Consider the following 121,896-nt stretch of genomic DNA (forward strand, 5'->3'; position numbering starts at 1 on the left):
AAGCAAGTGTATATTATGGCAAAAATAAATCCAAAAAGGTCCACATCATTTGCAAAAGAGGTCATATGACCTCTGTGTACATTGTAGAATATTGTAAAACAGCCAGTTGAATGTGCAATATTGAGAATATGTTTCTGTACTAAGTTGTTTGTGTGAGCGCTGGCACATCACACATCTTATAAATCCATCCATTTTTCAGTTATTTAGGTTTCATACTTTCTTTTTCTTCAACTTAAGATGTCCCTTTCTTCAAGTAAAAATATAAAACATGGCTGAGGAAAGAGGAGTTTTATTATTATTATTATTATTATTATTATTATTATTATTATTATTATTAATATTATTATTGTTGTTGTTGTTGCTGCTGTTGTTGTTGTTATTATACTTATTTATTTTCTAATGAAATTGATTTACGCTTAGGGAACTTGGGTTGTTTTTCTGTCGATTGCACTGCAGAAGTTCTTTAAAGACTAGAATAGAATCCTAATCATCTCTATTATTGGCATTGGAAACCAGAAGTTCGCAGCTATGCTTGTTGCCATGCAGGCTCCCACATGATGATGGCTGTAACAGGTGCACAATCTGAAGGCTGCCTCGCTGTACTTTGTAGCAACAGCAGGACCTCCCCGCCTCAGGCTACACTCGCCATCTGTGTGAAGAAGGTGACAAGACCAGCTCCTGGAATTCACATCAAACCTCTCCCTCCACTCTCCTCTTCGCACGTCGTCCTGTTGTTCATCAGGGTAGTAAGCTGGTTAGACAGCAAGTTTGGCTTTTAACTAGTTCTGTATAATTAAAAAGGTAGACATAACCGCTTGGTTTCTTATTACCGGAAATGAAAAATACAGACCTCACACATCCAGTGAAATTATGAAGGTGTGGGTGCTGCTGGGGGGTGGGCTATGACTTCCATTTGACTCCATTAAATATCAGTGAGACTAGCCTGGCGAAATAAAATGTAAATAAAATAAGAACCTCACAGGGAAAATTACAACAAAAGACAAAACATATGGTCTGGCTAATTAATCACTTAAGACCGGTATCAGAGCCATTCAAAAGTAAAAGCCTGCTTTCAGCTTGAGTAGGCTCACACAAAGCAAAAATATGTCTACTTTCTTACATCTTTTGTTTGGTATGTTGGAGACAATATGCTATGAAACCAGGAATGGCGTGTTTCACAAAATCCATCTTCATTTGAGAGAAATCACCGCCCTCAATAACCTGTAAACTTCAGCAGAGACCTCTGAGGGGTACATGGCAGTACAGAATCCCTTACATGGCCATGCCCACGCTGAGGTGTCATACAGGGCAGGCTGTGTCCAGCTCAGTCTGAGCGTTTATCTGTGGAGGGGCGCCATCTAGTGTTCAAACTGTAATATGGCAACTCTGCTGTACGGTCCCTATTATATAAAGTGAGCTCAAGAATTATTGTTAAATATGCAAAATTAAAATGCTGTAAACAAGCATAAGTTTCCAACATGTGTATTGATGACTCAATGGAATCTTTCAGTCTTTCAATGGACATACAAGTCTTACATCTTTCAAATAAAAAAATGATTTCCCCAAAACACAGGTTCCATAATTATTGGCGCCCCTGGCTTAATACTTTGTGAAACTACCCCTGGCAAAGATGACAGCCATGAGTCTTGTCCTTTAATTTGTGATAATGTTAGAGAACACATTTGGATGGAATTTTGACCATTCGTCCATGCAGAACTTTTCAGAATCATTGATATCCTTAGGATACCCGCCTCTTCAGTTCAGACCACAGGCTTTTCATGGGATTTAAGTCTGGAGCCTGAGATGGCTATTGCCAAACATGATTGTTTTTACTTAACAATTTCTTTGTTCATTTCAAAGTATGTTTGGACTCATTGTTCTGCTGGACAATCTACCAATGACCAAGTCTCAGTTTCCTGGCAGAGACAAGCAGATTTTATGCTTAAGATTTAGACAAGGCTAATAGTATAATTATTCTCGGGTAAAAAAAACTCTCAGGTGTTATGTTATAGCTCTTGCTGAATATACCAATTTAACACTTGAATTGAAATGTTTTGCATCAAAATAGACAAATAAACTGAGGATTGTGCACAGCAATATGTTTCTGAATGTACTTCTCTAGAATCACGTATTTGGCTCAAACCCCTGCAGCTGAAGTTCATGTCCTTAAAGGCATTACGGCTTCTTAATTGCATCCCATGGTCATAACATTAATCACTGTGCTTAATAGGTTGAGTGATACCCTGTAGACATGTGTAAACAGCGCACCTCCAAATTGATCATCCTCCTGATCCATTACTCCCACTCCTTATTCATGGCCTTGATTCATAATGAAGCAAGAAAGCAAAGAAGCAAGCACATCGTTTTTTTTTCTTATGTTTTTTTTAATGATACACTCTATTTTGGACCATAGCTGAAAACTAAATATAAGGTTCTTTTTAAAAAACATAGGGTTTAAAAAAAAAAAAAATCAACCAATTACTTATATTTCCCTTTCAGAGAAATTGCTTCCTAACACAGTTCTTACTCGCTTACTGCCTTAAAGCAAGTGCTTGTATAGGCCATGGCCTTAAATATGTTCTATCCATATATGGGGAAATCTTCAGTGTCCTCAATTCATGTTGACTCATTGGCAGGAAAGAGTCTCCTTCCAGTCTGTCAGACCCAATAATCATCAGCCAAATGCTTCTCAACTTCAGCGCAGGCCCTGGCGTAGTCCGTCAATGGGCTCTCTCTGTCAAACACCCACTTCATAAACATTAGGTAGTTTCCATGAGGGTGAGTCCAAGGGCAAAGGAAACGCAGCGCGCAGAGGAAAACAGAAAGAAACCTTTCAAACTCCACTGAACTCATTTTGAACCGCGATGTCTTCTCCCACTCATTCGCAAAAGAGGCACTCACCCAGTTATGAATACATTTAAAGAGTGCCTTTCTCTTTTTATAGTTCAGTGACATACCATTAAGCTAAGGGTTCTTTTAATTTAAAAAATCTCAAATAGCTGAAAAATCACATTTCCCCTAGAATGAGGCAAGTAGCAATTGAGTGGTCAGAAGTCTCTTCCAGCCTGGCAGTCCCTGTAACTTCAAAGCAGTCTGCTGTAGCATAGCGCAGCCATTTTCATTTAAAAAACAAGGCATTTCAGTCTCCATTCCTAACATTTGATCAAGTCCCCTGATTGAGTTCAGGCCCTGAAGACTCCCCTCTGGGATGTGCTGGGGATCTGACGCCTTGCCTGGAGAAGTCGCATTACAGACTCCAGATCAAACCTCACACTGCTGAACATTAACAGCCTTGTTATACAGCGTTATAAAACGTCAAATGAAATACGAAACCACTGCAGGACAAAACACAGGTCTGTGAGCATTAACCTTTTGATATAGTGATGTATAACTTCCTCTAATTCGCTCTTTAGATGCTCTTTTTATAAAAAATAATTTAAAAAAGCTACTATTTCAAAAGCGTCTGGTTACTGTGTGTGAATGTGATTTGGCAAAAACTCTAAATATGTGCATATTCCCCATAGTATATACTGTAGATAAGCATGGATATCAAAGCTAATAAATTAATACTATTTTCATGTCAATATACAAAAGAGGCCTATCAGGATAACCTTTGGCTCTGTTGTCATGAATTTGGGCAATAATGTATGGCCTAAGTCTGACTCAACTACAGGCAAGATCGCAACTAAAAAGTTGTATGCCATACATTACCTTTAGTGGGAAAGTTTGTTATAATAGATGAAAATTGAAAATAAAATGCAATTTTTTTTATTACCAATATTTTACCGGCATGTTTTCCCAGAAAGCACATTTCACATTTATATTACTAGGCCCTGAGGACAGAAACCCTGAGATATTCTGTGGGGAATTGGAAAGATACATTGGTCAGAAATATTTGAAGATAAGGAAAGAAACACCAACAAGAGAAAAAAGACAAGAAGAAGAAAACATAAAATGGAAAAACGATCTACAATTTCAGCCTCTACGTATTCAGATGCAGCTGCACTCAGATGTGCGGAGAAAGAGAGGGAGTGTGGAAGGGTATCAGGCAGGAAACAGAAACAGAGGTGACAGAGGCAGTGTCAGGGCCTGGCCTGTCCCCCGTGACTCATGGTTCTGCCATTTAAGCAGATAACACTGTCATTTATTCATCAATCTATATGGTGGGGTTTTGCAGATATTTTACCAAGTACACAATTACACAAATTCACCAATAACATGCAGCTTGCCTGGCCAAAAACACTGGTCTGCCCATTTGTATTTTGGAAGTAATGTATTTTGCAATACTATAAATAAGGGTTTATACATTTTTCAGTATGGAAGATGACTTTTAAAATAAGCATGGCTGCGCAGGTCAGCAGACCATACAGTGGCACTGCAAGCTTAGAGAAAATTGTAAGATTATTGTAATATATATGTAAGATTAGACTTTTCTTCTATTATCACCTTCCTGTATAATAAGAGAGTTTCACAGTCTCTGGACATGGTATCATTTGGCTGACGATGTGCCCAAAGGACTGTGACTTCTGAAGGCTACTTCTGGTGCAGATGATGCAGAGATTTAAACCCGTACTGCCGCAGTCTTAAAATGACTGACTCTGTGTGTCTGCATGAAAGTAAAACCAATAAAAACAACAATGAAAAAAATAGGGGAGCAAACGTTCAAATCAAGGCAAATTAAGAGTCATTTACATGGTCTCTGAGGCATCGCAGAATAAGTCTGAAATATCCACTCTATCAATTTGAAATGTTTGTTTCAAAAGGGAAAATGGCTGCCCTGAAATGCACAGAAGCATTCCACCAGCTCTGCTTTAAACAGAACAATAGGTGCCATGGGTGTAGGGTAGGCATTGAAATCTCATAGGAACACAAGCATGTCTGAGAATATGGACATGCGTATGCAAAGTATTTAAAGTGGTAATAATTTTTGATATGGTCAAGCAGGCTATTACCAGTGCAGCAAAGAAATAAATGGTTTTGCCTGTGTGCATCCAGAAGAGCAAAGTGATATTTTGCATTACTGACAGAAAAATGGCAAAGGATGTTTTCAAATAAAAGACAAAAAGACAAAAAGTCGCCTTCCCTGCACAGTGTTCAGTTCCTGAAAATCAACCAATTGATCTACCACTGGCTAAATAACTTGCTTTCCACTGTTTAAAATAACCCCTCCAAAACTACACTCAGTGAGCACTTTATTAGGTATTTATTAGACTTATTGGTCTTCTGCCACTTTAGCCTATAGACTTAGAGGTTTGACGTGTTGTATGTTCAGAGATGCTCTTCTGCATACCATTGTTGTAATGTGTGGTTTTTTGCGTTACTGTCACCTTCCTGTCAGCTTTGACCTGAAAATCCCAGGAGATCAGTTTTTGAGATACTCTGGCACCAACAATCATTCCATGGTCAAAGTCACTAAGATCACATTTCTACATCCATTCTGACATTTGATCTGAAAAACAACTGAATTTCTTGACCACGTCTTCATGCTTTTATGCATTTAATTGCTGCCACGTGATTGGCTGATTAAATATTTGCATTAACAAGCTGGTGTACAGGTCTACCTAATAAAGTGCTCAGTGAGTGTATATACAGTACAGATATGATTCAAAGCTTGATAAAAGGAGCATCCAGGCACCAAAATCACTAAATCCACAGATCCTATGGGAGTTCTCACAAAATACAGGACATACATATAATAGCATCTCTGAACATACAATGCACCAAGCCTCTAAGTGGATAGTCTGTACAGCAGCAGAAGACTTAAAAAATAAGTTGAATAAATAAATAGTGAATGGTCAGGATTTATATAGTGCCTTTAACCAAGCTGTACACATACTCACTCACACACCAACAACGATAGGCTGGTCTCACCTCCAGAGCCAATGTCACCTTTAAATCTTTTGGCAGCCCATTCTCTTGGCAGCTGTGTAAAGAAAGGTATCCTTCCCCACTGTGCTTGTCTTTTTTCCCAGCCATAGTCCACCTCCAGAAGCTAATTGTATCAAGGGTGATAACCTCTGGAACTCTACAAACCATAAATTCTTTATTTACACATTCTCACTTTTTGGATAAGCCTGTATTTCAGTCAAAAAGTTTTCAGTCATGTATAAAACCAATTAGTTAATCTAATATGGGGAGAGTCAGGGAAGAATGAAAATTGAATGGAATGGAAATTGAAATGACACGGAAAGCATGTATTTGAGCCAGTGGTCTTTACTTCTAGTCATGGAGAGCCACAGGGTCTGCTGGCTTTCGTTGTTACTCAGAATTTGAGCAGTACAGCAATTGATCAGTTAAAGCAATTGATTTAACAGTAACCTTAGGTCACCTGGTTTCTTATGTCTAAATTGGTCATCGCTGGAGAAAACAAAAACCAGCAGACAATGTGGCTCTCCAGGACCAGAAATGAGTATCTCTGCAGTAAAAAAGAATGCATCCATATAAAGCTGGGGTTCCCAATGCTTCAGATCAAAGGCTGCAGATCTTCAGTCTGCTTTTTGAATTGGCCTTGGGAAACCCTGATGGTTCACTATGGATTCACCAAACCCTGGGATTCATTCATCATGTTTTCAACACTACACCAAACTCTAACCAGGTTGTCCTGTTTTTGCAGCTAAACAGTGGTTTGCATCTTGCAGTGTAGCTGCATTCCTAAAGTCTTCTGAATACAGTAGTCTGAAGACATCCATGCCTGACTCCTGAGGAGTGTTTCTGATCTGTCAAACTGGCGTTTGGGGGGGGTTTCTTCATAATGGTGAGGATGCTTGGCCCTCCAGTTCAGCTTCTGAACCGGACACGCAAATCAGACTAGACGGCTGTGATGGAGGTACTTACCACTGCAAGAGCTTCATGCCTCTCCTCTGTCCTGATCCTCATAGATGTGACTGCAGGATTTCACAAGGTTAGCCACCAACTTCTGATCTCCACACTGAGATGGCCACTGTTAGGACTACCCTCTCTCGGTTTGCTTCCTCACTAGCCAACAGGTCCTACCATGTTACCATGTTTGCCTTATCACTGCTATGCTGGTGATGCATAACTCTTATCTGGTTAATGAGAGAATATCTGTCTACATGGGTGACATCTCAATGTGGATGGTTACACCTGAAGCTCAACCTTGGCCAGATGGAGATGCTCTTCGTCCCTCTCAGGGCCACTTACTATGAGAGCTTAACATCACTGTTGATGGTGGCTACTTCTCGCTTTGCAAAGAAGACTGAGGGTGGCCCTCGACCGCCAGCTGGACATCAAGGAGCATGTCGCAGCAATGTCACAGTCCTGCAGATTCCTCCTGTACAGAACCATACCTTACCACATACTCCACGTAGCTGCTGCTCCAGGCCTCCTGTCTAGATTCCTGCAACTTCTCTCTTACACGCCTGTCAGCCTGTGCCATACAGCCACTTCCACTCATTCTGAATGCCGCTGCCCAAGTTCTTGCATGTCACTCCACTGGCTACCATTTGCTGCCAGGGTCAGATTCAAAGTCTTGACTCTGGTCTACACTACAGCCAACAACACAGTCCCTTCCTACCTACAGGACAAGTCAACCCTACACGCCAGCTCAACCACTCCATTTTGCTGCAGCCGGGCGATTTCCTGCCACCCGCGTGAATGGTCCTTGCTTGTCCCAACCACAAAACATCTGCACCCTAGCCCGCCAGTGGAGGAACAACCTCCCCATTCCTGTACAGACTGCTCAGTCACTGCTCATTTTGCACCATGGTCTGAAGACACATCTCTTCAGACTGCACCTCAACTAGCGCTAATACTACTCCTCTGCAGGGTTGCTCCAGATCTAGTATCATTCTCACGTGTCACTTGTGTCTTGCACTTCAAGCCTCTTCATGTTGTAATTGTAGTTTTGTGGACAGATCTTGGTCTCATCTAACCACAAGATGTTTTCTCAGAACTGTGCAGGCTCTTATAGGTACTTTCTGGCAAGCAGAAATCTGCCCACCCTGTTTTGACAGCTAATTAGTGGTTAGCATGTTGCAGTGTAGCCTCTGTATTTCTATTTGTGATGTCTTCTGCAGACAGTTGTCACTGACACATCCACGCCTGCTAGCTGAGTGTTTCTGTTCTGTCAGACAGGAGTTTGGAAGCTTTTCTTCATTATGATGAGAATACTGTAATTGTAAACTGTAGAGGTCTTCCTTAGCCTACCAAGCACTTTGTGATTACTAAGCTCACCAGCGCTCTTAATGATGTTCCAATCTGTTGATTTTGGTAAGTCTAAGGTTTTGCCTATATATCTCACAGTTTGTTCTTGTTTTTCAGCCTGGCTACCTTTACTTTCATTGTTACAACTCTGGTCTTCATATTAGCAAATGCCATAACAGATTGCAAAGGCAACTAAAGCCTATAATTAAGACTAGATACTGATATCTCATTTATACCTGCACCAAGGAAGCAATTGAATCCTGTATTGGTAAATAGTCTGCATTTATACTGCACCCTTATCCAAAGCACTGTACAATTGATGCTTCTCATTCACCCACACTCACACTGCCATGCAAGGCACCAGCCAGCTTGTAAGGAGCAATTAGGTTTATCAGGGACACTTCAACACACCCAGGACCGAACCAAGAACTCTCTGACCGCCAGACGACTGCTCCTACCTCTTAAGCCAATGTCACCACCCTGCTGCAGCAAAGTAATGGTTTAGTAATTTGTCCCAAACATTATGGTGACGTATATTTATAATGTGTAATGTATAATAATAATTATTATTATTATTATTATTATTATTAATAATAATAATAATAATAATAATAATAATAACAATAATAATAACAATAATAATAATAATAATAATAATAATAATAAAAAAATTATTAGATCATTTATAATAATTGTCCCCTGCAATAGACAATGTATGAAAAGGGGACGACATCCAGCTTTCAAACTGCTCTCCTGTTTGTGATGGAGGAACCTCAACCCTCTCCAAATGTTGAGTACAGAGCCAAATCAAGAAAAAATATGTCTTTCTCCCCAACATTATGGAGCATGTATATGAATCAATGCTTTGTGGAACCTCATATAGATGTGTACTTTTCTACATGCTTTCCGAATCAAGACCTGCTGTTGACTTTGCCCACGAAAGCAGCAGTTGTCATTTCAAAACTTGACACAAGATAGCGCTGTTGCCAAGCAAAAAAGACCATGAGCAACCGATAATAATTATTCCTTTTTAATTAAAACATTAATATTTCGCCGTCTATAGGTTTATTTTATATATAAATTATAGTAACAGTAAATGCCAAATATTAAATCAAAATTAAGTTCTGACGTTGTGTGTTCTGATATAAAAATACCGATCAGAAATGCATTATATGAAATATGTTTAATCATATAAAAATTGCAAATTTCATTAATAGGCTAGGCCTACTTAAAATATAGCCTCCTAGATATAAGTACCATTACTGAATATAAGTAAGCATACTGTATATACACGAGTAGGAGCTCATTTGAGAAAATATTTTGCGATTTAATTATGTTACGCATTGCACCTTCTGACACATGGTGGCGCATTTAATATATGCGCAGAAGTATAGGAAAGTCATTTTCCGAAGTGTTGTCTACTAAACCTAGCTCTTCACGGAAAACACGTTTAAGATAGGGAGTAAAATTAGGATATTAACAGCCTTAAATTAAGGTATGTAGGCTAAACAAACAGTTGCACAAGCTGGTAGTATGGAATAGCACGTTTTTTATGTAGGCCTATAGCCTACTTTAGCTGTATATCCATGACCTGTACGTCCAAAAAAAGTGAAATATGTTTTTATATGACGCTACAATTAATTCTGAACTGCTGCGAAATTTGAACTTGTATTGAGAATTTCATTATTCGTTGCTCAAAATAATCATTCCATAATAGGCAAAATATGAGTTGGGAACATTAACAACGCCAATGTCTATGCGAATTCAAACGTAGTTGCAAGTTCAATTTGAGAAAACGAAAATGGATTTAAAAGGACATTAATAAAGTGTGGGCATACAATCTGATTTCATTCCAACTATAGACCTAATATCTTTTCATTTTACCGACATCCTGAGAGCTAGAGTGTCTTTTCTAAAAAAGTATTAAAAAGTCTGCTATGACGCACACACAAAACAATTTCAACGAACTAGAAACACATTTTGATTTCTATGGGAAAAATGCAATGTCTCACGTTGTAAAACTCCATCTTGTTTAAATCTCCCTTCAACTATGTATATGTTCAGCAGTAATACTTTTCCTTTATCATAATGGGCAGTAACATACACGAGTCGCCTAATGGTAAGTGCCACTTATACGTATGATTTGTCATTACATTGCCAACAAAGTGAAGGCGACTGGTTGCATTAGCTATGTAGCCTACCTAACATAAAGTGGGCTATAACAAGAACAGCCTGAAGCGAAACTGTTTTAAACGACGACATTCATTTTTCGTCTTAGAATAAATAGCTCGATCAGCCTAAAAAAATACAGAATAAGCCTACTCAGTTTTCTTAATACTTTGGCAGCTCCTGTTGTCTGTTGGAAAGCCCATCAGTCAATGCGTCATGACTGAAAAGTAAACTGTTCGTTATCAGGAGACAAGCGCATGGGGCGCGCTTTTAACGACGAACGCCTTGGCAATGACTGACGAAGTTTTGAACGTAACTTTATACAATCTCATCGTCCCCTGAGCAACTGTAATACAATTAATGCATTTACATTCAGGCATGATTGCAAGTCCAGGTTGTATGCGCTTTTCGAATTTGGATGGGGGTTGACATTGTATTTTTCACCTTAAACTCTCAGAATGGAATGTAACATTAGGTTATGCTTGTCCGCCCACAGTACAAAAAATGTTTTGTTCCCCTCTTTCGACTCACCAAGACTTAAACCTTTATTCATTATATCCATCTGTTACTATGTTTTGTGAACAAGTCATTATTATGTTTTATGACAACTTTTGGCTCATAATAACATAGTTTTTGTTTTTAATTAAACTGGGATTAGCGAGACCAATCAAATGATCTCACTACGAAAGCCCCCTTTTATTAAATTGTACGGCAGATAGATTAAGTTTCACTGACACTGGTCCCGAGAAAAGCAAAATGATGCAAAGATATATAGACTATTGTTGGCCTGTGCGATTGACTAGGTCTCCTGACTCATCGATATTCACACTTGGGGGATAGATAGACTTATTAAAACATGGAGATGATTATTAGAAAATTCGAAAAGCTATTTCACATCATTATAACACACATGACTATACTTTACTACACGTTACTTTAAGGGCCAAGACGGGAGTTCGGAATCCTTTTTTCAGTTTTCTATTAAATGAACAGTGCCTACTGCATACTGTCAACCCTCCACTTGTGTTTACACTGTTATATTTGGTGGAAGAAAGTAAACACTTTAACTCTGCCAAGCAAAGAGGTAGACGGATTATGTTTCCATGGCATCAAATTTCAGGAGCCCTGCAATCTTAATTTGAAAATACAGTGAACTTGCTCATTGTCGTTTTTCAGTGCCCTGGAGTTGCGTCATCGTGCACATTTGCAAAGACTAGTGTTTGTTAATGCATTTCTTTTATATAGCTATATACTTGAACAAATACCCGGGGAAATGGCAAAGATGTAGTGGTGGCATTGTGATTTCTGTTCTAATGTGTTGTGGTTAGTTCATGTTGGTTGGTAATGGTTTTAAATAAGCAGGTACACAGTGTTTAGGGAAAAAGGTTTCTGTCACAATGCAATTGTATTGACCGTGAAAATTAAAAAGCAAGAAAATGAAAGTCAATGCTAGGCTGTAATCTTTTTTTGGTGTCGTTACTGTCCCCTGTAAGGACAGGGAGCCAGCTTTAAATAACAAGAAGTAAGGTCGGAAGTGAAAAAGGTAGGCTATGTTGATTAAGTCGTTTTTGCACAAATTAAATCAAACGAAATTACGGTTGTATCAGCGAAAATTGCCTGGCACCTCTTATGTATTAGAGGTTGATGAGGCCTAAAGCCATATCTTTCTAATAACTGCGTTATTTCTTCATTGTGTTGTTAGCTCCTGAATAGAGAAAATATTGATAAAAAAAGAAAAAAACGTTCTTAAAATAATTTGTTGTCCAATTGCATAGGCTAGCCACAAAGAAAACAAAAGTTCATGGCACTAGCAGTGAAAAAAATGGAATAGTCGCTTGTATAGGTATTTCTATTTATTGATAAAACAATGCCGATTTAATATTTAGTTCATTTTATGTAAATAGTAGCACTTATACATGTGTTCAGCTATTTACGATGAATTCAAGATAAATATTGTTGTAATCAAGATGTACATAACCGATAGCCCGCTATTGTATAAACTACAGCGACAGCGTATGTTAGTACCCTACCGACAAAGCGAAAAAAGATAAAAGAAGAACACATACCTTGTTTAATTACATTTCTCAAAATGTTAGGGGCGCACAAACTACTATGTGAATAACTTCAGGCGAACCTTAAACAATTGACATATATTTCAAATGTGTTATGTTAAATATTTTTGTTCTCCCAAAGTGAAAATAGAAGAACAAGGACCGCGAGAGGCGTGAAAGCTGGAGAGTATTTTTAAGTTTTCATTATTGTTTTTCCATGGATTGGTTTTATAGTAGATATTGATTTAATCGTATATGCGGATTTTTGAAGTGGAATGCCAAAAAAAGCCAAAGCAGACAGTGTAGTTATATAAAAATGTAATTATGCTATAGACGTTATTATTATTATTATTATTATTATTATTATTATTATTATTGCTGCTACTACAACTATTTCCACCAGAATAGCTACATATTCCCGACTCACTTATTGGCCTTTCAGAAATGGTAAAAACAGAAAAACAAACAAACAAACAAACTAACACAAAAACAGAACAAAGCTGGTTTAGAGCTCAAAAGTGTGTGAGTGCGTGTAGCGTGAAAGAAACTCGGGACAGTAACATGGAATGGGCCCTCTTGCTTTTGTAGAAAATAACATTTATTTCTAGCAAATGCCACACATAATGTGACTGTACAGCTGAAAACATTAGGAAAGCAAAACGTAGTTCAGCACAGACAATAATGCAGTTGCACCAAATAGAACTATATTGTCGCTGATTATGTTTGGTACATTTACAAATATAATATAATTATCTAGAAATGCAATATACAATATATTGTTGAGAGAGACAAGAAGACACGAAAACAAGAAATGCCTAAACTTCATTAGTTAAATTTGAAATGTCAGGCTTTCGGCTATAAGATTGAACACAAAAAGAAATTCAGCTACACATTAGAGAAATAACTTAGAAATACTTTAATTTGTTTAAAATGGGGTCACACTTAAGACTGATACTGAATTAAGCCCCATAATGATGACATTAGTAACTAGAGATTCAATAACTTCAAAATAGATTGAACATTAAAATAACAGTTAAAAGATATTACAAAATTGCACCGTGGAACTCTAGACTTCAGTGGATGGCCATCCGGTGACCGTCCGCTTCTAAAGTTATCTTAAAGAATTGGATCAAATATAAAATCAAACTGTAATCCCACAATTTACAAGACTGATACTGAGAGCGTGTTTCTTTTCTTTTTTCTTTTTGTATATTTATTGTGCTCCATTGGTTACCGGGCATCAGGACTGGTCACTTGTAATCAAATTAATTTTGATTCCGTCTATCACAATACCAAAAATGATTAAGAGCCACAATCATGTATTAAATAAAAACCGTTTTGCTACCCGCTAATCTCAAATAACCCCTTAAAACATTGCGTGTCAAGTATTTACTGACGTTGCTCAAAAAAGCTAGTTAAGGCGGCGTTGATCTTATACGTTGTGATTAGCGGGCGCATATTGACCGTGATACAATTCCAGCTACTTAAGCTATTGCTGATATTGTATTTCATGTCGGTTTTGGGCAAACCTCAGAAATGATTTCTTTACAGATATTTCAGACAGGCAAAGTCTGTACACAGCAGGATGCATTATAAGCCATTAAGAAACGTTTGGCTACAAATACATGTCATATCAATTTGCATGCCTTAGTAAACCACCATTATGATAAACCTGTATAGGAACTTAAGACAGAATAGGTTTACTGTTGTACCTCACTGCTTATCGGGGGTATTGTTCACCAAAGGTCCATACAATCCGCTGGTGTACCCCGAGTCCTTGTGCAAAATTGTTCTGTCCCTTATGAGGTCACTGAACGCATAGTCCATAGGTGGCCTGAAGCCCAGAGTTGGCATCAGACCAGCTGTAGAGTATGGAGTCATGAAGGCCAACCCTCTGCTATGGGCAGAGTAAGCAAGTCGCAGGGGGTTCAGACCCAGATGGGTGCTCAGGGGGTATGTGGTGGGGTCTGCCCCAAAGTGTGGGGCATTGGGCTGCAGTGGAGAGAACGCTGACCTGTTGCTCAGTGTCATGGCTCCTGGCAGCATGGGCCTTGGGGCCGAGGCAGACGGCGGCTGCACGTTCTGGAGCATCCGCTCCGCCGTCCAGGCCTCTTCGGGGGCCTTGGGCTGTCCGCTGTTGTTGAGGATCTGCTCGATAGCCTGCACCACGTCCTTCCCACAGCCCTGCAGAACCAGCTCCAGGACGCTCCGCTTGTGGCTGGGGAACACTCTGGTCAGGATGTCGATGGCGTTCATTTGCTTAGAGGCGGTGGAGGAGGGCGACGGCTCCTGCTCGTCCTTGTCCGTTTCAGAACCCGAGTCGGAGCCCAGGGGACTGATTGAGCCCGGGGTCTCTTCTCCGTCTTTCGGAGTTTTGGAGACGGGAGAACTGACAAATGACGATTCTCCATCGCCGTTCTCAGAGCCGGAGCCGTGACGCACCTCTGGAGATGAAATCCCAGGCATCGATTCTGTGTCAGTGGACATGGACTTTCCCAGAGCTTGCTGCGGGGTCACTGACCTCTGTAGTTGGGCTTTCGGAAACAAGTCAAACTTCTGAATATTGCCATCTGCAAAATAAAGACACATACAGAGACGATGAATCACATCCACTCAGTCTAAAGTTCTTGGTAAAGAAATTAGTTTCACTTTGACTCAAGGTGTAGATTACAGACCCATCTAGTTTGTGAGTTACACTGGCGATATATACGCAACAGGTGACAGGTAAACAGGTAAATCAGATCATGCAAAAATAAATGTAAGTGGTGAAGTACAAGTACGTTCTGTAGCATGTGGTTCTTGATATAGGCTGTTTCTTTCAGATAAGTCATTGGTAGGCCAACGCATAACAATTGCAGACGAAATTACTTAAAAGTAAAGGTTGCCGATTATTACAGGAAGTTTTGTTCTACAAAATATGATTACGTAATAGACAAATGATACACTATAAATATTGTACAGATTTGCTTACCAGAGTTAGAGTCGTTCACAGATCCAAAGACCTCATAGTTCTGACGAGGCGGAATAATACCATTAGCCGCCGCCAGTGCTAGACCCTCCGCTGTGCCGTACAGGAGCTGCAGCTCTCGCGCTTCGTTCTCCTCCTGAGCCTGTTGCCTGCGGAGGGCCACTTGTGCGGCCATAACGCGCTGTCTTTCGGCGATCAGTGTGCACTTGGCACACATGCAGTCCTTCCAGCGACAGTAACGCTTGTGCCCCTTCAGCGCCGACACTACACCGTGGTTCCTGCACCGAGCGCACTTGGGAGTGCGGGGATATTTCTCCGTGGCGCGCAGGAGCAACGGGGGACCCCGGAGAAGGCTGCTGGCCATGGAAACTGGGATGGCAGTAGCTCCAGGGTGGACCTGGGATCCTGATGGGGCTGTCGAGATGTCTGACCTCATATCCATGTCCTCTTTAATATTTGTATATATTTCTAACAGGCTAGCTACAACTTCCTTCCCCTTAGTCTCAGCTTCGTACGTTCAAGTATTAGATTCAGAAGAAATGCTTAACGCATTTGTTTCTTGAGGCCAGGTTCACGTAAAACTAAATATATCATCAAGAGACCCTTTTTGACGCTACAGTACGTTAAAATACAGTTAAAATAGAAGGCAATTACCGGAGTTTGTAGAAGAGGAACATCTGGTTCCTGTGGCGCGTAATGGCTTATCTAAGCTGAAACTTTTCGAGTGAGATCGTGGATATAATTTATTGTACACCTACAAAATCAAGGATTCCTCTCCATACTGTTTGCTATAGAATCTTCACACGTCTGTATTTTGTCCATCGAATTCTCCTTTGGTAATATACTTTATCCTTTAAATTTCTGTAACGGTTCAGCAAGACAAATGGTCCGAAATATGAGAAACAAGAGGGGAAAAACGATCTAAAACAGAGAAGAATTAAATTGAAAAGTTCAGATAGTCTTGGAATGTCACTCTATAAAAATCAAAATCCAAGGACTGTCGCCTCTCGCAATGAGAAAAGACCCGTTTAACTTAATTTCACCAAAAAGAGTTGAAGTTGTTACTGGCACCAGCGTGAGACACTAACTAACTCGAATGATTGCCACTAGATACAGATCTCTCTCCCTCTCTATTGTTGCTCCTACGTTTTCATTAGACAAATTTGACAACAATGTGGCGCCTGTCATTGGCCAAAAGAGGAAGGTGCAATCTGATTGGCTTGTCCCTTTTTTCAACTGTGTCCACCTGAGTTCTTTCTCAAACAACAAGTGTTTAAAATCTGAAGGAGATCCTGCAGAGCAAAAAAGATATTACTTATAATAGCGAACTTAAATTTATACGGTGATAATAATTTTGCAAATAAATGAACAATATATTATCTGGAAAAGTAATAATGTCCCCTGTATTTTTAATGATCTAATTGACAAAACCTATATAGGCTAGCTGTAAATACTGTAGGCTAAACAGGGTTAATAATTTATTTAATAGGCTAAGCTGTGTCTGTTTTATTTTTTGCAGTATTCATGTTGCATATCCATGCAATATGTCCACGTATATATTGATATGTGAAAAGTCAATTTTGGAATGTAAAATGTCATTTTTTATTATACAAATTTCACCTGAACTTAGTTATGAGGGATGCGATTAAAGGTCTTGATGACGTCATCATCGGCCAAGAAGTCTGTGAAATGAAAAGGTAAGTTACTCTCACAAATACATTACATCTCAATTTAATTTTTATAAATCATTTTTCTGATTAGTCATAAGAACCAATTACATTTACAAATTACGTAGATTACTAAGGTTTTCCTGTATTCTGTAGAACAAATACAATGATAAGATAATTTATTTCGATCCAGTCAAGTGTGAGAAAGTGAAACTCTTGCCGGTATGACTAAAGCGGTCATATTATGCATTTCTGATTCATCGCGGACCTTTGCATTTGAATCATTTGCGCAGTTTCTCTAGGCTTTGTGCTTGTTTATTTCCAGAAAGCAATCGTACATTATTTATTTGATAAGGACCGCATCCTTTCTGCTTAAAATATATTTCTCTGAGTAATACAGTTGTGAAACGCGATATTATAAGGCTAAAATTGTTTATATTATTCTGCAATTACACAAGTCAATTGTTAATTTATATCATGACTTGTACGATGCTAAATTCTTACATTCCTTTTAAGTATAGGCCTACATTGATACATATTTGCACATTATATAGCCTACTAGTTTGTCAACATAGAGGTTAGGAAAGTTATGAGTGAAACTTGCTTTAAAAACAAAACTGTCAATAGTTTGCATTGCGATTAGATATTTTCATCTGCCATTGTATGTCGAAATGATCCTATAAAAACATATTCCCTCGCAAAATCCGTGTCTGCAAGTTCTGTTTTTAAAGTCTGTTATCTTTAGCGATCGCCGTATAATAACTGCAGCTTTGCTGCACACAGTGTGATTTATCTGATAACCAACATCATGCAGGCATATGTCACAAACACCCTAGGAAATTTCATATATATATATTTTAAGGACATTCTGGTTAACTAGCATACGCAATGCTATTTTCACAGGCTTTTCAAATAAATATGAATTAAATCAATTTTATCCTCAAGGTCTGGGTTTTGTTTGTTGGTGTGTGTGTGTGTGTGTGTGTGTGTGTGTGTGTGTGTGTGATTCTTAAATATTCATTTTGCTAAATGAACTTGCTCGACTTCAGGATATGGGTAATTTAGTAACCATTGTGCTTATGAGTATATTTTTTAGAATAATACAATTTAATAATCATTCAGATATTACACCTGCAATATTACGAGAATATAGTATTTGAACAAAGTGTGTTAAGGGAATCAGAAATAACAGAAATATATAAACAGAGCAGAAGCAAAGAAAATGTAATTGTAATGAAATAAGAGGATAATTTAGTAAAATAATAAGTACTAAAGGTGTAATAAAATAGTAAATTTCCATATAATTGACTGTGTCCAAATCACTTCCATCGGTCCAAATTCAAACTGACAAAAATTAAATTCACTTCTCCGAGCAGCGATTAATTTTTGGCATGAAAGGTCCGGCCAGAAGCAATATTTATTTTTTGAGTCACGTGAGATCACTAAAATGGTTCAATTTGTGTGGATTCATACATTAGAATACACACACGCAATACAAATTGCTTTATTACAACATCAGTGTATGTCCATGTTGCTTTAATGGGTTTCTCATATTTGTTCCATATTTGTGTTTTGAGATGACAGCCAAACTTTGCCTCCGGCCAGAACTACTACAGAGTTAAAGATGCCTTTAAAGACTGATATCTCAGACTGTTGTACACCGATATGCGCTGATCTTATATTTGTGCCTGCGCGACAAGACTTAAACAAAGCCTGTTGCCACGTATTTATAAACTTGCAGAATGGACAGGTGTGAAATAATATACATGTATTTATAAGCATTTTTGTTCTGGCTAATTCCTGAAACACTTAGAGCGTGGTCACGGTTTCATGTAGCCTATTGTAATGCATTTTGCGCTGTGATAGGCAGAAATAAGCTCTAAGATTCTGCAGGCCAGGTCTTAGTATTTCTGCCAGGCGAAGGTGTCCTAGTAGGAACATCAAGGAGCCAACTGAATTCCGAACAGCCCATTATAGCTAACACGTCTTATCTGTTGTGAGATCGATCTCTAACATCCATCTATCCATTCGTCTGTCTGTCTATCTGTCTATCGATCCATCCATCTCTGTGCAGATATACCCTGCGTGCTATTTTATAGCCTACAATCTGGTGTTTTCAGCTGGAAATTGTGGATGGATTGCGTACGTAGTCACAGTACCAATAAAAGCGTTCACCTGGTAATTGTTTATTTTACGGAAAGCAGCAGGGCGTGTGCCGATCACTGTTAAGTCTCACCCACGTCACCCAAAACAAATACATCAACAGGAAAAATGTAGCAATTTTGAAACGGGAAAATATTTGGGCAAGCCTTTCACCTACTAATAAGTAAAGGATTCCTTCGCTCAGTCTCATTTATACAAAATACTTAATTGATAGGGCGGGGCTGTTTTAAAATGTATTTCACAACAGTCATTCCACCTTCCATTCCCGATCGACTGACCTTGAGCACCTCCTCACATTTAGCTGACTTGTCGACTACCCTTTACTTCTGATGTGCACGCTTCTTTCTGCTCCCCGTTTTCCTGCGTTTCCAAGCGGTCTTGCAGCTGACTTTCAATTGTTTACATACTGAATCACAGTAAGCAAATGCCATCTGTTTCCCCCGCTGCTTTCATCTGCACCTTTAATTACCTAACCAACAGACTAATAGAGATGATATTAAACTAAATCTTTTTGACATTCAAAGTAATTATCTCGGCAGCGATCTCATACGAATGAAAATGTTCATTATGAACCCACACGCAGGCATAGTACACAAAGTTGTGCCTTGACCAGTATTCTTGATACAACGCCTGTAACAGGCACATATCGATTGTAGCCGGTCATTTTTTTATTTTTCGTCCCTATTCAACGCATTGCTAATAAGGAAGCTGATTTTAACGTTTGAAAGATAATTGTATTTTATTTGATGATATTTTTTAAATTTCATAGCCTACACATCAAGTAAAGTTATAACTATATGACATGTTTAAAGGGTTAGGTTCTAGAAATAATTTCGGTTAATTTGTAAATCCTGAGCAAGTAGCCTAGCCCGTTTTGCCTAAACCATTCCATATGTAGCCTACTCCACAACACCTCGGCCCAATTGCAGGGGAAAACAAATATTAGTTATAAAAAGTTTATTTCGCTATGTGTTTTTTTTTTTTTTACACATAAATTCAGTTAACCATTTGATTACTGCACAAAATATTAAATCTCTAAACTAACAACTAGTTGTATTAATGCATTTCTCTCCCCATTCAGTCCCAAATAATTAGCCACTTTTAATTAGGTCCTCTGTAATTTCCAATTAAATGCCGATGAACAATTAAAAGTGACTAAGGGCACTTTTGAAATTCGACATTCTTTTAACAGTTCATTAGACCTATGCAGCAAAAAAAAAAAACCCATGCAATGCTTTCACTTCTTTAAAAATGCGACAGATGACTGAGTTTTTACACCTTTTTAGATCTTCACAAAAGGGACGCTTGACCCAACATATGTAGCAGCATGTTTCTGCTCCTTCAGCACCCTGGTGAGGTATTCTTGCGACCTTTCTGGCTGCTGTTGCCCCGCCTGAACACGGCTGGACCCGATTGCCTCCCGGGGGCTCCCGCTGAAATCGCCGAGTCTATTAAGCGCTACAGAGGTTAGAGTAGCAGATACAAGGGTACCCAAGCAGCGCATGATTTGGGAAAACCAGTGCCTCTTTACACGCTTCATCTCTTCACCAAGTGCTCATTAGGTTGTTAACCTCTAGTTCACATGAAAAGCTTCTGTGATGGAGAACTCTTTAGCGAATGGAAGCATCCCCCTGAAGGCAGAGAACAAAGCCTTAAAATAACTGCTCAAAATAAGCTTTTATTTGTTACTCCAAAGTTGCTTTTGTTCATAACACTTGCGCGCATACACACACACACACACACAGACACAGACACAGACACAGACACAGAGACACAGACACAGACACAGACACACAGACACACAGACACACAGACACACTGTACGATTTAAAAAATATATTTTCATTTGATCGGAAGGATACCTGTTGCTTCTTTAAAGAACCGAATTAAACAAGAACGGGACGAAACGGCACCCAAGGAAATAGAATGGTCTGCATCAGATATTAAAATAAAGGTGTGTACCAAAACCGAACGAATACCGGTTATATTTGGGAATGACACTACTTAATTACCCGAACTGTAGCCATTTCTGTTTCCATGTACACAGTTATGCCAGAAGAGGCAGGAATATAGCAGATACATTTAAAGTCGTGGTTTTTGTTTCCCCATTACATTTTTCAAAGACATTTTCGAAGAATGATCTCTTTAATATAATTTATTTTCGTTATTTAAAAATGCATACAACAAACGGAGTTTGAAAAGGCAGTGAAACGACCCTTTAATAGTAAAACATATAAAAGGATTTCTGACTTAAATGGAAGGTGGACAGAATCGTATTTACAGCAGAATTTAAAGAAAAATGGCTTTGAATTGCAGTGAATTTCTTTAAATTAATCAAGTGTTCAAAAGAGGACGAGCGGAGAGGCGGTGTTTGCAGATCAACAACCACTTCAACCTGAGAGTCCTTCATCTGCAGCGGCCATATAATGATGCTCTCATTTCTACTTGGGATATTACCAAGGACGGACAAGAAACAAACAGCTTTGCTCTCCTAATTCCCACAGCTATTGTATGGATGTTTCTGTGCTTTAAATGTCCATCTTTATTTAGCCCAGTTCGTTTCTGCAGCCCCTGAGGCGTGGATTAGGCTAGCTGGCAGTGTTGATCACCTCATTGAAGGTTAAATGGCCTGCGAATAGAACGAGGGAAAGTTTATGATGAACAAGAAGGGTCCTAATTTAAGGTTTTCCTCGCAATTTAGTAAGAAATAATTCAAAGTTGCAATGATAATTTATTAGAATTAGGCCTACTAAAAATAAGGGGAATAATAATACCAATAACAATGGTAATAATCATCATAGAGGAACCTATTGGTATTCCGTATTATTATTTTGTTACTGTTATTATTATTATTATTATTATTATTATTATTAATCATTTAATAATAATAACAATAATAATAATAATATCGACATTGTTAATAAATTGTAGCCTATTATTATAGGTTACATATCGGTCTAAAGTATGACTAATATAAGGAAAATGAGGCGTAAGAGAAAATTATATGCTAACAGTTTCCATGTTCTTTACATTTTTTATTCTTCCAGAACGGAGTTCATAAAAAACTGATGCATTGGATTTCGTGCGTGCGCTCGTGCGCCCGCGCGGGCGCGCGAGCGCCTTCAGGTATACACCGGGCAATTAAAATGCAGGCTCCATCCCCCTACATCTGCCTCCTTTACCAAAGAATCGCACAGAAAAGAAAGTGGCTTAAGAAAGAGCCTGCATTGAGATCACAGATGGAGTATAGGTTTTTGCAAGAAATTTGAGAAACACCATTGTCCCAAATCAAAACTCAATGTGTTGCTCTACAATGGGCCCTGCTTTGAGCTCCTCCGCTTCAATCGGCCTTGTTTTTTAAACTTGAAGTGTTCAGCACAAAGACTGGCCTCCTAAATGTCACAACCGCTTCGATTCCAAGTGTGGCTCTCCTGCTAGATGGTGTTAAAAAAAGAAAAAGAACACAATTATGAAGCAATAATTACTCTACTTCAGTTCGCACGCCACTGCTCCTATTGAAACTCCCTTAGCCCCATTTAATGCTTTATTCCAGCGCATGATAATCCGAATACCATAGCTTTACTTATTTTTTTCCTTCAGCAGTTTATAAAAGATAGGTAGCCTATTGAAGGGAGGGGTCACGGTAAATACATGAATATTCAATGCTATAACAATCGCATAATTTATTGCACATATTTACCATTTCCGTTCATACTGCACCATATTCACTCACACATCCAGACGATGGTTCATTCATATATTAAATGACAATACTATTATATTATTATTATTATTATTATTATTATTATCATTGTTCTTGTCATTATTATTATTATTATTATTATTATTATTATTATTATTATCATCATCATTGTTCTTGTCATTATTATTATATCATCACAAGTTTATTCGGTAGGCCTACTTCGTTGCATTACATAGGCTATTTGGCTTGAGAGCTGGTCAACTTGGGAGAAAAGGACGAGCAAAGTCACACGCGTTCCCAACTCTTCAAGGGCAGTCGGCTAATAAAATAATTGATTTAAAAAAAGACAAAAAAAAAGACAAAAATAATAATCGTTATTTATCAGAAATATTCTGTAAAACAGTCCCATGTTAGCGCATATTATAGAAGGAAATATACAATACAATACTATTACAATGAACTTAACAAGAATAATATTATATCTCAGCTAGGCTGCAAGTTGCAAGACCTAGCTACTCTTTTTAAACCAAAAATGTATCTGGGTACGAAACATTCTTCTTACAGACTTCTTAATGTACTGAAACGTCCCACAATCATTCCTGCCTCTCAAGACTTTACGGCGGTTATCCAAACCTGCTTTACCGATGGTTGAAGCACCTGCAATTGTAAAGTCTGGGGTATTTTAATCCAAGTTACAATGATTTGAAATGTGCTTGAATAGGCCTATTGGGAAATAATGCCTGACACTTCAGCAACACGTGCGCTAGGAATTGCTAATAATAAATTTAGGCTACCCCAGTTTACTGTCCGTGATCTTCCACAGGGGATTACATTATTGCTGTCCAAATGTTTTCGGGTCGTAATATTTCACATCATAACGAGCATTTAAATGTTTAATTCCTAAAAAGGTAGCCTCGGTCAACTGAATCACAGATTACAAATAGTGAATTACAGAATGATTTAATTCATTTCAGAACAGAACGTTAGGGAAAGTGAACTTCCATGAATATTGTTAATGTAGGGTTACTCTCCCTCTATATAGGCCAATATAGATATCGACTAAATATCTACGAATATTTGAAAAATACTTAACCGTTTAACATTGCACTCCATCTTTCTGCACATATAATCGAAGTGGTTTCTTTTGTTTACGTTAGTGGCCTCGGGTATGAACGGTTTTTGGATTCATGATTAGGCCTAGGCATAGGCATAAGCCTACTTCTATCCAAAGCTACAACGTATGTATATGCCAACCTTTCGGTTAGGCTACATAGTATGCAGACCTGTAGACTTATTTTTAATGGTTAGATCATATTTTGTCATTAGCATGTTGTTATATGCAATATTAGGTTATTTTATCTTATTATTATTATTAATAATAATAATAATAATAATAATAATAATAATAATAATAATAATAATAATAATAATAATAATAATAATAATAATAATAATAATAATAATAGTTGTTGTTGTAGTAGTAGTAGTAGTAGTAGTAGTAGTAGTAGTAGTAGTAATATATTTAGCATGAAAAGTTCTATTACGTGATATGTTATAATTAACACTGACATGAAATAGCCTATACACGCCCTTTTCAGTAAACAAAACACGAAAGGAATAATACACACAATATTTCAAAATGTGTTCCTCTGTTGGATACTCAGGTGTTTTTTGGGCAACAAGACATGACATTACATTAACGGCAAGACCACTGAAACATAGCGTTAGCTAAACTAAATGATGTCAAAGTGAAATAGGCTTACTCGCTGCTACAGAACCAAAACTAGTTCATTCAAAACCTCAATAACTTATATTAGTGTTTTATTAAACGGGGGAAACGTATGCAAAATTGTATAATTAAAAGTGTTTGTGCTGGAAGTCTATAGAGGCGTGCCGTGTGTCATATGTTATATACAAAGACATACTGAGTGCGGAATAGGCTACCAATTGAAAATGATGACATTTCTAAGAAAAAAAATTAATGGCATATTTCCACGACCTTTATTTTAGTTTTATTCGTTCTATATGAATGTATGTGCATTCCACGTCCATAATAACATACATGTAGATTGAGAATTACGAAATTGGAATATCTATATATTCCGTAGCCACTCCATTTGTATGGTAGCCTGCACTATAATACATTATTGGGTTAAATTGACAACATAGCCTAAATGGCAATTGCAGGCTGTTTGTGAGAAAGTATTGTAAGTGGGGAAAGGATTGTGTAGGCCTAGCGCTAAAAGACAGGTCGTCGGTAGGCAAAATTAACCCCAAATTTTGATTGCGGGTGTTTGTGCACATTCGACATTAATACACTGCACCTGACGTAGAAGAGATTTCGCAAGTTAGCTTATTAAGCATAAATCCGCGAATTTGAGTAGCGACCATTAACAATGAGTCCAATGTACGCAATGATACGTATAATAGTTTTAAGAGTAGCCTACGGTAGTACAAGACAAGTCAGAAATGTGGCCCTCCAGCAGCACGCCCCTTGGACTGGACAGATGAGTTCCATCCAAATACAGGAAGCCTATCGACCGATTACATATGCAGTTGGACACTACTGCATCTGAATAGATCATTTTACAGGAAAAGGTTTTTACCGTTTCAGGTTTTGTAGTGAGATGGCAATTAATCGTTGTATAAAAATGAAAGATGAGATTCTAATTAAATCATTGGTTCGATTAAAGGGGCAAATATACCTACTATACTCCTTATTGAACAAATGTCAAAAACGGATTGTGTTTTGTAACCCAAATGCATTCAAGCCCCACGCAAGGTCATGAAAATGATTTAGTCATTTAAAAACACATTTATGGAGCTTATTCATGCATTAGAAAACTGTGTAAAATATGACAAAATTACTGCCTTAATTATTCTGAATTAAAAACCATGAAAATCTCTGTATGCTCTCACTTGACGTTTCCCCGTTAGTGCTCTTTATGGTCACCCTTACACAAACGAACTAAACGGCTTCACAGGAGGGGGGCACATGCACATGCACATGAAGCACACGCATGGAAATGAATCATCGTAATTTTGCACACAGCTGACACCAGGGGCAATAAGAAAAAGAGTTAGGTTAATCGTACAGCAGTGAAACATGACATTGAAACCCGCGCAGACCTTTTTACAAATTCGAGGGCTTCCCCTAAGAGTACCCTGTCCCAGTTAGAACTAAAGAGCCTTTGACGAATTTTAAGAAAGTTATGTTGAAATAAGTTTTTCATGACCATCAAACCCCCTTCTCCCTTCCCCCTATTTTCAATGAGAAAACCCACTGAGAGAAATGAGCCCCCTTTTGTGCCCAACTGTTTAAGCTGCATAGATTCTGTTTCTTTGGCGGTGTCTTTCTGTGCCAGCGTCTCTGAGAAAGTAAACTTTGAGTGACCTTCCAGGTTAGTTTAGTCTGAGATTCTACCAGCGCTGGGTGAGTGGATTTAAAAAGCTGGATTGGGGGGGATCTGAACCCCCTTCAAAGGACAGATCACTTGCGTCAGGAATTCTGTTCACTCACCAGGGGCCAACATTCTTGACCCCGAGAGGACTGGTTAAACATTATTGAACGCTTCCCCTTTGTTATTAAGGAATCAAGTCACCACCTGATGTTGCCAGTGCTGAATCTGTGTCAGAATAACCCCATTGTCAGACAGCCCAACACTCAAAATGTGGGATTTAACAACACTTGGTTGGGCCTGTGAAGAGGGGAGTCCTGAGTGACAGCTACCATAGATAAAAGGCACTGATTGAGATGTCCAAAGTTTGATGGGAAGGCGCAGGGCAACTGGATGACCTTGTAAATTACGAAGAGAAAAAGAAATAACATAATATTGTTTCAGTGATTGTGCATTGTGTGCACTCGCTTGCTAGTGACTCAAGAAATGATGGAGTTCTCTGTCACCTGATCTTTGTATAAGCAACCATAGGGAAACTACTGGACAGACTGATTTGCAGCTGTAGTATCAGAACATACATTTTAAACAGCCTCATGATGCCCCGAGAAAATTTTCAGTAAAAGGACTGCTTTTGCTTGACCTGTCAATCAACAGCCTCTGTTATAACAGAATAGAATATTTTTTCGTTTCCATTTACATTTAAGTTCGAAATTAGAAGAACGTTTGTGTCAGGACTTCTGCTAGCCTGTATAGTCTTCAATGAAAGTGATATTGATCATTTCTCCATCTTTCTGTCAGCTCCTCAGCATACTTTGACCACTGAAATTACAGCTTTTGCAAACCCAGCACAAACCACAGAAGCCCCTGCAGATATGAACATGTTTTAACCCATTCACAATGCATTCAAATGGACCCATATGCAACAAAGCATAGAAATAAAATAAAACACTTCGGTAATAAAAAAAAAAAAAACAGCTAACTGATCCCAGTTTTGGAAATATGCAGAAAAATGTATACAATAATGATACTACCACTGCCGGTCTCAGCTCCATCACACTTGCCTACAGGGTAATAAAAGTGAGCATCAACAAACTTTGGAAGACTTTTACAGCACAATACATTCCGATTTGTGACAACTGATGAATCATTTCATTTGTCGTCAACATTATGGATGCACCCTAGATAATGTACATACCTCAGTATAAAACTTCCATGCTGATTTACAGTTCATGTTTGTTTTAATAAAATAAAAAAACTCACCCAAAAGAGAAAACAGAAATGCACCCATGTAATGTATGTCCTCCAGATTATTAAGATTGCATTTTCATTGCCAATGCTGAGCTAAAGATTTTTCCTAATCCCTGAAAAGTACATCAATTTCTAAATCCAATGGGACTGTGTCAAATTGAGTACAGTACATAGATTCAATTTAAGAATTTATTTTTAACTTACCTTATGCAACTCATGCCTGCAGGTCTCATAGGCTAAGTGACAAGTTGGATCAGGCGAGGAGAAATTATGATTAACCTGCCGTTTCCGACCAACTCCTCATCAGAAGTTGCCTCTGAACAAAAGAGGTGCCTCAGCATGTTAGTGAATGGCAGAGTGATTGAACCGGTAGTGTGGCCCAGTGCAGGAGACGCACATCCACCGTACCTCCCCAAGGGACAACCTCCAGGGACAGGCCACCTTTCACCAAAGGCCCTGCAACAGCTTCACTCTTCTGTGACCTCGCAGAGAGACTGGAACTGAGACAACATCGTGCCGTTACCCATTACAGACTTTGTGGTAGCTGAAACGGTAGCCTTTTACAATTCTCCAGTTTATAGACTCCAGAAATACATTTTTGGGAAACCGATATCTCACGGACTGTAATTAATTACGATGGCCATTGACTGATACCCTTCCTGAAACCTGAAATCTTTGATCTGCTGCTACCTCGTGTGTGCCAGTGCATTGGGTTTGTTACATTTGTCATTTAAAGATGGGAGAAATGCACAAAGATTCTGCTACGATTCCAACTTACAAATATAAACACATAAATGGTCTTATTGCCCAGACAACAAGTCTTTTAGTGACTAGCATAATTTCAGACCTAGTAATTTGTAAACCTAGCAAATTGACACCATACTGAAAACAAACAGCTCAACTACTGTGACAACTCTAGCTACAAGCAGAAGGCTGCAAAATCATGACCTTTGTATAGCTGGGCGAGTCTTATGCTGCTAGGCGTGTCAGGAAGATGTCGGGAGGGACTTGGAGACGCATGGTTACACAGGGCACAGCGTCTCATCTGGAACTCAGACCGACTGAACACGTTACACATTCAAATCCTTTGCGTGAGAAACAGGTGAGGGACTGTGTGTTAATGTTGCAGAAGAGTGAATTTACCCTGGGGATGGGCAGAGTGTTTCCATCAAGAAGGAGGTCAGATGTGCACACTGACAGGAAGATTAGGAGTTTCTCCTTCACATTCCAGCCCTGTTTAGTGATGATCCATTTGGCTAAAGCAGGGCCTTCATGTATGAACTTGGGTGCATGTGAAAACCATTCTTTCTCCAGGTTTACACCTCTCCCCCACTCAACCAACCAAACCATATTAAAAGTACAGTTATCTGGGTTTATGTATCTGATGAACTTTTCATTTCATACCTCCTCCACAATTCATCCCCAAACATCTGTTGGAAACAAAACAGAAGAGGCAGTTGAGTTTTAATATGGGTTACTAAGTCCTTTGTGAAAATGTAAGCACATCTTTCAGCCTACTGTGCCTTGAAGAGCCTTGTGTCTTTCTTTTAAAGGAAGCTGAATGCAGATGGAGCGATAAGCTTCTAAAGCCCATCACGGAAGTGGGAAAATTAGCCTTTGTTGCAGATAATGCCAAAAGATGCCTGGAAAACACTGCAGCAAAGCAAGACGATGAAGCAGGTTTCCACACAAACACGTTTCCCCGCTGATGATGCCAGCCTCTGATACAGTGGGGTATACCATTTTAGACCAGCATTTACACTGCCTACATCTCAACAGGGCAAGGGGAACCGTGGGACACGCAAGACCACAAGGGAACCACCGAGAACAGCTCGCAAACGCAGCGCCCTCGCAACACGTCACACGTCTTCTCCGCCAATAGGGTGGATGAATTGGCTGCGGTTGCATCACATTATTGGCATCCGACCGCATCCCATGTGTAGCTACATCCAATAGACACTCAGCCAGGCTTCTGTAGCCTATTCCCTGCCACAGTTCACAAATGAATAACAGATCCACAGAGCAAAGCTCTGACACCAGTCTTGTTGGTATTGCTTTGTGTTTTACAATCCTTCGTAAAACCCAAATCTGACGGCCACAGATGGATACCTCATAATTGCGCTGAGACGACCAACATAAGAATTGCAGAAGACGATCGAGAAATAAAATAGGCTCAGTTAATGAGAAAATAATTTGAATATGGTCGAGTAATAGATGCATGCTACAGGTGATGATCAGTAGGACTGCTTTTGACCGGTACGTTTTCAGTCAATATCTCTCAAGGTGATTATAGTTGGCCAGTATCATACATTAATTGGACACTGGCAGTAGAAACAGCAGAAGTAAAGAAGTGAGCAGATTACACCAGTGATGATAATTATTTTGTGCCGGCAGGAAAGACCTCTGTAATAAACCCTTAGACCAAAAGTATAAAGGTACTTTTGATTTGAGAAAATTTCCATGAGATTAAGAACACATTCTTCCTCAAGATCAGTCTCGATATCCAAATGAATTTCATCATAGCCCTCAGCCAACACAAGGTACAATATTTACCTTCGCCCAATGTACTGCCTTCGAATCCAGACCTTCTCCACAGTGACTGAAGAGATTCTTGATGTCCATAAGGCCACCCAAACAACAATTACTAATCCTACCCTTAAGTATCACCAATTACATTCCCCAATGCGACAGAGGACTACCAGTGTTTAGAGTCTAACAAGAAAAGTGGCAATAAAACGTGCTCGAGTTGAAATACACAAAGAGCTAATTCATCAACTTCAGAGAGAAATCCTGAAATCTTGATGAAGTATCCCACAGGCCAACGGAAGAATCCTGAGCAGTTTAATGTTTGCACTCGGAGAGTCTGCAATATCTCACTCCAGGTAATCGATTAAATAAACAATCACAGCATTGGTGAAAGAAAATTATAAATAAAAATAGCTAATGCACACATCATAAAAGGGATTTTTTTTTTTCCCTTTAAATTATGAGAATTAGTATACCCATTTTTCAGGGGGCAAAGGGGGCAGGAAGATTCAAAAATAAATATTCAATAACAAAGGTCACTCTATTCTGTGAAAAATATGAACATAATCTGAAAGGCAGAAATAAATCCTCTGGTTTGAATACGGAACCCAGCTCTACCACAAAAAAAAAAAAAAAAACAGAATTCCTCAGGGTAGAACTCAGACAGTTCTGTCGAGTCTCTATTGACACATAAATTAGAAAAACTGTTCATGATGTTAAAAAGCTTAAAACAAGTAACCTGTTTGCATGCATGTGTGTTTGAAGAGAGTTCTGGCTCAGGCAAATACATTTTATATATATTTTATATACTGTATATCAAACTAAAACTAATACAGCATTAACTCAAAAAGGATCAAGAAAAAAATAAACCGAGGGTATGGGTGGTGGTGGAGGGGTGAAAATTAAAACCAGAATAATCAGTTTTGGATGTTTTTTTTTTTTTTTGGAGGGGGGAGGGTGTGGGGCCGTAATGGCCCGGTGTGATGGAGGTGTTCCGTCACATGATGGGTGTTGGGGAGAGGGGCGGGGGATCGGGTTCAGAATCGAGGGTGAACGGAGAGAGTCCAGCGTTCTCCAGGAAAAGTCTTTTTCCTCATCTTTACACACAAAACATGTCTAAAATGAAGCTTTTGTCAAAAGTCCTTATTCATGACGGTGTTCTACTTCTCTGCTTTTTTTAAATTTTATTTATTTACTTTTTCTTTTTTCCTTTTTTTAGCTTGTGGACAGAGAAGATCGTGACACTGCGATTATGTGAGGCGAGTGTTTCTGACCGAGTACACGTGAGAGACTGTGTGCATGCATGTAGGCATATGTGATGTTCTGTATGGAGCACAGGTGAGCTGTGCATGGCGCGTGGATGTGTGTGTGTGTGTGTGTGTGTCTGTGTGTGTGCGCGTGTGTGTGTGTGTGTGTGTGTCTCTGGGCAGACAGGGCTGATGCTGCAGCTCTCCAGTGCTCCTTCAGCCTGTCCATCGGCGGCTCCTCAGTCCTACTCCTTGGCCTCCAGGAAGAGGGTCTCCTGAGGAAACAGCTTGGCCTCCAGTAAAGTCCACGCCGGGTCCATCTGGGTGATCTGAGGGGAGAGGGGGAACTGATGTCACCGTGATGTCATAAACGCCCGACTCCTGTAGTTTTTACATGCCCACAGGAAGTGCACGTCTTCTGGTGAGACTGTGCCGGTTGCAGGGTGGACAGGGTAAGGGGACCGCACTAATGAACAAGGGTGCTGCGCTCTGTGACTGAAAAAAAGTTCTCACACGGCCTACGCTCCCCAGTGCCAAACATTTATTAACACCGAACAAATGTTTGGAGCCTAGTGGCTCTCTGTTCTGTAACTGCAACATTGTGTAACTGTGGGTGATACCGTCCAGCTAGGAGACTGTTAAGGCCAGTTAGTTCATAGTCCAGCCTCAGAACTGTCATTCAACTAAGCTGGCCTTTACCATTAGCCCTCCTGGCTTAAACCGCCCGGCTAAACCCATTAGCAAACTGACCTCAGACATAATTAAAACAACAATATCAGTACTGTCGGGGAAAAAATGACATTTTGACAGCGGAGATCAGATCAGATTTTTTAAATGACTTTTGGGGGGGCATGTACTCATGTAAAAGTATATTTTTCTTACATCCACATGGAAAAGCAGGGGTTGTAAGCCACTAATCTGACAAAATCACATCGAGATAACAGGGGCCAGAATCCCCGAGAGATTGATCAGATCCGCTTTTGTTAGGCCCTGATCCAACCAAAGCAGCCCTGACCGAGAGGACCCACCACAGAGGAAGAGCAACAGAGCACAGTGAAGCTGGCCTCCACACACACCACACACTCCTGCCAATGTTCAAACACACCTACACATCCCACAGTACACACACCACATACTCCTGCCAATGTTCATACACACCTACACATCCCACAGGACACACACCGCACACTCCTGCCAATGTTCATACACACCTACACATCCCACAGGACACACACCGCACACTCCTGCCAGTGTTCATACACACCTACACATCCCACAGGACACACACCGCACACTCCTGCCTGTGTTCATACACACCTACACATCCCAGAGTACACACACCACACACTCCTGCCAATGTTCATACACACCTACACATCCCACAGTACACACACTTACACATCCCACAGTACACACACCACACACTCCTGCCTGTGTTCATACACACTGCACATTCATGCCTGTGTTCATACACACCACAGCACACACATTGCACACCGTCACAGAAGTGCTCCAGCATGTCTGATTACTGGTCTGAACTGCTGGAAAAACCACGTATCATGACACTACACGAAGATTACACTGAGGTATTTAGCAGATGTTCTAATCCAACTAATCTTAAGACCTAAAGGCCTTTAGCTAAGCTTCACTGCAGCCATCAGTGCAAGAATGATGCATATCATTTTCTTTTTGCTAATTGCACTCACACCGGTACCAATAACATAAGGATCATAGTTGTGCTACCTTTACCACCAAACCTTGCGCTTAATTTGCTCAATGCTAGAAGCCTGGCTGGCGGCTAAAGTCTGATAATCACCGGGGTGTCACTTTACATAGGCTGCAGCCCAGCACCTGTGTCCTCCGGGCTGCCCTGCGATGGGGAGCCCAGCGGAGGCTTATCAGCTAGCTGTGGGTGACAGGCAGCGATTAGTCCTCCTATTATGATTACTAGCACTGTAATTAACGAGCAGGACCGCGGCGGTCACTGTCACGTTTACATTGAAAACAGTACAGAAAATGAGCTCGGGAGATGGATCAATTGGTGTCAAACCCCCCCGCCCCCGCCCCCTCCCTCCCCCCCAGACCGAAAAGCAAAACGGAACGACTGAACGAGGTTAAAGGGTGGTGATGCAAATAAAAAGAAAAAAAAAAAAACATTGAGTTGAGTTTAACAACATTTAACAGCAATTTAATCACCGCTGCCCAGCCTGGTCACTTATCCAATCATCCGACCCCCCCCTCTTTCTACCTGCCCGTGTGTCACCAACAGGGCTAATTCCATTTTCACTTCAGTGAATTCGCAAAATGAAGTTCAATTTTACAAATGAGTAAGCCAAATGAGTAAGCCACACAATATTCTGGTTATTGCCATTATTCTGAATAAGACAATATTCAGAATAAGCCATTTACATGGCGACTGAGAAATTAATGTTTTGTCTTATACGGCTGTTTGCATGCAGCTGTGTAATAATAATATCAGCATATACCATGCCTTCGGAATATGCCATATTCTGAATAAGGCCTTATTTGGGGTATTAAATCAGAATATGCTGTTTCCATGACCCATATCTAATTTTATATTGTCTTATTGGGAATAATATCAGAATATGAGTGTGCAGAAATGAAGCCATTGAATTTCATAGGCATGAATTTAATATAAATTAATTTTGTTAATTGACTGATTTGAAGAAGTAATGGACTAGAACGGGCTGTATTCCTACAGACAGAATTCCTCTTTAAGGTCTCAGTTTGGGGTGAGAGTCTGGGTGCCTCTCTGACTCACCCGGTCTGAGCTACATCCAGCCAGTGCCATACCATATCAGGCATGTCTAGGAACAGGAGTGGTTTGTTTGAATATCAGATGTTTGGTTACTTCTAAAAATAAGGATTATAGGGGTAGCTTCACCAGTATATTCAGCATCATCAGTTCTGCGGATGGTGGATTCACAGGTCACAAAACCTATCAAGATAAACCTACCTACAGGACAGCCAGCTCAGTGGAATAGCCAGTTCATCATACACTTCCAACCTCCCTTTTATAATCTTCAGAATTTTTTTTCTTTCTTTTTTTTCTTTTTTAAATCAAAGTTAATTTAGCTACTTCAACAGGGACCAAAGCCAAACAATGTAAAATATTTGAATCGCATGAAATCTCTTCAAATAATCAAATACAACTGCAGCAAGTGCCAAGAAGCACAAGAGGGGAGTGTGTGCAGCACTGCTTCCACCACAGACAAATAATCACAACACTTAAACTGCAAATGTCAAAGCCGGGAGAGATAATATCACAACAGACATTAGGAGGTGGAAACATGATAAAAATAGTGGAGCGCTGAACACAATGGCAGTAAATGTGCTCCAGCGGAGAGAGCCGTGCTGTGGGACGTCGAGGCCCCCGTCTGTCCCCGGAGAGAGGCGGGGGGAGGAACGTGGCACACCTAAGAAAGCAGGTCTGTTCCTCTGCAGCAGAAGTGATTTACATGCAATTAGGGCGGCTCGTCTTCGCGGCGCGACCCTCGGGCGGGGGACCTCGTGGGGAGAGCGGGGCCGCGGGGCCGCGCGCGGAGCAGCTGACGGCAGGGCGGAGTGCTAACAAATGACATCACAATGTTGTGCAAACAAGACGCGGGTGCGTGGCTTCTCGCCACCCGCGCTTTAGCGGCTTGGCAGCCGCCGGCGATGCTAATGAGCCTGGCGGGGCTGGCGTGACCCACCGGCAGGTACAGCCGCACGGAGGGGGCAAAGCCTGGAGCGCGAGGGCGGAGTGTGAGCGCGTGTGTGAGAGTGTGTGTGTGACGGGGGCGTGTGTGTGTGTGTGTGTGTGTGTGTGAGAGTGTGTGTGTGAGGGGGCGTGTGTGAGTGAGCGTGAGTGTGTGTGTGTGTGTGTGTGTGTGTGTGTGTGTGTGTGTGTGTGAGTGAGCGTGTGTGTGTGTGTGTGTGTGTGTGTGTGTGTGTGTGAGAGAGTGTGTGTGTGTGAGGGGGCGTGTGTGAGTGAGTGTGAGTGTGTGTGTGAGCGTGTGTGTGAGTGTGTGTGAGAGTATGTGTGAGAGTCTATGTGTGTGTGTGTGTGTGTCTATGTATGTGTGAGCAAGTGTGAGCAGGCGTGTGAGTGCGTGCGAGCACATGTGTGTGTGTGCGCGTTTGTGAGCGTGTGTGTGACCATGTGTGTGTGAGTGTGTGTGCATGTGTGTGCACGTGCGCATGTGTGTGTTTGTGCGAGTGTGTGTGTCAGCGTGTGTGTGTGTCAGCGTGTGTGTGTTAGCAGCGAGGGGGGCTGCACATCGCCCTTCTCCCTAAAAAGACAGAAACAAGGTGTCACACTGACACAGGAGACAAGAACCATCGGTGGTTGTTTACACTGTTATCCAATTAACAAACTGTAAGCACAGAAGCATCTGTCAACAAACAAAGCTGTTGTTTTCCTCCACACTCTCCCTCCCTATCACTTCCCATTCTTTGCCCTCTGGTCACACCTAACCTTCAGAATACTTCCCCAGGATGCCAGGGAATGAACACGGATGAGTGCACCACCCAGGAATACGGGGACTATACAGGTGAGGTTAGAGAAGACCGAGTCTTATGCCATATCCGGGGCCATGTGTGATGAAATACAAATAAAAAACTCATCAGCTAAAATCTAAAATTTAATTTCCACAGTTCATTCTGCTCCGACAGATGACATATCACTGTTCTGGTGCAAAAACAATGAACAGAACCTTCATTTATAACTATCTGAAAAAATCCATCTCTTCCCATTTCCATACGAGACCCAAAGCTTCTTAAGCACATACTAACCTTTATATCTTTATTGAAATGTTGAGTGATCTGCAGTCCCCAAAGTACCATAAAACTGGGTAAGATTCACAATACCAACAGAAGAATATGAAGCAATCCTGCCGTCTCCAGGATAACACTATGAACCACAGTGAATTCATGTACTTTTGAGAAGCTTAGAAAGGGTTGGAGCCAATTTAAATCCAAACGCACAGAGTTCTGCATCTACAATCTGGCCGTTTTGTTCAATAGGCACCATACTTGATCTAATTTTCGGACTCATTTGGAAACCACGGGTTTTATTAACAGTATTAAAATACGCACACCTCTAGAGTAACAACTACTCTACATATTCACCGTAAATAAAACAGCGGGAGGTGACCGTGACCATATAACGAATAACCTGCATAGAGTATCTCCTCATTGTGTTCGGAGTGGGAGAAGAGAGACTTATCCAGCTAAAGCACTGCATCTCCATGGAGAGACAGGGCCCACAGAACAGAACCCTGACAGTGACTGGGAGTCAGTCCCCTGGGAGGAAGAATAACTGCCACTGGTCTCTATGTCACTCAGGGAGGGAGGGTTTCAATCAACGGGCTATTCCCCAAACAGCAACAACTCCTCTTGACAATCAGGCACCTGCAGTGTGCCTCACAGCAACACAAGAAGAGCATTACTCCAGCACGTTGGCCACACTGAACTACACATTTAAAATAAACGCTACCTGGCTGCGTGTAGTACAAACGTTCAGACAAGTGTCCCTGTCTCCAAACGATATGACAACATTCAATATAGAGCAATTAGTGCTTCAAACATAAAACACATTTAAAGCCAGCCATTTTGAACAAGGTGAAAATAAAACGTATGAATAATATGAAAAGGTAATACACCGAAAATATAAAAGGTGTAACTCCAAACATTGGCCGAACGTGGAGCCGAAATAACATTTTTAATGAAGCCATTTAGTTTCCATGTTAATTAAAAGCAAATGGCTTGTCTGATTTAAAGTTATGTTGTCAAGTGTTTATTTGGCCAATTACTAAAGCAGTGGGAGATCATTATCTGCCTGCAGAAACGATGACAGCACTCCGAGCAGGGGCGTGAACAGACCACTTCAAAGCACACTGCCGGGGAGGGAGAGAGGGAGGGAGGGAGGAAGGGAGGGAGGGAGGGTGGGTGGCTGGGTGAATAGGGCCCTGGTCCCAGGGGAACCAGAACCAGGTTTGAGCTTCCCCTGAGCAGAAAGGCAATCAGGCCAATCAGGTCACACAAGTGCTCTATACGCAGCACAAAACAGCGCCAACACAAACAGAGTGTGCAGCAGCACTGGGGCACTGGGTGACAGCGCCGGGGCTGAGCAGAGGGCCGCGCGGCTCCATAAACTGCGCAAGGTGGTTATTAGTGCTGCTTTTCATCCGGGGGAGATATCGCCGCATTTGTTCTCCGCCGTTAATTCCACGATGATTACGGAAAACGTGATTTCTTAATTAAAAGGCTGCTTTGAAATGAAAGCTTGCCTTCCGAAACTTGTTTTGCGATGGCTGTTATGAAGCAGGCCTTTTTTTAATCACATAATGTAACACCGTCATTGCGCTTTAAAAAAAAGTTACTTCATGAATCAGCCGACTGGGTATTCATTTTGAAAATAAATAATAAAGAAATTAATTAATTAATTAAAATTGTAATTACGTGGCATTATTTTTATTTAGCGACGTACAATAAGTGCATAGCAAAGGTCATTGGAAGAATGACAGAACATTTATTTTGTTAGAATCTAACAATATTTGTTATAATCTACCCCTGATGAAGGCAGTGTGCCAAAACATTGGCAAATATTTAGTAAGCAAATTAAATTTTGGAGCAAAAAGAGTGTGCAGCTTTCTTTATATACATTTTTAAATCAATCAAAAATTTTATCGTTTTTAAATATACAATAAAACTTTTAAAAAATATCAAACGTTGGTAAAGTGCTTAATAGATCAGCAACTGTGAATATGACCAGTTGACTTTATAAAAATACTAAGGCAGTAAAAGATGTTTGTGTTGCTTTTATTTTCCATGTTTAGCCCAATAGCCAGAATGAAAAGAAATCTCCGGCATCCCTAATTCTCCAGTGGCACAATGCGGTTATATTTAGATAATGAACTAAGAGAACAACTGGGACAATGAATTATTAAACAACGCAGGGATAAAATGCACTATTAGCTGCTACTAATAAACTCTTTAAAAACCTGCAGGGTACAATATTCACACAGGCACACAGCGTTGTGCCTGGCTGCATAGTATAACATATCAAGAACATAAATGCGCCAATATAGTGAACATAAAGCCTCGCAGCAAAGTAAACCATCCACGCTGTTTATAGGGGCTTATTATATTGGGGTTTATTATAGGTTATTTTATAGTGTATCAGTTTTCCCTGTGGCCAGGAGTTCTCAGGAGGCTTGGTACATAATGGTTTGTGTGTCCTTTGCGGTCACTGGTTTGCTTGCAATAATTCGTAGCCTTTCAATCGCTGACCACAGATCAAAAAAAGGACGCGCGCCGTAGACGGGCACCCCGGAACATGAGTACGCCAGATAAAACAGGAGCGCCATAATGGGAGAGCACATCTGTCCGGAGAGAAGGGCGACAGAGTAAAACGGCAATGCGGAGAAATGTCAACCCGGGAAAGAGAGCAACTCAACATCTCCCCCCCCGCTCCCCGGCTGCCACGGAAACAAAAGTATTCTTTTCCCTCTCCCGTCTGTTTTAATTATTTCCTTACTGCAGATCTCTGGCAATTATCTTCACTTTTAATGCAGGAGAGGAAAGATTTGGCTTAAACATTTGCGGAGAATTACAAATGCAATAGTGCTATATCCGCTAATCCCTCCACAGAAACACTGGGAGCCTCTGGATGTGATGGAACAGTGCTGCTGCGTTTTGGGTTTAATTAGATGTGAGTGCGAGAGGATTAGACCGGGCACAAACACCGGCTGCCATTAAACTCCCGCCTCTAGAGTTTCACTTGGAACCAAGATGCAAGGCGAGTGGCAATCAAAGGCAAAAAACTGCTCCTCCACAGAGCCAAACTGCTTTCCCTGGCAGAGCCACTTTTTGATCTTGGCTTCAATAGGAAGCATCTTGCTCATTATGACAACCTTGCATATTCAATTGTTTATATAACATGGAAGAATGAAACATTGGCTATGCTAGTATGTTAGCCACTAGACTATATGCTAGCCACACACAATCGGTTGGTCGTTGGCTGAGCTTATGTTGATTCTTGAGGTACAAAACTAGAAGAACTACGAGATCCACAAGATGGACGCCCACGATAGACAACAGTCTATCAGAGGAAAGTTATCCTTCTTTATATTCTCAATTCTGAATGCCAAGCAGAGGTGAATCTTTGCTGGGAGGGCTCTAAACTGTCTGGAGGGACACCAAAAGGCCAGTGACCTGGTTGAAGCACTATGCGTGGTGTGTGCGCGCTTGCGTGTGTGGTGTGTGTGTGTGTGTGTGTGTGTATGTGAGCAGGCCACGGTCATGCGTGCGTGTGCCCACTCCCCATAGACCACAGTGGTGGGCTGTCTGGGCAGGCCTGCACACTCGTCCTGATTAATAGAAATCCCATATTTGTTTCCACAAGTCTAATTAACCAGGTAGTTAAAATGAAGCTCATTAGCTACCTGCCACAGAGCTTACCAACCCTGTCTCTAATTACTGTGATAACTCCAGTGTTGCCAAGGCGCAGTGGAGCCAAGCAGAACACTGCTGACAGTATCTTAAGTAACCAGTGCTCTTTTGTGCATACAGGGATCCTAATTACTATTCACCAAATTATAAATGCACTTGTGGATAGAATATAAAAAAAAAACATGCACACACAGTAGAAAAAGGTTCTCATTAGCCTGCCATGGCTTTTAATTAAACTGCAAGCCTCAGACTATCCCTACAGTCACACTACCCAGACACAGGGGACGGCGAGGAGCAACAAACTCTAGCCGCTCACTCAGTGGGATTAACAACCCAATTATTACTAGGTATATTTTCCAGCAGAGATACATTGAGAGATCACAGCACAGACTGTTCCGCAAATTGCCGGGGATTGTTTTGAAACAGAATGATTGACTTTGAGGGACTTAGTGACCACTGTTCACAAAACACACAAAGACGCGGGCACCGACTGGCTTGCGTCTTTGTGTGTTAATATAAATGCAGAAAAAGGACTGCTGGTTCTGGGGAATACATCTCATTTTCTTAATCACTGATTAGCAGGAGTAATTATATCTCCAAAAGGTTTCGTGTGGTATGGTGGATGAAACCGATTCTCATTACAGACCAGCGAAAGTGCATTGTGGATGTGTGGTACTCACAGCCACAACATTACGAGCCAGTTTCACAGACACAGATTAAGCCTGGCCCTGGACTGAACTCAATTTTCAATGGAGATTCTGCATAAAAAACACTATTTAGTCCAGGACTAAGCTTAATCTTTGTCTGTGAACCAGTTCTGTAACTGGAGTAACTGAATTAGTAACTGAAGAATGACCTGAGGAGCAGGGAACATCCCTCTGACATACAATCACATTGTTACAGTGGGTAGTGATGTGGCTCTAGTCCCCTTGGCCAATCCCTCTGTCGTGTTGCTACCAGGTTCCCTGATAACTGAACTACAGAGACGAGGGTGTGGGAGAGGGTGTGCACTCACATTTCTGCGGGGGAAGGTGGTGAGCAGCTTAAACTCGTCCCACGGGTAGCCTTTGGAGGCCACGAAGTCGAAGAGGACCTGCAGCTTGCAGGTTCCCAGGAAGCGCCTCTCCAAGAACTCCCCGCTGGGCGTCCGGATCCTCAGCTTACTGACCGCCTCGGCGCCCTCCTCCTCCGGCTCCGGGGGCAAGGCCTGCTCCAGGGAGAGACGGATGGCCTGGACACAGAGAGAGAGAGAGAGAGAGAGAGACAGAGAGAGAGAGAGAGAGAGAGAGAGAGAGAGAGAGAGAGAGAGAGAGAGAGAGAGAGAGAGAGAGAGAGAGAGAGAGAGAGAGAGAGACAGAGAGAGAGAGAGAGAGCGAGAGAGAGAGAGAGAGAGAGAGAGAGAGAGAGAGAGAGAGAGACGGACGCAGACACGTTAAGAAAGATAACTCTTCTCTGGATCTGCATAACACATGCGCTAACACAGGGCTCCATACTAACATTTCTTCTAAGGAGCATGTGTGCCCAACTTGAAAAACCTATGTGTACAATAATGCATCCAAACTAGTACATGTGTGTTGACATTATTTTTCCAGTTAGCATACATGAATTTTCTGAAATAAAAGTATCACCATAAAATATCTGCAATATCAACCCTGGAAGATACATAGCAAATTTGACATGTAGCGTAAGAAACAACGTGCCAACGATCAATTGAAAAACAATATAAAGGAACAATAAACAGCCTGTTATATTACGGTAAACATGACAGCGGCTTCGATCAATAGGGCGGTAACATTGTCAATCTGAAGTGACTTTTCTACTGGCCAAAAAGAACAAAAAAAAACCTACCCTCGTAAAGGCGTGCCCTTTATATGCCATTCATATATATCCTATATGCTGTGTGCTCTTTATTCACACTTATAAAGCATCAAACAGGCGCAGACAAAGGTCCCTTTTCCGCTCGTAAATACGCGGCTTATTCACAATAACAGCAAAAAAAGGGCATCATGGATCCTCCACTGCAGGGGAATTAATCAAATCTCCGATGTCACGGTGCAGAACCAACTGGCCCTGTGTGGTTTTCACCTAAAGCTTGTTGTTCCTGTTTTGACAGTCGGTAGCATATGCTGTGACAACACATGGCAGCTTTATTTACCAACCATAATGCAATTATATTTCATAAAAGTGTACAACAGTAGCTCATTAGCAGCTCCTGTCTTTGTGTGCCTGTGCCTGGAGCCTCCCCCCCTGCTCTCCAGCCCCCCGGAGTCTGCTCCCCCGGGTAGGCCTGCATAAAGGGTCCCGCGGGAGCCCCGCCCCAGCACACGGTGCGCACGGGTCCCGGTCCTCATAAAGAGCGCTGGTGAGCACCTTTTCACCGCAGGAAAACACACACACACACACACACACACACACACACACACACACACACACACACACACACACACACACACACACACACACACTCTCTCTCTTTCTCTTACACTCTCTCTCACACACACACACACACACACACACACACACACACTCATACACACACATATACACACATATACACACACACACTCTCTCTCTCTTACACACTCTCTCTTGCTCTCACACTCTCTCTCTCACACACACACACACACTCTCTCTTGCTCTCACACTCTCTCTCACACACACACACACACACACAAACACTCTCTTGCTCTCACACTCTCTCTCACACACACACACACACACACACACACACACACACACACACTGTCTCTCACTCGCGTGCGCACACACACACTCTTTCTCTCTCTCACGCTCACACTCACACACACACACACACAGGCGTGTGCACCTGACAGAGCCGGCTGGCTCGGTTACTCCCCCCCGCCCGACCACCTCTCTCCCCTCGCCCGCGAAAACTCCCAAGGCCTGGCCTCCCTTTCATCCCCCGCCTCGCACAAAGACACCAAATCACGGACTGCATTTCCTCTCTTTTTATTTTGTATTATTGTACAGTTCTGTGCCGGGAGCTTTGTTGCCGACGGCATTGTCGCGATAAAGGAACAGGGCCGAGTGAGCAGGCTGGTGGCTGTTGGCCGGGGTCCAGGTGTGGGACATCATGTTGCCTTGTTTACTCACACACAATGTGGGAGAAATGAGCCATTCTTCTGCCAGGCAGGGAGACGCTGCGCTCAATGACTGTAACAGCTGTCCCTCCGCACACGCCATGCAGCCCCACACAATGTCTCCCGCCCGCACACCAGCCCCAGGGCCGCACCGACAACATCACTAAAGCCCAGCACATTCTCCTCTCTCAGCTCCTGCGTCAATAGGCCGTGCCAAATAGGCACATTGTGCCGTTCGCGTCTCGCAAAAGATGGTCAAATAAAGCCGTGAATGTCATTTGTGCGGATTCACTTACAGTACCTAGGAGAGCCATTAAACAGGTGCATTATTTCCACATGTCCAATGGCCGTACCTGGCCAGGACAAAAAGCGGTTACCTGTCCACACAATGCAAAAGGTTTAATCTATTTACCATGAACAAAACCGTATACATATATATAGAACTTTCAAATACAGTAGAAGATCCGATACACAAACACTTCAGGAATGGGTGTTGGTCCTGAACTCAAATATTTGAAAGGGAGGTCAAAATACAGCCATTTAAATTTGAATTGCTTCTTGGAATGGTTACTAATATGCTTCATTTGTTTAAAAGGTTATCATTTATCCAGCAATAAATTGTTTCACGAGCTAAAACCTTATACAGGTAGTGAGGATCTCTTCAGAACATTAACTTCTGTCTTATGCAGACTTTCCAGAAGATGAGAAGTTATAATAAGCAGCAAATAACTGATCTAACAAGCAGACGGCTAAAAAGCTACCTGCTTTAAAGTTATTGTGAAAACAAATATATTCTGTGTACATCAATTACTGGGAAAGAAAAACAATGTAGGGTTAAGCTAGAAATGGTTCTTCCTGCATCACAAGATGGCAGAAGGAGCACAGAATGGGAGCAGCAGACTGCCAACATGTAGCCTTGCTACTCCATAAATAAAATGGTAAATATGAAAGAAGCATATTTAAAGGGTTTAGTCTACAGCACAGGAGAAGTTAGGTCACAGTTGTTTGTGTTACATTATTCCTTGGAAACGAGTTCCCAACTTGCGGATTTTAGACGGACCCAACATGCAGCTATAGACAGACAAGGTGTATTTGCACTATTTATTTATTTAATGAATGGAAAGTGTGATTCGCACTGCTTAATGCTCATTTCTTCTGCCTCGGTGGCAATAACAAAGAGAACCTGCCTTATGTATCCTGTAATGAGGTGCTTGAGAAGGTGTAATTGTTTGTGCTACTTCCAGGTACATATCCTGTTTGACTGACCGGTCAGTCCGTAACACGGAGGTTCAATCCTCTGACCCTCTACACTATAATTTGTGTTAAAATGAACCTGTATAAAATTACACTAATGTTTTGCATTGTCAGTGCGGTGTTGCAGTCAGCTCGGTACGCTCCGGGTTGTTTTTCACGCCCCGCCTCATGTGAGCGCGGAGGCCCCTGACTCCCCAAGGGTTCATTACCAACACCGGGAGCGCAGCTCTCCTCCGTCAAGCCGAAGCTCACCGGGCGGCGCATCATTAAAACAAAAACAAACAAACAGAAGAAAAACGCAAACGCAACCGTCGAGCCGTTTCTACGACCGGCTTCACGCGTGACCGACTCCTCGCGCACAACAACCGGCGCCCAAGCGCTCAGGCCTGCGACCCGACCCTGCCACCTGACAAAAACAGGCCTTGTAACCAATTATCCCACCCTCCCCCCCCTCTCAAATTTGTGTTTGCTTTCCTGACCCCCCGTAGCTGAACCGAGCAGCGCATTGTGAGGTAAGCCCACGTGAGGTCAGAGACATAAATTGTGCGTTCGGATGAGAATGGGGGCATTGTGGGGTATTGTATTTCCGAATATCTACACTGTTGCGCACCGGCAGGGCCTTTGTTGGCAAATAAGAAGCCATGGCAATGAGAACTAGAGCACTATAGCGATATAATTAAAAGCAGCCAGGGCTTTTGTTGAGGGCTGTTTAACTAATGTGACAAATCATTTGAGACTGCAGCTTCACCTGAGCCAGTCGCTATGGAGTGCGCCACCGAGCAAATACCCAATAATCAGAAGAAAAGGAGATATAATTGCAGAGTGAATAACGACATTCCGGTTTGAATAATTGTTTTTCTTTGTGCGCCGGAGTACATGTGCTTTTGTTGCCGTCCCATTGTTTATTCGGTTTGAGAACGAGCCTGAAGAGGGATAATAGCCGCTATGACGCTGCCGCAGAGAGCGGAACAGGCCTCGCCGTTCAGTCCTGAGATTAGCGTGCGTTCTCTGCGCTCTGCTCCTGCTGCTGCGTCGTGTTTCTCCTGTTTCTGCAGAAGGAGGGATCCTGCACAGCCCCACGGGCCTGCCAACGGGACACTCCCACTCCACGTTCGTTCCGCTCGTGAAACAGGTCCGTTCGTATTAATACGACAGCTTCCGAATGCAAACATTTGGACATGGCTCAGGCGGTAAGAGCAGTCGTATGGCGGTCGGAGGGTTGCCGGTTCGATCCCCCGCCCGGGCTGTGTCGAAGTGTCCCTGAGCAAGACACCTAACCCCTAAATGCTCCTGACGAGCTGGTCCGTGCCTTGCATGGCAGCCAATCGCCATCGGTGTGTGAGTGTGTGTATGAATGGGTGAATGAGAAGCATCAATTGTACAGCGCTTTGGATAAAGGCGCTACATAAATGCCAACCATTTACCATTTACCAAACCAAATAAATGCACATTGAAAGTGTGTATTTAAGGAAAAAAAAAAACTAAAATTCCGAAAGTTTCCCTCCTCACCTCCCGCTCCTCCTCCTGCTCCTTCCGGATCTGCTCCAGACGAACCTGCTCGGCCTCCTCTCTCTCCTGCACTTCTCTCTGCAAGCCACAACACGACACCGTCATCATTATCCCCTCAACCCGCCCCAGCAATACAAGCAAAAACCTGCAGGGAAGGGCTAGTCAGGCCAGGTAACAGGCAAACTGGGAACTTTAACACTTGATCTCATCGAATGTCTGCGGTATTGATTGTGTGGCCTTGTGGAAGGTGTACAGGATCATGGCTGTGTTTACAGGCCCCAGCTCCTGTGGGTAGAGCTGGCGGGAAGGGCTGAGGTCACAGGGAGCACCTCAGTAGCCTGTTTCCTCACAACATGAGGGGGAAAATGGTGTTTGAGAAATCCGGTGAAATGAACCTTTTTGCGGTCGGCTTCTAAAGACAAGCGGTAGGCCTCGTCTTGCTCCCTCTTCACCATTTCTCTGGCTTCACGTTCGTCCTGAGAGACATGAGAGAAGGGAGAATGAGCAGCCATGCTGAGGAGAGATAGAAATATTACCAGACAAAAAAAACAATGAACCTCAACTGGTCAAGAATTTATCAAGCCAGAAAGTCACCAAGCATTGGGCACAACATTTGAAAGATCATAATGAGGAAATATGATGCTTCTGTGAGTGCAAACCCCTTCAAGACTGTAACGCCTTTTTATTCCTGTCTAAGGGCCTGCCAGACCACAGACGGTGTACTACTCCTGCACCAGAAATGGGTGAAAGGGTTTCTACAGAAGTGAAAAAGGACAGTTTGTATTGTGCAGTCAGGTACTGGTATTTGTCTTCATGCTTGGTGGACTGAATCAGTCTCATCAATAAATTCTTGCACTGACGTGGCTAAAACAATGGTATGTGCAATGGTATGTAAAATACTTATTAGTATAAGAAGTATTACAATTATTACAAGTATTACAAGTTCCAGGGTGTGTTTGAATATTATGTCAAGAAGTCTTTGTTACGTGACAGTGACAATCTGTCAACTGTGAGAAATGAGACTGTTTAGCAGCTTGTGCTCAAATTCAATAGTCAGTCACAAAGCATTAGAAATATGCATGGAGAATGTTTCTTCACAGACCAGATCTGAAGCACACTTCCTTCCAACAATGTACTAAAACTCAGCATGCACAGTGGGGAAGGCCAGTTCCCACCCTCGCCCTCTTTCTATTCAATTTTCAGACTCATCTTTTTTTAATTATAGCACAGCAATTAAAAAAGTCTTCATGTTCATTAGATTGTGTTCCCCATGGCTAGGGACTCGACTAGCACTTTCATAAAACAAATTAAAATGTCTGAAAACTGCACTTAAGTACATGATGATGAACAGTCCATTTTAAACCCCCCCAAAAAATAGCGTGAACACATTCCCGTTACGAAAAAAAAAAAAAAAAAAAAAAAACCTCATGTGACCCAAAATACTTCAGCGGACTAAGACGGGCATCGGCGAAGCGATCAAATCTGTTCAAATCAGGTGTGAAAAGTAACTATTCCTCTGGAATAACTCCCCCCCCCGCCTCGCAGGCGTGTCAGAGGCTGAGGAATGCGATGGCGGCGGCCGTGTTGTGTCTAGGTCTGTCCTCTGAGAGCGCGGTGTGAGAGTCACAGGCGGCGTGAGAGTGAGGTCACGCCGGTCAGGGCTGATGCAGACGGGGTCGGGTCCGGGGAGAGGGACAGAGAGACGAGTCTGAATCACCGCGTCGCGACCGCCGTGCAGACGCCCGTGTCCACCGCGGTCTCCGCACATCCAACACGCCCGCATTCCTGACCTCTGAAGCGCATCGCGTTGGGAAGACAAACACTACCGATGCCGAGCTCCGGAAAGTTCTAGACCCTCTGTAACGAGAGCCAAGCCTCTCAGCTACACTTAATGTAACACCCTTCTCTGAGTGAGATTAGAATGGGAAAGAGCAAATTAAAACCCTTCAGGCATAAAAAGTCAGTTTTGTTCAATTAACACCTGAGACAGGATACAATCTGACATTTATGGGACGTGGCCTTGAATTCCTGTGGTTCACATTCAAGTGCATCAGTACGTTACTAGTCATTGCAATTTGTTCCTTTAAATGTATTTGTGCCTTTGTCACATCACATTTGTTTCATTTCCACTGTTATTATATGAATTGGCAACCATTAAAAACCTGGACTTGTGGAACCTGCTCGGTTTGGTTATTGAAGAGCAAAAGTACAGGCTGTTCGTGACACATGAGAAGTGCCCAGCATACCAGCTCACACACTATTGGGTCCAAAATGTCTAAAAGCAACTGTAATAATCACAAGTAATAAAACATATCACTCAAATTCCCTATAGACACTGCTTTTCCTCTAAAACACAACAGCAGTGGATCAGTAACTCAAATAAGACCCAAGGCAAGACTTGAGTATGGTACACTCCCCTCTGGCCTGACGTGAAATGACAATGATTGTCATTGTACAAATTCTTCTTGTTACCTTTCACTGTTAATGGTTTTTGTTATTTTCTGGAAGACTAGGCATCTGACCGCAGCCACTGATGCTGGAGAAAAATCCATACCAGAATGAGTCAAATGTCATCTTGCATCCAATCACTAAAACCTGCCTCCAAGGCTCCGAGCAATCTACGCTCCTTTCTGAAAAGTTCTCACGGGTGAATGTTGAAACATACTGACGGTCTTGGGATAACTGTACCATAAAGAAACTTGTCTTACAGTACAGATGACTGAACTCCTGATGATCTGTCATCGTAAGTGACATGAGTAATGAACCTGATCAAGCAGAAGGAGCCAGGGCATGGCACCACACAAATGGCAAAAAATATCCTATGAAGATCCTATGAAAACACGCTTATTCGCATGCTGAACTATCCGTAATGGATGATGATACCTCTGGATATTAAAAATGGGAAAACGGCTGATTGCTTACATATTAAAAAAAGGTGTGCCTTCACTACTGTCACATGAGCTCACAGATGAAATTTGAAAGCCTTAATAAATATATCAATGAAATACCACTGTATCCTAACAATTGTTCCTTTAATAGCCTTTCTGCGTGGACTAAAACTGAAAGAGTTCATTGGAAATGTTCAGAATAGTCTCCTTTTGATGTGGTGTATTTCCTCACAAGAACCGCACCCTATTCTCTTCCCTAAGCTTTGGGATTCCCGTATTTACACGAAAGATATACTGTCTCCATTTTATCTGGCTGCTCTCATAAATAGAGCAGAGGCTACGGGATTGTTCTGTGCTCACAGTTTCTGTTGGCTTAAAGCGGCTCGAGAGAAAGAGAGGAGTAGAAAGAACCGGAATCTGTATCCTGCTTGCTTTGTGGAGACCTTTGAGAGGGAGAGCGAGAGAGCAAAAAAAAGAAATGGGAACACGGTTGTCCTTTTCTCCCACCTCCACAGACAAAGCAACTCTTTCCATTTAACTCACAATGCCCTTTTTCACAATGTATTCTTTTTTCTATCCATCCAGTTTAGTAGTGGCAGCCACAGAGCTCTGGCTCTCGACATGGGGCCGTTTGTCCTCTGGACTACTGTAGCAAAACTGTGGATTACCAGTCATTCAGCCACACAACAGCAAGGTGCAGGGCATCCAAACTTCAAAACATTCGACACAAACGGCTATAAAATAATGGGAAATGTGTATGCTAAGTGGGTTTTCCATGAACGCCCTTTCAGGATTGGGGTCACACCCAGTTTTGGGGACTCGATGCACAATATTCTCCCACCTCAGCTGCTGTAGGGAAAATTCACAGAGCAGGAGACCCCCCCCCCAAAAAAAGTACAAATCAAAATGAGACTCTGCCCTAATGAACAAGCTGGTTCCTCCAACGCTTTCGAAAATGTAGGCTAAGAGTGTATCAATATATATGTATACACAACATATAATTCATATATCATATGTATGCTGTTTTTATTAAATTGAATGAACCTAGAACCTGTTTATAACCAAGCTTATGAAAACGCAAGAAACCACGATAGGAGAGCAAAGACTGCAAGATTAAAGAATTATGTTTAGTCACTTAGAATAAAGTAGTGAGTAGATGTGTAATATATATTCCATAATTTCTTTGATGATTAAGGTATATCTTCTATGATGTCACTGCTGTTCAGTTTACCTATACTTTCTATGACTTACTTTTATTTTCATTTGATGTCTATCATATAATTTCTATGATTTTGATTTGACTGATGCTCAGTACATCTGTGTACTCCTTTATGACTTTTTACTGATGAATATTGTTATTAGAAATGCATAGGTGGCCCACATGTAATAATCCAAAGCTAAGTGAAATGATGAATATGAGGTGGAAATCACCAAAACTGATCTATAGGTCGTAGAAAGTTCTGGAAAACACTATACTGCCCTGGCATTCCCCACGGCTCCCCCCTCTGCCCTCACCTCATCCTTGATGTCTTCTTGCTGCTGGGCTGTGAATATCTCCATTGCACCCATAAGCCTCATCATCAGCTCATCCACTGTCGTGTTTCCTTAAGACAGACACACACAACACACACTATCATGATAAGAAAGAACAAAAGAAAGAGAGAAAGAAAGAAAGTCCAACACCAGTTTTAACAGCCCTGCCCTGGAGAACAGAATGGGCGACGCTTGGGTACATTTCCATCATCAAGATGAACCAAGGCCATCAGCAAGCCCTTCCTTACCTTGGATGACATTTAAAACTTCGTTGGACGCCCTCTTGCCCATGACGATGAGGAGGAGGGGGAACTGATCGGTCTTGTACGTCCGGATGGTCTGCGCCACCACGCTGCCAAAATGCCTTGTGCACATGGTGAGTAATCTACGGAGACACAGGAAAGAGGGGGGGGGGGGGGTATTCAGGTAGCCATCGCTGCCCAAAAAACTGCCCCGTTCACCGCATGCAGGACTTTAAATCCAATCCTGCGCCTCATTCCTGCCCATGTCCTTCTAAATAAGGGCAGGAACAGAATTAGTATTCTTCACCAGACATGATGAATTGATAGGGCAGAGAGGATTTCTTATTCCATTACAAAGACAGAACTTTAAATTAACATTTCACTGAAGGAAAAGGGTAGCAGGCAGACCCTCAGAGCTCACTGTAAATGTCATAATATTAATGAATTGCCATAGACTGAATGCAAATATAGATTAGTTTCTCATTTTAATAAGATCTGTTTTAATAACTGGCTGATAAAAAAAAAATAAAAAAAAGTAGTGATGGAATGGGTCGAGTATTACGGGTCAGAGAAGAAAGCAGTCTTGAGATGGGATGTGGGCACGGCAGAGTGGGGTTACTCATTAGTAATGAATTGGGAGGTAAAGTCAGTTTATGCGTATCCCCCTGCAGTACAATGGGCAGACACCGGCCGCATGCCACCGCACCGCACCAATCTGCAAATGCTTGTCCTTTCCACGCAGTCTGGTCACCGAAATGCATTATTAAACCGCCCAGTCGCGTCGGCGACGCTGGAACCCAACCGCACAGCGCTTTCCCTGCGGAAAGCCTGCCGTTAAACCAAAAGGTGGCCCGTGATTGAGCGAAGACCACGTTTATGCACCTCAATCAGCCAGGTAAACGGATGGGATTTTTAACGGTGGTCGTTTGTTTTTCCCCCGCAGTTTTTGGATGGCCCAAAAGCCACCTCTGAAACGAACGATGTTAGCCAGCCCGCCTTTGTCCACTACGCAGCAGTCAATGTGAGGGTAACACTTCATGTGCAGCCAGTCAACCGGTGTGACCGACGTAACACAATGACAGCGAGAGCCCTGCTAAATCAAACCCTCCATACCTGGCCATTGGTACAATTAGTTCACCATTCACACCGCAAACCAGGTACAGTCAGCTCTTTATACAAGGTGAATGACTAAAAATAAATGTGCATCAGACTCTGGAGGCAACCCAAGTGTAAGCAGAGGATAAAGACAGGGTGTCCAATTAAGCACCTGAGATTTGAGCCCGCGCCTCGGGAGGACAGTGGAGCCCTGTTCTAATCCCGGCCCTTGTTGCAGAGGGTTGAAACAGGCCTGTCCAGGGCTGGCTGTAAACAATAACGCAGGGAGCTAATTCTACCCATTCACACAGGACATGAGAACAATCGGCAAGGGCTGCAGTGTAACCCAACCCTATTCTATAAGGCCAGCCTCTTCTCAACACCCTCTTCTCAGGGAAAAACCAGAGCTGTGGCCACATGGTGCCCGGTTTCTAGCCGTCCAAATCTGAGGTGAAATATAAACAAAATTGCAACTGCCGTCTTCATCAGAAGCGCAGTTTGTGTTAAGCCGGTTATCTACAACAGATAATTTATTGCGTACACGAGCCTTATTAGCATTTATGTATACATCGAAATATGCATTTAATTTTGTCTGAAAAGCACAGCAACCCATCACCCTGATTCACTCTCCAGTAGGCTGGCAGGCTCTGTGGGCACTTACGATCTCTATCAGATCATAAGTCACCAACAGGAGATGATTATATGGTCAATGAAAATCTTAACACGCACTACAACCTTCAATTTCAAATCAGCAGCTGCTTACTTCTAAGCCATTAAGTTTCACCGCAAAGGAAAGGACAGTCTAAGTAAGTTGATGCTCAGCCATCATAGCCCTAATTTTAATTATCCCCTGGCAAAAAAACATTCTCGCAAACCCAGAACCGAAGCTTACATTTATGGTCATAAACCACATTCCCACCGGGAACCACTGGCTTGGATTCCACAGGAGTTCATTCCGTTACAACTTAAAAGTTGCAACAGTTAAACTGAGTTTAGGTTCAGGAAGGTTCCTCACAAACAGTGTGTGCACTAGTGGCTCTGTAATGAGAGCAGAGCAACCAGATTCAGCCGACGGTCATTCTCCTGTGCTTAAATGTTCATGTTTTCCAAGATGGTGGCAGAGATCGGGATGGTCTAAATAGACTGCTTCGGCACTACGCCAACCTCACTTCCAGTCATCCGATACACATTACTCACCATGCGGGGAAGTGCCTCCACGCAATGTCAAAAAGATTATACTTTTCCACAAATATTGTGCACTGAATCTCTGTGCAGACATGTTGTGGATCAAATAAAGGCCTCCGGCATTTAATAAAAAGGTTACTAATGACTGCTGTAAATGTACCAGTAATAAAAATGCAACTCCCTCTAGCATGAATATTTCACTGTACAGGGTGGTGCCGCACTTTACTCTGTGCATTCAGTTAGAAAGTTCCCAATTCCTTTCCACCAGAACAATATAATCACAAGTAAATACAGTATACACGGTGAGCAAAATTCTTGTGAAAGGCATAAAATGTGCAGTATTAACAATTTAAATGGGTAATACTGATTTATCTGCAACCCTAAAATGAAACTAATTTCAGATTATATGCATTAGATAAGATTTTCTAATTATTTCCGTGCTTCCCACGGATAGTGTTCCGTGTCTGTGACATGTTCAGAAAATGTGAGTGACAATCACAGTTGAAATGTGCACACACTATTTCAGATGCGGTATAAAGTGTAATCAGCCAAGCCATTTAAAACACTGCGCGCCCAACAATGCAGTCCAGCAGATTCCTAGAAGAAAAGCCTGAGGAGCCAGGACACTGCACAACCACTGTGACTAATACCAATCACCAGTCAGTCAGTCTCAACCTAAGAGCGTGAGAATGTGACAGCGTGTGTGCGTGTGTGTGTGCGTGTGTGTGTGTGTGTGTGTGTGTGTGTGTGTGTGTGTGTGTGTGTGTGCGTGTGGTGTGTGTGTGTGCGCGCGCACGCATGTGTGTGTAGCGGCGAAAACTCTGAAAAGCTCCAGATGTTGGCCGCCTTTAATCTGCAATAAAATGGCTCAGCTGGGGCAAAAAGCAAAAAGCAAAAGGGAGAAAGGGAGAGGAATGAGGGAGAGAATATCCTAAAAGGAAATAAAAAAAGGAGCGGGGTCAGTGTCTGAAACTCTCCCCCCGTCCTTCTTAAACGCCTCCTTCCAGGGGGTGGGCTTAGTGGTGTAGCGTAGTGGAAGGAAAGGCTTTAGCCTGCCCTGGAGCCAGGTCTGCTGCTGGGCCCAATCAAACCTCCATCTGGCTACCGGCCGGGCCCTCTCTGCTCCGCGGGAGGAGGCCTCTGTCTGCCCCACAGCGCCGCACTCACACCTGGGCCAGGCTCCATTATGACCCTGCCGCAGAGTGGGGGGGGGGGGGGGGGGCTGCAAACTACTTTGGGGTCAAGAGTTGAAGGCTTGTGAGGGTAGTTAGGCACTGCCAGGTCAGGGAGAATACCTGCCAGGAAACTGGGACACAGAGAGGAATCTGGAGGGCAGGGGGGGTAGGCTCTGATCAATTAGCATCTTCCCACCAGTTCTCCCCAAATCCCCACAATCTCCCAGGCTCTGAATGCACCCCCCTTCCACTTTCCCCACCCCACAAAAAACCTACTGCTTTTGACTTCTGGGAAGAGCAAACGCACAGAAACCAGGACCTGCTGTTGGAGGTGTGCAACTGCAACGGGTGACATATGGACAGCTACAAAGTCAGAGTCACGCTTGGGCCCAAATAAAATAAAGATATTCTCCAAGGCAAACTCCACTTGGGGGCTTCATATATAATTGGCCTTCTATTCACGCAGATTAGAAAGGATTGTTCAATAGGGGCCTCATTCCGCAAACACAACTGCTTTTGTCATGGGGATGTGTTCACCCCCCCGATGTGGCCAGAGATGCTCGGGTTAGAGAGACTGGGGGTGACCGGGTGCTGAAATTTCCTCTATTAAGATATCATCTACTCTCAGTTGACAACCCTGATCTTCTTGCATGGTTCTATAGCTTTCAGAATTGGGAAAAACAGAAATTTAATCAGACCTGGAGGTTTTTCAGAGTACAAAGCACGAGGAAGTTTTTCAGCTCGGCAAAAAGAAAAGTTTCCACAAAATAGTGATGCACTTTATCTTTACTACTTCTGTAGTTCTGCTGAATATCTAATAGAAGAGACACAGGAAAGGGAATGCAAACTGCATTCCAATACTGAAAATAAGTTGATTGAAAAAGCAGTGATATAACAGGTCTGTTCAATTACTAGCATTTTTACCACCAATACATTTTTACACCAATACATTTTTTGAGCTTTCAGACTGAGGGAACATTCACTCAACTTGAATCCGAAATTCAAACAAAAGCAACTGACACATATTTTCTCCTAGCACAAAATGTAAAAATTGTTCGCATTTTACAGCCAATAAAGTATCTTTGTTTATAGCCGATTAACCGGTTTCACAGTAAAGCAGTCTAGTTGGTGACTTATTCAATTTCTACGACAAAATAGAGATAGAGTCCATTAAAAGGAGCAATAAACAACTACCTCAAGGACTATTTAAAGCAACCTAATACAAGCCACCTTATTGTGTTACGTTCGAGACACCTGAATTATAAGAGGTACTGTAAGCAGCTTACTAAGCAGGTATCCATTTTTAAGAACATATCATTTTTCAGATTTTGTTCTGTGCACAATCTTGGGCTGAGACAGTCCTACAGGGTAATTTTTGGACTGTGCTAAATTGGGGCTTGATGGAGAGGGGACATGTGGTGAGAGCTGGCTCTCTCCTGGATCACAGCCAATCTCAAATATAGTTACTGCTCAATTATTATGCTCCGTCTTAGGCCAGGATGCTTTGCATATTTTATTCTGAGTCAATTTAAACTCAAGTGAGTGAATGAAAGTATAGACCGAATAGCCTGTTTAAATGGAAAATAGCTCTTCGTACTAACTACTGATCCAGCAAAATGGCTATGCTTCTCAAGAATACATGCCAAATATTCATCTAAAGTTTACATGACATTTACACAACCCAACACATGATCTTACTAACACACATAAGGTACTACAAATTGAACTTCAGCACAGCTAACCATTCTTTCTGCAAAAGTCATACTATGTGAGAGATGGGCAGACTCATAGTGCTGGAAACATGCTGGGCAGGCATACCTGGCTTTGTTAGCTTCTTTAGAGACGTCCCAGGCCCAAGTGATGAAGTTCTGGCTGAGATAGGAAACTATGGATTCTGCGCACATCATTTGGGAACAGAAGACGTTGGTGAGCACGCTCTCGTCATTGTGGAGGTAGATGGCCAGCAGCTTTCTCTGTGGATTCAAAGACATCAAAACATAACTCAACAGGGGGGATGGCATGGAGAGGAAGGAGGGATGAGAGAAGATGCCAAACTTGAGGGCTGGACTCACCCTGATGCCACAGCTAAGATTTAGGGAGGGTAGACTGCCGTTTATTTTACATCTATGGGCAGAAAGCAGCCTTTGCCGTTAGCGCTCGGTTAGCTAATCAATAAAGGGAGAGGCTTGGAGGGCTGTTGTGCCTGCTTTCTGACAACGGCTGAGCATCTGCCGACGCGGTCACCCTCACAAGGCCAGCCCGGCAGAAAGCAAACAACGCGCGCAATAAATGAACAGGGAGCAAATAAAACTTTCTTTGAGGCTGCCAATGAAAAAACAAAAGGAACAATTCAGTTTATTTATTTTGCATCAAATGCCAATGCCCCTCTGCCTGCTCAGGTTAGCAGCAGGGGCTGACAATATTGACGGAGCTCTAAATCTGGGGATATTTGCGCCGTCGTATGAGCCAGAGATTCTCAAGACTGACAACTAATTAAAAAACAAACACGCACGTAGAAAAGGTTATTTGGATGATGTCGTAAATAAAACCCAGTAAATTACAGAGCGGTCTCTTCACCCCGCGCTCACCCGCTCCTGCCTTTAATAATGTGAGGAGGGGGTACGCGGCGGCTTCTCGGCAGTTTAAGACTGAAAACAAAAAACAAAGTACGGAGAAAAGTAAGTGAAAGTGAAAAAAAAGTTGTGCTATATTGTGGCCTGTGCAGAAAAGGAGTGGGAGAGCACTGCTGTGTTTGCTCAGCGATTAGAGATTTAGAATAAGCTCCACGGCTCCTAGCAGGAGAGAGCTTGGGGCTCATTCAGTGGCCCAATTGAACACCCTGAAAAGATTAAACACTCATGCTGAGAAGACAAGCAAATGCAGCTTGGAGAGGGGAGAACTTTTCTTTACCAAGGGGAAAAAAATCTCACACACACACACACACACACACACACACACACACACAATTCTTCAGTGGTAAAGTGAGATTAGTCTACATGACGAGGCCACTCTTACTCTAGGCTCTTGAAAATGTGGAGTTCTGCTGAGCAGACCCCAAAAGGCACAAACAGCCTTCTTTCCACCGCCATAGTCACGAAAGTATCAAAATATCACAAGGGTGTTCCTTCGATCCTTTCCCAAAGTTTCCACAGTGGTGAAAGTTGAAAGACAAGGGGCATGGAATCCAAAAGATACCAGGTCTATCCTGAATTAGAAACCAGCCAGTGACCTCCGTTAAAGGTGAGGACATTGCATCAACATGAAGGTAAGTGGGAATGTTGCAAGACTGCACGAGCAAGTACCCAAAATTCCTACATGACCGTCACACCAACAGCATATTTTAGCTGTGTTTATGACTGAGTAAATACAGGCACATTCCTTAGAGGCAATGCAGTCTTCTGCAGCATGCAGGCCCCCCTATGACCAACTGTGCTGTCACTTAGTGATTTTGCCATATCAGGACCAAAATCCTTTCAGAAGCCTTGCAGATTGCATTCAAATTTTGGGTGAAGAGTGCAAATTTGGTGTGGCAGCTAAACGCTACAATCATAAATATATTTTGTTGATTTGAAGAACGTGCCAGCCGGCTATGCTCACTTGGCCCTGTTGCCCTCTCTCCACCTTGTGAACCAGAAACAGTGTTCTGGGAACAGAGGAAAAGGAAAGAAGAAATAAGAGAAAGAAAACTAAACAAAGGAGAAAAAAAGCAAAAAAAACTTTCACCAACATCCGGCCGGTTTTGTGTCACGGGCCGAGAACGTGTGATTATGTGCAACATGAGCACCGGCTAAAGCCCACAGGTGTTCAACTCGCAGCTGAATAGAAATAAACCTTCAGCATCGGACCGACAAATCCAAACACATCAGGTTAAAACACAGAGGTGTTTTAATCTCCCCTCTCCCCTCGTTATCCCTCTCACTCGGGTCTGTATTTACGCTACGCTCAGCCCCAGACAGCCCGCTCTGCAATGCGAGTGCGATCCACCAGCAGAATGAAAATACACCTGCTAGACAATAAAGAGCTACGATAAACACATTTCCATACCTCACCTCTGACAGGCGCACGTTTTAATTAGAGGAACACAAGGTTTATGTATTTGTGTTGTTGGAGGACCTTTTTAATTATGGAGCGCGTTTAGGGAACAGAGGGACCCTGTGAATGGGATCGCCCCAAGCAGCCTCTACAAAAGCAAACAGTTTAAAATGAAGAGCTCAGATTACTGCCACCCCGGAGTCCAGTCACTGAGAATACCAATTCCCAGCAATGGTGTTAAAATACATAAGACTCTACGTTCCGCATCCGACTCCTGTCATTTTGCTTGTGCGGGAAAACTCCTGACATGAGTTCCGCACAGGGAGAAAGAGCCAACAAAAGTTGGGCCACATCAGATGAATTAAAAAGGCAATTTTGACAAAATGCAGATTACCAAGAAAATGTACACATTCTTGAAATGGTAGATGGAGTATGAGGAGCGACTAACTCAATATTTAATTTGCTGATGCAAAACGGAGAACTTGTTTCAATTTTCTATTCAAATACATGAGTATTTTAGTATGCACCCCTGCAATGTTACCGCATCAAACAAGGAGAGACGTGTCGTGAATTCTATAGGGCGCCCAACTCGATCCGTGCATGATTCCATCCAAGTGGGTGTGCTCTGATTTTTTCTCCCACTCCCCCCCTCCCTAAATATATATATAGAATTTTTTATTTCACTTTTATTTATCTCTTCTATAAGAGAACTGGAAATAGAAGAACAAAGAGAAAACAAATGAAAGGAGGGCAGAATCAACCACACTTCAACACAAAACTATAGGAAGGTAAGTTCTTATGTAAAGGACACCTCAACCATCACCACAGCATTATGCTTTGAGCAGCAAAATTGTTAAGTGTTAAATGTTACTTAACGAGCTCACGGCATGGCAAGTCATAATCTCGCTCTTGCAGGAAGAAACAAAAGGAAACATAAGGAAGAAAAGTAATTTAGAGGAACGATAGGCCGGATTCTCATCAGCCCCTCTCCCAAATGAACACGATAACCGGAGAAGGAGCTGGAGAACAAATTATACACACATCAAGAATGAATGACAGCAATGCCTCAGCTGACTGCATATCATCATTCCTACTGCAAATAACGCTGCAACTTGCTTTCCTTTTCCTACAAAATTCATTCAAATTGCATTCAAAAGCATTAAAAAAATATAGTAACAGCACTGTGTGTACTAGAAATAAATAATTATGCTTTTATTACATTTTAATTATTTCAGGTACAGGTTTATCAGGAGTGTGGTCTTGTGTTTATGCGTCCAAACAAATGCAGAATGCAACCAATTGTCAGGATAAGAAAAATAATATGGCATCAACATACGTATCTTTCACCTGTGACCCTGGGATTGCTGTGCAAGCTTCATCAGTACATGTGTGAATCTGCAGGGCCCTGTGGAGATCTCCTTCGACAGCTACACTGGACTAGTTCACTTTGGTGTCTTTTCATTGCACTTTAACTACCAGCTCTAACTGCGATGAGGTCAGTGTCAATGAAAACTGCCCTCGTCACATGTTTTAAAACACATATACGTTTTTCAGACAATTCATATTTAAAAGAAATGTCACATACTGAAACTATATAACATAACCATTGACTCATTCCGAACTTGTCACATGCTAGGGCTTCTTTTAAGTAGCAGTTGGCCAGCAGCCCAGGTCTATCAACACAACAACTATAGTTTCAGATTCACCCTCAGCTGTGGTCTTGAATGATTTCGCAATTTCAGCTTTGGTTTTTCCCCATAAAAACCAGCAGGTTAATATTTTTCACAGAAACTTCCTGAGCCTTGGAGCTGGCACCTACACCACAGTAGGCAAGAAGATGGATGTTCCCAGTCATCTTGTAGACCATACTCAGACGGTTCTTGGGGAACATACTTAAGACGGTTCTTGGAGAACATACTTAAGACGGTTCTTGGGGAACATACTTAGACGGTTCTTGGGGAACATACTCAGACGGTTCTTGGGGAACATACTCAAGATGGGTCTTGTGGAACATACTCAAGATGATTAGATCATGGTTATATTTTCATGCTGAATGGTGTTAAAAAAGCAATGAGAGTATTGGCAGAAGCATACAGTAGCCTACGCTACTCCTCTCACACAATTGAGTTCTAACGTGTACAAGACCAATACTGTATTAAGCCAGGGTCTGCATTCCCGGAGCCACAGGGTTGCATGTGAGCATTGCACGAGCCTTATTGTGTGCTTCCATCCTCAACATGAATAGCCACAACACAGCACATTAACAACGCACTCCCGGCCATTCTTTTGATGAAACTGAAGATCAATGAAAAGGCCAGCTAGTATTATAATATGGGGTTAATCATAAGCCAAGGACCAATTGGCATCAGAGAATAATTTTGAATTGCAAATGTATGCAAATAGTAGATGTACAGGCAGAATTTATAGATGCAAATTCAAAAATATCTATCCCATTTGATTCATTTTGGCCAAAGCTATGGATGGCTGGTCAGAATATGGTCTGACACAATGAGGTCTGTACAAAGGCTTTGTGAAAAATGTCCTTGTTTTGTAAAACTTCAAACCATGGTAAAAACAAAATATCATACCTTTATTTAAAGTCCTCCATTATCAAATAAAAAGAAAATCAAGGGGGAGGGGATTTTAAGAGCTACCATTTTAATGGAATGCGTCATTTTGAATGACACGTTTACTCCGCAAATGTCAAATGAGACGCGGAAACCAAACTGTGGCAGTTCGACTGAATTCATATGTCAACTGCCACACACATTCAGCTGTCAACACACAGAGCCAAAGAGTTAGAGACATTAGCAAAAGATTAAGCGCTTCAGAGAGAGGGATGAAGGACCGAGAGTTCTCTCTCCACCTGAAGTATCGATTTCTCTTCAGCCGCCATCAATCGCCTCTTAGCTCTATAGGGGGCCTGAGCGTACACACCGAACGCGGAGAGGAGGGGGGGAAAAAAAGCCTCCCCCAGCGGAGCTATGAATTTTGATGTGTCCCCTTGTGGGAGCGAGAGTGCGGGGTTACTCCGATTAACCGGCACGTTAGGGGGATTGAGAGGGCACTGGCAGGGATGGGTGGCCAGCACGGAGGGCTTTACCACTGATCCCTCCGAGGGGCTCAAAGACCCCCAGCGTTTTCATTAAGGGCGGATTGAGTGCATCTCCGCCTCCAGAAACACTTCATCAAATGTAGTGTTTTACTTAGTGATTAGCCCCGGAGCCTCTGAGAGCAGGGGAAGAGCCCTCCACCAAATCCCCCCCGTAAACCCGCGCCACTTCCAATAACCACTTAATGAGCAGCCGCTCCACTCAACAAGAGCGGGAGACTCACACCACTTTCTTCAAGAGGGCCTGGAGACGGCGGCCATTTAACGTCGCTCAACCGCCGCTCGAGGTGGGAACGGAGGATTCCAGGCTCTTCCCCGGTCTCATCTCGTCACAAAAAGGCAGGGGAGGGAAGGGGGGTCCGGGGGGCTCCTCAGCTGCCTATCCCTCCATATTGTTTTATTTTCATTGAAGGTTTCAATCTACAGTGGTAGAGCACGACGAGAGCAGGCATCCAGGGGGAGGGAGGCCATATTGAGCTGGCTTAGGGGAGGAGATATCAGCTGGGAGACAGGCAAGGGGCCAGCGGAGTCTTTGCCTCGCAGTCTAAACCCTCCAAACATCTTGCCGCATCTTCCCATTCTAATAAGACCGTAATCCACACAAGCTGTCAGTTGATACAAGCTTCCATATAAGGACAAAGAGGGAGACAATAATGAAAACAAGCTAAAAATAAGGCATCAGATGTTGCGAGGGGGATATTGAAATGCGCTTGGGCTTCTGTGACAACACAGGAGCAACTGCAATGGTAATTTCAACTCATGAGCTGAATAAGAATATACACACACAAGCTCAAACACACATGTGTACGCATTTGTTTAGAATGACATCTACCACGCATTTGCATAGTAGATGTGCATTATCAAACTATATGTATATGCAAATATTTGCAATGACATCAATATGCATTTATTCTATACGTTACAGCACGGTAATTCATTAGGCAGAATTTCCTCTGAAATAATGGTGGCATCTTGAAATGGTCTGGAAAGAAACATCGAAGGCTTGTGCACATAAATACATGATTTATAAACACAACCAGCATGAAAGGCAGAAATATGCGGAGGATGAGAGGAATTACAATGGTTATGTCAGGAATTGAGTGTTTGGAGCTGTCTGTGCGGTGATGTAAATCAGAACACCAACACTGGCAGGGATATCGGAGGAGGTCTGCCAGGAATTATAGCTCCCTTACAGGACTGGGCCTGAGCGCGCGCGCACACACACAAACACACACAAAAACACACACATACACAAACACACACAAACACACACAAACACATATACACACACACAAACACACAGACGTGCAGTGCATAAACATGGCATATGTGGTGCATGTGCGCACACACACACAAACACACATGTAGTGCATAAGAACGTACAGATGGACACATACACACACACACGTGTGTACAAGCTAATGTGGACACCTGCACCTATGCATCACCGCACATAAATTCTTCTCAGGGCTCTTCTCATGCGAACCAGGCATGGAAAGTCTAGGGGTCAGAAAGTAAACATCCTAACTCGTGTTTCTTCCACACACCAACTCCCAGCTGATTTCATCAATTAGTTCCACATCCGGGCTGAAAAAATGCAAATCCAGTTGATTGGAACAAAATACTGGGGAGGACTTTTAACTTCTGAACCAGGATTTCCCCATCTCTGCCACTATAACTCATAAGGCTGGGTGAACGTGCAGCGCAGGGTCACGCCCTCTGGGTTCAACAGCAGCCCCTCTCCACTGGGAGCCGGGGATCTGCTGTGCCAGCTGCACTGGCCTCCCAGTCCTCACAGGCGGTAAGCACGTCTAAGCTGGCAGAGAGAGGAGTGAAGAGAGGTGCAGACAAGCCAGCGTGCGTCATCCTGAACAATGCTGGACGCAACGGTACCGGGATCATTTTCATAGGGGCATTCAGAAATTAGGAATAGAAGTAAGCAATGCTCATTAAGTATGCACAGCACATTCACACACACTGTAAAAGTGTACTTACATCTCTGGCTTTGCCGAAGAAGGCCTCTTGAGATGCCGCCTCCAGAGAGCCGATGAAGAAGACCGGATGGCAGTCTCCATATCTTCCACACGAACACACGAGGGGCAGAAAGAGAGACCGGTAAGCGCTCAGCAGGAAATTATTTATCAAACAGAATCACAAGGGGTCGGGTTTCAGATGAGAACTCACCTTGTTGAAAATTCAGCAGTAAAGTGCAGTAAGGCATCTCCTTCGTTCTCTGTGTTTTCAGGCACTGAGGGCAGACAAAGTTATTTGTAAAAAGTACATTATTTATTTAAGGCCAAATTAAAATCAGGAACCGTACCAAAGGTAAAGGGAGTCATCTCAAAGACTTACTCATGGGAGACTTTCGACACCCCGATGTCCCCATGCCATACATTTCCGCCTCGTCCACCCCAAATTCTGAAGCATCTTCAAAATCGTCCCCCTCACTGTCGCTTACCATGTGAACATCTGTGCACTGCAGACACACACACAACACAACACACAACACTTACACTTTCTCCATGAGACATCTTTGGTGCTTAGCAGCAGCAGCAACAACAACAACAACAACAAAGTGGCTTACGGTGTGCATTTAAAATATTTCTGTAACATTACACGTGGATCCACCGGTTAGAAAACCAATGAATAGCAGGGTCACTACCCCAAGCCATTTATTATTTATTTACCATTTATAACTGTCAATCAACGAGGGTACACCAAGCTACAGAACTGGTTATTACTTAAGTGTTCTTTAATGGAATTTTCATCAGCAGCCCAATTATAAATGACACAAACATGACAGTGTTTCAGAAATGTGTCGGAATAAAGTGCCGTAGGGAAGGATCAAAGAATCTGCCACCTCTCTGGCAAGTCAGAGGCTTCTGAAAATAAAGAATTAAATTACAGTTGGGTCCATGGTGATGACACCCCAAGCATACCTGCCGATGCAGATACTTGAGACAGGCTCAGTGTTCAGTGAGGTGGCAGAAACGGGAGAATGTGAATCATTCACCGCATTGAGAACTGTGACCTGATTTCATACTGACAGCGGTTTGGCAGTTTTCTTGCTCAGTTTGTAGGGTCTTTTACCTCCTGCAGTCCAGGAACGGGACTCGTCTGCCTTCACTTGCATCATTTCAACCAGGCAGGGCGGTTGCCGACAGTTTTTCTACAGTCTCACCACATTCTGAATTCTATCCTGATCTGATCTAATGGATCCATGGAAGCACCTGTCTGATGGAAGCTCTTGCATTCCAGCATCATCTGTAAATTGATACTTAAGACAGGGGTTCCTCCACCACACACACTCCCTCAGCCATGCATACTGTTTTTAGAGCGTTATTTCACTTTGGAACACTAGCATGGGTGCCCTCTGAAACATGCACAGCCCACAGCCCATTCCATTCACCTCTCAGTCCACCAGCTGAGATCTACAGGTTGAACCAGAGGATTAGACCATTTATGAAGCTTCAGGCCCCAAAATAAAAAAGATAACATCTCCACTGCACACAGTTTTTAAGAATATTCCATCAAATGATGACTGTGTCACAGTCAGCACTGGTATGAGACTATGGTCTATGCACACTTTCCATGACTATCAACAGCAATTCAGAATACCGCACAACAAGAAAGATATATACAACATAAAGATAAACTCAATACACTACAGCTCTGAAAAAAGTACATAGAAGGGCAAATCAATTGGTTCCTAGTAGGAAATGTAAGTTACAAGACTTCAAAGCTTAGCATCAGGCAATAAAGGGGAGTTTGGACTGAAGTTTTGAAATGCATAAAGGGGATTAACAGGGTGATGAAGAATAGATTTGTGTCACTCGATGGGGGGTGTGGGAGAATCAGCGCGCACTCTACCTCCTCAAACTGCTCCCGGGTGTTGGCTGGGGAGAACCTCCGGCACACACTGAGGTGATGGCAGGGGTAGCTGATCCCTGAAGCAGCCAGTGTGACCTGGGGGAAAACAAACACGTCAGTTACAAGATTTCCCAGAAGGCAGACAGTTATACTGTCAGTGTGAGCTGCATCCTGCACACTGCGCAGTGACCTTGATCTGACATTACTGACATCATCACTGCCGTGTGCAAACTATTCCCAAGAGTGATGATTTACCTTGGCAACTATTAGAAAAACTTTGAAAAACAGGTGAAACCATCAAAAAACGTAGACTTTACCGTTAACCTAACCAACTTACTTGTTAGGCTCATAACCTTTCATTCTCATGAGCTTGACCATGTTCACACTCACAAGAGAATTCCACCAAACTCAAGGACAAAATTCTAGATCTTATCAATCTGGTGTAGGTGGAACAGCAACTGGAGCCACTGATTAAAGCCAACTCAATTACTGACCTACAGTGTAACACAGGCTACAACCAATCAGGTTACAGGAAAGCCATGCCAAACTGAAACTTCCAGATGCTCTACACATAGGCTTACATGATCTGTGGCAGATAGCATTGTAATGCAAGAATTGCAAAAGTAGAGAGGTTCTCTTTGAAATTTACACAGCCCTGACATTGATCATCAAAAAGAAGCCCTTCTGACAGAACTGAGAGAACTTTCCCACCTTGCTCAGGGACTCTCTGGAGTGACACACCTGCATGGTTTGTGTTCAGCGAGCTAATTAACTCAAACAGGACCTGGAAATGTCACCCTGCATGAGTACTGGAGGGACTCATTAAAACGGTCTGTCCCTGTTTCAGTCCCTTGAGCCAGTGGCTGCAGCTCAGGGCACTGTTCTATCGGCTCCTGCCCCTGTCACCCCGTCTCCCTCCCCAACCGTGCGCCAGGGGCCCCGCCTGGCACAGCAGCAAGGCTCCATAAATACCCAGGGTTCCTGATCACGAGGGCTCTCGCTCCCGGTTGCTTTTCTGCAACAGTTCCATTGGCACGGCAGCGTTGTTGCCTGCCCCCAGGTGCCAGCCTCAGGCGAGCCTCAGTCATAACCCCAGTGCTGAGAGCCCTGGAGCTAGGATGCCCAAAGCACAACGCCAGGATTCTGCCTGCTTCGGTCTATGGCAATCGCCATCACTTAATGACATCCAAATACATTTCCTCAAAATGTTAAAATGGGAACGTGACCATTTTGACCGGGGTAAAACATTTTTTGCCGAACATCTGCTACTGTGGCATTCAGGAACGGTATCAAACAACCGCCGGCGTGATTGACGCGGACGCAGATAAAGGAAAAGTCCCTGACAGCCATCAGCATGGGGTTGTAATCTTTGCCATTGTGCGGTACCAGAGCCAACAAAGACCGTTTGGTAATTGTTGAATGAGAGGCCGCTTACATGAAACGCCAATTGAGTTTCAAAGGCAGGCTGACTGCAGGAGTTCTCTGCTCCTTGAAGCCCGCTGCCCGTCTATAGTGTAAATACCAGTCCATTAAAAGCCACCGCATTCCCACCATTTACCATACACAAACAAACGGCACAGCTGTAGGAGTAGCATGCAGTGCAGGTATTTCTTCATCGTTAAAAAGATTCTCCAAGATAACAAGACCCAAACCCTTTCATCGTCTACCATCAGCATCAAAACAACTGCAGCCGCGTCTGGCAGCTGCATTTCAGGTTAAAGACGACAAGCTACATCTGAAGTGGGGTTTCACCCCAACCGTTTATATGCAAATTATGAATTTGTGCGTAAGTAAATGTGAGTGGAAACTGTTTTTACGCTTGGCTGAGGAGGAAAGGTTGATGAAATAAAGGGTGAAGGAAACAGATTTTTCAAATAATGATGCAACAGGGACCCAAGTCATACGCCTCCACTCCAGAAAGCCCAAAAAAGGGTAGTTGTCACTCTTTTGATTACGTAATCTTTATGCGTCCTCTTCAGAATAACAGTAGTTGATGGAAATGCACAGCGATTCGCATTTTCCTCTGCCAACTTTGCGGCTCAACGTTTGCGTAACACTTAACGTGAGTCACAATATTTATTGGACAAGGTTAGAAAAGGGCCCACCAGTCATATTTTATATTGCAGAAAGAGTCAGACCACAAGAAGAAACAAGCCCTGGCATTACATCCCCATGGAGTGTACAGGAGTATATTGCTTCTCTCTCTCTGTAAGGCGCACACAGATAGACCCACCTCTCACGCAGTATGAACAAGAGGGAAATAAAGACAGTAAATTCATCCTGCAAACCTCAACACAGCGATGGCATTCTGGGACCAAACAGTGAGCTATACCACATGGTGCCTCCACCCCGCCACATATTGAGATGAGTGTTTCTTGCCTCTCACATCTAATTAAAAGTGACTTTGCAGCAAACGAATGATCAGGTAGTGCCTGATGTCTAGGACAGCTGAAGTGTACTAGATCACCTAGGGAGAACACTTAGCAGAATTGCTTTGCATTGTTCCAGCTCCTCAATTCTGTCCAGACTTTATAATGTGGTGAGAAAGGTATCCACGCATAATCTGAGCATGTTTCACATTACACAATGGCAGACGGACCCGAAAAATCCGCAGCTGAATAACACAATATCTGACTGTGCTTTCAGAGTCAGGGTGCTGCAGTTTTCAGGCTCAATTTAAAATGTAACTGACAATATAGCTAAGGCAAAATGGCTGCCTAACACCTGCACGTGTGAATTACTGCCAAGAGCAGTGTTAGCACTATTGAATACAGAGATCAAAATCTAGCCACAACAGCAGGCATTGGTCAGTTATTGTTGTGATTTAATCAGTACCATAGTGCATCAATTATCAGTCACGCCTCGCTCATGCTTGACAATATGATATAATCTTGAACAAGGTTTAGACTTGCAAAGGAGAAGTGCGTTTATACACCCGACAAGGAATTGACTGCAGTACTTGTGAAGTGAAGGCATAACGGGTCATTAACAATGAACCCAACAGCCGCCATGTATGAACTCCACAGTTAAGAACAGGACCCAAGTTGTAGCCCATGCCAATAATCCCTGAACTGTCTGTCTCCTGACAATCAAATCCACAGCAAAGAGCCACTGGCAAGAGCATGATACCCAGAGAGAAGAACAATTCAAAAGAACACAAAAAGAGAAGTACCTACTACAAGTAAATGTAAAATGTAGAAAATAAGTGGGGGGGGGTAAATCTTTTTTTTTTTAAACTGTTGTAGGACAAGCGAGAGTGGGTTTGAGTTGCGTCCAAGGCAATAATGTGTCAGAAGTGTTTGCTGCGGGATAAGAGGTGCCCTCTGAGATGTGAGGGAATGCCCTGCTCTTTTCACTCCCCTCTCTCCAATCCCGCAGCAATCAAACTCAACGCAGACACCGGGACCCCTGGACAATACCAGGCTTTCCCTCAGGGCCCTAATAAGTGTATAAATAAAGTTTATCACTTCCCCTGTCAATGAGGGGGACAGGGAGAGGGGTGCTATTAGGATGCATGAGGAGAATGAAATATAAAGTTCAGCGCACATCCAAGCTTTGACCTTCCCCTTCTCCCGACGTTCCAAGGGGAGCGCGGCTTCCCGGCTGTCCGCCGGCACGCCGCGGGGGGGACGGGGGACGGGGGTCAACCCCCCCGGCGACCCTCTCCTCCGCCGCTCCACAAAGACAGGGCTCCTCTTTTTTGGATTCTTTTAATTAACACTTGCATTGAGGCGCGGGCGATGGCGGCCGTGCAGAAAGGGCTTTCTCTCCGGCTCCCGCTCATTCTCCGGCGGGGTCAGTGTTTGGATTAGGTCCCTGGCTGCGGGTGTGAGATAATTACCACTGACAGCTGCACTGACGGCACCCAGAGCCCCAACACCACCTTGTTCCACAACTCTTTGATGGAGGGGGGACAACAGAGCCTGAGAAACAGAAAATAAAGGAGCAGGGGGAAGAAAGGAAGAAAGAAGCCCCACCCTAAACACCTGTTGGTCCCTTTCAGGTTGGTCCTTGCCTGCCGCAGACATGTCATTCCTGATTAGGATCAGGGGTCCTGCACAGTGCCTCTATGGGCCTGCACGCAGGAGCAGACGGGCCCTCTCACACACACACACCAGCTCCAGCCTCCATTTTACTCAGCCGAGACGCAGCCAAGGAAACATGCGACCGACGCTGCGAGGAGCCGAGACGATTGTACCAAATTCCAAACAAGTAACCGGTGAACATGAGAGAGAAGGGAACAGCAGTCTAAACTGAAGGCGGAACAGAGGCAGATACAGCAGCTCCTACCTACACCAATGTATCAGAAGTCTTTTTTTAAGTGAAGGGGAAGGTGGCAGAGCTAAAAGCAGCCTCCGCGTGTGCGAGAGAAGAGGACACCTCTCACTCAAGACTCCCCGCTGAATGTCACCTGAAGAGAGCAATCACACAGGGGGCTCTGTCGAGGCTTATCTCTGAGCCCTGTCGCTACGGCAACCAGCAGGCCCAATAAGCCCGCGCCGGCCCGCTAACTTGAGAATCCATAAAAGCCGGAGGCCGAGGAGCCGTCGGCGGCCCCCGCAGAGACCGGCTGCATTAATACATTAGCAAACACCCTGAAACACTGGATAAATGTCAGCAATTATGGGGAAAGAGTCTAATAAGGATGTTCCAGAGTCTGTCAATCACTCCCACGGGGACCAAAGTCCCCGTCAATCAGAGCGCAGGACGGGGGCTTCCTCCTTCGCCGACGCCGCTCACAGATTCACCGCGAAAGACGCGCAGGTAATAACGCCGATCAATCAAGTCCACACCCGCTCCCGGCAGGAGACTTTGGGAGGAAACAGTTTCATCGCTCAAGTTTTTGATTACAGAACGGTTTTAGCCAACTCTAGGCTACAACGTTTTTGACGAGCGGAAAAAATACAAGCATGTCAACTGTCAAATGAGTGTGAACTTTCTCGGTTTCCGCTGCAATTACAGGCTTGTTTGCAAGTAATCCCTTATTTATATTCATGGCAATCCTTTTGACATGTCTTACAATCAGGCCGCTTAAGAGCATGTAGCGGAGCAGCTTGCGTTTGGCGTTTGCCAACGAACCATTGTTCCAGCACGACTGACAAAGAGCGAAACCCAACGCAGGCGATCGTACGAAGGTTTCTCGCCCCAACACCCAAAGCTTATTTTGAGGCTGGGTTAGCCCCTGTGCGTTGCGGAGAGGCTTAACGCAGGCAGGCTGAACGCAGGCAGGCAGAAGGCAGGCAGGCAGAAGGCAGGCAGGCAGAAGGCAGGCAGGCTGAACGCAGGCAGGCTGAGCAGGCAGGCTGAATGCAGGCAGGCAGAATGCAGGCAGGCAGAATGCAGGCAGGCTGAACGCAGGCAGGCAGAATGCAGGCAGGCTGAACGCAGGCAGGCTAAACACAGGCAGGCAGAACGCCGGCTGAGCAGGCAGGCTGAGTAGGCAGTCTGAGCAGGCAGGCTGAACGCAGGCAGGCTGAGCGCAGGCAGGCAGAACGCAGGCAGGCAGAACGCAGGCAGGCTGAATGCAGGCAGGCAGAATGCAGGCAGGCTGAACGCAGGCAGGCTGAACACAGGCAGGCTGAGCAGGCAGGCTGAATGCAGGCAGGCAGAATGCAGGCAGGCTGAACACAGGCAGGCTGAGCAGGCAGGCTGAATGCAGGCAGGCAGAATGCAGGCAGGCTGAACGCAGGCAGGCTGAACACAGGCAGGCTGAGTAGGCAGTCTGAGCAGGCAGGCTGAACACAGGCAGGCTGAGCAGGCAGGCAGAACGCAGGCAGGCTGAGCAGGCAGGCTGAACGCAGGCAGGCTGAGCAGGCAGGCTGAAAGCAGGCAGGCTGAACGCAGGCAGGCAGAACACAGGCAGGCAGGGCTGGTAATTGGGGGATGAAGGGCAGTCACAGCGGCGCCCCAGCTGGGCCCGCTCCCGGTGCTAGCTCTCCCGCTAGCCGCTCTGTCGCAGCCCGGGCGCCATGGCTCCAGCTCCCGTTGGCCTGCAGCCCCCTCTCCACATGCTGCAGCCCAGAAATAAACCACCGCAAAAAAACACCCGCCGGGGGAGTGCTAATTTCCTGTGGTTACATCGCCACCAAATAAAATGTTAAATACTTCCCCGGAACTCAAAGTTTAGCGCAGACTGCGCTAATTGAACCGAAAGCCTGCAATAACAAAGGTTTTTGGTGCAAGAGAGTGAGTGTGTCGCCGTACTTCATAAATGTTTTAAACAAACTGCCAAAACAGAGCCGTTTCTACTTGTCAATCGACATTCCTGCACTCTTGAACTCACATTCCGGTCTAATTCCCAATCCGAGCCGTGGTTTTCCCAAAATGCCCTTTATGAAATATAGTCACCGGAAATGTGGGAACACCAGAGGAGCAGAGTCCTATCAATCAGACTGGCTGCCTGCCACTCTTTGTATATTCTGCGTGACCCTCAATCTAGCCAGAGACTGAGACCCTCTTTTGCCTATTAATATTAACAATTATGTTTCTCAAACAACGGCATTTTCCAGCAAGGCGGATTCTGCCATTGGTCTTGGAGAATTTAATCATTATCAATATTTTCTTTTATTATTAAATGACCTGACCGGCAATAAACCCCACTTGCTTTATTTGAAATTGATCTCTGCATTGTATAAATGTATGGTCATTAAAATGTAAGAAGTGCGGCTTGGGAGATTTGATTTTCCCCCCACATATTAAGTGGAATGGAAAGTGCACCGAACGAGCCGGGCGAGAATAATGACGCCGGGGCAGGGCAGTCATCCATTTTGACTCGGAGAAAATGTCATTTTAAGCCCGGCCTTCAATGTTTATTGGTACAAATCCCAGGAGATGAGGCAAGGTTAATGAGATATGCACTGAAACAGCTTGGCTGGCATGCAAGGCTGTCTGTACAATGCTGGGAGAGATATTTCAATAAAAGGCATGGCCCAAGCAGGCCTTTATTGTGAAGAGCCGCTGCGTTTAATATTTTCTTCGGCGAAGCCTGGATGTGTTGCACCCCGGGAGCAGAATGCAGCCGGGGACATGCGTGCAAGATCTGATAGGTGATCGCTAGACTCCAGGGTTTGCTGCTGATGCTTTGGGTGACCACAGCTTGTGGATTAACCGACTTTGACAGTCTACAGTGTAACAATACCCAGTCAAAAAAAATTGTTATTATATACACATACAATGACATTTCGTTAACTCATGTGACAAAAATATTAATATCCAAGTAAATGTTTGTTAGAACTATAATCAATCTATAGTACATGAAATGGCTTGATAGCTATTGAGTCTTTGAGTTACCCAAACATAATAAACCCAGTTTACAAATAAAAACTTTACTTAACTGCTTTATGTAATTCCTTTACTTAACCAATGGGAAAATGCAGGGTGCTATAATATTCAGTTTAACCCTAAGTAAGTGCACAGAAAACAAAAAGCCCATCAATTCATCAAATCTAGAATGACGTCCCTTTGCCCGTTTCTAGCATGGTATAATGACCCATCCAATGACCAAAACCACAGACATGACTCTCTACAGAGCTGAATCTAAGGAGTTCCTCAGGGCTCACAGTGGGGACCAGAGAAAATCACAATGACAGGGTTTAGCGGATTCACAGAGCACACCAAACATCCAAATGACCAAAATGTGGTGAAGGGGGCAGCTTCAATTCATTTAAAAACCAGATGTCAGGATGGGGAAGACAAGTGATTCTAAGTGACTTTGGCCATGGAATGATTGTTGGTGCCAGACAGGGTGGTTTGAATATATCAGAAACAGCTGATCTCCAGGGATTTTCACACACAACTGTCTCTAGAGTTTGCAGAGAATGGTGCGAAAAACTAAACATCCAGTGAGCAGCAGTGGATAGGCTACAGCAACAGAAAAGCAATAAGACTAAAAATAAGTCTAATAAATGAAGTGTATTTATTATCTGTATCTAATGTATCTAACCCAATGAAGTGCTCACTGAGTATATATGTTCATGACAGAATTTTTCTTTTTAATTGTGTTTTATTTTTATTTTTTTACTGTCATATATACAAATGAGAGCTTGCTGTTCTATTAACAGGTTTTCTGTGTGATAATAAAGAACACTGCCAGATGTTCTCCACTAATAGTTTGGCAGCAGTTTGGCAGCAGTTTGGCAGCAGTTTGGCAGGGTCGAAGGAGTTGCAGCTAATGTGTTATTTTGTGGCTTATAACAGGTTACCACCTGGGTGGAATGCAAATGGCATCATGAACTTTCCGGAAAGACGCTCTAATCATCTTCCACTGCTGAATATTGCTTATAATAAAGAGGCTAAGTGATGGTTTCATATTGTTTGTGCAGATCATGTCTGTCATGTCAGGTCTGCAGGGAAACTGGGAACAAGAAGGGATTTCATTTCCAACATCAATTTGCAATTTAGCATCTTGGAGCATACCATACTGTAGCATAGAGCAGCGAATGCCCCTCATCTTTGTACAGCACCTCTGAATTCTCCATCAATGCAACTGGGATTTCTGTGCACAGTCCAAAGCGTAGATCGTTTCACCACACAAGGGTGTTTCAGTGCCAAAAAGATAATATATAATACAAAGAATAACAATTACAAGATGCTCCATCTGACAAGAGAAACTCATTCTTTTTTTTAACCATCTGTGTCGTGACCTTCCTTCGTATAAAATCCGCAGAAAGGTTTTCGGTTCTGTGATTTGCAGTCTAAATAAACACGTTCTCCTCGGAGTAAGGCTGAACAGACTGTTTTCATTAGTATCGTGTCTGTACAGCTGCGTGCGCACAGCTCTCAGAAAAGAGGAGAAATTAAAAATAGCATTCCGGTCCATTAGCCTACAGGGAGCGAAGCATTTCCAAAACCTGGCACTCGAAACGCTTTGACACTGAAACAGGATAAAACCGAACCATTCAAAACTATATCAAGTTATGTAGGCTGAATTAGAAACATTACCATCGAGGTAGGCATTGTTTGCAGAGGCGGAGGTCAGCCCTGTTAATGTGAACATGTGATTTGGCTAACAGATAAAGCTCAGCGGAGAGCTCCCTGGTAAAGTGATTTGTTTGCCGTGCTTTATGTCATTGTCCCTCACCGAATCGTCGCTGGCAGAAGCAGGCCAGCCCTCCCACTGCTGGTGCCGCACGGGAATATTTGTCAGGTCCGATATGTTCCGTTTCACCTGGGGAGACAGGAAAATGAAAACGCTTCAGTGTGAGGTATATAACACGACAGAATAACAATTTATTTTTTCATCACAGCCTGTCAACAAGAGGATTGCAGCTGAGCACCAAAAGATTTATATTTGTTTCCATCTAAAAAAAAAAAAAAAAAAGTCTCTTCAGTAAAAAAATAAATGGCCAAACAAAACCAAATAACAAACAGCAGACAGTCACAACAGTAGCTTTCAGACACAATAAAGATGGATCCTAGCCTGAGTGACCTCTACACTTCAGCGGTTCGGTACAAAAATAAAAATGTTAAAAAAATAAAAATCAGAAGCTGCACCAGGGTGCGGAGACAATTAGGAGTTCTCTAGCAGGCAGCCAATAAGAGCAGAGTGGTAGAGGGCACGGGGGGGGGGGGGGGGGGGGAGAGAGGGGTAGAAAAGGAGCCCTGTGTTATTTGCATTCCACGGATGCCACACTTAATGCCCAGAAACAACAGCCCCACGCTCTGAAATGAACAGTATTTCTCTTCTCCCATTCAGGCGCCGTGTATCTGCACTTAATAACACAGCGTGCTTTTAAAGCGTCCGCCCAGCCTCCAGCCCCGCGGCCCTGGGCCTCGCCCTGTTGGTTTAAAACACAACGCCAGGCTGATGTGCGCAGGGCCGGGGTGATCAAAGCCAGCGTGGCCCGGGCCCGCCACCGCTCCGGTTCTAGCGCATTACCCCCGCAGAATGCGCTACCCCGCGGGGGGGGGGGGGGATACTGACGCAGAGCAAACGGGCCATTGTGCCCCAAATCTCCCTCAACACACTGGCAAATCCCCCCTCCGACACGCCGAGGGGAGAACATGGGCCCTGGGCCTCCGCCGAGGAACCATGACCACGAACGGTAGGAACTTAAGAGAAAGATACAAAAACAGAGACAAGCGGGGAGAGCTGGACCTGACTCCCCCGTGCAGCTGAAAGACATGCGTAGAGCGACTCGTGGTAGCATGGTTCTCAGGCCATTTCGACCCGGCCCTGAACCCGTGTTCCACCGCCTACTGCAGTAACGGCCTTCCAACAGCGATGAAAGCCTTCCAGTTCAACCGAGGCCGGCCTGGACCCTAAAACACAACCAAACAGGAACAGTCTCCATAGAGCCAGCTTATCGGGTGACCGTTTCCCTCTCGCCCGAAAATCTCCCCTCCGCGTCCCTCCCAGACAAAACAGCCCCGCGGGGCACAAAGAGGCCAGAGCCGCAGGGTATTGGCACAGCTGCGGAGCAGCGGAGAGTTCGGGGGACCGCCAGTGCGAGGATGAGCTGCTAAAACAGGGGAAGCAGCAGTGAAGCGCTCACTCCTGACTGCAGACCAAACACCAAACACGGCAGGCTGGGTGTGTGTGCCCCCGGGGCTCAGCGGATCTGCTCCAGGTATCAGCGGAACACTGGGCCGAGGAGGTCACCCCGTGCACCGCACTTTTATTACAGCTAAAGCCCCGGCGCTAATCTACAGATTACAAACATTACAAACACAGTGTAAATAAACAGCCATTTCAGCAGAGCGGCGAACGGTTCCATCTACACAGCCACCCGCATCAGGCGGTTTGACTATTACAATGAGGACAATGAGGAAGCTCAATCGATTGACTTTTTTGGAGCAACAGCGCATTTCTATCTATATTTTTCGGTATTTCTAAGCTTGTTAATGCAAATAGGGCATCCTCTAGGGAACAATGAGGGCATACACCAGTCCTCAACTGCTTGTTTTCGCTACAAAATTTACCAGCAGTTATCGCACCTCTTATTCTGGCAGAGGAGCCAGTAGCTTACACCAATAGCACAGGATCGCCATTCCCTACTGCAGAGCAGTGAGCTGGGCAATGCCCCACTCACCGGAACCCTGCACCCCTGGGCAAGGCTATGGCCATTTATGCTTTACATGCTGCATGAACAGCCAGCACTGGCATGGTAAGAGTGTGATTGTGGACCGGACCGGACCGCACCGCACCGCACCGGACCGCACCGAAGGCAGCGGCTTTAGTTAGATGTGCCTCCTGGAAGCCGCTTGGGTCAAGCTTTCTGAGAGTACAGCAGTTCAGCAAAACCCAATTCTTCCCCACTGTTCCATAACAAAGGCCGACTCTGCAATAAAAGTGTGTTATAATGCTGTGTTTGTGTCCAGCAGGTGGGGAGAGGGCCCCAGTGGAAGGAGGCTGAAGGGCTCGGTCAGGGCTGACACATCCTGACTGCGGGGGAATGCGGGACATTAGACTCATATCGATTCCTTGTTTCTCCCGTCTAAAGCTAGAGCGCATCCTTCTGTATTTCTCTCTCACACACAGACACGCATGCACACGGGCACACAGACACGCACGCACACACGGGCACGCACACACACACGCATACACACACGCATACACACACGCATACACACACACGCACACTGCCTTTATGAAGTGAGCGGGGGTCAGCCGAGGTGCCCAATGTTATTACAGAGTGTAATATCTGTGTTTGACCAGATGGCTACAGGGATTTCGCCGCAGAAAGCTGACCGTTCGGCAGCCGTAAACACTAGCGCCCGTCTGTAATGAAGAGCCGGGGGTCAAAGGTCATGGCACCCCCAGAGAAACAAGAAGCGAATGGCAGGCAGAGGTCCTCCTAGAAGCTGCCGGCTCCTTCACCCCCATCGCCGGAGGTTCACCAATTCAGTGCCGCCCATTCCCACCAACATCCCTTCTTTCACCGCATTTTATAATTAAACTCCGGAGAATTACCAGGCTGGAGAGCATAGGGTGGTCCGCTGGTAAACCTTTATAACAGCAAGTCTTCATTTCTGCAGAACTAAACACCAGGCCTTGGTTCCACCAGGGTCTACCAAGCCACAGAAATGTACCATCAAATTTCCAGATTCATTCTGTGACATTTGTCGGAATGCAAAGCAGGTATTGTCTGTAAAATAATCATATTTGAAGTCCCCAAGTTAACAGCTAAATATATAACCTAAGCTTTAAGTGACAAGACTCTCCACAAACATAATCCGCAGGGACCCGGAACGCAGCATGAATTATGAATGGGTAATGAGCGCCCATATACTCTCATGGGCCGTGTCCTGTCATTATCCCCTTCATCAGGAGAGAGAGAGGACAGGGATCCGCTTATTATAGGAATCTGTCAAAATAAAATCCACATTAACATTTTATGATGCTCCGATCCCATCTCAGCCCTAAAAATACTGCCTGTTGCAGAGTGTCTAATTAACGTGGGCCAGCGCCAAACAAACACCACGGACTGAAGAGAACGAGAACAAGGGGAAAGGACAAAAGTTTCACGAAAAACCATAATCGTTAAATATTATGAAAACCTCACCATAACCAGCACAAACTTCAAGGAAACCCGATATAATCTGCGGCAACGCACACCATTGTTTTCTTCAAACCGTCCTTCATCTCGAGCAGTTATATAATCAGCTCAAAAACAAGGCCTAATCTGCGATAATGAACAGTTGAAGATCCTCCAGTTTACAAGAAGAGTCTGGTGTTCGACTGAAACCCCGAGGCATTTGCATTGAAATCAGATATCGCCTCCGCTTTAACGTTGTGCTTTCCATCTCTTTCAGAATTACGAATTTGAGAAATGTCAAAAGACTGAAAACCAAACAGTATTACTCTGTTCAGGGCTACTTGAGAGGGGTTGATGGCCGAGTTCCTATACTTTACTTCCGAGGTTACTGCCACAGTAAGTATACATCATATACATTTCTAAAACATTCATTTTCCAACTCAACGGCAAAATTCTCCCCACTTCAAGAGGCACAAGGTGGTTAATACAGAATATACCTCTCAATTCAAGAAAGAAAATAAACGGCAGCTATGTCATGCTGCCCCCTGTTGGACAGAGGGAAGTACACACACTGGACCGGAGTCCAGGCAGGCAAGCACCTTCTACACCCCAGAACATTTATGCATATCTGTAACAGCAAGAACAGACTCAGAATCCCATTCAGACTGGTATATTATGACAAGCAATTTCTAATACGGCAGAGGATAATATGTTGGAAAAAATTTCATTAATTGAAATAAATTATTTTAAAGGTTGTTTAAAATTCAAAATCCATGACATCAAGCCCTGCTTAATGTACCAGGAATTAAGACGATGTCTCAGTAGTCGAACTTGAATGCTAGACTTAAAACACTTTTCCCAAAGCATGGAGGAGAGGCCTGCCTCTCGCAGAGAGCTCGACGCACAAACACTCTATGTGGCACGGACTACAAGGACATAAGCTGGACGCATTAATGACTCTGTCTTTCCAGATGCCCAGTAATCCTTGGCAGGGCTAAAATCAAAGAAGAGAAAAGGTTGCCGTTAAACAGTCACAACCTTACCAGCAGCAGATGCCTTTTTTCGCTCTCTCCCTCTCTCTCACTCTCTCTCCATCTCTCCTCCCTTTTCTTTCTTTCTTTTTTTGTGTGTTGTTGTCTGCCGTTCATCTCTCCAGCTGCAGGGTGAGAAACGCAGGGGGACGGGAGAAATCCCCCGGACGGCTCGTCTGGTCACGGACGAGCCGGCCCCCATCGGCCGGCCCTATTCTACCCGCCACTTTCCTGGCAAACATTTGCTCTGCAGCTTAAGCGTACCCCCGCGATTCCGACTGGGAACGCCAATCCCGACTGGGAATGCCAATCCGGACCAAAGTGGTGGGGCCGGGGAGCGGGAGCGAGGGGAGCGGGGAGCGGACAGCCGTTCCCTGGGAGCCGGGAGGCAGAGCCAGAGCCTTTGGCAAAGACAAACAACGGGCCAGGGCTCCCGCCATTGATATGCACAGGCAGAAAGCAGTGGCTGATCTGCCGCTAAGACAAAAGGAGGGGGGGGGGGAGGTGGGGGGGCGCTCTGCCTGGCCGTCGTACGTGGCCGCGGGCACACTGGGGCTCAATGGGAGCGCTTTAAAATGGCCGCACTTTAAACATGCCCCGCTTCTTTATGTTGCACTTCTTTTTGGGCCTTCCACAATCTTTTCACCACCACCTACAAAAGGCGAAAAAATGTTCCTGCGCTTATCCTTTGAACTGCATTTCTCACATTTGATACAAAATAAAAAATAGTGGCAAATCAAATTAGCAGCCGAAAAGCAGTGATAAGGACCTCGTGCACACACGTACGGTATGAACACGCACACAGGCATGTACGCACACGTAAACACGTGCACAACGCGCTGAGTCCTGTGGGACGCAGCATAAGGACAGGGGCTGGTTTTCTCATTTTGGTGGGGGGGGGGGGACGGGGGGGGACAGAATGCCTTAAGTCGAGCACGCATGAGGACATTGGGGCCTGTTTGATTCCTCTTTGTCCCCACACACCCCACCAGCCCACCCCCCACCCCTCCAGCGCTCCTGGCCCCTGTTCACGACAGGGACCCCTCCCCGGTTTTTGTAATCCCAGCAGAAACACTTAAGGATCACAGTAGGCGCTCATCAAAACCATCTGCTTGGGTAGGGGAGAGGCCACCTCCGCTCCACTGCTGGCGCATTAATCTCTTCAATTAGCACCATTACAAACCCGTCAAGTACGCTGATTACAGTAATGGTCACCGCCATCGTCCTGACAGAGCCACGCAGCCAATCAGAGCCCCCGGCCTGAGAGGGGGGATTTCCAGCGCGGTACGTGGACCGGAACGGGCCGCAGGCTCCGGTTATGGACCGCACGAACAATAACTGACATGAGATAACCGCCCCGTGTGAGGAAACGGTGCCTGAGAACAGAACCGCTCCTCAAAAAATGCAAGAAATATATAACAATTACTCTGCATAGACCTATAATGCATTTGACTGCCCACATTTTGTCTAATATGTACACGGTCGAGTCAGTTTAAGCAGCTATTAGCAGTGCCCGTCTATAACGACATCGTCTCTGGCTATCAATGGCTGTCCCTCATACTTGCTCTCAAGGAACATCTCCAATCAGAATTCACCAAAACCTGATGAAGCACAGTCCTGCTGCACCACAAAACTGATGTACAGCATTCATCATGTTAAACTTAAAAGCTCCACCCTTTCAGAGTTTTCAGCACAACGGACAATAAAATAAATTGGAGGCGATGGCTATGCGATTCCCTGGCCTGTTCATAAGACATGTGACCCCACTTTAACCCTCACAGCAAATGCACTGCTGTCAATCCATGGGGAGCTTGTTACACTTAACATGGACCAGACTACCTGCTGTGAATAATTAATGAGGCCATTTTGTGTCCGCCCGCATACGGTACCGGCGACAGAGTGGGGGAGAGGACCGGGGTCTCGGGCTAGCAGCAAAGCGGCCTTCTCTGCACTGCACCCCAACCCAAGTTTTAATCAAAAATCTGACAGTGTTTAGAGACAGTGACTGGAGAGCATCTGCCCTGGGATGAAAGAGTGGAGACAGTACATTAGGGCTGCAGAGGAGTGACAGCTTGCTGCCGTCAAATAAGGGCTGTTTGCTTGGGTCTCAGGCCCAAACGGCCTGGGTAAGACCGGGCTACAGCAGACACAGTAATAAATGCAGGGCAAACAGGCCGCCTGTGTCCCCGGCATCTATGAATATTTCATCCGCTCCCAAATCCAGTCTTTAAATTCAGCAGGAGAAATTAAGTGCCCCCTCCCGCCCTGGCCCACTCCACATCGCTCTCAATGCTTCCTGCAAATGCCAATTTGTCTTCAGATCAAACAGCATTTGGGCCATTTAGAAGCCTGTGGCTCTGTGTGCCTGACAGATAATCCACAAGATGGAAGTGACAGAGGGAAGGAATACCTTGCAACACAAGCTCCCCCGTGGCCTGCCCGCTGTGTGCTGAAGGAGGCGTGTTGTATGAGTGTCTCACGGACGTGGGCACATTATACCGTTATATAACCGCGACATGTCCTCAACCCATCCACACTGCCATGTCATTATGTTACAAACCAAGTCAACGGTGATGAAGTGCATTTTTATTTTTTATTTTTTTGAAAGCAAAACAGAGGAATCAAACATCTGAAGAAAGGGCTTAAAGCAAATGAGAAACGATCCTCTGTGTACAGTGTGGAAGAAGATAACCATTTGATTTTGACTGCATACAACTGGCTAATGCATTTGTTTTAGCCAGACTCTCACTGGGAGAGGAGGGAAGCTGGAGGAAACAGACACACCACGGACAAGGGCTTCTTTAGCATTATGTTTCACTCCGGTTAACTCAAACCACAGAACTAGTCGGACACACGTATTTCTAAAGCCACAAAAGGTGTAATAGGAAAAATGTATTAAATGAAATGCATACATAAAAATCAGAAGCAAGTGCCTTGTTCCAGAAGGGCTTGGTAAATAAACAATAACAGGTACTTGCTTGCTGTCCTCATTAAAGATGAGTGGTGCTTCTGGCCAACGTTCACAGGTGAGGTGGAGGGATTACACAGCATGGGTCTAATGTATCTAAAAGCGGGGTTTATCCCCGGGGGGGGCCCGGCACGCAGCTCACCTCCTGGATGGTTCTGCTTCCCGGGAAGTTGAGGCTGTAGTCCCGCTGAGCCTCTCTGTGGCTGATGACGAGCAGGTAGTTCTGATTTAAGGACTCCTGCAGAGCGCTGCCGGAGGAGAGATTAAGAGAAAAACAAGGCGTCAGAGTCAAGTGGTGTGAGCGTGCTGCGACTCGTCCCACCGCCGTCCCCCGCAGCGAGGTCCTCTAACCCCCCCCCCGCACGCTCCCCCGGGGTCCGGCCGGCTCTGTCCTGACACGCCCGCGACGCCCCAACGCCCAAACGCCACGCGCTGCCCCCTGGCCTGCGTGAGGCGCCCCGGGCCGGAGGCTTCAACCCCTCTTTCACACGGCGACACGGACACAGGCGGCCCTCCTGGGACAGGTACTGATCCGTTGTTAGGACTCGCGCTTTCCAGCACCACTACAGACGGGGCGGGAGATGGCAACGGGTGGAATACGGGAGCCGGGTGTGGAACAGAGGCTAGAGACGGCGAGGAGAGCGCAAACCCGACTTTTGGGGATTAAGAGAATGACCCGGAAGTACAGGGCCCCTGCTCTGCGCTTGGCAGAAGGGTTTTCGGCCGAGGAGACTCAACACGCGAACGCTCAGGTGAAGAGGTGGTCTCTGCAAATACCCCTCTCTCAGCGCACAGAGAGAGAAAAGCTACTGAGTCCCTGTCAATTAATCAAAGACAGGAGCAAGGAGAAAGTCTGAATTAATATGTACTACACACATTAATTATGCAATCGCTGCCTTAAGCTGAGGAGATTTGGACAAGCTTATGTTAACAGAAGCCCAAATTTACTGTAATGACAGCATATTTACATTGACTAAAACTATGAAATCAATATGTAAATGTAGTGTTTGTTGTAGCTAAGAGGGAAAATTGGAAATGTGTGGGCTGAAGGCGATGCAGATGTGACAGGAGAGAGACGGAGGCGGGTGAGTGGGGGGTTCCGGGCCTCATGAATAGAGATCTGAAATTGAAATGATTTGTTTGTGCACAATCCAAGCTGTTGGTAATAGACAGGGCTGCAAGAGCTAAAGTTATCATTGGAGGAAAGCTGTCAGAGAGTCTGGAGTACACACAATGAGAAATGTTTCCTTTTGGGGGTGGAAAGTTCCCACAATGCAGCAGAATTACTGGGGGGGGGGGTCCACATTTTTGTAATTATTCGTTGGGATTGGAAGGAAGCATCTGGCCCCTGAAGTAATGACTTTTGCCCTCCAATTATTCTCATACATGGTCTGACATAAGCACTCAAAACCTGGCTATTCCCTGTACCATAATTCTTAGGTTAATTTTCCCAAGTTCTTCAAACGTATGCGTTGGAAAGCTTTGATAATCTGTACTTCATTGCAAAACTTAGAGTCACACAATTACATTTGATGTCTGTGACAACAGGGTCACTATTTATAAACAGAGAACAATCTGTCAATGTGTTTTCCGAGGACCGGGAGCCAAATGCGAAAGAGTGTGAGAGAACAGCTGAAGACGAGGAAAATTACTTCCTGGCTCAAAGTCTTACCGCAGAAGACAATCATACTGTAGTCATACACCAGACCATAACAACGTTCATACTCATATGTTGAACACCATTCATTCTGAGAATTATTATCCCATTTCTTATCCTATATACTAGCCCGTTACCCCGTTTAATCATGTATTCTCTAAAAACTGATAGCTGTAAAAAATATACTTGCATGGACATTTGGGATAATGGGGTTTAATCAGACAACGTTTTTCAAGCAGAAAAAAACGGTGAAATTTTTTTTTTCCCATTTCATTATTTAAACAGAAATCTGTGTACATTCGTGTTATTTTCGTTGTTACTATGAGCATTTCCTGAGACCTGCAGAACTCCATTGACTTCCAGTGAATTCTGTGCCTTGGAAGTTGCACTACGACTTCACCTCCTGTTAAATGGGCAATGTCTCCCAAATTAATCTGTCATTCAATATAACCTATACAACACCTGGGTCTGCTAAATTATCCCAGGACTAAAATTGGCATGTGGCGCTTGCTATAAAATGTCACTTCGCTTTACAGATAAAAAAATAAAGCGTTTGAAAAACAGAGCAGTCACAACAGATTGGTTTCATTCTGAGCTAAGCCTCCTGTCTCTCACTGTGTCCCAAGGCAGAGAGCTGAGCCAAAACCTATTAAACTACCGCTGCCAGAAATAGCACAAATATCTCATTTCCATGCACAGTTCAGCTACAAACCTGGTATTACAGCAACCTGCTCCATATATATTCAGCATATGGCCTGAAGAGGTCAACCTGATGGATAAGCGTATGCTCTAACCTCGTTATCTTTCGTACTATGCTTTCGCCTCAACTTCTGTGCTGCTTATCGCAATATGGCCGCCTTCCATTAACAGGCTCACTTTGGTCGGCTATTTTGTCTCAAGACTAATCAGCATATTAATTGTTAATAGTTTCCAGTGCTCGGTTTGCCAACAGACCGCCTGCATCTGCGACAGAGCCCCAACTGTATCTCTGAGGAGATAACAGACTCGGGCGAGATGAGAGAGCGTGAAAAGAAGAAAAAAAAGAAAAGAAAAAAAAAAAAGCTGAAATAAATACCAAATGTGTAATGAGTCATTTGTATTTTAAAGTCTGGGTTCAAATTAAAATAACCTTAAGTCAACAGACATCCGGAAAGCAATAGAAATAGATTATACATATTAAATTATTCATCACCTTCCATTATTTATGCGAGAGATTAGGGCTTTCTGCATACCTTCTTGTTATATAAGGATTCAGTCAACACTGGGGGAGGAACGGGGAAAAAAAAAAACAGTTTGGTTTAGAGTGGATTTCTGTAACTACCTTGGAAAGAGGACTCTCACAAAGTCTCAAAAGCCTCCAATTTATTTATAATCAAACAGTGGATTAAAATGAGTGGGCACGGAGATGTGGAGAACAATTTGATTAGTCTGTTTGGTTTAGGTGTGCGGAGATACGCTCTGCGGTAATTGCCAACAGTGGCTTTTATTTGTTAAGTTCTGTCCCATTTTCAAACACTGCACCCAATTACAGCAAAAAGACCTCATTCACAGCCGGCCCTGAGGAATAGAAGCAGGGCTGAAATTCTGCTGAAATAGTAACTACAATGTTCCTTTCCAGCGGGAGAAAACTCACTGAAAAGCTGCAGAAACAGCTTGCTTGGCAGAAACCTGGTATCCTAATACCCAAATGCAAAACAGACCCGCATTCTTCCTAGAATGACCATGCAATTATTTAATTATGGTGATGAGAACACTATTTTAAATTGTAAGACACAAATCTCCCCACTCCAGGCACACCTGTCCTGTACACCGATTGGCATCTAGAGAGGCATCATCCAACCCTTTCTGAAGCTCGGAGAGGAAGACCACAAATAGCCTTTTCTCACGACATTTATCTGGGATGATCACTTCTTATTCTTCGCCAGCCAGCTTGAAACCTTTAGGACAAACGGTACACTGATAGACTGGGGAGGGGTTGCTGTGTTAGAGCAGATTGGGAAGCTACTTTTGCAGCAGGCCGATTGTTTAGCCTGCACTCACAGAACCAGGATGTGAGAGGGAAGGAAGTTGTTGGATGAGATTCACATCACAAGCACGTTTTGCATTTGTGATGAAAAAAGATGAGAATTCACCCCCTGCTGTTAACTTCAAAACCCCCACAGACGACAACAGCCCTTCATTCAGGTACTTGAGGTTTGAAAATCTGGCCAGTACATTTTTATAAAATTACATATTTGGCCACCTTTTGGCTGCATTATTCCCATATATTTAAACTGGGGTGAACAAGCCATAAGCACCCATTAAGAAAATTGAGCTTGGCATATTCCTTTGAATAATATCTACATCTGGATCCCTGTACAGACTACCCTATAGATTTTCATTGCAGCTTTTATGGAAAAACCTTTAATATAATGTTCACATACAGTTGTTAGGGAACATAAGGTTGAATTAAATTTATTTTAAAAATATAACTATTAATGAATTACAACGGAAATTAAGACATGCGCTGCAAGAAAAACAGAAATACATTTGTAATAAATACGCAGCTATGATGAGATTTGTGTTTGGCAGCGCAAATACACAGTAGGTACTCTGGACATGCCTCCACCATGTTTCTCGTGACTGAAGATGCCTGGGAGTGACCCAGTGAGCGTCAGGCAAGGCTCTTTGTCCGCTGATATTTATATCCCAATCCGAAACCACAGGAAGAGGGCTTTTTTGAGCTTTCTAAGAACGGCGAGGCAGTTATTTTTAAGCGCAGATAGCAGTAGGCCTGCTCTCCCGGCGGGAGGTCCACCTCAGTGTAGCGCGAGAGCTGTCGCCGCCGTCACTGCCATCCAGCAGCAGAGATGACAACAAGGTCACAAGACACCCGTGCCTGTTCCCCACAACTCGGCTCAGATAGTTCACTGGGGATAATGAGCCACTAACACTGGAAATTAGATATATAGCACTTTGATAAAATGGGGCATAATGCAGCTTAAAGAGACAGCAGAGAGCAGGGCCATTAGGAGTGTCACTGTAAAACCTTCACTGGCTATCATCCTAACGCAAGCAAACCGAGGCCTACTTCATACTGGCTTCAATGGCTGATACGGTGGGAAAAAATGTTGATTCATGAACCCATTTCATAATGATTGACCATGTTCAATGTAATATTCACTATGTTTTTAAAAATATATATATACATACATCTTCAGATCAGCGCTGCCTGACAGTACCACGTCACCCTTCAAGCTCCTTGTGGTGGGATCTTTAGATTCCCTCCCGGACTGAAGGCCCTTACCAAAACAAATGCATTCCACTTCATTTATTTTTACTCAATCACATCAACCGCTATGACTGCACACACTGAACTTTTAACTTATTTTCCTCTGCAAACGGTCCAAACCCTTACGCAATGAAGACATCTCAGTCTGTCTTTTTCAATCGAGGTTGCACAGCGCCAAAATTATTCATTCCTACTTCAGCGTCATCGTGTCCACAAATTGAAATACCGGGCTAAGGTCTAAATAAGACGCGTGTGCCAGTCACTGTATGCAAACAACTTAAATTACGGCAATACTAAAAAAAAAACACTTTCCCACTCAGTGAACAGGGCCTTCTCGTGTGCAGAGAGGGTTCACTGGCTCTTCCTCCCGCTCTGAAGCACTGGGCTTGGCTGCATTACCCCAGCTCCCCACTGAGCTCCACAGCCATCTTAATCAACACACATAATTAGACACCACACATCCCAACTTGTTAGAAATGACCCAGCCTGCATTTAAACCCACTTTCGGTTAATAAGGCAATACGGCTCTGCTTTCATTCATTTTCTCCTTTTCCCATCGGTTTTTGATGCGTTGGTTTGTGTTCCTACCTCAAACCTGAAGGTCAGGTAAACAGCTAGGCCAAGCACTGCCCAAACTGCAGCACAACAGATTTAGTGCCCTTGTTCTTCCAAGGTGTAGTCCTTTCCCAACCCAAAGTGTTCCCTAAAACATTCATTCATCAAATCTACATGAGGCACAACATCCTTACACTAACTACAATGGCTCTACTCATGTAATAAATATTCATAAGGCATAAGCAACTAACCAAGACAAACTAACCAAGAAAGCACAACCAAATATCCCTACATAGTTTAAAGGCAAATTCTAGTTAAAGTTGAATACTGAAATATCAAAATGGATTGAAAAAAAAATGGCAAACTTATTCCTCCTACAGAATTACAGAGAACAGAGAGTAACAGTCAATATTCCACACTGCTATAAAACTGCTGTGGGAGCAAAGACATAAATGCACAGGAGAGATTCACACGACTATAGTGATTTATGCACAAACCAATAAATCATACTTTCAAACAATGTGTAGTCATTCTACATTTATTACTTCAAGACTCTGAATTTTCGTAGATAGCATACATATAAACACACACTGCCACCTGGTGCTCATTCTGGCAACAAAGGTTTCAAAAAATATTTTTGAAATGTTAGAAATGGATTATTTAATGGCAGGAGTAAATGCACTGGAAGAACCAGTACCCATTACCAACAACAAATGAACATTATGCCACTTTTTCATTCAACTTGTTGGGGCTCTGTCGCAAAATGTAGGTTTTATACAAAAAAAAGCCCCAACATGAAGCTCACTGTGCCCAATGGTCTTTAGTCTAGACGTCACCATGCTCCCTCTGCTGGTGATAAGCAGCAAAACACATTCACATTTTACACATAGCCAATATACTGCACTTTCATGCTGCAAGTGTTTTAATCAGTTAGCTGGGCTTGGGGAGCTCAAACATTTACCTCACACTTTAATTGCTGGTGGGACCAATAGCCTGTAACCAGCCAGATACATTCTATTTCAAAGTTGGCAGATGGGGCCATTTTAATTACACTATTTTACTTAATCTGTTAATGCACAAATTGCATTGTGGCGCAACACCACAATGGGTCTGAACATATTCATTAATTAGGAAAGTCCAGGTTGCTGTTCGCTATATTTAATTGTCAATTTGATAAGCTAGACACGAAACTGTCCAAAAATATGACGGCTGCTACAAGGAGCAATGGAAAGCGAGTACAGGATATAAGCGTGAGACTATAAATGTATGCACGTATTTTTTTGAGGTACAGTTTACAGTTAATGGAAAGTCCCTGAAGCCACCCTATCGGAAACGGTACTGAAGTGGCAGGGCCGTGGTTTTGTAGTTGAGGGCAAGACTGGGCTCAGAGCCAGCTATCGCAGTCACGTAGCACTGCCTTCTGTAATAAATCATAATCCATAACACAAGCCTGTACCTAACCGAGCCTCATTGTACTAGGGTCCATTTCATTACTTAAAAAGACAACACCGGTCCTTTTCATTTCTCAGTATCGTCAACATATCCGAAAGAGCGAACCCGATAATGTTTCTGTCCAACTCTCGATGAATTTAGCCTGCAAACATATTGTCCATCTACATGGGCAGCCAGTATCAGTGGTTAAGGCACATGGCACTGGGACATGCAAGGTCGGTGGTTCGATCCCCGGTGTAGCCCCAATAAGATCCACACAGCAGTTGGTCCCTTGAGCAAGGCCCTTAACCCTGCATTGCTCCAGGGGAGGACTATCTCCTGCTTAGTCTAATCAACTGTAAGTCACTCTGGATAAGAGCGTCTCCCAAATGCCATTAATGTAATGTAATGTCATCTAACCAATACAATACACCAGTAGTCATAGAAATCCAATGTTGTCAAAACGTCAGACATACTCAGCATAATTATTCTTTGATGCTCATAAATTATGAATTATGCTTTGATCAGCATAATTAATCATTATAAAGAACCAGAATTTTGTCCTTTTTACTTTAAAAACATTATAAAGTTAAATGTGAATGTGATTAAGGTAGACTCACAGTAAGGAAGGCATTGCACTTGCTTGGGAACTGCAGGCTGTTGTGGATACTAACGTGCCTATTTTTCAGTTACACAAACATCCAGAACACAGCCCGTGGCTACACTGCATGTGAGCCGTGGATTCCCCCTGCTTGCCAATTCATTACCTCGAATGTACGCCAATGCACGGCACTGAAAATGAAAATGTCTCTCAGAGCTGTATTTAATGACTTCAGCCCACAACTGAAATGAATGGCTTCATAATTATTGCCAAATGGGGAAGGGAAATGTCTGAGTACTGACAGAGTCGGACACAAACATTTGGGGTTTTGGTATTTTCACAGGACGTGTGGAATGAAAATGGCCGGTGTTGTCCTTTGACAGAGGGACGGGGATGGTGCAGTAGGCCGTGTGAGACGCGGGCACCGAGGGGTGAGGTGAGACACACTGACCTGTTCTGACTGGTGCTGGCGGCGGGGGCGATGTCTGGAGTGAGGACGTACAGGCTGTTGTTCTTGGGCAAGTGTAAACTTCGCAGAACAGTCTGGAAAGACAGTATCACATGACATTCATATTTATGTTTATGTGACTGACACAGCTCACGTCCAAAACTCACACAAAACTCACACCGTCAGACACACAAAACTCACACCGTCAGACACACAGAACTCACACTGTCAGACACACAGAACTCACACTGTCAGACACACAGAACTCACACTGTCAGACACACAAAACTCACACCGTCAGACACACAGAACTCACACTGTCAGACACACAAAACTCACACCGTCAGACACACAGAACTCACACCCGTCAGACACAGAGAACTCACACTGTCAGACACATCTCCGCTCTTCCAGCCTTTGAGCTGCATCTTAGACACGGGGACCTGTAACTCTGTCTCCAGAATCTGCTTCATTTCCGCTGTGGAGTGAAAGCACACACAAAACAGATGAACCAGTCTTCCCCCCAAGGCTGCCCAGTTCACCTCCCCAATTTACCTGAAGATGGCAGCAGAGGACTAGGCAGGTATTGCATTCAAAACCTTGATTCATTTTAACATCAGGTGTACCATGCCAAGGATATGCAGCGTTGTAGCAACACAGTTGCATTTATCTCATTACTAGAGGCGTAATATTTTATATTGGCTATTGCAGCCATCTTGTGGAACTCTTCATCGATGCATTTTCTTACACTGGCCAGTTGCAAACTTGGCTAATAAAGAAGAGCTACACATGCCAATCAGAACAAGATTCAGCAGGAATAGTGTTCCAATTAAAAACTGATTTTTTTAACGAGGTTACGGAAAAAACTGCCAACCAATATTTTAAAAAGTAGACTGGCCCCCATAGCAGGCAACAATGCATCTTAATCTTGCAAAGCTCACTGGGTTGGTTATCAAGATTCCAATAATAGCTATAAAGAACCAAAGCAACACCTGTTTATAATAATGTGGTTAACAACAAGCTGAACAGCACCAAACAAAAAGTTACCCAGAAGTGACATGCTTCTTCAGTTCATGAGAAAAACCACATTTCAGCCGAAAGCAGCATTCTGAGAAACAAGGACAATAATCTCCTCTTTAATCTGGCTGCAAACTCTGATGGTAGGACCACAGGGTATAATTTCTAGGAATAAAGTGTTTTTCACTGACTGCATTTGCAGATGCAATGAGTGCAGTGGATTTACAGTGAGCCTTCTTAAAAACATCACACACTCACCCTGTGATGCTTTCAATCAGGGACAGAGGACACCCACCAGAATGGTGCAGTTTCTTCAAATTCCATTTAAATCGCATTAAACTAAATTTTTTAAAAGTCATTGCAGCAATCTTGCTCAGAGCCAATTGCAGTATTTTCCATCACTGCAGTTGATACTTCCACCTGTAACAACACTAGAGTGATAAAACTATTTCTACCAAGCGTAGCGACTGTCGGTACCTGCATTAAACTAAAGACAGGGATAGCTGGCACCAGGGTCCGAAATGAACAAGGGCTCAGGGCAAAATGGCTTCAAAAACGGATCCTATGCCCCCATGGGGCATGGGCAAAAAAGGAGGCAAAAATAATAATAATACAAAAATAAATAAATAAAGTTAATTTGGTAACCTGGTTGGCACTATAATTGGCGTGAGCCAAAGGCTGCAGGGTGGCTCATCCTATTCGGGCGCTGTATCCCAGCTGTGACGCAGGCGATGCGCTTCAGAGGAGAGCGCATCTCCTGGCAGTAGAAACTGTACTTCCCTCTAGGGTCTTTCAGCGCACTTATCCCTGGCTACGGGTATGCGCTTTGTTGTACTTCGCTCCGGATAAGAGCGTCTGGCCAAATGCCGTTTAACGTGATCTATCCGCAGCCTTTCCCATCAATCGCAGAACACGAGGCGGGAGAAGGAACTCGCCCAGGGAGGAGACGGGAGATGAAGCGCAAGAGCGGAGTCCTCACCCACAGTGCTGGCCTCCTCCAGCACCACCTCCACGGACCGCTGCCGGTACTCCACGCGGAAGTTGAGCATGCGCGGCTGGCGCTCGATGATGTGTCGGGAGGGCAGGACGGGGCAGAACGCCGAGGACGAGGAGGAAGATGACGAGGGCGGTGGGGAGGAGGAGGAGGAGGAGGAGGGAGGTGCTGCCGGTGCTGCCGCTGCTGTCGCTGCGGCCGCTGTCGTTGCTGATGCCGACGCGGACGCCGCCGGGGGGCTGTGTGGGCCGAACAGACTGGCCTGGGACGCCTCGCTGGGAAAGCTACTGCGGAGGACCAACGAAAGCACCACACGGGATTAGCACCGCAACGCTGGGACAGACCAAACATCCTGCTGAACATTAGAACAAAATAATATATATATTTACCCCCCACTTTAGCCAATTTGAAACAATTACTCAAACTGCAAGCATTTCCCAGCCACCTCCTCCATAAGGTCTGATTGAACAGCACTGCGCAATGAAGCAGGAAATGTGCTACGGACACACTCCCAGGTCAATCCCACACCCATTTACACACACACACCACACACCACACTACACACACTGCTGGCAACCGGGAAACAACTCCGGACCATAGGGAACATCACCGCCGGAAAGGCTAATGCTTTAAGTTGGACAGAACATCAAACAAAAAGATGGAAATTCTGCAAAATTAGTTCTCTCATCATCGATCTAGTAACTCTGGTTATGGCAAACCATCATAGTATTAAGTTGATACATTTCATCACTTAAGTTGATGAACACACAAACACTACAAGCGGACAGGAAGAGTGAGTTTTCATACAGGCATTTGTACCAACGGAAAATCCCTTTTTATTTCAGTATGAACACTCATTTACAAAGTTGAAAATGTTTATCTTCATATTTGACTGTTGTGGCCAATCATTGTGAAGTCTTTGTTTATTACACAGATATATCATATTTCCGCCCGCCCCACTGCATTCACTTTCAGGCCAGTCTGGAGGTGTTTCCATTTGAAAGTAAAATCGAGTCAAATCAAAACATAACTTCGAAAGCTTATCTCTCTTCGTTCACAGATGAGTCAAGACGTACCCACTTCAGTACAGACAAACAGTAGCACGTAGGTCTTTAAAAAAACATTTTCATTATGTATTAAGTGCTATATTGTAAAGTACTTTTTACACACACGCATGAAAGTTGCTTTTGAATAAAGTTGTTATTTTTTAGAGAAATTTGAATTAATAAGCAAAGTTATCAATATACAAAATACTGCATTTCCTGAAGCAGTACAATCAGAATTCTCAATATTCTGATTGCAATCTCATCACAATAAAAAGGACATGGTTTTGATCTCTTTACACTGCGACGCGCGCGCACACGCAATGAAAAAAGACCCCCAGCCCTATTCTGAGACCGCAGGGAAGGCGGCTCAGCAGCAACACAAACAGTTTCAAAGTCAGTGTAAACAGGCTTTACACCCGGTATGATATGGGCAGGGCCCAACAGACGGCCCATTGTCTGCCCCGGAGAAAATCGCTCTTTTCTGCCACGGGAGCCAGAGACACAAAACGGCTTTTTCTTGGTGTCTCTCCCGCTCTGTGTCTGGGGGCCGAATTCTCCAGCGCCCCCGTCCCACATGGCAGTAAATAATGTCTTTTCTCTCTCCCGGCCGCACAAAGACCTTCTCTTTTCCTCGGGGGTCAGCACATATCGCGCTGTGAGAGGGAGCGGGGCGCCAGGGCCTCGCACAAAGCCTGCATTTATCCCACCTTAACACAATAGCAAAAAGGTTAAAGACGTTGGGCTTTAAGGGCATTCTGCAAATCCTTGCAGCGGGAACAAATTGTTCTTTGAAATAATAACAATCATAACAGTGATGGTAATGGTGAAAAACAGCCGACATAGGTGAGGTTGAGACCCTTGGCCCTTGTTTCGTCATATTCAGTACTTCCTGCCAAGGCTTATCCTTTAACCTGACCTCCTCGTACATTAAGATTCAAAACTTGATTTAGAGATTTAAAACCTGGGTGCAAAATATACACTTTTAATTGTAGAAAGCAAGAAGCTTGACAGGATTAATTTTCTTCTCAAATCTCCACAGTATTTTTAAATACTTTATTATCGCGACACATTACTTTGCTTGCAATTGCCTTTGCGATAAGGGGATGTCAGATACGGCATGGTGACAGCTAGGTGCGGCAGAAGAATCCTCTGTGCTTTAAGAACCTGTAAAAACCACAAGCAGGAGTGGCTTTTACAGTCGGTGGGGAGATGGGGTAGCCCTATTTGGCAATGCAATGTTCAGCGCGCAATGTTCAGCACACAGAGTGCAGTGTTCAGTGCATGAGGTGCCGTTTGCAGCAAGCAGTGTTCAGTGCACATTATGCAGCGCAGACAGCCCTGTGACCTACACAGCACAGGACACATTCAGCGTGACCTACACACAGAAACCAGTAATGTGGCTGAGAGAGGGCCACCAACATACTCATATGAGAGTGAAGTTACTCACAACACAGAAAAGATACAGGCTAGGGGATTAACCTATACAATTATGAATATTGAACTGGAACATATTATGAACTGGAATCCAGAATCAAATGATAATGAATTACAAATATCTAATAAAAAACAAATATAAATGAATGGCTGGGAAAAAATAAAGCAGTATCTAATGCTTTTATAAATGACCATATTTATATTTTGGGGAAAGCACCCAAAAGGCTGGCTTCAGCCTACATATTTATTAATAGAAACAGACAAATTCTCACCAATATTCATAGATCACAGTCTACTAATAAATGTTAGGGAATCTAGGCTGGCAGAAATAGCACAATAATGATGCACTGAAAACCTTGATGAGCCTGACTGCCAGCCTTCAAAGTAATCTGAATGGTGTGCTTTCACACCAAGGACAACCCACATATGAGAAAAGGGCCTGGCAACTCATTCCGAGAACTAGAGCAGCCTTCTTTATTTCTCAGAACGAAATCCACACACTGGTCTCAGTTTGAGCACTTCTCAAATTCAATGGTTCATTATTCAACAAATCTTTGATTTGATTGCATAATTGATTACATAATTGTCCACAAGTAAAGATAGCATGGCGTGACTGCTTATAGCTAGCTATTAACAAAGGCTTTACTAAAATAAAGATTTTGAGGCGGCACCATAGACACTTCACCCCAAGAAATCGACAGAGAAGTCATTATCTAGGTCATGTTTTTAACCAAACACCTTCTAACCTCAGCTGCACACATCTGTGGAATACTGCCATAGCAAGGATTAATTATTAATGGCAATCAATTATGTAATTTAATCTCAGGCCATTAAAAGCACTCACGCGGTTATTTTCATCCACATTCACCTACCAAATTGATCTGCATTCCATAAGGGCAGAAGAGCACAATTTAAAAAGAGGAAAATCCCATGAGAAGGCCATCAGGCTCCATCTTTACACCAGCTACATAATCGCCATGCAGCTGAAATAAAATCCACTCTCCCGTTGCACACCTCCTCCGAATGGCAATCATTTTAACTGCCTCATGGTGCAGTTAAATGCCTTGAAATGTTAAGTACAATTTTCATTTCAAAATGGCAGGTTGGCAGAAGCTTGACACCATGTTCACTCGGATGTAGCGCTCAACCACATTTTATCATGAAGAATAGCTAGATGAGCATCTGAGACTGATATCAACCCTGTTTGAGTGACTATTTAAAATAATCTTAAATAGAAGTCAAGGGATAGAGCAATTTGCTGCAGGCTTAAAGCAAATGTTTGCTAAATCAATAATTGAGTAATGCATAATTGATTACTTTAATACAACTGTACACAGATTTGTTGAATGGGTCAGTTAGATTAAAGTCATTTATAACCAAGCTATACAAAGTAAACAGGCGTTGTTCTTCATACCAAAAGGGTAAACAATCAGGAGAGGTTTAAATGGAAACTTAAGGGTGCGATCGGTTGGGAAAGAACAACAGAGTGAATGGCCCAGCTACATAGACCAAAACCTTTAAAACTTTTTAAGTAACTTTCAGTACTGTGTTCATATAAGAATTAAGTAAACTTGCAAGAACAATTAACTAAAATATTTGCAATAATACAACTATAAGCTAAACTCAAGTAACAAAAGTTATGTTTTGTATAATACGATATATATTTATGTTATATACACACAACCCAAGCTGGATCATTTTCACCTGCATATATCCCCTCTTGATTTTAGAGGGGAACACTAAAACACTATACTTTTATTTGATTTTACCTTGTGTGTTGTCTTTTGGCATTGTGTCTATTCTCAGGGTATTTCTTTTTCACAGCTGTAAAGCACTTTCTGTTGTATGCTATGTGGCGTGTCATTGAAAACGGCAGTTCCACTAAAAGCTTCTAGATGGCGCCCTCTACCCATCAAAGGCCTAGCCCAGAAAGGACTTGGAGTCTCCAAACAGGCCCGGAGTTGGCCGAGATCACCTCACTGGGTGCCGTTTTGTGAAAAATGCCATCCTACGAGAGCAGCCCGGTGCCAGCTGCTTTGTAAATAGGATGTGTGGAAGCTACTCTGCCAGGCTCCATTCATAATTATGCGCCTTTAAGAAAGCCATGTTCTCATTCCCAAAGTCCTTGCACGCACAAAACAGACCGTTTAACAGAATGTGCATGGGCTGAATGTATTTCTTCTTAGCTCAGTATATTAATGAATACTGACCGTTAAAAAAAAAAAAAAAATTGGACAACCGAACAAAGGACACAAAGAACCTCTGAGGACTTTTCGCCAATCAGCAAGAGTTCAAATTTAGTTTTTTGTTAGATGTTGCCATTTCCCTGGGGCGTTTTCTTTCCTCCTCCCACCTATTTTATCAAATTCAAAGTAACAGTTACACATTGAATTGCAGAACTGCTTATTAGCACAGAAACATTGAAATCATTCCCCTGATGCAGTAGCTTAAATCCTAAGCCCATTTAAGAAAGGTTACAGACAGCTGTGTTTGCAGTTTGTTTAGTGTCACATTTACAATTTTTGTTTTGTTTTAAATGGACAAAAAAAGGTTTTAGCTGATACAACCATTTTCAGAATTTTCAAGGAAAGTAATAATTAGATCATTACATTAAATGCAATTTCCTTGTCACATACAAGTTATCATTAATTAAGTGACATATGAATAAGCAGTGTAATTAAGAGAATGTAACAGCTCACCTTTTTTGTTTAAAAAAAACTACTAAACAGATTTCCATGAGATTCTCCGGATTAATTTGAATAGCGCATTTGCCTTACCAAAATATTTTTCATGTATATTGGTCCCAGAACGGCCAAGGCTGGCGATTTTGGTGTTCTGAAGGCAAGTGTGGTTTGGACATTATCTAGCATGACCGTGCCTGTTAATACAGCTACAAAGGCAAAAGTACAGGGATATTGTCAGTTTTTGTGCAGTCTGTCAGTATTTGGAAAAGGACCTTTTTTGTTGTTTTGGCTCTGTACTGGGGGAAAATGGATTTGAAATGAAACTGAGGTTAGTGTGGACATGGTCAGCTTTCATTTAAGGGTATTGCATCCATATCCGGTGATTAATGTCTATACATAGTCCCCACATTTTAGGGGACCAGAAGTAATTGGAACAATCTGAAATAAAGTTGTCATATTCAGTACTTGGTTACTTTAGACAAAGGCTGGAAATACTTTTCATTCAATGACTACCTGAAGTCTATGACAAACAGACATCACCAGACGCTGAGCTTCTTCCCTGGTGATGCTCTGCGTGCCTGCACTGCAGTCATCTTCAGTCCCGTTTGATACAGGGGCCTTTTGCCTTCAGCAAGTGAAATGCATTTTGAACTGGTTTCAGGTCAGATGACTGACTTTGCCACTCAAGAACATGCTAAATTAATTGGTTGCTGTAGCAGTACATTTCGCGTCATTGTCCTGTAGCAAGGTGAAGGCGAGGCACTTGGCTGGATATGAGCAGTTGAGATGTTTCGGAGCACTTCAGAATTCATCCTGCTACCGCCAGCAGTCACACCATCAATAAAGGCAAGTGAGCCAGGTCCAGGGGCAGCCATACACGCCCAAGCCAAAAGACTACCTCCACTATGTTTCAAATATGGATCATGAGCAGTTCGTTTCTTTCTTTCTTCAGTCCATACGAGTTTAGCAAGACTAACCTGGCCGTTCTGTTCTTGAGGCTTAGCAGTGGTTTGCATCTTGCAGTGAACCCAGAGAAAAGGCTGGTGGAGTCTTCTCTATTTTAGTCTTTGACACATTTGTGCTACATCCTGGAGTCTGTTTGACAGTTGAAAAGGGATTTTTCTTCACAAATGAAAGTATTTTTTGGTCAACCACTACTGTGATCTCTTCCATTATCGACTAGGTTGTTTCGTATTGCCAGCGTCTTCTTGGTTCTTCACGTACCAAACAGATGATTTTGACATACCCTGATGTTTGGGCTATGTCTCCAATTGATTTATTCACATGTTTCAATCCCATGATGGCCTGCTTTACTGGCATTGACACTTATTTGGTCCTCATGTTGCAAGACAACTGCAACAGAATCCAAATGCAAATGTTACACCTAGAATCAACTCTTGACCTTTTGTAAGTTTCCTTGTGAATGAACTAATGATACAAGCCAAGAAACAGCCGCGCAGTCACTTGTCAAATTACCTATGCACCCACTAAAATGGAGGGACTATGTATAAAAAGAGCTGCAATTCCCATATGGATTACCCGATATGGATGGAAATACCCTTACAATGAAGCTGAGACTGTACTTTAACTTTTTTTTTTTTTTTTTTTTTGATTTTTCCCTTTTTCTCCCAATTTGGTAGCCAATTGTACCTCGTCTGATTCAATTGGAGGTAGTCGTATTAGATGTACCGCCCGTACCCCGTCCCTCGGCGGCCCGAATGAGAGCGACACGCCTTCTTCAAGCCGTCTCGTCTCGTGCCCGTTGCCGTGATTCCGAGGCGCCCAAGGTGCTTATTGTGCGGCGATCTAATAACCCTGCCAAGTCCCTCCCTCTGGAGCAGCGAGCCAATTATTGCTGCCCGACGTGAGCTGGCCAAACTTGGCTTTTTGGCAGGACCGAGAATCGAACCCCGGTGTGCAACTGCAGCAAACTGCAACCGCAAGTCTGCTGCGTCTTAGCCTGTTGCGCCACCGCGGCTCTTTGCACTTTAACCTTTAACCATATCCATCGTTCCACTCCAAATGCAACCTGCCAGAATTGAACCAAACCAAGTGTGTCCAAATACTTAACATAAAGCGAAGAACAGGCAATTCAGCCCAATAATGCTTGCCATTTTCATCAATAAAGGGTACCTAGTGCTCACCGTATAGTATAGTATCTACCCCGTTTCAAGCTTGGTTTTGAAAACCACTGGAGTTTCTGCTATATGACTAATGTCACTGTTAAAAGGTACTACCATCACTGTTAAGAACACATGGAATACTATTTTTCATTTTGGGCAAAGCTCTTAAATGGGTATGGATCTGGTGAAATGAAGGTTACCTTTGCAAGATGCCATTTTCTTGTGGAATTACACCATTGATTGCCGCCTGTGTGAAGACAAAATACAAATCTTACACAGATATACTGATAATAATACTGAGAGTTGAACACGCCAAAGCAATACATGAAAATGCAAAGATAATATAGAAAATATTCACATTTACAGTTCACGCATTTATAACATGTGGGCAGTTTAAATCATATAAAGTGACACTGCCACTCAGACAATAACCACACACAATACTAAAAAACAGTTTTACAGGGCAACATTTCCTGAAACAATTCTTAAATGAAATTCTTGCAAACAAGCCCATGGAGGAACCATTATCTGGACTTCCAACTGCGCTACTACAGTTTACATCATCTTACAAATTTACAAAGGGACAGAAACGTTTTTTCTGTGGTTTAAGGGGGCAGAGGACAGTACTTCTCTGTAGCCGCGAATCAATCCGATTTACGGTTATTCCGATGGGCGGCCAACACAGCACGGATGTTATTCATGGGTGGAATGCAGCGAGGTGGGCTGCTTATTTTCTTTTTTCATCTGCTTTCGTCTCAATGGGAAAACTATGCCAAAGATTCCAAACAGGCCTGAGTGGGCACCGGTGCCCAGACGATGACACGGAGATGCTGATCACTATCTCTGAAGACCAAGTCTTCGTGAGAGCGATTGCATAGTAAAGCCTTCTCCACATTTCCCCACTGAGGATAATAAACGTTATCTAAAGATCAATATAGAGCGGTCTTTGAGGTTCTCATATTCAACGACTGAGCATATAGGGTCCTTCCAGTCCATCAAAAATGGCCTAGATACCTGGAGCAAAACTAATAATTTGAAGTCAGACATGGTCATGCAATTTTGACTATTAATTTCCATACAATTATCACATGCTGCCAGTACACTTTGAATATAGTACTCACAGAACAGCCGGAATGCTTGCATCCTGTATCTTTATATCTTTTTTTATATTGTCTGTATAGTGTTGCATTTAGAAGGGTGCTTTTTTTATTTCAATACTTCTAGTATTAGTAATAGAAGTCATATTTTCCAGCATTATTAAATAAAATATGATCGTTTGACCTGTTTAGTTTAGTTTTTTTGGTTGGGGATTCAATTATTTTACTCCCAATTTAGATTATTTTTGAAATTATGCCTTACAAGTTACCACAGTGCTTCTCAATGATGCACATGTACTTTCCACAGTACAATTTACACATTACAGGAAAGCAGCGGCAATGAGAAGAGAAGCCTTTCCCTATCAACCCCTCTTCAAAAGAAACAAATGACACCAAATACATGTCAAAAATAGCAGCTTTAAACCTCTTGCAATATTGTACAGCTGATACCACCTGAAGAGCAATGTGAGTTCTACACTGCATTTCCCCTAGTAGGCCTAATTCAAAGCCTTTTTTTAAAGGGGCTACATTCCCATTGGAAGGAAAACTAAACAGAAGACATGTCTGTTTGAATAGTTTAAATTAAGCTACACAAATGCAACTGTAGGGCGGCACAGATGGTGCAGTGGGTAGCACTGGCGCCTCACAGCAAGGATGTCCTGGGTTCGAATCCCCGTTGGCTGGGGCCTCTCTGTGTGGAGTTTGCATGTTCTCCCCGTGTTCATGTGGGTTTCCTCCGGGTACTCCGGTTTCCTCCCACAGTCGAAAGACATGTAGGTTAGGCTGATTGGAGAATCTAAATTGCCCATGGGAATGAGTGTGTGAGTGAATGGTGTGTGTGCCCTGCGATGGACTGGCGACCTGTCCAGGGTGTATTCCTGCCTTTCGCAAAGTTTAAAAATGTATTTAATTGGCCATTCTTAATATCATAGCTAAGACATACAATGCTTAATATATGTATAATTCAAATTATTCTAGTTTTTTAGTGAGAATGTGTTACCTGGTTGGAAATTAACATTACCCAGTGCAACTAACAGAAGCAACTAACAGAAGCTTTTGCTCAGCATAATTTTTTGTGCAAGTCTTTGTTTGCATTGTAAATTAACGTTAGCTGTTATTGTTACTGAATGAGATTCACATTATGTTCATAAAAGTTCAGCAATTTTGCGTCATTTGTTCCGATTACAAATTTCAGTATTTTAGTGTTAGAATTCAGGAGGACACCAAATGTCCAAACAATAAACATGCCATTTATTTAAGACCTATTAAAGTGCTTTAAAGTCGTATTCATTGCAAGTAAATGTTCTACACATGTCAAAATCCAGTGCAGGAGGGCCACAGTGTCTGCAGGTTTTCTGGGTGTGGCACCAGTGGTTCATTTAAGTCAATGACAAAATAATCTTTTGTTCTCAAAAGCTTAGATTGGCAGCTAATTGAGAAAAAAAAAGAAATATATATATATATTTTTTTGGTTTTTTTTTGTTTTGTTTTTTTTTTTACACAAAAACCCAGACACGGGTTTGGTTTGATGCCCCAGTTGTAGAATCAATCCTGAGCCTGGTTCTCGTTTTCGACTAACCCTTGTTACTAGGTCACCAGTCAACAGAGAAGTGCCTTTTTTTTTTTTAATCCTGCATATCAGAAAATCCCCAAATTCATTTTATTCCAACATTTAAGAGGCCCAGGCAGCAAATATTCCAGATTTGCCACAGGATGACCAACATGAGTATAGTGCTATTGGCAAAGGACTTGATTTGTTTTACAAAAGCAATGCAAACATATGACAAAATGTGAATGGAAAAGTTTGTGAAGATTTCACAAAACAGGAAGCAAATCAAACAGGGGAGAGGGAGAAAGCCCCAAGTGCACTGGTGCCCAGTTAATTCGTGCTTCTTACAGAAATCAGCCATTTCATAGGTCACTGACAATGCTCAGAAACACTGGAAAATCAAGAGTCCAACTAATTTCAGGTTGTGCAAACAAGTAGTTATAAACAGATTCTGCTTTGGTCAATGTCTAACGCCAGTTGGCTCTCAAAACCTTAGCAGGTGGAGGGACAGGGCACCAGGTCTAAAGGGAAAGGAGCGTGTAGGTCCTTTGACAGAGGCCCTTTTGTAAATATCGCTCAGACTCACAGCACTGTAAAGGAATTGCAAGTCATCACATTTACAGGTGCGCCTAACCGCTGCTTAGACTCGGCACGCTCGCTTGCTTTGAGTAGCTGCCAGTGCAAGAACCCATAGCTAAATATAGAAGGCCCCTTTTCAAGATAAATCAGCAGAAGTCCCGTTTCATAGTTCTTTGAACTTGTCACTTAAAGAACAGACTTCTACATCTGGGTGTTGCAGGTTCCCCATTTCTATTTAAAGTTTAGACAATGTAATCATGATTAGGTCAAATAGAAATGTAAAGGTCCCAAATTATCCTACTTTCAGTAATTATATTTTTCTATTATTCTGCAAACACGTGAATTAGATGTTATTAACCAAATGCCTCATGCCCACCGCCCACACAATGCTAAAGCGAATATGGCGTCCATAAATTATCGGGCACGGACTAAAACATACATGTTCCAGCCAGAGTCGAATCCCCTCTTTTCAACACCAGCCTTGCTGAGAACCCAGCATAATACTGTGCTTCATTAAGGAAAACTAAATGAGTGGAGCACACCAGTCAGTGGGGCCTCACTTTGCCAGGATGTGTCCCTCAAATAGGCCTAAATTTGCAGCCAACCAGTCCTTTTGATCTCCTCCTTTGGAAGCCTGTGTATTGTGCGGATAGCAGAGCAGTAACCAGAAATAGCACACCTAAAGTGGCGAATCATGACACTATGAAAATTCAGCTAACTCTCTGCTTGCATGGGCAGCTCGCTAATAACGCGATGCTGACACACTCAAGCTTAAGACGTGTGGGAGTGTTTATACAAATAGTAGCTACAGCAAAGATGACTGGTTGTTGCAATTTAAATCCATAATCTACATCAGAACCAAATCGAATTGGCTTGTTTTGTACAGTGGGAGCAAATGCAGTGGAATTTTCATATTTTACCAGCATTATCGGGACACCTAAGATGTAAGCAACAAAGTATTTATAAAACTGTGGTCCAAAATCAATCATCTTGGACCAGAAATTTGCAGAACCATTTATGTATCCATGCCATTAGAATTAATTATTTTTAATGACTAGGTCTTGGTCATCAGATCAGCAGACAGCAAGCAGAGCACTGGCCCTTCAAAGCTTTGAGAAGCTGCTACCTTGTGGTTCTGTGGGCTCGAGAGAAGTCCGCCTCACCAGGCACCACAGTCAGCAGCTTCAGTTGCCAGGAGCTTATCAGGGATGAAGTCTGGATCACAGACTGCATCAGTTTACCAGGAGTAATGAGTTACATGTCTTCTTGAGACATTCTGTCTAAAGATAAAATGTTGTGTTTGTATCTCTTGAAACATATAGTTATAATTATAATTATTATTTCAGTTTTGGTGACAGTTTTTGTGTGCATTGAAAGATATTTTACATACAGTGGGGTCTGAGACCACTAGTGTAAACGCATCTATTTTGCATTCTTTCCGAATTAAATTTAAAAGAAATCCCAGATTTTTAATGTGGTCTGAGACTTTTGGACCCTATTGTATTTACAAAAGTTTCCAATGAGTAGTATTGGGGCATTCAGGGTTTGTGGTCTAAAGCAAGAAAATACACTCTACATAACCCCCAAAGCAATGTAATACCTCCAGATGCTGTACAAGTGCATGTTACCAGATCGCTCTGGAAAGAATTATGGGTCATTCTTACTTTTGGCCGGAATCATTTCCTCTGGTATAAGCAAGGATAGACCTACTAGCATGATTTAAAAACTTTATAGCAATCTAGAGACTAGTATGGGTGAAAATCCCAGGAGATCAGCAGTTTCCGAGATACTCAAACCACCCTGTCTGCCACCAACAATCATTCCACGGTCAAATTCACTTCGATCACGTTTTTTCCACATTCTAATGGTTGATGTGAACATTATCTGAAGCTCCTGACCTGTGTATATATGTATATATGTGTGTGTATATATATACGTATCCATTACATTACATTACATTATTGGCATTTGGCAGACGCTCTTATCCAGAGCAACGTACATTTTATTAGACTACGCAGTAGACAATCCTCCCCTGGAGCAATGCAGGGTTAAGGGCCTTGCTCAAGGGCCCAACGGCTGATCGGATCTTATTGTGTCTACACCGGGATTAGAACCACCGACCTTGCCTGTCCCAGTCATTTACCTTAACCACTACGCTACAGGCCGCCCGGGTCCAAGCCATATCGCGACTATCCCGGGACCGTGATTCCCAGCCGACCAGGGCGCTGATGTATGTGCCGGTCCTCCCTCACGAGCCCCTCCCCCCCACCCACGCAGTGTGCAGCTGCATCGGACCGACGCCTGCCATCAAGGTCTGATGCTGTAGCTGATGCTTTTGCTAAAAGGCGCCATGTCCTAGCCATGCATGCCACAAATAATGCCTATAATTTGTTCCGATTACAAATTTCAGTGTTTTAGTGATAGAATTCAGGAGAACACCAAATGTCCAAACAATAAACTTGCCATTTATTTAAGTCCTATTGCTGTGAGCCACCATGCCAACGGACATAGCGAACAACTACAAGCAAACAACGCAGTACTTCAGAAATGAAAAATTTTAAAAATAAAAACACTACAAACTGTGGCTAATGAGTGGCTCATGAAGAATGCGTTAATTACAAAGAAACTGTACACTACTAACCAAAACCAAGCTAGGAATAACTATTGCCATGCCCTGAAATACATGCCACCACTGAGGGGACACTGAAAGGAGAGCCATCCATAAACGTTTAGCACTGCTCATTAATAAATACATTTGTCAATGTGTTGTGGAAAGCATTACAATGCCTTTTATTCTGAGTAATAATAATAATATTCTTTCCGTCCATTAAGCCATTCCTGCAGAACTAGCCAATTTAAGACTGGCCGATCATACAGCAACAGAGAGCGTCATGAATTTTCAGTGTTATCATTGGGAAGTGTGACTGATTAGCTTTTAACATTACTTTATGGGAACATTATTTCTTTTGTGACACAAAATTGCTTTCACTTGCCACACAAATAAGAAAAATAAAACCTTCCGAATATCACTGCCCAATGTTTTCTTTTTATAAAAAGAAAAATCTGTTAACACAATATCACAATTCCAAATAAGGCATTTGTGTTTGGATACACTTCCACCAACTAATTATTCAAAGAAGAAATGATCACCACATTATGTCCTTAACAGTCTGAACATTTGATAAGTATGAGGCAACTGCGTTTTTATGCTACACATGCATATGCAGTTGACATTTCAACATTAAAGTGAACTGGTGGGGGTTTGAGGAAATAATTAAGGACACTACTGCAAACACATACAATTCAGTTTACAATGGAAAAGCATTTACACCAGCTGTTTTCCAAATTATAGATTCCTTTAGCACAATGAGTTTTCATTTTGTCACAGAAGCTTTATTCGAAACAAAAGCTTGTCTCACAAACAGGTGGTTTTATTTGACCACCAATCATATTTTTCACAGTGAGAAAGTAGGGCAGAGTAAACTTACCACTAAATCCCAGTTGTTCAGTTCAAGAAGAGCTATTGCTTCAGCAATGTTGTCAATCCCAGTGCATGCCTAAAAAAGAGAAGAGAGGCTAAATTCACAATGTATGACCAATATTTTACACTAAGATTGGAGATATGCTCATGAGCTAAACTCAAATTATGCAGTACACATTTCTTGACCTCTCTCCAAAGCGGTTTGCTTCACTGAAATCAAATCCATACCGTAAAACAAAGAGCAGAAGGATTAATACTGATCACAGACCAAAATGGACAGCCAGAATGAATACAGCATATTGAAAACAGTGCCAAGCAACTTGACTATTATTTAACTTATGCCAGTAGAGTGACTTTGGTCAGAAAAGACACAAGCAAACCATGGATACAAATACATATCTAATCACCATGGATACAAATTACATTTCCAGATTGAGGAAAGGGCTACAAATGTCACAAATCCGATTGACTGCCGACAATATTATACAGGTTTTTCTTTTCTGTGTATTTATTCACATTATTTTTCATTTTACTCATTTGCAGTACTTTGTTGTGGCAATTGGTATACATTTTGTCTCACTTCATACAGTACTTTTGGAATTTTCTCCCCATTCATGAATGGCATGCTTCAGCTCACTCCACTGATTTTCAATAATGTTCAAATCTGAGGACTGTGGTGGCCATTCAAAAACCTTAATTCGTCTTCCCTGGAGGTGCTTCATGGCTGACTTTGAGGTATGATTTGGATCATTGTCTTGCTGAAATACCCACCCTCTCTTCAACTGCAATGTCTGGACTCACCTTCGAATAATTAGCCTCTAGAATTTCTTGATATTCAGTGAAATTCATTCTTCACACAATATCTCCTGTTCCCCCAGCTGCCACACAACCCCAAAGCATCATGGATCCACCTCCAAAACACTCTTCCAGAGGCAGGCATGGACGCGTCAGTGACTACTCTTCATAGAAGACTTCATCAAAAGAACTACAGAGGCTACGCTGCCAAAGCAGGATGGCCAAGTTACAGTTGGCTCAGAGTGATGGCAAGTACAAAAAGTACATCTGTGAAACACGGTGGTGGGGTGTCACAGTTTGGGCATGTATGGCTGCCACAGCAGGTGCCCCTTGCCTTCATTGATAATGTATCTGCTGACAGCAGCAGCACAATCAATTCTGAAGTGTACAGAAGCCTCAAGCCTGCTCAAGTTCAATCAAATGCCTCCAAATTCAATGCTTCTTCCCACACTCACAAACATACACCGACTGTTTCTCTACTTGATGATGGTTATTTTGGTAAGCCTGTTGAACGTCCCAAATTTCTTATTTCTCAGACTCCTAGTGGCTTCCTTGACTTTATTGACAGAACTCTCGGCCTCACGTTGACAAATGGCAATAAAAGACTCTAAAGGCAATTGAACACACCAGACTAATCAGAAACCTTTGAAGCAATTTGTCCAAAACACCATGGTGCCCTGAATTGGAGGGGGAGGGGTGGTGACATATAAAAGGGGATGTGTAATTCTAACATGTTTCATGGGATATAGACCTAAATACCCTTAGATTCAAGCTGACAATCTGCACTTTAATCTAATTTCACATCCAATGTGCTGGAGGAGTACAGAGCCATCAGATGTTAAACAGAGCCAAGTGGTGGTTGGAGAAGGTGTATAATGGCATTTCCACAAAATCCATCAACGTGCTTGTTGGTGCATCATTCACCAACAAAGTCTATCCAAATTGCCTACAGGAAATGAAACATTACTGAAGGCTATGGTGCTTGCATCAAATGTGTTACAATGATGTAAATTTGTCTGCTGTCAGTCAAACCTACTTTCTGGATATGGGTAAGGCAGCAAAGGAATCAATTCCAGAGGGGCTTTTGTAATTGGTTAACATGAATCTCCTTACATCCCACCGCCCGACCACCTGTCCTCTTGACCCCATCCCCTCTCCCCTCCTACAATCTATATCCGATGACATTCTCCCTTTTCTCTCCTCTCTAATCAACACTTCCCTCTCTTCCGGCACCATGCCCTCTTCCCTGAAGAGGGCCAGAGTCACTCCCCTCCTCAAAAAACCTACTCTTGACCCCTCTGCCCTTAACAACTACCGGCCTGTCTCTCTTCTTCCCTGTCTCGCTAAAACTCTGGAACGGGCAGTCTGCTCCCAACTGTCCACTTATCTCCTCCAGAACAATCTCCATGACCCCAACCAGTCTGGCTTCAAGAGTGGCCACTCCACTGAGACCGCCCTGCTCGCGGTCACTGAGGCACTCCACTCTGCTAAAGCCAAATCCCTCTCCTCTGTCCTCATCTTCCTCGACCTGTCGGCCGCCTTCGATACAGTCAACCATGAGATTCTGCTCTCATCGCTGTCTGGGATGGGTGTCACAGGGTCTGCGCTCGCTTGGTTTTCCTCCTACCTCTCTGGTCGCTCCTACCAGGTGACTTGGAGGGGCTCAGTCTCCGACCCTCACCCCCCTACAAACTGGAGTCCCACAGGGCTCAGTTCTTGGGCCTCTCCTCTTCTCGCTATATACCATGTCTCTTGGTTCTGTTATCTCTTCCCATGGCTTTTCTTATCATTCTTATGCTGATGACACCCAACTCTTTATTTCCTTCCCCCCCGACACCCAAGTCACCACACAGATCTCTGCCTGCTTGGCTGATATCTCTGTGTGGATGACTTCCCACCACCTGAAGCTCAACCTTGCCAAAACTGAGCTTCTCTACATCCCTGCTAAGTCCTCTCTGTCAATCGACCTCACACTGACTGTTGAGGACTTTGTAGTTTCCTCCTCCCGTACGGCCAAGAATCTTGGGGTGACTCTTGATAACTGCCTCACCCTGGCTCCACAAGTATCCTCCACTGCCAGAACCTGCAGGTTCTTTCTGTATAATATACGCTGTATCCGTCATCTCCTGACGGAGAAAGCCACCCAGCTCCTAGTCCAGGCGCTCGTCATTTCCCGCCTGGATTACTGCAACTCCCTCCTAGCCGGTCTCCCAGCGTGTGCCATCAAGCCCCTCCAGCTGGTCCAGAATGCCGCAGCCCGCCTGATCACCAGTCAGCCCAGGTCGGCTCATGTCACCCCGCTTCTCATTGGCCTCCACTGGCTTCCTATTGCCGCACGCATCCGTTTCAAGGCCCTAGTGTTAGCACTTCAGGCTGCTAAGGGGACTGCCCCACCTTACATACAATCCTTGATCACTCCCTACTCCCCAGCTAGACCACGCCGGTCTGCCAGCTCTGGTATGGAATGACTTGCCTACCACTGTCAGGACAGCAGAATCCCTCCCCCTATTTCGACGCAGACTCAAAACCCACCTTTTCAAACTCTACCTAAGCCCTGATTTCCCCCGCCCCTCCTTTCTGTTATCCCTATCCTTGTCTAACCCCCCCCAAAAAAAAAAAAAATTATAATAATAATATGCACTTATGATGACGACTATGTTTAGAACAGCATTCTTTGTGTATTTTCCTAGTTCTAGATGTGATGCTTTGACCTATGGTAGAACCTATGCACTTGTAAGTCGCTTTGGATTAAAAGCGTCTGCCAAATGACAAAAATGTAAATGTAAATGTAAATGAATCAGTTCATTGCATAGATCAGTGGTTCCCAACCTCGGTCATGGGGGCCCCCCTGTTGGTTTTCGTTCCAACCACAACTGCAATCCATGTTCACAACCTGTTAATTTCTGTTAATTTACAGGGATTCTTTACCCTCTTAAGCCACATTGTGCAAAAAGGCACAATGTCCTAGCTATGCATGCCACAAATAATGCCTATAATTTACATGTTCATAGTGTGCTTTTTGTGATATATTTCAAACAATGAAAAAAGAGGTAAAGCTGTTTAAATCAAATGAAAGACTGAGATGAATCAATAGGCTCCTAACTAAGGAAGGTCTGGACACATGGCCATAAAAACAAACAATTTGGTAGATAATGAAGAATCCAAAGATAAAGCTAATGATAGTGAGGCAGACCTGCATTGTTAATACTTTTTTTAAAAACATAATGAAAGAACTTGACCACCTGTGATCAGCAACCTAATTACGAGCCATTCATTTCTAATGTATTCAGTTAATACGTTTTGTTGCTTTTTATTGAATATATCAAAATAAGCACAATGTGAACATGGGACTTTTATTCTTCTTTGTATGCACAACTAGTTCTGACAATGTGGTTTAAGATGATAAATAATCCCTCTAAACATGTAATTAAGAAAAATTCTGGGGAATCCAATTGTGGTGGGAACAAAAACCAGCATACACAGCACTCCTGACAATGTCTAAATGCATTGAGTTGGTGCCACACAAAACTTTTAAATTAACGTTTCAAACAGGTCTACCTAATCAAGTGGAAACAAAGTGTATATTTTCAACTTGCCAACAAAATAATATTGTTAGCAACTACTGTCCAATGATTTCCTTTTTTTTATGTAAAAAGCTACGTTCAGTTTTCTGGTACGTGGCAATGAATTGTAGATCACGTTGTACAGTATCAACAAGCATAGTTGTTATGCCGACTATAAGAGTTTGTAATAGTACTTCTATCACTGCAATTGTTAAGGTCTGAGAATCCAATTAATTTATACTGCTCTTGATAAACCCTTGAACCGAAGCTATAGTCATCACAATTCCTAAATAAGGGTACCACCAAAGTCTTAAAGATAATATAAAAGTCACTTCAAAAAACCGGTCTGCCTCTTTGCTAAAAGTTACTGACTAACCTGATAACAACCATGCAACCTTATTAGCAAACAGCCTAATTTTTATTTTACTTACAAATGCTCTAAAGATTATTCTTAGGAGTAATTTTTTTTAACACGTGGCCACTGACATTACCGTCGAGTCCTAGCAAGTTTAAAAGCTATGTGTCTAAGACAAATTAAATTAAATTTTCACTAAACTTGCAGGCCTGCTTGACTTCTGCGACAGCATTGGAATAAATATATATGGCTATGGGAAGATCAGATATCACTTTCAACAAGGGCACACTCTTCCAAAACGCGATGAAAAATCTTACGTGTTCATGCTGAAAGACCTTACCAAGTTTGAATATATTAGCCTACATTTGAAGAGAAGTGTACAGTGACAAACTGGTTTCAGGCGCAAATTCAACACTGAGAATACTGACAGGCCCAAACAAAGGTAATTACATTTTGTGGGGGAGGGGACAGATCTCGCCCAAAGTGCGCAACAATTTTAATCATTGTAAGACTTTACCTAAAGTATGGAAATAACTGCCACAGCATTGTGAACTATTAGTGCACCAGGCCGCAAATTGACAATAACATAGCCAAGACAGGCATTTGTTTGCATCGCATCAAAACAATACATAATTTCTGTTTTTTAAGCCAACGTCACTTCAATCGTTACTACATTGTGGACACTATATTTATCAACACTGTTCTATTTTGTGAATGTATGAAGATGTGCAAAAAAAAAACGATGAGTTAAAAGACTTATACTTTGCAAAAGCCACAGATGGCTAATAATGTTACCATCTGACTCAGCTAGTTCTTTTGGCCTCCATGAAATGGCTGGAACACTCTGAGGTTTCAATACTCTCCCTGATCCAAAGCTATGAATTGCAAAGTTGAGGATAAATATATTTTCCGGACTCGAACTAACGATTACATTGCTGATTGCAAATTAAATAAGAACATATTCAAAAATAAATAACAATGTTTGCTTATGAGCTATTTAAATCGTGCCATGAGCAATAGCCTTATGATGAGCACAATAACGGAAGAGCATAGCAAAAGTGTCATGTAATTAACCGTAGTACAAGTACACCTGCCATAACATGTATCATCATTCCCCTTTAAAATTGTTGGCATTGGGTCATATTTAAATTATTGAAACAAAATGAAAGAAAATATGACATTTCTTTTTACATAACATTACTGACTGAGTAACGTCGGCTAATGGTGTCGTGTGGTCACATAAGCAAAATTAAGGCAGTGCGTGTTGCCAGATAGCTATATAACATCTCAGCCACACCTAAGCGTGTTTATTTTTGAAGTACCGTATATTCAAAACCAATGACGGCAGAACGTTATACATTTAGCTAGCTAGATAGCTAGCTAGCTAAACATAAACTACAACAAAGTCTGTGCCCATTGTGTCATTGTCATTTGTTCTATGTTGTTTTAAAGCTACACTAACCGTATTAGCTTGCTAGCTAGGCAGCAACTCTATTTCCAGCTGAAGTTATATAGTCGTCCAGGGGGCTGCTATTAACAAATATGTCAAAATGCTAGCCAGCTAAGTTAGCCTCAAATGCAAGGTTCACACGACAGCAAGCTAACGAGTTCACTGTAAACAAACATGAATAGCAACAATGTTAGCTAGCTAGCTATTCGTTTAGGACAGCTAGCAAGCCAGGCTTCCATGAACTAACGTTAACCTCCGGTAGCGTGTTTTCATATTCGAATCGAGAAATACATTGTGGCCTTAAAATGCAATCCAGTTTATCATTACCGTGATCATGTATTCACTTTCAAAAATACACCCGTGTCTGCGATATGAACTTGTTTGAAATACAGCTAGCTACCCTACGGTTTAGCTTCTTACAGCTTGCTAGCTGGGTAGCTAGCTATCCACATAACCAGAGCATCTCATCCTCTGAAACAACTAGCTAACGTTAGCGATCGTACACAACTGGGCACCATGGCATGGGCTTTATCATATTGGATTTAGTGTTTGGACGTGGCAGCAAGCATTTCAAACAATGTTTGGATTTCCGCTGGAAGAAAAAACCCACCTGAAAGTCAGCCAGAATCATTTCTCTGTCCATGTTGCTACCGCTAGTATCGGAGGCCATTGCAGTGACTGGCTAACTCTGGCTAGCTCAAGCTCTCTCGTTTTCTCTCTCTCTCTCTCTCGCTCGCTCTCTCTCTCTCTCTCTCCCTACCACACTCTGTCGCTCTCTAAGAAGCAAGCAGGGGACTAAGGTTTCATATAAAAAATATCGTCGGAAATTAACACAAAAAAAGATACCCGAGCCCAAAATCTAGGATTACGCGGGTACTAAAAGTGCAAACGTTGTACTTTGTGCCGTGATCTGTATCTTTCAGGGTTTCAGCTCTGTGTTAACGTCACTTTTTTATCTGCCTCTCTCTCTCTGGCAGTGCTACCCATGCTTTACGGCAATCGCAAAGCATTGTCGCAAAATCAGTAAACGAACGTTATCGCAAGTTTGTGCTCTTAAAGTGGTACAACGGCTATTAAAAATAAACTTTACAAAGTCACAGAAAGGACTACACGCTAACGTTACAGACAGTGAATCGGGTTTCTCTGCCAATTTGTTGCCACAAACACTGAAGCGTTATTAGAGCATTTGTATAAAAGCTGGCGAGTGGACTGTCGAACATATTACTTCCAAAACTTTATAAAGCAATGACCTATTTAATGAGTGCAAACATTTTCTGTGACCCAACTCTTATTTCAAATGTAGCCTGGACGCAACCGGTTTAACAGTAGGCCTAAGCTCCAACGTGTAAGCTACCATGTAACTATTGCTTTGTATGTATATATTGTAGTGTTTTCTATGACTGGGGTGAAAGCTAAAGTATAATGTGTGCTATAATATACAGCAAGTTATTTCACATGCATCTCACGTCGAAGTTAACCCCCCTTCATAACCCCTATTTGGGAACCACTGATAACCCATATTGGGAGATATTTAAAAACTAAATCAAATATGCCAGCATGTCATGTCATAACATGCAGGGATGCAGGCAGTCTAATAGCAAGTGTATACTGTTAAAACAATGGCAAAGGGATGATTTAGGCCCTAATATTCCAATTGGTCGGATTGTGAGAGTTCTCGAAAATGAATCTTATTCTCTTTAACTGAAAATGTGAAAATACTATATGGTTATTGTAAGAATGCTATTTGTGTTCATAGCAACAACCATAATACAATTAACAAAAATGATAATAAGTAGTAGTACACTTCAAGAATAATGGCAATAATATCATATTACAGATAAATTGCTTAGCAGTGGGCAACTATTACAAACATTGTTCCTTAGATTATAGCTATATAGTTTGAGATGGCTATTATTCCAGAATACAAATGGTTTATGTTATTACTGCAATAAATTAATTAGTTCCCTTGCATTTGACCATAATGACGCAACAACAAAGTGTGAAAATGGGTTCTGTGAGATTCACATGGTTATGCAATATGAAACATTTATACAATTCCCACATGTGGAACCTAGCAATGGAAGCATTTTGTATTCATAGTCGACAGAGTTCAATTGGGTGTTAATGCAGAGCTCCATTTAGGGTGCTTTCTTTAATAAAAAACTTTTGTGAGACATTGTGTTTAAATCTCAAGTAACATATGTACTATGGTGGATTTAAATAATGTATTCGTGTTGAGCATGCTATTTTACTGTTATTTACTGAAAAATTAGAAACATGAGATGTCCCTTTAATAGTGCATGTGGCTTTGGTAATAATGACTTAGAATCGAAATTGATAGGCAGTTAAGTCAAGTCATGTGTTTTGAAAACATAACTGTTATGTTGAAAAGTGAACGTGCTGAACCTGTACTTCAATCTCTTAGTTGCTCAGAGTGGAAAAAGTGGTTGATATATTTGTTATTTTGAACTACTGCATACAGTGCGAGTGTCTCTTTATTCATTGCCATTTTTCTTATTATTCTTCTACTTTTTTATTGTTTTTATGTTTGATTGTGTTAATGAAAAAAGGCTAAAACCAAGTCACATTAACACATGGAATCATTGTTTGTTCATTATTGCTGATGTGTAGCGAAACGTCCTTAGGTATAAACTAGTCACTTTTCAAGCCATCAGTAAAATACAAATATAGCCTTATTCGAGAGTGCTGGTTTTCTATTTCTGGTGGAAACAATTCATTGACTTTAAAAATGCGTTTTCACTTATACACTGCAATTACATTTTGATCTGCGTGTCTAGTACCATACTGCAACGCGTTCTTTGGCGTGCATTTGTGAGTGTTTGAGCAGGCCAGGTGTGTGCGTTAGCTGTTGTTGCGCACGCGCCGCGGAGAGGGCTCTCATTTCAAATATGAATTGTATGCTACAGCACGGTGTTTTGCACCTGCTATTTCTTTAACATAATCTTGTAAATGGAAACATCATGTACAGTTTGCCATAGCCTACTGCTGCGTGCCTATTTTACCGTAGCCATCTAGCCTATATCTTTGAGCGTAAAATTTGTTAAGCTTTGGCAAAGTGCAACACTATTCATTTTCAGTTCACCGTATCTAAGGGATAGGCATAGATGAACTTTCTTATGTATCGTAATTTGTCTTCGCCCGTCTGTCACACACACCGGCCAGTGAGAGAAGCGAGCGACTGAAAGCTAACGCTACACCCGCTAGCTAGCTCTCGTCAGCAAAACTCAATATGTGGAGTCCCGCCTCTTGTCTGTTAGCTTACTGTAGTGGGCGGAGGACCTGGTGCTCATTTCAAAAATGAGTGATGTCAATGAGCAGCAACAGACTTTTTTCTTTTTCAAAAAAATAACCGAATACCACCCAATCAGATGTGTGAGGACGGCAGGCTATCTGACGGTAAGAAGGACAAAATACATAATGTCCTAGCCTAATAACAAACCATAGCGATAGTAAGTTATATATAGAATAGCCTATTGTTAGTCATTCTAGTTTTTATATCCTAGTCAAATTTGTTAATTTCACGAAAGCGCGTTTGTCAAGTCATTTAGCTAGACTTAAGTGCATTAAAAACGGATCGCAAATACTGCGCTGAACATTTTGTGGGCTGCTGGCTAATTGTGTTAAAAGCTCAATTCATAGGCTACTGTTACATCGCAAATATTGCAATCACTGGTAAAACTAAATGCCTGACAACTGGATAAAATAGCTCGCTAAATTGAAAGAAAGGAGTGCGATCTAGCGGAGCAATGTGGTTGCCCTGCCAAAAACTTTGTGAAGGTATGAACACGCAAGGTTTGTTGTGTTGTAAGCAAAAATAAACGGCTCATCATTTAATGAGCAAAGCAAACTGGACACCAGGTCTCCACTATAGCTGCCTCTATTTTCAGTTGAGAAATGGGCGGGAAGTTTGCATAAAACTTTGAAAACACATCCTTTAAAATGTCATTGGATATGGCCATTCGCTAAACAGAATCAAACTATTTTCCCTTGTTTTTTTTCAGCCCGATTTGCGTTCAGACCAACAGTATAAAAGGACGCCACAACCTGCCCAACGAGAGTCAACGAAACGACAATGATGAACGGACACCAGTTGCTGTTGGACTTTCTATTTTTAACTGGTTGCTTTTCGAATTCAGTTAGCCAGTGCTAGTTACTGACATATGAATTGCACCTGCATGCTTTTTTGGTTGAAGAAAATAAATAATACTGGCAGAGTATATGCTATGCCATGGATGCAAGAGCTCTTTTCGAATAGGAAATGGGAGACCTGTTTCGGGGACATAATAGGCGACGTCATGCTACTTCGGTGAATCTCTAGGCTTATCTCGTTCCCATCGCACTGATGATTGGTAACTTTTTTGGGGTTTACTTCAAACGCACGTAAACCTTTTTGGTTTATGAGATTATTTCTTGATATCCACATGTTTTTATTGGACTAAGTAGTAGCCTTATTCTTATTCAAGACATCGCTTGCCTAACGGTAGGCTACATATACCCAATCCCGTTTTATTTGTAACAGTTTATGACTGGGTAAATCTATAACAACTGATGTGAAGCAAGCAAATGGAGATACATGAAGAAGCCTGAATGATGCAAGTAGCCCACTGGACGGCATCCTGCGTCAGTAATCTAGAAAGCTGTTAGCTTTCTTTGAGTTTTCTCGACTTAAGTCTAACAGAAGAGAGGCCAGGACAGTGAAGATGGTGAAATAAACTGTACAATTTGGTTGGAGATGGCGTGACATCCCTCTTCTCCGAACTGATGCGGACTATATAGTGGGATGGTGTTAAAACGGAGGGCGGACCCTGGCACGGCCCCCGTTTCTCTTACAGCAAAGTAACAGTTAGCCTTTTTTAACAACAGACTGCTTGCTCGTGATTCGTCATCATATAGGTTTACCATCACCAAAAGCGAGTAAAAACCGTTACAGTTAACACCTACTTTTTCGCTACCTTGAGGATATTATTATTCTCAATCGTTTGTTTCTGCAAAGAATGGCTGATCCATCAGGAGCAAATAGGCTGACCAGTGCATCTGCAAGAGGAGAACTGACAAGACTTCAAGTAATATTGCAAAACGGGGCAGATGTTAATGAGAGAAATGTGTTCGGCAGAACCGCGTTACAGGTTGGTATTGCGTGTCCTGAGACCTCTAAGTGTTGACTTTCTGCATAGTCTTTAAAGATTGAACTTCTTAAAATTCAGTTTATTCTTTTTTTGTAATGGGTGATATTGACTTCTGTACCGACTTCTGATATTGTACCAAATGTAAATGCGTAGGTTATTAATAACGTATTGTAAATATTTCAGTTTCTTCTAGGCGATAATATGTCATTTTAAGTTGCCCTCGACAATCGGATGGGGATCATATTTATGCAGGCAGTTGTTTTTCATTTATCTTCAGTCACTAGGCTGTTACAGTTGACCTGGGGCTTTCTTTCTTATTTTCAGTAGCCTAAAGGCAGACAGTTATATGTGTAATTACCAAATGAATACCCTCAATTCGCATTTAGACTTCTCCAGGAATAATAACGGTAATAATGCTGTGGTTCTGAGGAATGTGTTAGTCGACTTTAAGCTGTGAGTACATTCTAGCTCATTTTCTTTGTGCGAACTTATGTTTTGGTGCATCATGTGTATAGAAATTGTCCTTTCATTGTCAAATTCCATGTAAAGCCATTTTGTTTCTTCCTTAGTAGTAATATATTTAAATGATCAAAGTCTTACATTATATACAAATGACAAGCCAATAAAGCAAATGCTAATGTTATTAAAAATACAATAAGATATGAATTTATTCCTAACATTTCTACAGTAATAGGGCTAATTTGTCTGACATTGAATTGAAGCATAGTTTTCCACATGAATGTTATTGGCTGAGGAAACCTAAAAGGTAAAACAGGCCTTGCTCACAAGTTCACAACTGATAAATCCATAGTGTAATGCAAATATAGAGTTACGGTGCATCTATACAACACATATATGTGAATAGCTGGCACAATGGTTGTAATATTCTGTTTTGTATTTCCATTGAAAAACAAAGACAGACTTGGAACACAGTTTTGTTCTTATTCTCTATCAATCATGACCGTAGAATTGGAAAGGTTCTTTCTGCCTTCTGAGTGGTGTTGAGATTTTCAGATATTTTTCTGTAGAATTTAACAGCTTACAATTCTCGCAATATTAAGACTCAATATTGGAATATCAAGATTATCTGTCGTAGAATTTAGCAATAGCAAAACTCAAAACACGGGTCCAAAATGAATCATTGTGAAACTACTTGATAGTGAAATAGATGAGACAGACAGACTGTTTCTCAAGAATGAACGTTTTATCATTGGACATTTTATTGAAAAAGGAAAGAATGTAAACATTATTATAACTCAAAATAATCTTTGTAAATATCTCACAGTGTTCAGGTTGCAATACATGGTGACTGATGATGCATCTGAATAAACAGTTTTGCCTGCTTTTTAATACCAAAAACCGATTTGTAATAATATTTTAGATGCTACTATCACCAAAATGCATAGCACGTAGTACACTCTGTAATAATTCTGCAATATGATGTGGCTTAGGGTTCATAGGACTAGATTCTTGTACACTGCCATGAAAAATGAGTAAAAATAAAATGAGTGTTTGCATGTATAAACTATTGCAATGGGTTTAGTTATTGGGAAATTACAATTCATACATGCTAAAATGTAATGTTAATACATTTTTGTCTTAATTGAAGTGCTGCCTATTATTAAAAATAATCATATTTGATTTTAGAAAGCATGCCGTCATATCCGTCCGTTAACGGACTCAAGTGTGATGGTAGCCACAAAGGGGAATCCCATATTTTGAACCTAGCAATGGTTGTTCATTTTGTTGTAGAGACTCACACAGGGGGAATTGATTAAACAGTGTTCAAAGAAATACTAATCTTGTCTCTGAAAATTTTAGGGGCATTTGCATTCGTACATAATGATTTATCTTCTTAATATCTTCATGTCTCCAAGTTTAGTAAGATTTGCACACACAAAAAAAACTGTTTAGGCTTTCACTCATTGACAGGCAGTTCACACATTTGCTATTTTCTTAGTCCACTGAAACCTATAGTTCTTGAAAACATTGTAAAAGGAGAATTCACATAAATAAGTATAAACCTTTCCAAAACTGTAATATCATTTTAATCCACTTGAAGCCAGATAATCCTCCAATTGATACTAAATTGATATTTCTGTCTCAGGTGTTGTTAATAATTATAAAATCAGACATGAAAACCAGCATGCAGCGATTATTATCACAATTATTTAAATGTTTCCATGCGCATTGACCACTGCAATAATTATAGCATTTTTCTTTCGCAGAAACAGATCTGGAATGGTTTTGAATGTGGCCTAAATTTTAACCATAAAATATTTTAGTTTAAGGCAATGTATTATCATTAAATTATATTTTATGTTAATTGTATTTTATAAATTACTTGCCAGCGTGATAGGCCTGGAGGTAGGATTATGTAAAAGACTAGCCTATGTTGTATGTCTTTTTTCTAAGGTTTACTAGATGAAACAGTGCAATATGGTTAAAAGTACCGAGCAGGCTTATGGTGTGATGTAGAACTTTAAGACCACAGTAAGAATGCATTTTTGGTTTGAATGATCCCTTTGTTCCAAGTTAACTGAATCTAGAACTAAAATCAAACAAAACAAAAATCCCCAAAAAAGGCATTATTACGGGTATGTTTTGAATAGCCATGGCATATTTCTGATCTGGTTCCCAGGTCAATGTCATACTTTTTTCTTAATTTAGCACTTTTGTGAGCCATTATCATGTACAAACTAGTCTTCCTGAAATAGGTATTCTACTTTTTTTGTTTCATTATTTTTTTTGCATTCTGCCTACAGGTGATGAAACTTGGCAACCCTGCCATAGCTGAGGCGTTGCTGCAAGCCAATGCAGATCCAAATGTGCGCGATCCTCTGGGAGGTCTCACGGTACTTCACGACGCTGCTCGGGATGGCTATGCTGACACGCTGCAAATGCTTGTGAATCATGGTGCCGATGTCAATATTCAGGACAATGACGGAAACTTGCCATTGCACCTAGCCGCTAGAGAAGGGAACTCGGACGTGGTTAGATTTTTGATTCAACGAACCACGGAGCCCATGCAACAGAACCTCGGAGGCAAAACGGCATATGATCTCGCAATAATGCACAACAGAGTGCAAACTGCACAGTGGATCCAGAATTACGTGCATTCTGGAGAGTGAATTATGTTTTGCTTTCCTTTTTATTTTTTTAATTTGATGATTTTTTATTTTTTGTTTGATATGTATACGAGGTGGTGAAAAACAGGCGTAATACTTTATGCTGCATCTTTTCACCGCCGACGCATAGCATTGTACAGTAAAGTATTCTCTGCCCAGTCAGCGCCCTCAAGATGATGAAGAAATGGAAGTCTGGTCATTGAGATTTTCTTCCAAATCCTTAGGCCTACCACTCGCTTAAAATATGTACTGCATTAGTACTATTTACACCAGAAATTACAAAATAGTAATGAGAATTACAGTACTGAAGAAGTACTGTGCAGAAGACTTAGGCACCCTAGACCTTAATATATATACGTTTTCTTTTTTATGTGTGTTAGTATAAAAGAACACATTTGAGATTTCTAAATATTCATTTTCCAAAAGATAAAATTTTACAGAGACATTTTTGTCTTAAATTTTTTAAAGTAACATATTATTGTAAGCATTTGACTACTTTTTACATAAAAATTTAATCAAGGCTGTCTGAGATCAGAAGCAAGGAGTCAACCAAAGTCTGCAGAAGAACTGTGGCAACTTCTCCAACATGCTTGGAACAACCTGCCTGCTGGTTATAGAACTACAGGACAAAGAAGGGATGCAGTTTTAATGCCGAAGGGTGGTCACAAAAAAAATTGATTTGATTCAGTTTTGAACTATTCTACCAAATTACTAAAGTGTAAGGTAAAATGTATAGTACGTTTATTTAGGAAGAATCTTATCTGTACAGAATGTTATACAGGTGCCTTAGACTTTTGCACAGTACTGTACATGTCAGAGGGCTTAACTGCCCTGACTGTGGGAACTGATTTATTGACAAAATAAAACATTTTTGATGACGGCTACTTTAATGTAAGTAAAGGAAGTGTTCTACACGCCCATAGCTACGTCGCTATTAATGTCGCCTTTTGTCAAGAGAATAGTGGGATGTAATCGATATGATCCATTGTTTAATTTTACAAAGAATCTGGCAACTTTTACAACTGAATTTAAAATCTCATAGCTACATTAAAACCTAAATTTGTGGTCGAGGAATATTATGAAACTGCACCTTCAAATTCTAATTTCAAGGAAGAGAGCTGATTTAGGCTACCTAATTTACACATGTCTAGCACTTGTGTCAGACTAGCTATCCGCACGATAGCTAGTCTTACACAAGTGCTAGACATGTGTAAATTAGTGTATAAGAAATAAAAAACGAAAAGTTTCGCCGCTATGAAACATTACTGTACAGCTTTAAATTTAAACCACAAGTTGAAGATACCAGTTAAATTGTCAAGATGTTTAAAATTATCAACATATATTTGTTATTCCTGCCTTAAATTTACATTTGCACTTTATATGTGAGTGTACATAATGTAAAGTTTACTTGTTTACTTGACTGAAATGTGAAGGCATGCATTTTGTGTGTATTAACAGTTAATGTGATTATTATTGTACTTTTAACCAAAGATAAATGACTGCTGTTTAATGTGTGTGTATGTGTGTTAAAATTCCAATCAAATGTACGTCAGAGATGTATGATCCAAAAACATACACTTTACAGTAGCCTACAAATTTTTGTTCAGTAGCATTTTAAAAATACAACTTTACTGTAGACTGTGGTTTGTCTGCGCGCGTGCACGCCGGGCGAATTGACTCATCTCTTTGCAAATGTAGAAAAATAAAGATTTAGTGAAACGTTTTGCGTTCCGTCATTTTCGTAAGTTAATGTATTGTTTTGTATTTTAATCGATGAATCGATAACTGATTCTGAAAAGCTCATATACGAAAACGTTAATATGAACTTCTTAAATCACCACAGCCTTTCAGAATAAATAGGAAATTTCCACAAGAAATAATCAGTCATTTGTAGCCAAAAACAAATAAGTTTCAGTTGAAGTCGCTCTTCGGGTAAATACACTTTGTATGGATATAGGCGCAAGAAAAGGTCAACAGACAAAATTCAGAATTTCACAAACCTTGTCAGAAATAGTCAGACGGTTTACCGGACAATTTTAAAATATGTCATCTTGCCTATTTCTACTGTACTATAATGTATGAAGACATTACATTTGAATTCCTTGTTAGCTATTTGGAAGGTTAAAATGACTTTTTATTGTCGCACCTACACAAAGCACATATAACATACAATAAATAAATAAAAAAATTCACCTAATCGAATTGTTTTCGGTTTTAAGAAGACCGAATGAGTCTTCATCACATTGGACACTACATTCAGTAA

The 121,896-nt window shown here is 42.5% G+C and overlaps 3 protein-coding genes across 4 annotated transcripts; 1 reads left to right on the forward strand and 2 right to left on the reverse strand.

Annotated features, from left to right (window-relative positions):
- Positions 1–13,101: 13,101 nt before the first annotated feature.
- On the reverse strand, positions 13,102–16,340 carry dmrta2 (DMRT-like family A2). The gene is made up of 2 exons (XM_061239986.1): positions 15,355–16,340; positions 13,102–14,953 (listed from the first exon to the last, which is right to left on the reverse strand). The coding sequence occupies exons 1-2, from the start codon at positions 15,791–15,793 to the stop codon at positions 14,097–14,099; spliced, it is 1,296 nt and encodes a 431-aa protein (XP_061095970.1). The 5' UTR covers positions 15,794–16,340; the 3' UTR covers positions 13,102–14,096.
- Positions 16,341–30,357: 14,017 nt separating this feature from the next.
- faf1 (Fas (TNFRSF6) associated factor 1) lies at positions 30,358–112,346 on the reverse strand. The gene is made up of 19 exons (XM_061239853.1): positions 111,969–112,346; positions 105,203–105,271; positions 98,690–98,736; positions 91,188–91,489; positions 89,578–89,669; positions 89,195–89,286; positions 81,371–81,476; positions 73,833–73,919; positions 64,754–64,849; positions 63,236–63,359; positions 63,068–63,131; positions 62,879–62,960; positions 55,558–55,712; positions 50,291–50,427; positions 50,025–50,113; positions 46,017–46,097; positions 45,622–45,699; positions 40,773–40,988; positions 30,358–31,632 (listed from the first exon to the last, which is right to left on the reverse strand). The coding sequence occupies exons 1-19, from the start codon at positions 112,026–112,028 to the stop codon at positions 31,549–31,551; spliced, it is 2,061 nt and encodes a 686-aa protein (XP_061095837.1). The 5' UTR covers positions 112,029–112,346; the 3' UTR covers positions 30,358–31,548.
- Positions 112,347–114,683: 2,337 nt separating this feature from the next.
- Positions 114,684–121,356, forward strand: cdkn2c (cyclin-dependent kinase inhibitor 2C (p18, inhibits CDK4)). 2 transcript variants are annotated; one of them, XM_061239943.1, is made up of 3 exons: positions 114,684–114,775; positions 115,381–116,505; positions 119,271–121,356. In XM_061239943.1, exons 2-3 carry the CDS (start codon positions 116,374–116,376, stop codon positions 119,634–119,636), a joined length of 498 nt encoding a protein of 165 aa, XP_061095927.1. In that variant the 5' UTR covers positions 114,684–114,775; positions 115,381–116,373; the 3' UTR covers positions 119,637–121,356. The 2 variants fall into 2 exon arrangements, with proteins under 2 accessions (XP_061095927.1, XP_061095928.1); XM_061239944.1 differs by lacking the exon at positions 114,684–114,775 and adding an exon at positions 114,923–115,156.
- The last annotated feature ends 540 nt before the right edge of the window (positions 121,357–121,896 follow it).

Source organism: Conger conger, chromosome 4 (assembly GCF_963514075.1).
Source record: "Conger conger chromosome 4, fConCon1.1, whole genome shotgun sequence".
NCBI lineage: Eukaryota > Metazoa > Chordata > Actinopteri > Anguilliformes > Congridae > Conger > Conger conger.

Bases quoted from the DNA above. Each gene is read 5' to 3' on its own strand.
- dmrta2 (XM_061239986.1), bottom strand. From the start codon at position 15,793: ATGGATATGAGGTCAGACATCTCGACAGCCCCATCAGGATCCCAGGTC. The intron at 14,954-15,354 runs GTAAGCAAATCT...TTTATTTTGCAG, and splicing joins TGTGAACGACTCTAACTCTG to ATGGCAATATTCAGAAGTTT.
- faf1 (XM_061239853.1), bottom strand. From the start codon at position 112,028: ATGGCCTCCGATACTAGCGGTAGCAACATGGACAGAGAAATGATTCTG. The intron at 64,850-73,832 runs GTGAGGGACAAT...GTTTTCCCCCAG, and splicing joins CTTCTGCCAGCGACGATTCG to GTCACACTGGCTGCTTCAGG. The intron at 63,132-63,235 runs GTAAGTCTTTGA...GTCTGCCCTCAG, and splicing joins GTGTCGAAAGTCTCCCATGA to TGCCTGAAAACACAGAGAAC.
- cdkn2c (XM_061239943.1), top strand. From the start codon at position 116,374: ATGGCTGATCCATCAGGAGCAAATAGGCTGACCAGTGCATCTGCAAGA. The intron at 116,506-119,270 runs GTTGGTATTGCG...TTCTGCCTACAG, and splicing joins TCGGCAGAACCGCGTTACAG to GTGATGAAACTTGGCAACCC.